The following is a 121,896-nucleotide window of genomic DNA, read 5'->3' as shown; positions in this document are numbered from 1 at the left end:
AGTGCCACTACTTACTACTTAGGTGACCTGTGAGCTTCATTAACTTTCTCAAACCCATTTTATCACTGGAATCATAATACCTACTTCATAGGGTTGTTGGGAGTATTAAATGAGATAACATATGTAAAGTGCCTGGCACATAGCAGATACTCAATAAATGATATCTACTTTTTTTCTTAATAAAATATGGCATGGCAAACTTGTGAAGTGAGAGGATTCCCTTACTGTTTCACATGAGGTCCCCTAAGACCTGGTCTCCCCAAATCCCTTTCCAGTCTCTTGACTCTCACTGTTCCATCTCTCATCATATTCTGTAATAACACTGACCTGCTTTGTAATGCACACCTGGCCCCCAGCATCCATGCTGTTCTCACCTCCCGGCCTCTGTTCTCTACTCTCCCCACTTAGACTGCCCTTCTCAGCTTCCAGAGCTGACTCTTCCTTCACACTCCTGCAGTTTGTGCTCTCCTCTGGCCACACACACATCAGGCTTCCATCATCACTTCCCACTTGTGCTATTTTTGTCTGGTTATGCATCTATTTTGCTACCAGACCATGAGTACTTTGGGGGCTTGGGCTGTGTCTTATTTACTTCTGAATTTCCACTAACACCATATTGGCACAGGCAAGTGCAGAGTAAGTGACTGTTAAATGACTCCATCTGAGAAAGTGGCACCCTTCGTATTCTCTTTCTGCTTCACCCAGAAAGCCACCAACTTTGTCTGGAAGTGGGTCCCCCTATGATTGCTGGATTTATTCAAGAGCACTTTGCTGGTTAGAGTCTCTCCATCCCACACAATATATGTGAGCCAAACAAGGCTTCACAGACAGGAGCCCAGGTGGCCCTGCCCTGTCAGCCTTCCACAGAGGTATGCTATATGTCAGTGTAAGCTGGACTTGTATGCACACACACAACAGATTTTTGAACTCTATCTCTGGACTCTCTAGATTTTTCTATATCTAAGTTATATTTGCTCTTGATCAGCCTGGATAGAGTATGCAAAGCTGTGCTGAATTATTAACAATACTGCTTGAGAGCAAGAACTACCACAAGGGAAATGTCAAGGGGACAAAATCTTGAATTTAATGGTGCCAAATGCAAAAAAGGAAATACTTCCACCAGGGCCTTATCCCAAGGTTATGCACAAAGATAAGAGGACTCAAGCAAGTATAGAAGCAAAAGGCCCCAGGAGTTCTCAAAACACAACTTAAATAAACATTTATGGAGAAAATATATTTTGTTATAATGTTTAACATAAAATAATTATAAACAAGAGGAAAAATCATAAGCACTGTAATTAAAAAACAATTCAGTAGGCTATAAGTCTACACAATGCATATGAAATTTCATATTCTACTACCTCCTCTGGCTTTTATCCAAGAATATAAAAAAAATGAATGAAAAAGAAAAAAAGGGAAAATTAACACATCCAAAGGAGTGGCTTTTGAGAGAACAAACTGAATCCTCAGAAGTCTGTGAGAACATAGAGACGATACTTTCATGAATTTCTGCTGGTCTGGTCGATGACCTCCAAATGCCTTTTTCATCTCTGATCTTAGGATCCTGTTAGGAGCCAGGGATACAGTTTGTTTCTGGTTTTCTGGCCCCTCCAGGAGAGAGAATACTGCCCTCCTTCCATTTTCACAAAATGGAGGACCCCATGTAAGACCCAAGGGCTTTGGGAAGAATAGTTGGCCGCCCTTAACTCGTAATCACAGGCCTGATGCCTGTGGCACTGGAATGGCACATCAATGGGAATTTCACATCTATGGAAGCCCAGGCTACAGGGACCCAGGCAAGTGAACTCCACTAGAAAGATGGTGGCTCTGGCCCTGACTGATGTCCAGATGTACACATGGCCATGGAGCCCTCCTTGTGAGGAATCGGCTTCCTCTTTCCTTCTTCTCTTAGAACCAGTGCAGTGTGGATTCCAGTAGGGGGCACCTCTAGCATTTTTCAAAGATCTAACTCTGTGACCCAGGAAGGGAACGGTTGCTGTCTGAAACGCAAGATGGCAGTATATACTGGTTTACTGCAAGGTCCTCCGACTTGAGAATGAAGGGGGGGGGGAGTGCCGACTAAAACTAAAATCCACTTGAGTTTTATGCAAAAACTGAACATTATGAATATTTCTGGTTTTTTTTCAGGAATAATAATTACTGCATAATATATAGTCAAAGTATTCCAAGTCTCCAATTCCTGAGACACCCTGGGAATCTACCACTTGCCCACCCCGCATATCCCTACATCTCGCAAAGCTGGAGTATGACCCAAGGCACCAGAGCGCCTTGCTCTCCACAGACGTGCCTTTTCATCTACCTCAGCTCCAGAGTCACCTTCTCCCTAGAGCCAAGAATCCCTCAGCCCGAAGTTTCAGAACACCCCCATCGCCAGTGGACACCCAGTCAGTGAAGCTCTTGAAAGGGTAAAGACAGAGATCACCTAAGGTGGCAGGTGGGGATCAAAAAAGGGGGCAACAACTTTGAGAAGATAAGTGAAGTGAGTAGACATTTCAGAACTAAGGAGAAGGAGGGCAGCGGCAGTGAGGGAAGCACGGGCGGGGTGAGGGTGGGGAATAAATAAGGCAAATGAAGGGGGAAAGACGAGGTAAATAAGGAAATACAGAAAAGGAGGAAACGAAATAAGGAAAGGAAGTAAAGAAAGAGAAAAAAAGAAAAGGAAAAATGAGAGAAAGAGTTCCCACTTTCTGTGTGGAAGAAATAAGCGCTGAGAGAAAGCAGGCGGTGGGGATGTGCCCGGATTAAGAAGGGCGGTTGGAGAGGGAGAAGGAGCACGGCAGAGCGGAGCCTGTCGGGGAGCCGGCATTCCCGTAAACCCTGACAGAGATTACCTAAGATGGGGTTGGGGAAGTGAGGGGAGCGCGAGTGAGGAGGAAGAGATAAGTGAAGTGACAAGAAAGGGACAAAAACCTGAGGCAAATTTGGGCGCGCTTCTGTGAGTTTTTTTTAAGGCATTTATTGGGAAGTTCTGGTGTGTGCCTGGCACTCCCAGACTCGGCAGGGGCAACCGCTCGGGCTTCGCGCGCCCCGAAAACAGGCTTGCGGTTTCAGGCTGTCAAGACGCGTTTTCGAGTACGGCGTCTCTCCTGTAGGGGGATCCCTCTGCGTGAAAAGAGGCGCGTCTGCCCTCCCGCGAGCTCGAGACTGGGGTGGCGCTGTGGGCTCCGGCCGGCTCCTCACAGATTTCGGGCGTATAAGCCCCTGGCGGCGAGAAAGCGCGAGCTCAGGCGCCGGGCTCGCTGAGGGGGTCAGCCGGGACCGGCTCCGGTGAGCGCGGTGAAGGGTGCGAGCGGCCGTGAGGGTGCGGGGGCAGGACGGAGCCGGCGGCGGGGCCGGCGCCCGAGGGGCAAGCGCTCTCCGTCGGCCGCCCGGGGGTAAATTTACGTGCTGTCACAGCCTCGCTCACTCGCTGGCCGCTCCTGCCACCGCTCCGCCGGCACAGCCCGAGATTGGGAGAGCCAGCGAGCCGGCGAGGGAGGCAGTAAGGAGGGAGGGAGCGAGGGGGCGCCCCGGCTCTCTCTACCCTGCCGCGCGCCCTTCCTGCTGCCACAGGTCCGCCCCGGCACCGCTCACACTTGGGAAACTTGGGACTGCTCTGCGGCCGCGTGTGGCACCTCTGGGGGGCGGCCCAGCCTCTAGAGGAGGGGGAGAAGGAGGAGGCAGTGGAGGAAGTGAGCCCGAAGGATCGGCTCGGAGCTGTTTGTCCAACTGTTTCTATTCGCACCCCGAGCAGCACAGCCAGAAGGGGGCCGAGCCCGGGTGGCTGGCTTTAGGCGCTAATTTCCAACTCTTCTCCTCACAGCTTGTCTCTTCTAGACACCCTGGAGTCCCCTCAGGCCGGTCCGGTGGGCGCGCACCTGCCAGCAACCCCTGAGCTCTCAGACCAGGGGGCCCCGGAGCCCGAGCCTAAAAAGATGGCCAACTCCAAGGCCGACTGCCGCTCACCTGTCGGCCTCGACGGCTGTAACTGCTGCCTGGCCCTGGCCAACCGCAGCGAGCTCCAGCGAGAAAACGGCGGGGAGAACAGCGCTCTGGATCCCCCTTCGGTGAGCAACTTTCGACAGCTGCAGGAGAAGCTAATCTATGAGAACCTCAACACCGACAAGCTCAACAGAATAATGCGTCAGGATTCACTAGAGCCAGTGCTGAGGGACCCCTGCTATCTGATCAAGGAGGGCATCTGCAACCGCAAAATCGACCAGACCATGCTCTCCATTCTGCTCTTCTTCCACAGGTGGGTAGCTGGGCATACGGGTGAGCATGCGCTCCCAGTTCCAAACAGCTTCTGCTGGACCGTCACCTCCGTGGGACAAAAGGGACAACCAGGAGGTTCAGGAGGGCCACAGGGGAGGCCGGGCTCACAGACTGCCATGACAGGACCCGAGGCTACCTGGAGTCCTGTGGCATTGGGGTGGGGTGGGGACGGGGCATGTGCTGACAGGTGAGAGCTCCATTTTGGAGGGTGTCTGCAGAGGCTTTCCTAGGGAGATGCTGGAGCTGAGAAGGTGTACAGTCTTGGATGGTTTGGGGGTAGCTGGCGGCACCCCTTCTTCAAATGCATACATTTCCACAGCCACTTTGGTGATTCCGCCATGGGATGTTCTTGGGATCTGAGATCCACCCTTCTCAAAAGCCCATCTCTAAACACGCAAATTCAGATTGGAACTCCAAGGGCTTTTAAATTACTGAGTGGCTCTGACCTACAGTGAGGGCAAGCAAAATGTCAAGACAAATTAAGCTGCTGCTGGGATGGGGGAGGATGGGGAATAAGAAAACTAGAAACCTGTGGGAATTTCTTGAGAGTCTGGATGGGAGGATCCCCCACATACACCTCCTCCCTGAATCACAGCCTTCAATTTCCAATGATGGCTAACAGCAGCCCCAGAAAGCATCCTAGGACAGGAGGGTGGATGAATCCATGTCATCGCAGGTGTGTGTTGGAGCGTGGGTCAGACTTTCTAGAAATCCATCTGAACACCAAGGAAGGTAGAAGGAGGGAAGAAACACAGTGGGAAAATCCAAGGTGGCTGCTGTCCTCCAGTCTCAGACACTCTGGTAACAGCCAGTCTTCGGAAGGGAAAGGAAGCAATTTCCAAGCACGGGGGAGGCAACTTCAGAAACCCAGCCATGAGTTTCGTGGTGTTAGAGCCATTGGGGCAGGGCATCAGTCTCTGTGTGTGTGTGTGTGTGTGGTCAGGGGGGTGGATTTTATTCTTTCTCAACAATGCAAATTATGCAAGAGAAAAAGAACCCCACTGAAGGGAGATCTAGATTGTAGTACAAGTATGGCTCTACCTCACTGTGTGAGCCTGAGCTAGTTGCCTAACCTCTCTGATCTCTAAGTTTCTTTCTAGTTCTGCAATTCTGGGTTGTTGACAGGTGGGGTGCTGAGATAAGGTAATAGGAAATTTTGAACACCACAGAATATGTGAATAATTGGATGGCTTTTCAGTGAAGCACAAGTAGGGAATTTTCCAAGTAATTGAGATATGCAGGAAATACAGTCACAGCACTGAGACCAGGTTTGCCTCCTCAACTCTAGAAGTTCTGGGAGGGGACAAGCAGGACTACCAACTTTATTAGCATTATTCTAACAAGTTGTATTTCTCAGGCATTTTTCCACACCATCAAAGCCCTTTCTCATATATTATTTCACTCTAGGCATCAATTTATCTCACTTTCTCAAAGACAGCACGTTGCTACTGAGCAGGTTTCGAGGGAATCTTCATTTCTGGTGAAAGATTGCTGCAAGTGTATTCAGACCACAGATGCTGCAACCCTGCGGAGTGAAAGCCTTAACAGGCTCCTAACAATCCCGCTTGGCTCAGTAGGAAAGTGGTGGCTGGAAAGGCGTGACAAGACATTTGGAAAGAGCTTCTTTAGCATTTGCACATTCAACTGGGACAAAAACTGCCCCTAAATGGCCTTGAGGCCCTGTGAGGTGGGATTGCCTCCTCAGCTCTGATTCCTAGGTTTAGAGCCTAGGACGGTCAGACATAGATGAGTGAGATGTGAGGCTGAAAGCTGGCGATCAGTGTTCACATGCACTAGACCTTGGGAGGCTTTCTGGTTGTCTGGGTTTCTTGATGGGAGGACCTTCTTTGTTACCTACTCCATTGATACCTGTTTATTGACGCTTGGTTCTCTCTAAAGCCTGGAATATGGGGGTGGGGGGTGTTAACATTGGTGGAGGGAGCAGGACAAATTGTTGGGAAGGTGTAACTGAGCACTCTGCCTCCTGGGATCAGAGCAACTCAGCATCCCAAACAACTGAGCAGTGAACTAGCAAGCCCTTGGTCTCCCATGAGGCTGGGGAGTGACAGGGTTCTAGCAGGACAAAGCATTCTCTTATTTTCCTTTACAACTAGGACCTTAGAGATTGAGGGTTCTGAGTTTGATTTAGTTTTTGCCCAGAGTGACATACTCATTAGCAAAGTAGGAGACCATTATTGCTGGTCGTGGGACTTCTCAGTGTCTGAGCTGGACAGCCTTCTCTTTCTTCTTTTATTCCCTGGATTTCTATCTTCATAAGTCAGCCATTATTTTTTACTTTAATTCCATTTAGTGATTTGCTATTTCAAATTCCTGCTTGGATATTATTTTCCTTTAATTTGTCTGCTTTCAAGACTGCCTCTTCTTCCAGAGAAGGAGCTCTCCCCACGCGTCCGCCTGCAGCCCACTCCCCTGCTGTAAGCCTTCCTATATTCTTGGGAGGAAGGGTGAGGCACATTCTTGATTTCTATCTGATTTGTCTGTTTTGACCTGTCCCTGGCTCTCAGCTTAGCTCATGGTTTCCTTGGAATACAAAACTGTAAGCAATTTGAGGGTAAGATTGTGTTTTACACTCACTTGGTTTTCTCTCTCTGCTTCTACAGTTACACAGCCAGTACTCAGTAAAGGTTTTTTTTGGTTAGATGACTGATTAATTGCTGGTGTGGCCCTATGTAAAGATTTTACAACTTTAACCTAGTCTTGTAAAATCCTTATTAAAGTTTAAATGTGATTTTTTCTGTTTGAACCACATGCAGTAACTCTTAATAGCCTGGTAGATAGCCTGATGGACAGTGCTGTGTATGTGCATATATATCTACACACAGGTGCAAATTAGTGGTAATGGGCATTCATTTTGTTGGGCCTCTAAACTATTGGTGGGGGGGTCAGATGTGTTTTAAATACTATCTCATCAATCTTGTGTTAAGTAATAACTGTAATAGATTAATAGCTAACATTTATTGAGCATTTAAAATATGTAAGCATATCTGCATAATCTCATTTAATATTTACACCAACTGAATGAAATGGATACTGTTATCACCCTTCTTCATTTTCTAATGAAGGAAGTGGAGGCTTGGGGAAATTAAGTTATTTGTCTCGTGCCTCACGATGAAGGGCAGAGCCAAAATCTTCACCGAAGATCAGTCAGGCACTAAGGAATTGTCTATGAAGAAAGAATTGTTAAGCACAGGTAACTATTAGCCCAGAAACTAACCAAACGGTTAAAATGTCCTTAGTAGGTAGGTGACCAACCCTCCCACTCAGGTACACAGGACTTTCAGGGCTCAAACTGGGACAGTCCCAAGGAAAGTGGAATGGTTGGTCACCCTTGTACTAGGGGACTCCACCTTATAATTCAAATATGCTTCCGAAACTGGAGAACTAAGGAGACAGTTAGAATATACTGGTCAAACAGTAAAGTTTCTAATTTAAATGTAGCCTGCAAAAAACTTGCGAAGTTGAAATTGGATGAGTCTTAAGTAAAGCATAGCAAGCTGGAACTGAACTTTTGCCATATTCTGTTGTTCTTGTTGTAACCTCAGATTTATTTATAAGATTCTACCCAAAACTTCTTAATCAGCTATATTCTGCCTTCAGCCCCTAAGCACATCTGCCCCATCTGGTCTGAGATACTCTTGAGTCTGAGTTCCCTTCCAGCTCTAAAAGTCCTAAGAGTCTACCTTTAAGCTGGCAATAACTGGTTCCCACATTTAAATGCTCAGAAAATAATAATAGCAAATATTTCTTTTTTTGTTGTTTTGTTATACCCATGGTTGTGGTTTATTACAGCGAGAGGCTACAGATTTCAGTCAGCCAGGGGCAGAGATGCATGAACAGAGTCCAGAAAAGTTGCACCTGGAGCTTGCTTCTGTTTTCTCCCCATGGAGCTGTGGAAAGTGCTAACATTCCTTGGAAAATAGTGTGTGACAATAATAGCAAAGATTTCTAATTGCTTTATGTGTGCTAATTCATATTAGCCTTCCCTATTGAGTTGATATATAGTAGGAAGGGGGAAAATATAGATTCAGAAATCAGGTTTCCAAGAAAATTTGCATAAAAATTATTTGTGTTTCTTTAAATGAGTCTTAGAACTAATGATTTCATAAATGCACATTCCTGGACTTGACTTCTGAGGACGTAGTCACTTACACAGTGATCTGAGGGGTGAAACTGCTCTCTCACCTGCCTGTTGTATTGTCTAAATTCATACTCTAAGATTCAGTTCTCTGTCCACGTACCATCGAAAACTCCTCTCCAATAGCAGCAGTGGTATGTGGACCACACCATGAGAAACCCTGAATTAGAGATTGCAACCTTTTGTCAACTAATTTTGCCATTTGATTTTGAGGATAGAGGGCTTTGCTGTAGAAAGGTTTTGGGTTTCTATGTGGTTAAGCCTGTCATTCTTTGCCTTTGTGATTTTTGCTTTTGGTGTCAAGCTTCAAAAGTCCTTCTCTAGCCCAAGGTAATTTAAAATAACTATTTCCTGAGTGCCTAGTGGTCTGACAAAGAGTAGGCACTCTTGCATTAAGGTATATTCCCTGTTAAAAACACAAATACATTTGCAAACTTAACATTCGTGGTTCGGATACTTCATGAGAACCTCAACATATATGAAATTCTAACTTTTTGCTGAGGCACAAATGTTAATTCCATGTGCTAAGAGGCTTTTGCTAGTAAGTGACCCTAGTGCTCTATCAGCACCTACTACACACACACACACACACACACACGTGTATTTTATGTATGTATATAAAATAAATATTTAAAATATATATACATTTGATATATAAACATATAAATGTATGTGTATATGCACATACATATATGTGTGCAGATATATATGCATGTATTACATATATAACTTTATTGGAGTGAAATGTATATAACATAAAACTTGCCTTTTTAACCATTTTTGAGTGTACAGTTCAGTGACATTAGGTACATTTACAGTGTTGTGCAACCATCACACTATCCATTTCCAGAGCTTTGTGATTATCCCAAACAGACACTCTGCACCTATTAAACAATAACTTTCCCATTCTCCCCCCTCCTCAGCCCCTGGTTAACCTCTATTCTATTTTCTGTGTCTGTGAATTTGCCTACTCTAGATATTTCATATGAGCATAATCATATAATATGTGGCCTTTTGTGTCTAGCTTCTTTCACTTAGCATAATATTCTCTAGGTTCATCCATATTGTCACATGTAACAGTATTTCATTCCTTTTTATAACTGAACAATATTCCATTATGTTCCATCATTTATCACATTTTGTTTATCCATTCATCTGTCCATGGACATTTGGGTTGTTTTCACCTCTTGGCTATGGTGAAAAATGCTGCTGTGGACACTGGTATCCAGGTATCTTTTTGAGTCCCTGCTTTCAGTTCTTTTGGGTTTCTACCTAAGAGTGGATTTGCCAAACACCTACTTTTCCATGCAATTCTGTGGGCCTCTACTCATAGTCAGTCCATACATATGTTGTAATTCTCATGAAATGAGCAAATAGCTGTTTCTTTGGGAAGAACACTCCCTCCCTAAGTCTCACTCAGCTGCTATTCCTAGTGATTTACACTGAAAAGAAAGCTAAGAAGTTTAACGAAGTGATTGAAATAGAAATTTTATGGGGAAACGATATGCTTTTGGGGATGCTCATGAATTAGGGCCTGGCAGAAGTTTTAGTGTGTCTCTTTCATGAATGGCCAGGGTCTGTTGTACCTTTTAAAAGAGTAACATATGACACCATTACTTGTCATTGACTACTTTGCGTGGACTTGTATCTTAGAGCTTCTTTCAGGGTGGCAGCTTACTGGGAATAGAGTTGTATGGGAATGGAACATGGGAAAGCCAAGTCTGGAGAGGAGAGATAGAGAAACAAGGTGGGAGTCCGTGAGAGGCCCTCTGCAGCCTGGGGCTCTGGGTAGCATGAGAACTTGAAAGGTCTGGATGGAAGGTTCATACTCTTATAGAAAGACAATAAAAACAGAGTATGAATTTCACCTACTCCTCCAGGAGTGGACCCATGTGAGCCCACACCTCAGAAAATAACCCTTTCCAGAGTGACCTGACTTTCCCTCCTTGCCTGAAGAGAAGGTTAACACTCCTGCTTATATTTGCATTTCCAGATAAACTAACAGGCTCTCAATTCCAGGTAGAGTGTTGGCTCCTTTCCAGAACAGGTCCTGAAGGCCAGGGAGTCTGTAAATGGAGATGGATGTGTCTGGCCAAGGCTGCCAGGGTCTGCAGTTCCCCAAGTGACAGAGCCCAGCAGAGCACTTGCCCCCACCTCATGGGCTGGTAGAAAGGAATGAGGTCGGCCATGTCTGCACCTGGCGGTGGTCACTGCACTGTTTGCTCATCACGATTCTGCTCCTCCCTGAACTTTCTCCTCTTATGTAAGGCATCCCTCGAGATAACTACAGAGCCCTAATCTGTCATGGCTGGCTGGGTTTACATAACAAAGTGGTTGGTGTCATGCTTGAGCTCCTGACAAGCCAACATGCTGAGTGGGAATGGGAGCTCCAGCTCGTTTGGTGGGGCACTCTGTGTGCTCAGTGCACTCAAGGAAGGGCATTCCATAGCCACAGGGGTAAAAAAGACAGAATTTCCCTTTTAGATGAAGAGAGCAATAATGGCCCGGGACATGTTGTGCTATCCCAGTGCCCACAATAATGGGACAAGGGTTAAGGCTTCTCTGTGGGGCCCCACAGCTTTGGTAAAGCATGCCCTCCATAGAAGCCCATGGGCTAATGAGAGCCTCATGAAAGCCATAAGGCTCGATCCCAGCCTCAAAGCAGGTGAGTCAGGGCAGGGATAATGGCTTATGGAGGCCACTGTCTGCAATGCCAAAATCCAGCCCATTAAGGAGTCAGCGTCAGGAGAAGATGGGGGTCTGTGAGAGCAGAAAGCAAGCTTTTCCAAGTGCTAATCCAGGCAGTAGGGAACATTATCTGTGGGCAGAACAAACTCACTTGTACCTTCTAGTGGGAAATCTCTGCCGCAAAGTAGCTGTTGCCCTTTTGCAAACAGTGTAAGAGGTGTGAGGTCCCAGCCAGCATTAGAGACTGATTAAGGGGCTTCCCATTGCGCAGACACTAGCCCAGGGGAAACAAGAGCTGGAAGCAGGCTTGGTCAGTGATGCCCCAGGCATGCTATCGGTCTTCCTCTCCTGGGAGCCACTTTCCTCAGATAGGCACAGCCTGAAATCAGGCTCCTGCCTGTGGACAAAGCCCCATGGGACCTTTCCCATCCTTCCTCGAAGGAAGAATTTACTCACAAAATAGTCTTGGGTATTCAATCCACTTGCTCTTGTCTTTTCTTCTGGGGAGATGGAGAGCAGCTGCTCACAGCTTAGGGGTCTGGCCAGGTCTCCCGCTCTGAGCTGTCTAGGCCAGTGATTGGCCATAGCTATCCTGAGAAAGAAGGGGATAAGTGAGGGGAAGGGAAGGGTTTCCAATGGCTCTTTCCTGGTTTACCCTTCATCCCCCTTTACACGCCTTCCTTAGCCTCACCCCCAGACTAGGCTGGGCCTAGGCCAGCCTGAGGGCCCTGACTCATATGGCACAGAGTGCCTTATGTAACAGCCAGGTGACTGAAGCCTCAAGCTTCTGCTTGCTCAGTGGCAGGTCTCTGTGGGGCCAGGCATTCAAGAAGCCTGCTGGGGGGCTAAGGCAAGCTCAACATACTTCCAAAGGAAAAGACTGCTTTCCCTGGTGTCAGGCAGGCAGTCTGCTCCGTGGCAAGTGCCAGGCTGCAAAGGTGACCTGCCTGAGCCCTCACCCTCAGCAACGAATGTAAGCAGGCAAGCGAGTTGCTTGGGCTTCATGTGGTTTGGGGCCTTTTTCATGGGGAGGGCAGCTTCTGCTATCACCTGAAAGTGCACTGCTAAAAAGACAGCCTGGCACATCTGGAGGGGGCCCCAGAACAGATCTCAGAAGTCCTCCTTCCTTTTATATTTGCTTGTTGGTTCAGGGACTGTTCTGGGGACCCCAGGCAGAAGGTTTACTGGAAGCTGGAGGAGCTATTTATAGGAAGACCCTCAAAAAGCCAATTCCCACCCATTCTTCATGAAGTCTCAAAGTCCCTAGGCTAGCCTGAATTCACAACAATTCTAAGCTGTCTTCCTGGCCTAGTCAGAAAATTATATTACTGGATTGGTGCCACTGAGCCCCCAGCAAAATCGGGCTTGCTGGATTCGCTGATATCTATCCCTAAAAAGCTCATTTGACTATCTACAGCACAGAATAGCCCCATCAACCTAACATTCCACTGGCTCAAAGTTTCTGACTAAACCAACCAATAGGTCCTCTTCTCCTCTTCCCTTGTCTTTGCCCTGGCCTGTCCTACTGTGTCGCCAGCAGGTAAACGACTCACAGGCTGAGGGTAGTTGAGAATACTTCTCTCCAGCCTGAGAGAAAGGAAGAAACATGGAAACAAAGTCCAAAACATGGTATAGGAATTACCAGCAGGCATAGTGTATCCAAAGCTGAGCCAGAATCCAGTCACTATTGGGAGCCCGAGGTGGAGGTGCAGAACTTCCTTTCCTTGAGACTCCATCTAGGCTTTGAGCCCCTTGCTTCTCTTTATCCCCCCTGCCCTTTCAGTTCACTGTCAGTTGCAGGAAGAAAGGAAACCCAAGAAAGAATAAGACAAAGCCCTCCTTAGTTTTAAGGCAACATACTCTGCCTGCCCAGGCGAACAGAAAATGAATGATGGCAGCCTTGTACCGAGCAACCAAACACTTCAGTTAATCAATCCATCCTTTATTGGCCTAGCCTACTATTTATGGAGCAGTGCAGGGGATTTAGTGAATGCCTACCTTGCTAAGCACTGTAGAGGGCATGGGAGGTGGCAGAGGCTAGGACCAGTCCTGGGTTGCTAAGAGTGTAGTTGGAGGAGTGAAGCAATGGTGGCCAAGGCCTGCAGGGAAGAAGGCACTGCCACTGGAGTTACCACGGGCCACGCTGGAGCTCCTTCTCCTTGAGGGAAAGGCCTCAAGCTTACTGTGCCCTGCTCCAGTCTGCAGGTCCAGAGCTTGGAGGGTGCCAAAGCAAACTAGGAAGGGAGAGCCTCTTTATGGCGGCGGCTTCCAGCAGAGCCTCAAAGAACGGGTTGGCTTTGGTATGGTGGGAAGCGGCCATAGGGCTTGCTGGTTGGGAGAGGGGAGGGGATCCTTGCCAGTTAAGTGGGGATTATGAGTAGGAAGGGGCCGGCTTGAGGTGGAGACAGCAAAGAGCACTCCATTCTTCCTGGGCTGGAACCCAGAAGCTTTAGGAATGAAAGGCTCACTCTGGCCCTCCTCTCATTGCCCCTCTCTCACACTGGGCAAGTTGGCCCCTCGTACCCTCTCCTCAGGGACCTGGGCAAGCCCTGGATAGGTGGAGGCCTCCAGGGCCTGAGAGCAGGAAAGCACCTCTCCTTTATGCCTGGAGAAAACTCAATGGAGCCAGGAGGGTTGAGCTTGGGAGCACAGCAGGGGAGCCTCAGGGGGTTCATATCTGTGCACCCTCTGGCCTTGGTCTCCACAAGGCCCTTTTGAGGTGGGGAACAGACCCAGGGGGGGTTGTTAAAGTGCTGCCATGAGAATAGATATACCATTTGCCCAAGTCTCCCAGGAAAACAGTTGCTGGCAACCCCACAGGTGTCATTTTAGCCTTATTTGCACCTTGGTTAAACCCTTCTTTCCCAGATGCTCTACCAAAGAGGCCCTGGGGTAAGGCTGAGGAAGGAGGGAAGCGTCGAGCCGACAGGCAAAGAGAGGGAGCTCGGGTAGCACAGGAACCTGTCTCAGGTCACCTGGGGAAGGATCAGCACTCCACCCTCACTTTCTGAGACTGCCCTCCAGCTGATGTCCTGCTTACCCGCGCCCCCACCCTTTCCCATTGGTGCTCCAGAGAGTTCACATTTAAGTTCACAAAAGATTCAGTCAACACAAATACTTCTTGCACACTTTCTATGTGCCAGGCTAGTGTTAGGCACTGGGAAGAGAATGGGAAACAGAAAAGGCCTGGTCACAGCCATCATGGAATAGTCAGTAGAGTGGGAGAGATGGTTATTAACCAAACAGTCACACTAATGAATGTATAATTACAAACTGAGTAAGTGCCAAGAGGGAAAAGCACTAAACTCTTCTATCAGGGAATATAAAAAAGGATCAGACAAGGCTTCCTGAGGAAGTGATACTTGAACTAAAGAAACGAATCTCTAATGCTGAAATTCTAATTATCAAACCCGGATCAGAAGAGACAATTTTACACAGAGATCTTTCTAAGGAATTCAAGAAGTTGTACCATTAGGCAATTAACTGCTCACAGCCTTGGAAATATCTTTAGGCCATGAGTGGCTGGCAGGTCCGAAAGGGGAGGACTGATAACGTTCTGACAAGGGGAAGAGATGAGTTTTGAAGCCCATGGGGCAGCTAGTACTTAATGTCATCCTTTGCTAAAAATAGTCCATGACAGTATGGAAATGTGTAAAGGCTGGCCCTGAGGCCCGGTGATAAAGTGGGTATAGCCTGTGGGGAGGAAAATTTGTTTTTGTTAATTATTTACTATAAAGAAAAAAGAAAGGGGAGGGTCCTCTGGGCTTTCTTTTCCCTCTGTGGGCCTCCTTCTGAGTTATGAATGCTTCTCATTGTACAGAGGCAGCGGGGCACAGAGCTTCAGGCTACATCCCTTTCTGGAGCCCAGGGTGTAAATTTTCTGGGCTGCAAATGTCAGATATTTGTCCAGGCTGAAAAACAGCTTCAATGCAGAAAAGAAGGGAGGCTACACCTCTGAGAAGGGCAAAGAAATTGATCAAGGGGCTCCAAGGAGCTTTCATTTGAGAGAGGTGGCCCCACCACAATGACAAGGCAGGTGATAGCTGAGAGTTCAATGTGATCCAAAGGAATCTGATTGTGGAGGGTCCACATAAGGCCAACGAGCCAACAGGAGGTAAACCTGGGACTCAAGGAGCTGTGGGGCCAGGCTGAAAGAATTAAGATAATTGATCTAAGAGGAGTGTAAGGGTGGGGTGGAGGGTGGTAGAGAGAGAGCGGGTGAGCAAGCAAGAGACTGATCTTCAAATATAAGAAAAGTCACAACTCAGAGATGGTGACTGGCTGTTTCCAAACCACACTAGGAACAGAAGAAGAGGAAACAGGCCACTACTGTAGCATGAAGAATTGAGATTAGATAGCAGAAAAAATTTCCTGGCTACAAGCATTCAGAGAAGCTAGATGAAATTACCATGGGATGTTATATTAATTTATAAATATGGGGAAGGTAGCAACAGTAGCAGTAGAGAACTGGATAAAAGTGTGAGAGGGCTGGTTATAAGGACATGGACAGGAGGGGATGGACAGACGGGGAAAGCAAAGGAGTCAGAAGCAGGTGTTTATAAGGAAAAGGAAGTGCACGTGTGATAGGTGACTGTGTTTTCATGAAAATACTTTCATAATTAAAATGTCTATGAATTTACATTATAGGCCAGTCACAAATTAGCATATACTCTCTTGGGACTGGAATGGTGTGGGGGAATGGACTGAGGAGCTGTTAGGGTCCCTTCCCACATCCTTCAGCCTTCTCATCTCCTGGCCAAAGTAGTCTCAGTGGGGCACCCATCTTCCACAGGCTAACAGTTTTTCAGGAGTACCCTTGTTCTGGGGGCATTGGAATAAGACTGCCCACCCCACTTGTGTGGGAGGATGATTTCTCCAGAGCCCACAACCAAGATTAGACACAGGGGATACAGTGGCAACCAGCCAACCAGGTAGGATTCCTGCAGCAGGAAACTTAAGAGTCTAGTGGTGGAGACAGATATCACATAATCATTATACAAATAACCATAGCGTTACAACTGGTCATAATGAACGAAAGGTGCAGGAAGCCACAAGAACACAAGGGGGCTTCCCCCAGGATTAGAAAACCTCCAACAAGGAAAGTCACCTTGCTAAAACCTTGGGCACTGCATGTACCCCCCTTTCTGGGAGATTTTTGCCCCAAATCAGTAGCAAGGACAGGCAAAATGAACCCAGATGCTGCTAATGCTGTAATATGTGAACTTTGAAGCTCTTCTGGCCCTCAGAGAGGAGCAAGGAAATTTTCTTAGTCAAGATCAAGCAGCCTTGATTTAGGCAGAGTGATTCTCTAAGGGCCATAATGGTCTATCAGCTGAAAATCAGAATCAGGAAGACGTTGAAGAGTTCATCACTTGCCAGATGAACAAGATGAAGGTCAATAAAGAGAATAAAGAACTAATGCTCTGAAACTTATACTTGAAACTGGCCCCCAGAGATGACTATGTCTCTAAAATGCTGTGTCTTCACTTTTCTACAGAAGGCTTTGCTAGGATATTCTAGTAATAGCTGCAAGGTGTGCCCAGGGCTGTTGAGTCCTGGGGAGCCAGGATCCTAGAGAGGCAGGGCCTCACTCTGCTGTTCCCTGTCCCTCTTCCAGCTGGATGGGAAGTGTTGGCCCTTGTGGGAAGCTGGGATGGCATTCTCCACTCTTGAAAGACTCGGGAGGGGCCACCGAGGAGCAGAGAAGGACACTAGCCACCATGTGCTCATGAAACACAGGGGCTTCATGTCTGATAAACTACCATTGACAGACTCTGTGACCTTGGCAGGTGATTTCCCTGGACCTCGGTTTCTTCATCTAGAAAATGGGGCAAGTGCATCAGGGAAGGTTAAGTGAGAGGACGCTCCCAGGAAGCACTTAGTAAGGGAAGCCTTCATTATATCAGGCAAGTCATATGTGGAAACAGAACAAAACCTTCTCTGACTTGCCCTGCCTCCCTCTCTCACCAGACCCCACCTCACAGACCCTTCCCCTTGCTCCATCAGTTACACACTCTGTCCTGCCCAGAGCCAGCTAACTCCTGAAACCCAGTCTGGCACACTTTCTCCCTGTCAAGGCTTGCTCTCTGAACCTTCTTCATTCACACTCTGGTATAAATGACTGAGAAGACTTCTGGGTTTCCTCCTGCTGAGGGAGGGTATGGGGTGAGGGGGTTGCCAGCTTTGAAATTTTTACCAGAGATCAAAGCCCACAGAAGCGCAAGGGCACCCTACTGGCATTGCTGGCAAATGGCGAAGGATTTCAGAGGGCAGTGGGGCTGGAGACTGCCACTGCAAGGCCCTGAGCTTCCCCTTTCCCAGGCTTGGCAGCCAGCTCCTTCTGCCTCCACATGCATCTTAGATGGAGACACAGAGGCTCAGAACCGGTAGGGCTTTGGCGACCATTCAGTCTGACCCCCTCCGGTTACAGATGGGAAAACTGAGGCCCAGAAAGGGGTGGGTACCTTTTCCCAAACCAAGCAGTCAATTAGTGACCAGCTGAAAAGAGAAACCATGTCTCCTGATTCTCTGATCCAATGATCTTCTGACTTCTCGTCTTTAGATGGCTGTGCACATCCCATCCCAGTAGGTACACAACATCTCCAAGCCAGGAGACTGGCTCTGGGTCCACCTGATGCCAAAACTGGTGTTTTTTTTTTATTTGATTTAATTGACTGGTGGTTTGGGTGTTGTGGAGTCCCAGCCCTGGAATCCTGTTTTGGCTCAGGCTGGGGCTGCATACCACAGCCACAGTCGTGCAATGGGGACAGAAAGGCCTGCTGTTCGGGTTGGAAAAGAAATCAGTTGCTGAAACATTGGTCTTTTTGAAAGTTCCAACCACAGGGGCTGGCTGGCAGAGCCTCCGTCTGGGCTCCCCTGGAGGATCCAGCCCTCCCCTTCAGTCTGGGAGTTAGTTTAGGAAGCTCGCTTGGCCTCAGCAGAAGATCCGGAGGGCAGCCCTCTCCCCAGGAGCTCCAGCCTTCCCTCAGAGCCTGGCAGCCCCGGAAGGCATTCAGGGCAGGGAACTTCCTTCTGCCTCCACAGCTGAGCCATCCCAGGCTACCTAGGAGGCTCCCTGAGCACTTTTTCTTCTGAATTTGGCAAAGAGTTTCCAGTTGCTCCCGGACGGCAGCTACAGAGAGAGAGCTAGGGATCAAGAGAGCAACTGAGGGAGAGAGAGAAGAGAGAACGGAACCAACCACAGCCAGGCAATCAAGGCTTCCCTGGACAGCAGTGAGATGAAAGGGGAAAGGCTGGAGGAGCCCCAGCTCGTGGAGGAGCCCCAGCTTGGGGAGGACCCTGAACTCATGGAGGAAGCACAGTTCCTGGAGGAGCTACAGCTCGAGATGTTAGAAAGTGGGTCAGATTTGGATCCAGAAGATCTGGGTTTGAGTGCTAACTTTGCCACCAATCTGATGCTTGAGCTTGAGTAAGTAACTCCCTGTCCTTCATACAAAATGGGGGAGAGAGAGAGACGAGATGGTCTCTTCCAACTCAGGTATTCTGGACAACTTGTGTGTGGATAGAAGATATTCCAGTTATTCTGGAAGACTCTAGAATTTTGTATGTGAATGAGATGCATGGGCACTTGAATAAGTCATTGAACCCTGGATGTTAGAATGGTGAAGGGAGCAGAAGGAGTGCACATGAACAAGAAAAAGGGAAGGAGAAGGTGGTAAATGTGCAAAGAGTCATGACCCCAAGAGGGGGTCCAGGCTGAATCAAATGTTAGGGTAAATTTTCAAAATTCAAGGGTGATGGGCTTATAATAAGTTAGTAATGAGAACCAGGATGTTTGGGGGTGTGATCAATGCAAAGCTGCTAATAAGCCCCTCCACCAAATGTCTGCCAGTGGCCTCTTCAGCTCCCAGACTCAGGTACTCAACCCAGAACGCATTTCTTGAGTTCTTCATGTGTGTCTTTGAGGAAATTTTCAGTTGACTTAGGGAGATTTTCAGGTCTTAGATGTTCATATCCAGATCTAAAAGAGAGCTCAAGAAGAGAGCCTAGACTAACCCGCTGTCTTAGAAACCTGCTTCCTTGGTAAACCCTGATTTCCATGACTCAATGCAGGACCCTTTGAGAATTTGACCCCTGCTGTACACAGCTACTCTGCCTGCACAAATGCATAGATGAGCTACCAGAAACCAGTCTGCTTGGTGAGTGTTGCTGTTTGGTACATTTCATTGCATTCAGATTCCTTCAAAGTTGGTCATCCCTCACTGGGTTATATGGTGAGAGTCTGTAAGCCAGAATAGGTGACATTTCACTAACCAAAGAGCTCCTTGCTAGGCCAGACATGAGAGCTGAGGACTCCCTATATCATCTCCAGTGTCCTCTGCCTGCCATCTCCCCCCACCCCCACAGCGTCTCTCCACTGCTGGGGAAGCTGCTGTGGGATAGTGAGAAGAGGAACTGCCCACACCTGCACAGACACCTGCCCATTACCCTGGTGTCCTCACCCTCACCCCACCCCCACACGCTCTGCTTCCCCGCTGCTAGCCCTTCTTCTTCTTGGTTCAGTCCATTCAACAATAATTTCTTGTCACTCAGCTAATCAATCATAGATTTTCTAAGATTGGAAGTGTTCTCAGAATTCCTGCAGGGAATAGAGCTGCACCATATAGAGCCCTTACAGTCCTCCCTGGCACCCTTGGGGCTGCTGGAAGGGAAGAAAAGGGAGAAAGGAAGGAGAGAGTTGAGGGGAGGGGAGTAGAGGCCAGGGAGAAGGTGAATTTGAGAGAGGGAAGGGGAGGAGGAGAGAGTTTAGAAGAGACAAAAAGAGAGGAGGTAGATTGCCCCCACCACCCTCACCAAATACAGGTTACACTTCAAAACAAACAAGGTCACAAATAAAAATCTACATGTCCCTTTTAAAATTTGTAGGGTTTAGGTCCTCACCTGTCTTGCTTTTCCTCACCAGAGGTTCTTCAAGCATGGCTTCACTGAACCAGAAGGCATCTCCCTGTGGGTGGTGGAAGTTAGGGGGCTCTGGGACCCCCAGGAACAGAGTGGGTGGAGCTCCCAACCACAGAACAGTTCTGCTTCACTGAGGACTTTGTATCCAGAGACCCTGAAAGAATCCAGGTTAGATTCAGGGGGAGGGTAGAGATGGGGGGTGATTATCTGTTTAGCAACAACAGAAGCTGTAGGCCACTGAAGGACCTTAAGTCTCCAGCCCGAACAGGCATCTCTTCTAAAGCATCCCCAGGGAGTGGACATGCTGCCTCGGCTTGACAGCAACTACACACAGGCCAGTTCCTTTCTCCGCTAGCCCAGATTGTTAGACAGTCCAATATTGGCACACATCTTTTTGGCCTGCCAAATGCTTTGGCCCCTCCTCTTGTGTTCCTGCTGCTGGGAGCAGGCTTGAGGAGTGGGGTTCGCTGGCTTCCCAGGGAAAACCATGTTCCCAGCTAGAGGCGCCATGTGCTCCCGGCTCCCCAGAAGGAGGTTGGTAGGACCAGCGACCGGCAGACTACTGATGTGGGCTTGGGGCACTCCAGCTGATGCAGTCCCTGGGGCCAAGGCTGAAGAAGTCCACTCACAGAGGGCACTGCCTGAGTTAAGTGAGGTCTAGTGTGGAATGTTCAGCAGGGGAAATAGCTCGAGGGAAGGAGCACTTGACTGAGAATAAGGGCCCTGTGTTCTGTTGCAAACTCCAGTCTTGACTGGAGCTGGCACCTGAAAGGAGGAAAATAATAAGGGCCAGGGTCTTGGCCTGGGAGGAGGGCACGAAGGAGGCAGGCTCAGGATGGTATCCCGCCATCAGGCAGTCTAAAGCCCTGCCGGCTGTACATTGGAGCAGGAAATAAAGCCATGCTTGTTGGTAGCGGGGACCATCTGTGTGCTCTATACAGAGAGCACTGTTTCCCCAAGTGTGGTCAACATATGCAAGTGGTGTGCAAGATGATTTTAGGTGGTATGTGGACTAACTCTGTTTTTCTATTTTTGTAGCTATTTATTTATTTAACACAAATGGGGGTGTCTAACACAGACACCTTATGGTTTCAAAAATACTTCTAAGATAGAGACATTTTAAAAAGTGAATCTGCTTAAAGTTATTTTAGAGAAAATATCGAAAAAAAAAACTGGTGGTACTCAGATGGGGCCAAAATCTTGGCAGTGGGAGGCAAATCACTGGATTGGGGGCCATGCTACCACACCATGTTAGCAGAGGAGAGCCAAAGGAGCCAGGGGATAATATGAGCCATAGCGTAAGGTTTGAGATCATCTTGTCTATGTACACCTAGCTTGAAGGCCCCCTCTGACAGCCCTATTGCAAATGTAAGAACACCCAGCTATTTTTATATTCCTGGTGTCCTGCTCTGCCCCATGACACTCAACACTCCAGATTAGCAGCAACCCTTTCCCTTGCTCCAGTGCACTGTCTCCCCCACACTCCAGCACACATGGAGTGACTGCCGCTGGCAAGTTGTTGGGGCTGTCCTCACCAGCTTCCACTGATTTCTTCTCAGCATTGTTCATGGGCATATTCAACTCAAAAGCAAGGAGATATTTCCGGGAAGTAAGTCAAAGAGGTTACAATCTTTCTTTGAATGCACAAAGCTACAATAGAAAGACAGGAAATACGGCACTGCGGCAATTTCGTACGGGCTTGTGCCGATTTCCTGACAGATTCAGACAAGATCTGTTGGGAAATTTGTCTAAAATCAAACTGTACAAGAGGCTTCCCTCTTTTGCCAGCAGTTTGTGGTGGGCTCTGTGTATGTGAGCTTGGTCCACTTCCTCCTTCCGTTGCCCTTAAATATGGAACATGGTTTAGCCCTGCTTCCTCCCCGCACTCACCTAGTGGATTATGAGGGTAAGGCCCAGAGGAAATGGAAAAATAATAAAGGTTGGGGGTCTGGTCTCCTGCCTTCTGGCTGGGTTGTAGCTCAGGAGCCTAGTGTGTCTTTCCTATGTTGTCTGGTCTCTGGAGCTGTCTTTACATAAGGCACCAACTGACCTTCAAACACCTCTAATAAAGGAAACACCACAATATCCTTTGGTCATACATTCCAGTGCTTAACACCCTCTGCTTTCCAAGACTGTTCCTCCTAAATTCTATTCTCCATCAGGCTTAAACACCACTCAGTATGCCAAAATGATAGTTCTTATGTCCCAAGACAACCCACTTTTCTTAATGAACTAAATCTCTAAAAAAAATTGACTTTGAACCAGCTTGGATTTCTCCATGCTTTAGACAATTTCCACGTTCTCCACCAGAGATTTCATTCTGTCCTCTGTAACAGCTGAAAGTGTAGCAGACACACCTTTGCCTTTAGCCTCTGTCCCATGGCACACATTTGCAAAATGGCAGGTTAGGAAAGGAGCAAAATTAACTGGACCCCAGTGGACCTAATTGCCTGCCCAAATGCCCTGAGCTTAGCCATCCCGCTGGAGACTAGAGCAGTGTAGAGTTGCATTAGTGGCCAATGGCCATGGAATAGAGAAGGAAGATGACCTCATAGTTCCTATGTGCTTCTTTCCTATTTAGAGCATCGAGGACCATGCTTGTTCCTTAATGATACTAAATTGTGTGCTAATGATTCATTGCAGCCTCTGTCCAGCTGTCCTACCCACATTGCCCCATTCTTGTATTAGGTAAAGTCACATTTTGATGATTTCAATATTCATTATCCATCCACTTTGTGGGTTATTCATAGCAGTCACTAAATCCCAGGTTATGCCTCATCCCTACCGCCACCTCAGCTTCTAGCTAGTCTCTGGGTGTTTAGGCATGCAGGGTGACTTTGACACCAGTTCCAGTTGAGCATAAATAAAGAAAGTTCTTGAAAAAATAAGTTATCCACTCACACACAGATTCCAAATGCAATCATAGTTGAATCTCACATGGTTGGGGTAACACCAGACATGTGGCATGGATAATCCCAAATAAAAGGTAATAAGGAAAAAAATCATGTATTGCTAGTTTTGAAATTGCACTGTGGCTATAATTTTTTTTTCAGTAGTTCTGCCTTGCTAATTATTTGGGCTGATATGAAAATGAGCTTGCATCCTGGAGTCTACAGAAACTAGGAGGAGAAACTGAGGGCAGGGACAAGCTAAGCTGAGACCAAGGATTGTCACAGAGACACTTCACAAAATGGGAAAGCCACCCAGAAGTACTTGAGAGTTGGCTTTCAGACATACAGAAGTGTTTTCTCTGTGTCTTTGGAATGTTCATATGGTTGTTTCTGCCACGGATTTGTCCAGGAAGGTCTAAGGGGCTTGTCCACTGGTCCCTAGCTTGACTTGGGGAGACACAGGGCCAGGGGTTGACTGGAAATCATAGTTCCCTTCTGTGTCTTCACTATAGCCTGTGGCTGTGTCCCTGTGCCTGGTTTGGTCGTCTGGCCTGTGCAAGTCTGAAGGAGGTGCAATTCATTTGAGGAAAATCATGTCTGAGACAGGAAGGGGCACGGCAGCCTCTTCAGCCAAGGATTTATGTATCTGTCACAGGAGGGAAGTGTGAGCTGAGAAATGACTCCCAGAAGTGCTAGAATTGGAAGAGGCAGGATGGCTACCTTTCACAGTCAGTAGTGTATTCATTCGGAATCTGTGCTTCCTCAGGAGGCCAGCATGCTGGCCCTTCCTCCCTTCCTCAAGCCCATCCTCCCTCCTCGCTTCTCTCTGGGACAGGCACACACTTAAGAAAACAGAGCAGAGCTGTCCAGGTGCACCCTGCCAGGGGCCAAGCTGTAGGTGGAGGAAGGAGAGCAGAGGCTTGTGCCGCTTCTTGTCCAGCAGTTAGAGGCAAGCCTCAGACCCTTGCTGCTGATGCCATGTTGTCATGGTTATGGCACTGTGGCAATCTGGGTGGATAGGGTTCCTCCAGTCCTGGCAGCCCACAGAGACCAGGGGGCTCCACTCATTCAGACTCTACCTAGACTTAATTATTGCTGTCTTTGTGAATTGATTTTTGCATTTTTGCCTGCTGTGCTCTCTCGGTTATGAGCCCTTTGCTGAGCCTGGGACACATCTTTGCTCCACATCCCTTCCCTTGCTGTGAGGCTGCCAGACCCGCTCCCTTGGCAACTCCATCAGGCTCCTGTGGTGTCTTTGGGGAATCTAAGCTGGACAGCAGTGCTCCATCTTTAGAGTGCTAGCTGTCCTGATGGCTTCTAACCTCTCCAGTGCAAAGGGAGTGCAGCTGCTAAGTTCACCCCAGCTGTCTTTGGGAGTGCCCACTGCACTCAGCTCTGTGCCTAGCACTGGTGGAGACTGACTCCTAGCCTTCAGGTGCAGCTCTTTGTGCATTCCTTCCTTATTCTTTGTCTCCAGGGTAGGGGCTTGGCCAAGAGAGCAAATTCCCCCACCCATGGACAAAGAACTAATGACTGCCTTTGTGCTGCTCTTCTGAGAAAGCAAGGGGTGGGACAGGACACGCCTGAAGTCTAATAGGAAATGTGAATGACACCCCAGTTCCAGACCTTGTCCCTCACCAGCACATGCTGCATTAAGTGAGAGGAGATGCGTATGAATTCTGGGGCAATGTCTTAGTCTGGGGAGGAGAGTCTTGTAAACCTAGCCAAATCTGAAACATTTTGATCTGGGGTAGAGGAAGCAGGCACATCTCTTGGAAAATGGTGCAGTGGGTTAGGATTTGATTTTGACACTCACTTTTCTCCCCCATTCTCTCTCAAACTATCCCCTGCTGCCCAAGACTCTCAACTACAGAGTGATGATAGCTCATGTTCTAGAACTTTCCTGATCTCCCAACCTCTTAATCATCCTCCTTGGGGAGGCTTGTTTTCTGCTACTGCTCATGTGATACAATGAATTCAGCTAAGGTGTGGCTGAATTCAGAGCCGGTAGTAGCTGAATGTGCTTCTGCCTCCCAAGTAACAATTCTGTCTCAACCTGGACCTTCAAAAAGAGGAAGCAAAGTGAGAACTGCAGGCTCAGCTGAAGAAGAGTGGAGCTGCCCTTTGGGAGCAAGGTTCCTCTGACTGTTAGCACCTCAGATCATACCAAGCAGGCAGCCACCCTCTCCATCCATGTGTAAGGCCATCCCTGAAGATGTGGTTGGCTTTACAGAGGAGACTGGGACGGTGCTGGCTGTGCCTTCCCCACCCTGGTGGAAGCCCAGATGCAAGGCAGTGGGTGTCAGGGGACAGGCAGCAGCTTAGCCTGCAGATCAAGTAGCTGAATTCCACCTAGGACTCTGTCTACTCCTCCCATCAGCCAGGCAGGCACTTTTGGAAGATGCAGGAAAGAAACTGGAAATCTCCCCTCTTATGTGTACCTCCGTTGACTTTTCCAATGTCAGAGAAAGCAAGAACAAGGCAATTACTTGTAATAGCAAAACCATTCTTGCTAAAAGGGAGGAGCTCTAACCACTTACAGAGCAAGGGTTACAGTCCTTCCGAGGGGTCTGTTGCAAAGCTATTTTTGGCTCACTTGTTCTTCTTTCCTCCTTGAGTTCTGTTCCTCTCCAGGCCCCTCAGGAGCCCCCCTCTCCACCTCCTTCCCTGTCCTGTGCTCACACAGGCTTATGCAGGGGAAGTAACCCTTAGCCAAGTGATTCTCTCATCCAACACGTTTTTTGAGATGGTCCCACTGCTCCCTTCCAGAAGAACAGGGACAAACACCGTCTGGGCAGATGTAAGGGCCTCTTCCTCTCCACCCAAGCACACCGAAATTCCAAACACTCTTGTTTCCTTCGTTTCCTTCAAGCACAAATGGCTTTTGCTGCTGATCCTCTGTTCTGGGTTACCCATTTCCTGCTCAGCCCTGGCACAGCCAATGTGTCTCTGTAGAAGCTACCTCGGGGTAATTTGAGAAGGAGCTCTAGGCCACCACATGTGGAAAAGGAATCAGGGAAAGACGCATGTGGAATAAGAATCTCCTAGAGAAAGATGCTAGGCTTTTTGCAATGGGTCTGAATAGTACAGAAATACCAGCACCAGATGTTTCATCATTTGCTCTAAGGTGATTTTTAAAATTATAATTATTATTATATTCTCCCCATTGCAGTGACTCTAATGAAATGCCTGACACTGTTCCATCTGCCTCAGAGAGTCAGCAACCACCTGTGTGCTGGCTGTGAAAGTCTTGGGCACACATACCCCTATGCAGCCTGGATCCTTCAGCTTGTACCTGCAGTCTCTGATCTGTTTCTGCCTAGTCAGTCAGCTGTGCCCTGTGGCTGAGCCTGTTTGGGTGGGGAGGGTGGGAAAATGGAGCAAGTGCTCCAAGAGGGAGCTATTCTGTTCTCCCACCCCCCTGGCTCTCTAGCTTGCTCTCCTTGTTCTGTCGCCACTTCTGGGCTCCAATCCTGGCCAGGCCCAATAGCCCCTGCCTGGAGTGCTGGGCCCGAAGCTGAGCTCGCCCACGCCTCCACCGCTCCACCTCTGCTCAGCTCCTAGGCTGGTGATAGATTTCTGTCTGCCTGGCCACCGAACCCACCTAAAGATGTCTGACCAATTCCTTCTGGCTTTTTCCTCCTCACCATTCCAAAGATGCTCATTCATGATGGGGCCACAGGTTGGAAAGAGCTGCTCCAGCAGATTCACTCTTGGAAGCAACTCCCTCCCCGTGAAAGCTAAGTGTCAAAGCAGGAACACTGCTCACATTCATTTGGTCTGGCCTTTGTTTTACCCATTTCTAGAGTCACATCTTTCATAGGCCTTCCAGCAGTGCTTACCAAAGCTGTAACCCCATTCTAGCATAGTGCAGGCCTAGGGCCCTGGACAAAGCTGCCCTGTAGACAAAAGGTATCGCACCCAACTCTATCTGCTTTTCTGTAGCATTCGCTCACCCCCTTCTCTATGCCCAGTACCCCTTTCTCTCCAGTGCTCGGGCTAAGGCTGCTCCCGGATGCCTGCAGCACTGGGTGCCAGGCAAGAGCTCCTGCTCTCCACTCCCGCTTTCCCAGTGTGCTCTTTTGGAGCCCTAGGGATCCACCTGCGTGATCTCAAGGGCAAGCAGAGGGCCAAGCCAGTGGGGCTACACACCCCTCTCCCCACTCCAACTAGAGGAGCTCTGCTTTAATCTGTTTTATAAATTGGATTTTCCATATGAGACTCTGAAAGAAAGGGTCCACATTTTTTTTTAAATCACTAATCTAGGCTTTTATCTCTCCCTGCCCAAATTAACCCATTCCTTCTTCATCCTCTTTCCTCTGGCTCTGAACTCTGCTAGGGGACAGTGGGGGTAACACTAATCAAATAACAATCCCTACTGATGTGTTAGCTGGCTACAGGCTGGTGGGCAATGCCAGCACCTTCACCCAGTGCAGAGGGTGAGGAGAGCCCACGAGTTGGCACTCTGCTCCTCGCATCACGTGGCTGCCTCCCCACCCATCATCAATAATAATCCCTCGAATTTGCGTAGTACTTGACAATTTCCAAAGCACTTTCACAGACTTTATCTTATTTGATCCTTTAGAAAGCCTGTGAAGGCCTCCAGGGCAGGGGCTGTTATTTACATTTTACAGACTTGGGAGACTCTTGAGACCATTTAATCACTGGCCTCTCTGAAGAGCTTGCTAAAGGGAGCTAGTCAGTATGAGCTGAAGAGCTGGTTGAAAGGAACGAGAGTTGGAACAAGGGTTATAAAAGGAATGAATGACGGGGGAAGGAGATGTGACAAAAGGGAACAGCAGAGCCCACAGTGCCTCCAATCCATTTGGAAGTAGTATGGAAGTTTGGGAAGGGCCAACCTGAGGAGGCAGGGAGATTTCCCCTGCTCTGTGGTGGTGACTGGTCAGGCTTCTGAACCAGCCATTGCCCCCACCTTGTCTCATCCCATTTTACAAATCTGGTCGCTCAGCTCCCTTAAGGCTTAGGAAACAGTATGTCAAGTCCTAGAACTGGGAAGGCCATAGAGATCATGTAGCACCATGCTCCCTCACTTTATAAGCAAGGAAGCAGAAGCCCAGAGACAGAAAAGTCTTGCCCAAGGTCACACAGAGAAGCAAAGGCAGAGCTGGGTTGATACTAAGATCCCCAGCTTGTGGGCCAGAATACTTTCCTCTATGACCCACTGAGACCTGTGTGTGTGTGAGAGAGAGAGAGAGAGAGAGTAGGGGTATGTGTAGAAGGGCTGTGTACAGTGCCCGAAGCCTGTCTGGTGAACTGATGTGGCCTGGACTTTGTACCCGTGTGCAATGGCTGGGGGTTAAAGCCATTTATGGGGCCTGGGGTATGATAGGGTGTGAGAAAGACAAGGTTCAGGGTTTCTCTCCCAAGGGGATTCACCCATATAAACTGCTCCAGGTAATTAAGATCCCAAAAGAATTGGCAGCTGCTTGCTGAACAAATTAGACTCTGCCTTTATGGGCATGTTCTGTGCTGGAGATCAGAGGGCCCTCCCTGATGTTTGGTTCATTAGTCATTGTTCCTTGTCAGAGCAAGCACTCAGAAAATTGGATGTCTGGCAACAGTCTGCATTCAGAAATTCAATAGTAGGAGCAGCAACAGCAACAGGCGAGTGTCTGGGACAGTGCTCCATGCACAGTAGGTGCTTGGAAAATGCTTGTTAGCTAACTAATGAACTAAGTAAAGAAAGCCCTTAGTCCTCCGTGCTATTCAAAATGAAACAGTGTCAATAACAGATCCGATGGCTTTTCAGCTAAGCCGTATTTGAACTTTTTACTGGGCGGGCAGGTGGGATTTGGCTAAAAACTCGCTGGACCCTACATTTCTTGTGTCAATGGCACCATGTAGATCATGGTGCCCACCACTTGGATCTTAGATCTAACAGACTCACTGCTCCAAGTTTGCCTGTGACTTCCTTCTAGTAAAATCCAAAAGCCTTTTCCGAATTCTAGAATTCTTTGGCCAGAAGAGAGTAAGTCTGGGGACAAGAAGAGGGCCCAGAGTATGTGTGGTGAGGGGGAGGGGAACAGGCTTCAAGAGGACATCAGGGTAGGTGGGCTTTAAAATCAACTTTTCCTTCTTCGCCATCTTGCCACAGGACAGGCCTGCCAGGTGAATTTGGATAGGCACTTTACTATTGTTCTTGAATGTCAGGGAAAATTTTTGTTTTTGTTTTTTTTCTTATGTTCTTAGTTCAAAATACCCATGATTCCTTGCAAAGGTCAGCTAGCATAGCAGGACTGAGAAAGTCTTAGCAGCTTTTGGCAGTCACTAAAGGTTACTGCTGGTGTCTTGTCTATAGGCCAAGGGAGTGAACTCTATGAGGGATTTCAAATGTCCTTGATGGACTTTTCCACCATGCTAACAACCATTAGAAAAAGTAATTCTCTAATCCACCTAGCTATCCAGTCAGTCCTGCAAATACTATCCACCAAGGAAGAAAGCATTAGAATTTCTTGAACCAGACTCCTTATGCCTTTGTTGAAAAGAAGGATGTGTGTAAGTGTGTGTATGTGTGTAACTGTGTACATGTATCAGGGCTTGAGTATGTGGAGGGGAATTGGGTAGTAATCTGATGTACATAAAAAAACAGGTTTAAATTGTGTAGAAAAATGTATGGTAAATGTATGTGTGCATGTGGCAGCAGGGAGAAATACCTGTTTGTGAAGGAACAGCTGAGAAGAGAACATCTGGAAGGACTGGTGTTCTTGTGTATATGACACGTTTCTAACTCCATCTGAGTCTATTCCTGTACAAGGGACTTGAGAGTCAGGGTGAGGAAAGGCATATATGAAAGAAGTATGTGTACCCGCGAGTGTGATGTGTGTGTGTGTGTGTGTGTGTGTGTGTGTCTGTCTGTCTGTCTGGGGAGGGCTTGTGAGGGTGTGTATGTCTGGACTATCTTCAAGTCTTAGGTTTGCCTCTTCCATTTTTTCCACTCGCAGGTCTCCTTAAAATCTCTGCCTCTGCTTCCTCCTCCTTAGGAAGGTATTTCCTACCATGTTTCCTCTTTTCCCGCCCCCCCAGTGCCTCGTGGTCTCTGTCATCCCCCCTCCACTGCTCCCTCCTCCAGGCTGCCTGCGGTCTCTACCAACAAGTGGGCATGACCCCACCATTGAGAAAGGCAGCACTCAATGACTGGGAAACAATCTCCAAGCCAATGAAATGTCTGCCTGAAGATTGTTCTTGGATCAGTGGGAATCCTGTGGGTCACCCTTGGACAGATTAACATCATTAAGAAATGTAATATAGATATTCAATCCTAGAATTTTGGTGAATTAATTAAGCCTTGTTTTTAGTTCTGTTGAGAAGGAAAATCATTTATTATCTTTAGTCTGACCCCGTGCCTTCAAGAGAATTCTTATTCTGTGAAAATAAGGGCTGAGGTAGGCAATTCACACATACTTGTGAAATCTAAGCAGATTATCTCACCAGTGACTATAACTGTAATAAACTAAAGTGACCTCAGTTTAAACAAACAGATGTTTGGGGCTGACAATTGAAGTGCAAACATGACCCTAATTAATGACTTGGTTAAGAGTAAGTAGTTCACTTTTTAGAGATATTAGCTAAATTCTCAGTCTTAGCTATAACCTAGGTCTCCAGGCTGCCTTTGTATTCTTCCTGTTAGAAATGGAAGATTTCTAGCTACTCAGGCTGTGAGGCCACTTATGAAAAAGGAGAGAAGGAAAACAGAGACAGTAGTGATTGGAATGAGTATTTTAGAAAAAGCCTTCTTAAATATTCAAGGTTCCCATTTATAATGTGTGTCCACCATCAAAATCAGTCCCCTTATATCTTCTCCTAGGTAAACCCGTAAACATAGTATATGTTAATACCCATTAATGAACAAACATGATCTCTCATTTCAAATAATTTCCTATCAACTACTCTGGATCCAATGTAGTCACACAGCTAGATTCAAAGAGACTGCCATTTCTGGAAATGAACCTAGAAAGCAGCCTAATACTCCATTGCCAAAGAGATGTATGAAACAGAGCAGAGGATGCTGGGAAATGGAATGTCCAGCTCCCTGTCTTAATGGATGCTTGATGTGAGGCACCCCACCCTCGTCCCAACTGCTTATTTGTTATTTCATCAAAATGGGACAGGGAGGGGGTGGTTAAGTCAACTGACATGCTGGGTTTGGGGGGCCCTCCTTTCAAGAATACCTCTTTCTTTGCTGCAATGGATACATCCAGCTGCAGATTTCCATCATCACTGGATCCACTTGCAGATGAATTCAGAAATTATACTGGCCTCCCCAGTTGTTGTTACTGAGTTGAACAAGCACTATTCAGACCATCCTCTTGGCCACACTACTGTCCTGAGTGCTACAGGGGGAAGGAGGAGGGCAGAACAAACCACCAAAGGTTTGCTTCCCACCTTCAGGAGCTTTGGGTCAAGTTGGGGAGATGGAATACACACAGAGAAATCACTCAATAACAATTATAAAGATTTTTGTTTACAGATGCAAAACAACACATACCAAAATGTCCTATAAAATGATGGACTGTGTAAAACAATAGGTGGAATTTAGTGCCATTTGCAACTGTCTAGAATCTTGGAGCAGAACTTCATGAGTAGAAGGTCAAGAAGGATCTTGATCTGACTGTGGCTTATGTACCACAGCCCTCAGCAAGAACAGAGGGGATGGAAGTGGTTAGAGTAGGTTCCAAAGCATTTGTTTAAGTACTGAAAGTAGTGGACATGATTGTCTCCCAAGCAGAGCTCTTTATTTTAATGGAGCTTCTTCCAGACATCTAAGTGACTGTGTCTCAGAAAATAACATGTGCTGTTTCCACTGGCCATAAGGGAAGGTTGGTGGCTTCTAGCAGTGGAGGGGTGACCATGTCAGAGACGGCAGGGCCAGCTCAGCTTCAGCTCTAGTCCATGGCTTGAGCACAGACCCGGTTGATTTAATTTTGGTCTTAACAGGCCACAGTCAGCCTTGTGGACCTTGGCAGCTCCTTGCAATCTGGCCCCAGAGCTTGCTGAAAGTTGAGAAAGATATCCATGATTTGTCAGTCACCTTCTCAAGGCTGGTGGGCACTCCCACCCACCCACTTCCTCCTTTGTGTTCACAGTTGGAGTATTACATCTGGGCTGGGAAGGAGCAAGGTGGGTTCTGAATCACAAAGGAGTGGTAAAGGCCACATACCTGGGTCTGTCCCCACATCAACCTCTGCCACCAACCAGTGGAAAAACTAGAGCTGGGCTTCAATGCCCTTCTGGAGCTTGAGCCCTCAATAGGAATCCTCTAGAAAGGGTGAAGGCAGGGAAGAGCAGGGGTCCCCAACCTAACTCAGGCTTGTCATTGAACCCCAGATGTGACAACCAGCAGTGTGAACAAACAGACATGTCTGCTGATAGGCGAAAGGGGTCTAGAATGCTCACAGCCCACATCACTTTCATGGCCACCCTCAGCTCATCAGGCTATACTGTCCACTTCAGCTCAGAGCTGGGTCTACAGCTTCTGGGTCCCAAAATTCCCACATGGACCTCATGTTGCTGTATTTCCTCCCAACCATGGCCAGAACCCAGAAGTCTCTGGGATAGTGGCCTAACTTCTAATGCCAGCTGTTCTGCTAACTAGCAGAAACTGGGCCTCAGTTTCCCTATACATAAGATGAAATGGCTGGACTAGATGATCCCTAAGGTGCCTTCTGGCTCTGATGCTCTGTGAGTCTAAGTGTCCTTCCTTTTTTCATGAGGCAAATACTTTTCCTAGGGTGGCAGAGGGACAAGTGACATTTGAGGACATTCCATTTGGAAACTAGTCCAAAGTTCCCAGGCTGTGTTTGATTTTATATTGTGTTGGCTTCTTCCCAAATGGTTTCTCCCATTGCCAAGGGCCAACAGCCACTCTGGTTTGGGGCGAGGGCATGGTGGGGCAGTGGGTCAGTGATTCAAAGTCACCCTGAGGTGCTCCATGCAGCTTGGCCATCTTCCCCTCTGGCTGCAGAGGAAGCTCAGTAGCTCCTGCTTGAGCTGCCATCTTCCACTGCGCAGGACCCCCACATCTCAGGGTCAGTCTTTTGAACGAATGCAGACAGGTCCTCTTGGAGACCCCTGCTGGGCTCCGTGGAGACAGATGGTTGTAGGGTGGTGCTGTGCTTGGGGCTCCTGGGGAGCAGAGACTTCTGGACACCATGTGAAAAGCCCTTGTCAGCCACTGGACCAGATCGTTTCCCTCAGGAATCTGGGACACTTGGGCCTGACTGACTGATGGAGGCTCTGTGGGGGCTGGTCAAACTGGAGGTGTTTTGTCCTTAGGCTGTAAATGAGCCTCGGGAAAGGAGGGGAGCAGGGGCTGTGCCACACTGCATGCTCGGGTTCCTCCAAGGGACCCTGGAGGCCTTCGGGCTGGCTCCTCATTTCACGAGAGAGGGAGGAGACAGGCTTCCACAAGCCACAGGACTAGGGCTTGGAGGGAGGGCTTGTTATTCTATGTGATCATGTGACCCTGGGACTCCCCCTATTTCCCAGTGCTTTCTGGGGAAACACTGGTGAACATTGATGATGTGCCACCCAGAAGGCAGTGTTAGCCACAACAAGCAAGCACAGCCTCTCAGACAAACACAAACACACAGCTGCTCTCTCTCTCACACACACACACACATGCATACACATACACTCAACATGCCAAGACCTCACTGCACACCCATCCCAGGCTCTCAAGTGTGGCTCTGTGACACTGACTTGCTATGAAGACACCCAGTGGCCCCACCCACATCTCCTGTTGGTACAGCTACACTTTGCCCAGGTGTGAGGGAGGGATAAGGTTCCTTGGAAGGGGAGGGGCATTTTCTAAAGCTTAAAAAAAAAAGGAAAGGAAGAAAGAAAGAAAACAAAGCAAGGCTGAAGTCCTCCTCCAGGCAGGCTCGTGCTCCGGGTGTGCTTTCACAGGCCAGAAACTACAGAACTGGGAGTACTGCCAAGTGCTTTATCAAAGGAAACAGCCCGCCCAACAGCTGGAGATGGGCTCCTGCCAGCTGTGTGTGCCTCTCGGTCTCTCCTTCTCCTTTTCTTTCCCCTTCTCCTATCGCCTCCCATCCATCTCCTGCAGCCTTGCACTTTGCACTGGGAGAGCCCATTGTCAGACTTCCTTGGACCACAGAGAGTATCCTTGATGCTGAGTAACAGCAGATCGCAGCCCCAGCTGGAGTCAGGGAGGCTGTCTGTGCAAGGGGATGTGCAGCCTAGAAGCGGGCCTCCTGGCACTGGGCAAGGTGCTGCTGGGTGGCAGACGCTTCTGCTGCAGCTGGAGCCTTAAGGAGACAGTCGGGCAGTCCCTCTGTAGCCTTTTCCATACCCACGGTGGGAGGTGGGTGCCTGGTTAGGCTGTGTGTGTTGGTGGCGACAGGGTGTTTTCCAGCAACCTCAGTAACTTTACCTTCCATATTCATTAATTAGTTAATTACTTGGATTCATTTCTCTAAGCCTTGGGCTTCCCAGGGACAAGGAGACGTGCCTGTGGAAGAGAGCACTGAAGAAGGGTGTTCTCCCTTTCCTGGGGGTGGGGTACCCACTGGCAGATGCTAGGGACAGAGAGGGCAAGGGCAACTTCCTGTGGCTTCACCCTTTCTCCCATCCCTCACCCATTTCAGGCTCCTGGTTTGCCAGCTGAAGCGGCCAGCACAGCCCTGAAAGGCTGCTCTGAGCTGTATTTGTAGAAGCAACTTAGTGGAGAATGGTGCCAGTGGGATTGCCGAGCTCTGAGAGTGGAGTTGAGGCAGCATCCCCACCCCTGGGGAGCCCCAGGGGCTTCATTCTGTTACCTGACTGTGCACAGCCTGCACCTTTCACCCCAGTTGATCCCTGGTATGACTCAAGGCAAATCTAACATCTCCCCTTGCTAGCCTGGCCACGTCTCAAGGGCAAGGTCCCTGCTGGGTTCATGTCTATACCCCCAGTGCCTGCCATGTGCTGGGGCATAAGTAATGTCTAGTGACATGGCCCCTGGGAAAACTACATTACAGCTTGGGTTGTACCGAGTGGGAGACAGCAACTTGATCTGTGGGTATTCCCCAAGGTCTCTACGTTGTGCTTGTCTGTTCTTTGGCAGTTTTACTGAGAATACTGGTGTGATGGCAGGCACCGTGCCAGGGGCTATGCCACTTACCACAAGGTGTGAGGCCGCAAACTTAGATAATCTTAGCTCCTGGCCTCTGGTGGGCATTCTGCTGCCCATCCTCCCTCTTTCCCACCATCATTGACCATTTCTCCCACCACTGTGGTTCTTCTAAAGCCAGGCTCTTGGGTCTTCCCTCTTACTCCTCTCTTCTTCCTTCCCTGAGGCTTTTTTTTCATATGCTTAGTCACAAGGGCCCTGTAGTGTGCAGGCTTTGGAGTTGGTCAGACCTTGATTTGACCACTCAGTCTATCTGGTGGGACTTGAGCAAGTTATTTCACCTCGCTGAGCCTCGGATTTCCCCCTCTGTAAACTGAAAATGAGACAAATAATATTGACCCCATACGGTTTGGGGAGGGTTAGTTGAGATAATATATATACTGTATATAAAATGCTTTGAACTGTGTTTGGTACAAAGTACTCAACGAATGTTATTACTGCTCTCGTGTGTGTGTGTGTGTGTGTGTGTGTGCTGAAGACATCTATCATGCATAGCTGGGCTGATAGGACTGATTCTGTGCTAAACTCTAAGACAAAACAGAGTTCCTGACCAGGACACTCAGAAGACACTTTGGCAGTTCCCTTTATTCAGCCCTAGCACCACAATCCTGGGTGGAACAAGATGTGGAAGTCAGGAGCCTGAGGCACAGTTCACCTCCTTATCCCTGATTCAGTCCCTCCCAAGCAGGGCTTCCCCTCAGGGGAAGGCTAAGACAGGCTCCTGGGCACAGATGGGGGCAAATATTTTCTGGAAGATGTTCCACCTTCCCCACAATTTCTCTGGACGCTGGCTTCCCTCATTTGGGATCTTTGTCTCATCTGTCCACCCCACCCTGTGCTCTAACACACCTGCCCTTGCCACATCTTCCCCATTGTGTTGTCAACTCTGAATGTATCTGAAAGGACCAGGGCAGAACTTGAAAGAACCATTTCCGTCACAGTCAGTTGATGGCCATCTCCCCGAGGATGTGTGTGACTGTGTGTGTGTGTATGGGGGGCGGGTAGAGCCTGCAGCTTTGGATTACCAGTTTGTCTACATGTTTAAACCCTGTGGAATCAAGATTACTCATTCCTAGTCCAAATACTGATGGTTCGACTTTCCATCGCAGCGGCCTCTGAGAGCCGGACAGAGAGAAGGATGCTGATGTGGGCATGTACATGATTTGTGATCTAGGTCCACACGAATGGGGGTTTGTGGGGCTTGCCCCCTCCAGTTCCCTCACAGGGGCACTTCCGCTGGTTGGCACCAGCAGCATGTCAGCTGCAGGGAGCAAATGGTATGAGGGAAGAGAGTCCAGGTCTTCTTTGGCTACTGCTGATTCCTTATTTCCTCTCCTTTCTCAGTTTGGGAGCATTTGTTACTGTCTGAAGGGCCAGGCAGTGCCAAGACCACAATAAACAGCTTGTCCAGTACACACAAGCTCTTTGGACCCTGAAATGTCAGCTGGCCAACTGGCTCACAGCTAGACCCCGCTGCGTGCCGTTTGCATCCGGCCCTGACAATGCCGCTCAGCACTTGTGGAACCATGTGTCTTAGCAACAAGCCTGGGAGTGGGGACCCCACAGTGGCCTGGCCCTAGCTCTGGGATGCCAAGTTTAGGGTCCACACTTAGGGCCCCTAGTTTGAAAAGAAAAGGGTGCTATAAGGACCCAGCTCTGCAGATCTCAGACTAGCAAAATGGCCTGCCTTCCCTCTCTCCTACCCAGGCATGGCCCCGTGGGGAGCAGATGACCAGACTCCCTATGCCCCATATGGCTGAACTGCTGAGGGGTGTCAGGCAGAAACATCTAGCCCAGTGAATGCTAGTAGGGTGCATGGCATCCATCTCTAGAGGTTGCAGACAGAGCACAAAGGGCAAGAAAGAGAGAGAGAGGCAGCAGGGTCTGCCTGGCAAGAGTGCCAGGCCAGGATCCAGGAAACCTGGGCTTTGCTCCCAGCCCCTGCTACCAACTCCCTTGGCATCCTTGAGCAAGATCACCCAGAGGGCAGTGCTGGGGGAGCAGGCACAGAGCCAAGATCTTGCCTAGGAGAAGATGAGCTATGAAATCTAGTTCATGCATTCAGGAGATGAGAGTGGGATGTTTAACCAGGAAAACTCAACTGAAGAGCTACCTGTTTGCTTTTTAAATGCCTTGGCTACATCTCCACCAGCAGAGGAACCAAGCACAGTGCCCAGGGAACAAATCAGAAAAGAGAGAAATGCTTCCGCCAAAATGTCCTGTCCTTTGCCTTGCTTGGGAGGCCAATGGGCAAGGATCCTTACTGCAAGGACTGAGGGCAGAGGGCACAGTTGTCCCTTAGCAGTGGCAGGCCCCACAATTGTCCTCACATCCTCCTCTTGTGACCACCCTGGGCAACTTCTCTGGGATGTGATGTTTGCCCCTGGTCCTAGGAGTTTATATGGAAGAGGCATCTCCTGACTCACCACCCTAGGCACCTATACTTCAATACCCCAGTGTCCAGAGACCCATATCATCACACACACTTACTCTCAGGACCTGCCTTCATATCTCATCCCTGAGTTTCCTCTGCCCACTGGCAACAAGTCTATTTCGTCTAGCCCTACATAGTCAGTGGGGAGCACAAGAGGTACAATAGTCTTCAATCAGACAAAATACAGTTGACAGAAGCTACCAGTGTCTGACACGAGTAGGTGCTAAATATATATTTGTCAAATGAATCCAGGCTGGAATAAATTCACAATACCTTCATATAAAGGACTGCATCTAATGATAGAAATTGCAGGCTTTGTGGTAGGACCAGTTTAGGGGCCGGAGGAATAAGCCTGTTTGTGACCATGTAAGTAACAGCATGGGTGCAGCCACCCTCTGTGTGCACGGAGGGAAGGTAGGATACACCCACTGGGGTGGGGGAAGGATGTCTGGGAAACAGGCCAACATCCACTCCAGTCTGACACTTCCCAGCACAGGAAGGCCCCATGGTGTTGTCTAATTGGCTTTCTAGCTGCTCTCTTCCTTAGTGAAGGCCCAGTACAGCAAAGCTGGGGTAGGGCTGAGCTTCCAGAATCTCTACTCCCAACTAGGTGCCAGTTGCCAGACAGAGCCTTAGATCTGATAAGCGTCACATGAGGGTGCCAGGAGGGCCTTGTTGGGGTCCCACAAGTCACTCATGCTTCAATGTGCTCCCTCTCCCCTATTGGTTCGGGGGCTCTGTGGGCTGGGGGCTGACCTTTGCAGCATCGCTTGCCAGATTACTGTGTTGTCTGTGTCTTCACAGAAGGGTGGGTGAGAAAGAGTGGCCAGAAGAAAAAAACAAACAGAGGAAAGGTCTCTGGGCCTGTTGACGTTATAAGTGTTATTGATTTTATAAGATTTTTCCATTGGGAGGACAGTGAACTGACCTCGTTTTGCATCTGGCTCTGACTTTGACGCCACTGTCTAGGCCATGAACTGAGAATCCGAGAGGCTATGTCTTTATCTCAACACATACTTGATAGTCACCACTCTCAGCAAGGCCATGCTGGGGCCTCCCAGGGTGGGAGGTGGGAGGATGTGGGTGGCTACAGGCCTCTTGGCTCCTTCCACCTTTCCCCAAGGACGGTGTATGACCCTGAGCTCAAGCACTCTCAGATCTTACTGGACCTGGACGGCAAGGGAGAGGGGATTTTCAAGCAAGAAGGACCTTAGACATGAAGCTCAGTCAGGAAGAGGGTGGTTGAAAGAGCACTGAACTAGGAGTTGACAACTGGCTTGCATCCCAGCTGGGCCACTAATTAGCTGTTTGATTTGAAGCAAATGACTTCCCTTATCCTGGTCTCAGTTTTCTCATCTGTTAAATGATAGGTAGAACTAAATGATCCCTGAGGTCCCTTCCAGCTCTAAAATCCAGCATGTTTGTGAAAAATACAGGAGTTAGGAAGGAGGAGAATATAAAGAAGAAAGGAAGGAGCAAGAATGGAACTTTCTAATACAGTACAGAAGGTGATGGTGGCTGCTGGGCTAAGGCCTTACCTAAAGGGCAAGGGCACAGAGTAAAGAAACAGCAGCTCCAGAACCAAACAGACCTGGATGGACTATTGGATCTGCTCCTGCCTGGTTGTGAAACCCTAGGCAAGTCATTTGCTCTATCCAAATTTCAGATTCCTCAGCCATAAAAGGAAGGAATTGAACTAGTTGATCCTCAAGGTTCCTGCCATCTCTCTGAATATGTGGAAAATCTAACACAACTAAAAGGCCAGCAGATGCCAAGTAGGCCAAAGGGGAGAATTGCACGTTCAAGGAGGAAGCCAGCTGGTGTGGGTCAGACATGTTTGCCAGGAAACAAGAAGGCTGGCGTTCCCAGAGTGATAGTAGACCCAGGAGGAAGGAGAGGAAGAAGAAGGTGAAGGACAAGGCGAGGTGAGGTCATTTCACAGGAGTGATTGGAAGGGATACCAGACGAGTTCTTGATGAGAGGGGTTTGGTTGGTAAGTGCTTGTAAGGAGCCACTGCCAGGCACAGAGGTCTACGCTGAGTTCCAGACCAGATGTTGAGGGTGGCAGAGAGTGTTACAGAAGACTGACCAAAGGGTAAGCCCCGCATGGAAGGTGGGGAGTTGGAATGCTTTCAAATTGGCAGACCTCCATGGAGGAGAGCATGGTTGGGCCCATCACTAAGTATTTGATACTTGTGGATTTTATACATCACTTACCCTGCCCAAGACCAGAGATAGGTGTGGACACTGAGGCCCTGAGAGGGTATCCAACCTGCCTGGGGTCACATGGCAATTTCATGGCAAGGCCAGGAGCAAAAGTTGGTCTCTCTCCTGATTTAGAGCCTAATATTCTTGTATGAGTCCTGCCCCATCTTTTGGATGCTCTTAAACAAATCTGTGATTGGACTTGTTGGCCTCTTAGGGGAAAAAATGGAGTGAAGAAAAACCAATTCCAGGTAACAGAGGCTCTCAGGGCCTTGGGAGGCCAAACCGTGCTAGAGAGTGCCTGGTGGGCCCTTCAGCTGCATGGCCCATGCTTGGGGCAGGGGCAGTGAGCCAGGGGTGAAAAGTGTGTGTTCCAGAGGTGACGAGGTCCTCAAATCCAGCTCCAGCTGTGTGACCTTAGGCTGGTCACAACCTCCCTGAGTTTCTATTTCCTCATCTGTCATCTGTACAAAAAAGAAAATTCTTTTTCCGTAGGGTTGTTGTGAGGAATAAATGCAATAGTACACAAAATGTGCCTGGCATGGTGCCTGGCACATGATAATTCTCAGTAAGTAGTGACTGTCATTACCATTACCCTCATTACCATTTGCTGGCTTAACTAATGTCCGAGTTTGGGATCTTCCTGACCAAACTACTGCCCCCCCACCAAAGACCTGCCCCTGCACTACCCACTTCCCTCCTCCCTCACTGACAGTCCCTCTGTAGCTTCTGCAGCCAAGACTTGGACCTCTGAGACCACCTTCATCACCTCCATTATGGGACCAGCTTTTCCCAGTGGCTTCTGCAGAGAGCCTCACCTCCTCCAGACCTGCCTGCCTGCCAACACGGGGCCCCAGCAGCAGGTGGAGGGAGGAAGACAGGTGGTAGGGGCCAACAAAATGAGGCCATGTATTGCTGCCCTGTCACCAGTTCCCTGGCAGGGCCTAGCAAGGTCACCTTTTGCTTCTAATTTCCTCCTTTGGGGAGAGGAGGGTTGAAACAAAGCCCTGAGGGAGCATTTGGATGAAAGCAAGCATTTCATTTGCCCCCACACTTTGGGAGAAACCCTCCCTCCAGTATTTGCCAGACCAAGAGACATTTCAGCTTAGGGAACCGCCATCACCAAGTACAGGAGCAGAGCTATTAGATCTGTGCTGAACTGTGGTAGGTGTCAATCTCCAGCCCCTAGGAAAAGCTCAAGGGCCCCTAATTCTGGGCAAGGAAACCAGCTTTCCTCAGGTGAAAAGGCTTTTGGGCACAGCCCTTCAGAGGGAGCTGATTGCTTATGCTGGGAAACTCAGAGGGTGCCCCAAACTGCTCCCAGCCTCTTGTCCCTGAGGGAAGGGTGGGTGGCCAGAGAAACTCGTGGCAGTAGGCCAGGGAGGCCCAAAGTACATTCTAATGTGCAGATCCTAGAGATGTCAGAGCCCAGCCCATTCTTGGGGTTGAAAAGTGAAGAGGAAGATCAGGTGGGCAGGGCCTGGCAAATCTAGAGGTGGAGCAGGCAGTTGCCTATCTGGCATGATTTCAGGGGCCCCAGATCAGAGTGCCTCCAAATCTCCCCCAACACCCATAACATGGTGTGTTTCTTGAGCACACACTGTATGTTTCAAATTGTGTGCAGCCTCTGTAGCAAATTGTCAAGTGCAGTCATTACCCCCACCAGCAGGGTCCTTCCTCTTAAAAGCTTTGTTGAGGAATGGGCTGAGGTCTGGGCTGGGAGAGTGGGGCCATTGGGCACACTGATGGCCCTGGGCAGCCAGAGAGGGAGAGAGCATGGCAAGAGGCACTTGGATGGTAAAGGAAGGCCTAGGGGAGACAGGATGGGTGGTGAGGGGGATAGAAACCTCAGGGTGGGAGATGTTCTTAAAGTGAGGCAGAGGTGCATAGAAGACCAAATCTGGCTAAGGGCCAAGCCCTGGAGAAGAACAGAGGATGGGAGAGAGGAAAGGAACAGGCTGAAGGCACACTGGCACTTTTTGTACAGAGGGCTCATGTAACCTGAGTGAGTCCTTCAACCATAGCACTGGAAAGGCACAATAATCCCTGATATTTGTCCAGGACTTTGCTTTCTCTCTTGCTCTCTCTCTCTCTCTCTCTCTCTCTCTCACACATACACACACACACACACACACACACAGAGTCACCTTTAATTTTCCTAACAACCCTGTCAAGGTGGGTAGGGCATGGAGTAATTACTCCCATTTGACAGATGAAGAACTAAGATTCAGAGTGATTAAATGACTTGTTCAGGGTCACACAGACAGTTTAAATGGCAGAGACGGACCAGAGCTTTGATCTTCTGACTCTCAGGGTAGCAAAGGCCAGAAGTGGTCTAATGAGCATCCAGAGTAGGGAGGTAACCACCTCCATAGCGTTATCTCAGGAATTCTGGGAAGGACCCCAGCCTCATAAATCTCTTTCCCTCTGCTCACCAATACCTGACATTTCACTCTTAAAGATTCACTCTTTTGTATTAAAACTGTGGCCCCTGTTAAAATGTGAAAGGGTCCTGGAGGAAACTAGGGGGCATGGGAGAGTACCTCAGCGCCTCAGAGGAAGGCCTGGGAGGGTTCCTAGGAGAGGGCCCTGGCCTGAGAGTGGGGTCAGGGAGGGGAGGAGGGTGGTAAGAGGGGAGGAGAGGGGAGGCAACACTGGCAAACCTGTCTTTTGCGTAAGAAGGGGAGGAGTTGCATCAGAGTGTGAATGTGGGTGAGAGGGAGGAGGGGGGCAAGTCTGCCCAGAAGCAGGCCTGGAGAGCTCTACTGGGTGACTGCACAGAGTCCTTGGAGGGAGGTTGGAGGGGACTTCCATGTAGCAGTTGGGGAGGGAGAGAGGGAGGGCAGCTGGGGCATCTGGATAAGGAAGCAGGTTGGCCTAAGAAGCTGGAATTGTGGAGAGGGGGGGAGCTATTCAGGGAGCTGGCCTGGAGCCAGGGGCCAGTCCCAAGGGGGTGAACAGAGGCTTGAGAGCTCTGGGCCCCTTTCCAGCTCCTGACCTTGAGTCACCATGCAACTCGGCGCTTTTCCTACCTCAGCCCAGAGACCCACCAGGTCTCTTATCTTGGCTTCCCGTTTTTATAGAAAACTGTGTAAAAGTTGCTCTTCTGACTCCTCCTGATGGACCCTGCCCTTCCTCTAGCCCTTGCCACCCCTCCATCCAGCATCCTGCAAGCCTCCTCTTGGAAGATCTTGCCTGCTGCCTGCCTTGGGTCCCAGACGCTGCTCCTGCACCAAATGGGCCTGCAGCCTTCACCCAGCCTTTGTCCTGGGCCTCTCCACTCAGAGGCACAGTTGTAAATAGCTGCATCTGAGGAGATCAAGGCTGGTACTGTTAGAACCAGCAGCAACCTTAGAACTCACTTTTGCCATTCATTCACTCAATGATTCCATTTGTTGAGCTCTTAATATGTATCAGACATTGTTATAGGCCCTTGGTAGATAACTTCATGGAGCTCCCAGACCAAATAGGACTAGCATTCATCAAATAGGCACCCAAATAAATGTAAATTTGCAGCCCTGGCCCTCTCATTTTATATTTAGGGGAAACTGGGGCCCAGAATGGTTACAGAACCTTTCCAAGGTTGTTTTGGTAGCCAGGGGCCAACCCAGGCCAGAACCCAGACCTCCTGACCACTATTCCAGTGCTCTTTCCACCATGTTCTGGAAAGAATAAAGCAGGAGTGGAGTGTAAGGACTTAGTATTTAGAGTAGTATGTAGAGCTAGACTTACCTGTAGTCAGAGTAGCACGTGGCCTACTTGGCAGTATTTGAAGACCACTGATAAGCAATATCCCCCTCCCACTGCTGCCACCCCCCTCAGCTTGTTCCCTCCCCACCCCATCCCCACTAATGCCTAAAATGATACTAATGACTGAAATCTGTGGGTTTAAAGCCCCTGTGATCTGAGTGAGGAACACTTGTTAAGCCATTACCTGCCATTTACACAAACACACACATTTCTCTGGTCTTTTAGGATTGGCCCAAAGACCAGGAGACTGAGAGTTCCCCAAGGGGACATTTCTGGGGGGAGCTGAAGATAGTGAGGGGCCCCATGAAACTCCAGACAGCAGGAGGGCACAGGTCACCTGAGGGGACAGGCAGGAGGAAGGTCCCTGAAAAGGAAGCAGGAAGGTTCTGAAGACAGACTCCTACTTCACCATTTAGCCTGGGGGCCAGCCCTGCACCAACACTGTGATTGGTGATATTTTGTTTCAAAATACATGTTTACATGTGGTTTTTCCTTATGCTGGATTATACTGACTCTTTTGTCCCTTCCCAAGCCTGGTGTCTGAGTGGTTTGTACTTAATTGCAATTACTGAGGGGCCTTCCCTGAATCTAGTCAAGCAGTTGCCCTTAAACAGTCCCCCAGTCCCTGAATTGAAATGCAGCTCCATCCCATCGTGGCATGCTAGAGGGGCTTCCCTCTTTCAGGGAGTTGTGATAGCAATCCTTTGGTCAATGGAAAGAACCAGCCCCCACCCAAGTGCTTCCCCACCCTAATAAGGACCTGTTTCCAACTGGCCTGCAACTGTGATGAAGGGGGTTCAGTGAGAAGGGACATTTGTGCCTAGAATGCAGCCCTGCCTGGAAATCTCCTCAAAACAAAGTGAAATGCCCATCTAGAGACAACTCAGAGCTTTAGAATCACATACCAGGGATTCACATCTGGCCTGTGCCCCTTGCTAGCTGAGTGACCCTAGGCAAGTCACTTAACCCCTCTGAGCCTCAGTTTCTTCATCCTAAAAAATGGGCCTAATAATAACATGATACGCAGTTCCTACTGTATCCACTGTTGGCAAGGTTCAAAAGGCTAATGTATATGATGCTCTTGGCACAGTGCCCACTAAGTAATCAATACATGGGAGCTACTGGTATTATTTGGACCAGATGTGGCTTTGAAATCTCCCAGTGATAGGTCAAGACCTAACAGTTGTCCATCCCTTACCTCTTGTTGAATCAAGGTTTTTATATGGCAAGTTTGCTTAAAGCAAAAAGGCCCACCTGCAGGGCCTTCCCTGCGCTGGTGATTCACGGGTGAGATGAGTTCCACCCACCTATTTTAAGTTGGTCTACATTTTCTTTCCCCTGACATGGCTGTGTTTACACAGGGGAAGACAGTCTCAGTCAAAACAAGATGAAAATACACTGCTGGCTGGGAGCCCTAGGCTAACTGGTTTCAGGTCCTCTCCCAGCTGTCAGCGCCTCACAACAGGGCCACAGGGGTGGCAGCCCTGCTCCTCCGTCCCCCACCTCCCTCCATCGGCCCAGCTCTGCCTGGTATCAGGCAGTGGGCCATCTCCTGGTCAAGCTAGAATGGGGCTCAGGGGCTGAGGTTTTGCCAGAGTTTTACAAGGTCAAGAAGAGGGGTGCCGAGGGGCAAGGGCTGCCCTGGCCAGCTCTGGTGTGAGTATTGTGTCAGCTGCCAGGGCCGCCTGGTGCACAGGCAGAAAAGGCAACTGCCAACAGACAGTGGCAGGAAAAGGCCAAAGAAAGCTCCCCTAGCAACCTGCCCTACTGCCTGACACTTCTCCCGCTGGACTCATTCCTTTGGGTTAACAGGAGAGCCTTGGTGAAAAGAAACTCCCCCAGGGAGGGAGAATCAACCCATCAACCCCTTACCAGTCACAGGGGCTTCCTGGGGGTTCATTTCTCACCTATAACAACTTCTAAATGAGTAGATAGAAGATGAGGAGATTGTGTTCACCTCTCAAGATGCTTTGATGAGCAAGCAAATGAGATCCTCTGTACAGGGAACACTAAAGATAAATGTCCCCGGTAAGACTTGGGCACAGTGCTTCTCCTCCTGGCCTCTTTAGAACAGTCTGCTTGTGTTTATCCAGAAAAGCAGGAAAAAACTATCTCCTTTGTCATAAATTCTACTACTCTTAGAGCTGCCTACTCAGGCAATTTGGTTTCTTGATGAGTCCAAGAATATTTGGGTACGTTCTGCCTGGCCCCTGAAAGGCCAAGGCTACCAGTTAGCCAGGACCCATTGTGAGGCTCCACCCAGGCCTCCACCACTCTGTACTTAATCAGCCTGGGCACTTCTCCCAGAAGCACCCCCACTCTTCGAACCATACTGAGCAAGTTGTCATGTTCCTTCCCTGAGAAAAACTAAATAGTTCCCCTTCCGAGAAAGACTTTTCATTTTAAGAGGATGGATCCTCAACACTTCAAACCCAAGGGTGACATTAATGATGAGTTTCCTTTATCTTGGCAGGTATCAGAGGATTTGTAGTCAGGATGTATTTTTTTTTTGTCTGACTCCCCCCACCACCTCACCCCCTCCCCCTGTCATCATTCCAGTTATGTGGCTGTCACTTGCTCAGAATCAGGCCTGCTAGCCCGATATCCCTCTTTGATGTTGCTGCCAGCTGAGACTTGGCTGCCCTGCTCCTGGGCTTCATCACCCTCCACTGCTCCCTGTGGGTGCCCTGTTCCCAACCCTGACCCAGCCCCTCCAGCTTAAGTCCCAGCATTAGTAAAGAAACAGCAGCACACACATGGCTGAATTATCCCTTTTATTGAAGAGGTTAAGCCTTGGTTCCAGGTCATTAGTGGCCACTTACTCAATTAAATTGTGTTTGGGTTGGGTTTCCCAAGTATGTTTGATTTTCACCAGTCTGTCATGTTTTTAGTGCAGAGTTGCTCTCAGACAATGACTTTCCCCAAATTAAAGTGTTAACAGAAGGTAAGTTCATGAACTTACCTATAGTTCTTCCCCACAGAGACTGGGAGCAAAGTTGTAACACTTATTACCCAAATCTTTTATTTATTTATTAAGCATATATTTGCCACATTGAGACTGTGTGTCAGGCACTGGTCCAGACCCTGGGGGTAGGATGGTGAATAAGATAAGCTCCTGCCCTTGAAGAGCCTGTATTCTAGTGTAGGCAGCCAGTAGATGCTCACTTGAGATCTTGTGCACTGCCCACTTCCAGTCATGGTCTTATCTGGCTGTGCCTTCAGTCCTGCTTGAAAGACTAGAGGTCCTGCTGATTACTGACTGCTTGTGCTACTGGAGAGGCTCTCGAGGCCAAAACATTATGCAGCCTACAAAGCACTGCTATGGGGAAGGATTGCTAAGACCCTCAAGAAACTAAATTTAAATGCTTATTCCATTTTAACGTTAATTCCTCCAACTACCCCATCCCCATAAGCAGTATCTGTAACTTGTGAAATCAGGGAAACAAAAACTGGAACTGGAAAGAAAATTAGAAATGCTAGACTTCGAAAGAGCACTGATAGGCTGCTCAAAATGGTGAGCCATTTTGCCAGCAGGTTTGGGAACTGGGACCCTTACTCATCATGGAGCCTATCACATTCATGTGGCCCTTCTTACTCTCCAAAGAAGTCAGTATGTCCATCAAGTCTGGAAACATAGGCAAATACATATATGTTTGTATAGTTGTCAAGGACATCATCAGTCTGTAAAAAAAAAAGTACAGTGATATTATCTGTTTCCAGACTTTTCCAGGTGTCCATGAACACATACACCTAGCGTGGTGCATACATAGGGGAGGGAAGTATCATTCCCATTTCATGAATGAGGAGCTGTCAGCACAGGGGGTTTAGAAGCCTTCTAAGCAGTCTCCCAACTGGCTGGTGGCCAAGGTAGAAAAAGAATTCAAGCCCCCTGACATATTTTCTTCCCATATAACCATGTTCATTTAGAATGGGTGCTAGAGCTGCATTTCCCAGGGAGCACCTCCCCTGGCATATGCACTGGGCCAATCCCTTTAGATTCTTCTTATCATTACTTTCTGTTGGAGAGCTCAGGACCTGCTCTGTGGGCCAAGCACATTATTGCACAGCCTATGGCTGGAGACAAATTGCTGCCCTGTGACATGACACATGCCTCTAGATTATCTCCCAACCATGCTCAGGCTCTGGTGCCCCAAGATGTCCAAGGAGTATCTGTAAAACTCCCTTCTTCTTCTTCTTAACTGCCGACCTAGTAACTGTCTATGCTTGGCCATTCCTCAGTTTCCATATTTACTTTAGCTCTTCTGCAACTCTGTCAACAAACTCCACAGTATTATTAGTTTTAGCAAATAACAGGATGTCAGAACTGTTGACCAGGATTCATTACTTTGCTGTTAGAGTTCTATCCCAGAACATAGGGGCCAGTGTTCCTCTTATTTTTTAAGGTATATGAGCTTTGGCAAGAAGCCTTTCCCAGCTAGGCCCACCATGCTCAACTCAGTCTGTAGGCCTTTAAGGCTGCTAGTGCCACCAAAGCTCCACCCATAAAGACCAGGCCCTTCTATCTTTGCTTGGTGGTACAAAGACATCTGTGAATAGATTTTTCAAAAATTCAGTGCAGATACTTTGAATTATCTATGTTTGTGCTTTACCCTTACAGTCTTGCTGTATTGGGTAAAGCAGCTTCAGACTTAACATTCATGTTGTCGAGAACGGTGGGGGATGGGGGTGGTATTTCAGGCTGGCACTATGAATTTCCAGGCTTTTGACCCAAAGATCTTTCTCTTCCACCCCACCCCCAGCACTGCTTGTCTCAAGCAGCAAGGGAGGAGGTTAAAAGGGTCACGCTGTTGCTGACAGGCAACCAGGAAGTCCAGGCCTTGGGGGAAACATAGCCTTTGTTTATTTAAGCCCCAAACCTAGCAAGCAGTGTAAATTAGACATAAAAATCAAATAAAATACCAAAACACAGGCCGGATGTGGACCACAGAGAGCAGCGAATTCCCCTTCTGCTCTGCCTTCCTTGGGAGTTGGGAGGCGTTGAGCAGGGGGCAGCCTCCTTGCCAGGGAGACACTCACAAGCAATGGGATGGGGCGAGGATGGTAGGTGCAGGGGATCCAAGGCTTGGATCACAGTGGGGATGAGTGTGTTTGCAGCCAGCAGGCTCCTGAGGGGAGAATGAGCCACATACCTACAGCTGACCTCTGACTGGACCCATGTTTGACCGAGCAGTGACAGCCACAGAGCTGGAGGGGAGCTGGCCTTTGTCGAAGGGAGGCAGGGCTGGTTAATTGACCAAACTGTGCTGTTGAAGAAAAATCAGCTCCTCCTTGTTTTCTCCATCTCCCCGGGTTCATCTCCCTTTCCACCCTGTGATGCCCGCCCCTCATGTCCCTAACCTCCTAGCTAGCAGCTGTGAAGTGTCTTAGAAGCTTCCTCAGAACAGGCAAAATTTGCCAAAGGTTGATTTATAAATCAAAGCAGGATCAGGTTATCCTTTTAATAGCAGCTCTCATCACATTCTGTTCAAGTTTTCAGGAGTGAGAGGAAAAGAGGTAGCTGAACAGACATTAGACCTGGAATATGTTGAATCCTAACCCTAATCTCAACCCTAACCCTAATGGCCTGTCATGCAAGTGGACCTTGGTGACCCTGCCACTATGGGGCATCTCCAGGTAGACCCTGCCTTGGCTCTCACCTTTAGGTCAGTGGTTCCCTGAAGCACTTCCACAGTCAGGCCAGAAGACCTATATCCAAATCACCTGATAAAAATGCCCTTCACAAGTCCAGACCAAATACTAGATTTTCTAGAGCTGGAGTCCAGGGAGTCCATAGTCTTCATAAGCTCCCCTGGGTGATTCTAATGTTCTTAGACCCATTTCTTTCCCTCCATAGCCCACCATCAAGGTTTACCTGCTGTGTGTCCAGTTGTCCTCCTATGCTGATCGGCCCCCGACTACTGAGTTGAAAGTAATACGAAAATTTAGTTCAAACTTAAGTATTTGTAACAGAAAGTGGCAGAATGTGACACTTTCCCAGGGCTTTTTGCATTGGAAAAATGTTTTCCTAATTCCTCAAAGTGTTCAGAACTCCAGGAACCATCATTAGAACCCAAGAGTGTGACTTGGATAGTGGTGTTTGTAGGCACTATAGTAGTCAGGTCAGACAAACAGCTTGGACTGAGAGGAACTCTTTCTCAGTGCCCTTCAGATCACACTTCTCAGGTAGCCAGTCACATACAGCATCTCTGCTGGGACTGGCTCCAGCTAGAACCGTCCTCACAAGGAGCCAGTGGGAATCAGTCCTTAGGTGTTCATATGATTGTACACAAATGGTGCTTGTTTTGATTTCACTCTCATTTTATCATGTGACTGACATCTTTGAAGACTGTGGACCTGGCATTGCCAGGGCTTCCTGTTCCTGGTGTACAGTGTGAGGCTTCAAACTGGATCTCCCTGTACCCACTGGACTGCTGCTCCAAGATTCCCCTAAGACCCTGTCACCTCTAGGCCCTGCACAGCACACAACCAGCTCTGGACGTCAGAGAGAGCAGAGGCCATGGGTTTTGACACTTCAGCTTGATCTTGCCATCTTGCCATATCCTGTTGCTTTACTACCCCTTTGGGGTCAGGAGGAAGCTGGCAACAGCAAGAGAGGAGAGAGAGGGAGGAAGGAGAGAGAGAGGTAGGGAGAGAGAATGTGAGTGAGCCCTTCTCCTTCCTATCTCTGTGAATTAGACTTGGTGAAAGGCTGAGAGAGTGTTTGTATCAATGTGTGTGCACTTCTGTGGTTCTCTCTTTCTGATAAGGTGTGTGTATTCCTAGGTAGCAATTGTCAAACCAGACAGGAGGCCTTCCTTAACCCCTCCCAGCCCTCCTTGGAGCCCCTTGGCACTGTTCCAATGGCGAGGGGCCGCCCAGGGAAGAGCTTACCTTATTTCTCCCCTTTCTGTCTGTTGTTGGAATAGTGTGTTGTCCCCTGCCCCCTCCTGCCACTTAACCCACCCCAGCTGGGCTGCCTTCTTTCCATCCGGGAAGCCTGAGGTGGGGCAGGGGGTGGCTGGAGAGCCCCTCTTCATGACTCACAGTTCCAGCACAGAAGATCAAGGAGCTCTTTCAAGTGAGTGTGTGGTGAATAGCTCGACTGTGAGGCAAGCGAGGGCCTCGAGCATACAATGTGAAAGCCCTGGGAGGCTCATAATGCTCCGAGGAGCATTATGGCCCAGGAGCCTGAGTGCCTGAAGAGGCTGGCATTATTACTGTTGTTTTCTTCCCCAGGGAAACCGTACCACTCCATAGGTCACCCATTCTTTAGCAGGGCCCACAATGGAGCCAGGTGCTGCACCTCACAACCCCTGCCTGCTCCATGGGTCCCTTGTCTGCTGGCTCTGCATCTCCAACAAGGTCCTCCTGGTTTTTGTCTTCCAAGCATCATCAGTAGCCCCAAGACTTTCACATACCATTCAAAGTAACCCAGGCAACTGCCAGGAAAAATGGCTTGGAATTTCAGCTCTTGGGACTGATCCACAGAGCAGAAAGGATGAGGACAGGCCCTACCAGTGTCTTCCGGGTTCAGATAAGCTGGCAGAGGGCTTGTGCAGACAAACATGGAGAGTGGCCACATTCTTGCTGCTTGCTGCTTTATTTCCCAGATGCTGGGAAGGCTACAGTGGGCCAGGATTCCCAGAGGGTGTGCCACAGTCAGGGGGCTGTTTGCCTGGCTAGAGATGCTTGCCATTATGGGAGGGTGAAATGGAACAAGGGTAAGACAGAGGGGCTGGCCAAAGATAGAAGGTCAAGAGGTCAGCAGGTAGAGTTGACCCCCATGCTAAGCATAGACCCTCTTCTTAGTAGGAAGGTTTTGGCAACTCAGTAGACCTGTGCTTTGTTCCCTTGTTTTACAAACCTGGTGGGTAAGGAAAGGAAACAGAGTGAGGTACCCTGGCACTGTCAGTCACAATGTCAGAAGCATTAGGTCCCATAGAAACTCCAGGTTGCATGGCTGTTGTGTTATCCCATCTAGATGGGCACAGACAAAATGCTAAGGAATGAAGTAATGCCCAGAAATAGCAGTGGTATGTCCCTCCCAAACCCCAGACTACTCTCCCAAGAGCTCCTAAGCCCTAAGCTTTTTCCTTAAGCAAACATTTCACTGAGGTCTAACCAGTAGGGAGACTTCTGAACTTGCCACAGGCCTAGGATATTCTGTAAGGAAGCACAATTTTTGACTTGTACTACCAGTTTGTTTATTTGTTTTTAATTTCCCTGAAATGTGCCTTGCACTTTGAATAGGCATTCAATCAACTTTCAATTGAATTGAGTTGAGTTGAGTTGAATTGAGTTGAGTGATAATGACAACCAGTGTGGAGAGGTGGGGAGAGAGAGGTGATTCCAATTACCGAGATTAATTGTACCGTCTTTCAGGAATACCTATTTCATTACTTGTATCTGGGTAATGGGGAGGGCAGAAAATGAGAAGAGGGCTTGGAAAAATTATGGGGGTGAATTTTTCCAGCTGCAAGGCATAAGGGGAAGGGAGACAGGCATAAATATTGTCACAAGGTTTGTGAAATTTAAGATCCACTGAGCTCAGCTGCATTCCTGGGTAACAAAGCCAATACTTCCAGTCTTGCTGAGATGCCAGGACAAACTGCCTTCACCCCCCACCACCCCACAGTAGTTAGCCACCAAATTTTGGGGATGAAGGTGACTTGATGAGCACTTTTTGATTTCTCTGGATAAGGGTGAGTGGGGTAGAATGCCTCGTCAAAATGGGGTTCAGTTCTGCCTGCCGTCTCTAGTGTCACTCAGAGATTGTGAAGTTCACACAGGACCCTGTCTGGGAGGGAGCTGAAAGGCACAATTCATTGCCTCTGCTGTCGTTCAGTGCCAGGGTTTGGCCCAAATCAGTTGCTAGCACTGTTTTTTCAGGAGTGTACATCTTCACCAGGATTCTGCTTGGACTCTTGCATCTGCGTCTGTCCCCCTCTGCCCCCCAAAAGTGAGGGTTCTGGGCCTTGGCCATGCAGGGCAAGTCACATGACCCACAGAGGGCAAGGCGCTTTCTCTGTCACTGTCTTTCCTTCTTGCTCCCCTCCATCTGGACACTGGGGATTTTCCATGAAGCCAAAGTAACCATGTAAGCGGCAGTGGCCTTCCTGTCTATAGTCTTCCACACTGGAGTGGAACCCCAGGGGAAGAAAGAAGATAAGAGAGAAGCAAGGACAAATTAAACAATGGCATTTCAGCCTCCTTATTCCCCCAGCCTCTTCAAAAAAAGGGACAAGTAAGTAATTAGAAATAGAGCTTCAGCAGGAAGGGGGCCGCGGTGGAGGAGTGAGGGAGAGGGCTGTTTTTCAGTCGTCCCATTAACTGTGCTAACGCTCCAGTGCTCAATATCCTTTTTGATTTCCTTTCCCAGCTCCTAACCCAATGTTTGCTTTGTGGCTTGTCCCGCACCTCTCGAATCGTGTCTTTTTCCGCTTCTCCTGACACAAGACCCTGTGTTTTGCTGGCAACATTGCCGAATCTTGGGGTGGAACATTCCCTGCAGAAAATAAGGAAGACTTGCCTATAAATAGTTTCCTTTGGGCTGTGTGGTATACAATGCTTCAAGTGTGACAGAAGGGGAAGTGAGATGTTCCGCCGCATGGCCCCCCCGCAGCCTACCGCACCACCCTGAGTCGGCTCCCCACCCCTCCTCAGTGTGCTGGGGTCCTGCCCACGCATTCTGCCGCCCAGACTGCCCAGTCTCCGGCCCACTGTCCCATGAGAACCCGCAGGCGGAAGGGCTCTTGTCCTAGAGAGTTCGGCTTTCAAAGTGGAACAGACTAGTGGGAATTCTCAGACATTTTCTCCAGCTGAAAGGGAACAAATGGACTTCCAGGGCCTCCTGAAATGGAAGGAGTTGGCTCCATCTTCATTATGCCATCCTCCATCTAGAAGGTCGCCCCTGAGAGGGGGTTCAGCTGCATCTCTTTAATTGCAGAACCCCACGGCCATAGGGCTAGAACCAAGAGCCCGCAAAGGACCTGGCTCATCAGCTGGGTGCCATTGTTGTGCTGGCTCTCCGTCCAGCCTATGTTGCAAGTCAAAGGATGGAAGAAAGGGAGTTCAGATACATCCACACAAGATTGCTGGGTTGTTTAATCCCCAGGCCACTGTTTCCTGCCTGGGGCCCACCTCCAAAGGTCACAAGGACACTGAGAGCCTCATGGATCACCACTTTACTCAGGATTCTAAGTTAGGTCAGATCACAGAGACCGTGTAAAGCACAAGATTCCACTCACTGCAGAGTCTGGTGCAGCTGTTCTGGGCAGAGGAATTTTCTGGTGCACTGAGGGTTAAGCAAACCGTGTGGGTTCTTTCTACTTCCCTCCTATCCCCCTCCTACCTGCCCTTAGAAAATCTTTATGCTGGGACATTTCTGTCCATTGTCTTGTAAAGATCCTGGGATCCAGCCACTGTTTGCTAACAGAGGATCCTAAGGCCCCAGGGTGATCACTTCTCACTGGGCAGGCAGCTGGCAAACTACAAGTGTAGAGGGGATGAGAGATTACCTGAGCGTGGGCTGAACTGGGGGCATCATTTTGAAGTTGTTTTTCTAAACTAAATGCTGATAGGAGCTTGTTTTCTTACTGTTTGCTTCATGTTCCTAAAAGCTGAGCACAGCAGGAATAGGGGAAAAAAAAGAACTCATCAAAGGTGCCTGTTAATGGGGCCTAAGAATTGGAGGTTTGACCAGACTGTGATTATGACTCCATGACTCCGTACCTTTTTTGGGATATGGTGTACCCCAGGACTGTGTTTTCCATTCTGGGAGCTCCCTGGTTGGGTTACTATTTCCTATTTCCTAGACAGAGAATGCTTTCTTTGGGGATGGCGTGGCTGCCTTTTGGAATGATGTGGGTGAGCACAGCCCTCATATAAAGCTCTTTTGGGCACTTTGAAAATTCTGCTGCTGCCCCAATGCTGTTCTCCCCTGCCATGTGTCAGAAATGCCTGCTGAGCTCACAGAGCTCAAAGTCTGACTCTGGGGGCACATCTCCTGCCCCTCTCTCTTTCTTCCTCCTCACTACTTTCCTGGCACCTCAAACCCATCTCCCAGCTGCCTTGACTCACTCATTCAACAAACCTACTCCCTGTCCCACTAGTAAATGTAATAGGAACAAACTTGACCTCTAGGTCAGGAAAGACCTGGGCTGGAGTCCCAGTTCTGCAATTTATCAGCTGTGCCACCTTGAGCAAGGTAGCATCTGAGACCCTCAGTTTCTTCTTCTGTGAAGTGATGGTGACAGTTTCTCTACTGCAGGGTTTGTGGTACAACCAGCACAGGGTCTGGCCTATAGTAGATGCTTAACTGTCGGTGGGTCTCAAACTCAGATTATTTTTCATTGAAGTATAATGTACAATTCAAATGCAGCCTTGCTAGCAAACTTAAACTTTTCCTTTCCTTCCCCAAACTACCTGGATTTCTCTGCCTCTGTTTCCATATGAGGAAGTCCCTGTTGAAGGAACCATTTTTTTTCTTCTGTGCTATGCCGTTTGCCTGCTTATGTTTTTTTTCCTGCCCACCCAGCTTTTTTATCTTTTTTTCATCATCTCCCTTGGAATCTTGGGGTGGGTAGCAATAGTTACTTTAGGAAAAATTAACAAGCCAATGAAGGGTCAACTCAGAGACTCTTCCTGGACCTACAAAGTTCTGTGTGGCACAGAGGGCAGATCAATATATCATGGAATTCCAGTATCAATTAAGCTTCTGGTTTAAGGAAGTGTTTTTTTTTCTTGGCTAATATTCTTGATGACCTAAAAATGTAGTCTGCACTTTGTTCTGTCTACTGCACATGGGTTAGTGCAAACACCATGCACAGGGAGTTTGTGAGCTAAAGGTAACATTATCTCCCACCTAAACTGGAGTGAAGAAAAACACCATCCTAAGATAAGGCAGTAGGTATGCTTGCATAGTTCTACTTGTCAGCCCTTTACGAATAGAATGAGAATGGCCCATGTGCATGTGTTAACCACTGGTAGGATCCAATAGGAGTCTCATGTCACAATGAAAAAGGTTGTCTGTTCAGTGGCGTAACTGCACTGGCAGCCTGGAGAAAACCAAGGCCTCAAACTGGGCTTAACTGGGCCTTGGCCAGGGTATCAGTGCCAGGCACCTGGTTAGAAGAAATATCCCAAGGCAAATAATAATTACCTTCTTTGCTGATAAGAGGCCCCAGTACTTTTCCAACAGCATGATTGCATTCGGGTATTTCTTTGGACCACAGCCTGAATCACAAACTGATTCATGGGTACTGGCCCTAACTTCACCAAACTATTGTGTATGTGGAACCCAATGTTCTCCTCCTGGCCCTGAGTTGGTGTAAATAATACTGCCAGTTGCATCACCTGTCCCTTGTTCTGTCTAGCTTATTCCTTCTGGATGCAATTATGCTTCTGTCCACCAGGTGGCGTCGCTTAGAAACAGCTGGAGGAAAGGTCCTCAACCCTCCCATGCCCCCCTCCTTTTTTTAAGCTTAAGGCTGAAAAGAATGAAAATATATTTTGATGGAAAGATATGTAATTCTTAGCAGGCAACAAACACCTTATTGTCATTGTGACTTGGAATCTGTTTGTTCCTGAAGTACCTTCTAACCTTAAGTAAGGTTGGACCCACCACCCTGCAGGTGTTTTCCTGGGATGGTTTATATTTAGCCTTGGTTTATAGTTCTGTTGTCATTTGCTCTTTATAGGAAAGTAACAAAATCTTGTTTTTCAAAATAGGGACACAAGATCCTGGATAATGGTGAATGTATTTTCTTTGCAGAGTAGGGTGTGGAGACCAAAGAGAAAAAGGCTGATATCTTGTATTTACTTTCATGCCCACTCCCCTACTGTCTCCTCCCCACCTTATCTGTTACCCACCTGACCCCCAGCTGCTCCCCTGTATTATGTTCCACTACTCATCTGAGTTTCTGGACACTCTCCTCAATACATGCATATTGGCATGCACAGATTAGCTCAGATCTGTGTCCCATGCGTGCCATAGATCTGTGCATGAGTCAGGACACAGGTACACCCAAAGGATGAGGCGAGTAGATAGGTGCTGGGGTTGGGGGCAGGCTGGCAGGCCAGCTGGCTGGGTGAGGGGACATGCAAATGACAAAGTATGTGTTCAGAAGGGAGGCTTAGGAGGCTGGTGGTGGGAAGAGGCAGGGCTCCCAATGGTGCAGGTGGGGGTCCAGAGTGTGTAGTGTGTGCTTGCATTGCAAAGCCGTGGGGGCTTGCTGGCTGGCACCTCAAGAAGAGCTTTGAAAACCAGCACTGCTCTCTACTGAATGCTTTCTACCTCCTGTTACGACATTTGTGCTTCTGATTTCTCTAAGAAATCAGCTCCAGTTTGGTTTTTACCAATCTCCAGAGCCCTCCCTGGAGACGCCAGTTGGCACAAGAAAGTGCTGAACTGTTTACAGTCCCAGCCTAAGGTTCAGGGAGGGGATGTGGTTTCACTGGACCACAAAGCCAGGCACAGGGTTCATTTGCATGGCCCCTGACGCCATGTGACGCAGCCGGCTCCTCCTATATAAAGAAGCAGGAGCCGAAATATCTCCGAGTCTGGGTTGGACTGGCGGCTGTGGAGTTTGTGACACACTAGGTGACACCCCTCGAGTCACTTCCATTCAACTCTCGAGTGCCTACCTGGGCTTGGGTCTGATTGGCAGCCTTTGGCCCCTCTTAGCTCAGAGTGCAGCCCGGTGCAGCGCACCAGCAGCCACCCAGCCTGCCCAGACCCGCCCGAATCCTGGCCAGAGCTCCCCGGCAGCCCGAGCCATGAATACCAAAATGTATCAGACCCCCATGGAGGTGGCGGTCTATCAGCTGCACAATTTCAACATCTCTTTCTTCTCTTCCCTGCTTGGAGGGGATGTGGTTTCCGTTAAACTGGATAACAGGTAACGACCGGCCACAGCTCCGGAGCCGGGACGCCGGCGGGGGTTGGGCTGCGAGCAGGATCTCCGAGCGAGCCGTGCGCCGCAGGTCCCCGTTCCCGCGGTGCAGCATCCTGGGAAGGGGCGGGGGTAGGGGACGCAGGGAGGGGGGTCACCGCTGCGCTGGGATCCGCCGTCGGAGCGTCCCTGCGGCCGCTGCGCCGGACGAGCTGCTGCAGCCCGAGACAGAGGCAGAGGGGCAGTGGGGCAGGGCCGGGCAAGGCTGGGCAGAGGGCTGGCCGCGCGCCGTGCGCAGTTGGGGAACAGGCCGGAAGCTTCCGAGCCGAGAAGGAATTCCCAGGTAGCTTCAGAGCCCGGTAGGTTTGCCCGGACCTTCAGGACCGGCGCCGGAAAGGGTCTGCGGCTGGGAGCTCCCGGGGCCACGCGCCCCCATTGTTCGCGTGTCGCCCAGGCTGGCCGAGCAGGCCACGCTGGCCCGTGCACCCCGGGATCCACGCGCTGCCGCTCCACGCGGAGCTCTGGGCGGCGGTGGCGGGGAGCCAGCCTGGGTGGGGAGGTGCGGCCTCCTGCAGGGGCTGGGGAGGGACCTGGGGACAAAGTGCCCCGGAACTCCCTGCCAGGGAGGTAGGAGAAAGGAAAGGCTGGGGCAGATGGAGGACTTTGGCCACAGCTGCCAGGTAGTCAGAGTGGAACCGAGTGTGTAACATGGTCTCTTTGCTTTTTGTCTTGGCAGTGCCTCCGGAGCCAGCGTGGTGGCCCTAGACAACAAGATTGAGCAGGCCATGGTGAGTGGCATCACTGCGTCATTCCCATTCCCAAACCTAACTGCTGCTTATGTAACTCAGGGCAGGACCGAGGGGGTGGGTGCAAAAGCTGTTAGCCAGGAGCCTAAGGAACCCAACAGTCTGCTTCCTGTTCCCTTGGAAGCCTTACATAGAGTCCCATCAGAGTGCCACCTTTTAGGGCATTTCCAATCCACCCTTGTTGGATCCCCTCCTTTCCTCTTCCATCTCCTGCCCCAGGACTTTTCACAGCAGCCTCTGGCTCACTCCTGGGTCCCCGTGCCGGGTAGGAAGCTCAAGCCCTTGCGTTTGTCTGCATCCCGCATTTGTCAGGGGCCAGAGCTCATTGAATGCAACCTCACTGCAGTGCCTCTGCAGAGCCTGGGCTGGGGTCAAGAGTTGGGAGGATACAGGAAGCAAAGCACCCACCCCTTCTCCCTGTCCTTACTAGGTAGAGGTCATACTCCACTGAGCAGCCATAATGGCTGCAGGGACTTAAGGCGTCCAGCAGTTAGCAAACACTTAATTGTGCCCTGGAGCCTAACGACAATTCCCTGCCCCCAGTGCAGTCATCAGATTCAGAGGATGCAGCAATCCCAATGCCTCCCCCAGGGCCAGTGTCCTGCCCAGCCAGGCTACCGTTCAGTATGCTGGGTCATGTGGGGAGGAGAGGACTACAAAAGAGCTGATTTTACTCTCTTAGTGAAGCTGTGTAAAGCGGACAGACTGTAATGCGGTGCATTGCAGGTGCTCCCTGGGCTCTGGGCCAGCAACAGGGCCTCAGGTGGCAATAGAGATGTATAGCAGACCACCAGCAACCAGCAGAAGTCGCCTCCGAAAAGCTCCATGGCCAGCTTCGGCAGTGAGCAAAAACTTGCATTGGGGAGTCTGTGTAATTCAAAGCTGGGCTCCCAGCGTAAGTGTGACCCCAGTCACGCAGCTCTCTTGAGCGATGCTGCAGTGCTTCCGGGAGAGGCACAGGGGAAACGGCTGCAGGGCCAGCATGCTGAGGGGCTGCTGAGGGAATACTGGAGGTCAGTGGCATGAGGGACAGTGCAGGCACTCCAATGGCAGGGCAAACGTGCCACAGAGGGGCCATGATGGCTAAGGAATGGCTTTGTTGTGATTTCCTTGGTGGCAGGATCTGGTGAAAAACCATCTGATGTATGCAGTAAAAGAGGAGGTGGAGGTCCTGAAGGGGCAGATCCGAGAGCTGGTGGAGAAGAACTCCCAGCTGGAGCGTGAGAACACCCTCTTGAAGACCCTGGCCAGCCCAGAGCAGCTGGAGAAATTCCAGTCCCGGTTGAGTTCCGAAGAGCCGGTTCCCAAGATCCCACAAGCACCCGAGGCCTCCGGTGGTTCTCCGGTGTAAGTGGCTCTGTCCTCAGGGTGGGCAGAGCCACTAAATTTGTTCTACCTAGTTCTTCCCAGTTTGTTTTTGGCTCCCCAAGCGTCATCTCACGTGGAGAACTTTACACCTAGTATAGCTGGTGCCAAGAGATGTCCCAAGGATGTGGCCCCCCGGGCCCACTCCAGTGACAGACCCCTGACAAAGAACAGGTCTCTGGAGGCTGAGTTGCATGGGGCCTCGTCACCCCAAGCCAGTGAGCCTCTAATGCCACTGCGCCCTGAGAGCTCCCAAAGCCTGGGCAACTTCACGCAACTGGCAAAGGAGAAAGGTAGTTTGAGAGAGAAAGCCAGGTTGCACCAGAAAGTATAAGGGGTCTGTTTTCATTTCCATCGACATCTTCAACAGCTTCTCCTGACAATGACCATTCTATGAAGCCACTTGTATTTCGAGCAGAGGCAACCTCTCTCATCTCTCCTGCCTTCCCAAGGCAGGGCCGGGGACAGGAGGGATTGAGCCAAGTCAGCCTTCTGTTGGTTAATATGGTATAATGCATGGCTTGGTGCACAGCCTAGTGTGGGATTACAGCTTTGGGATGACCACTTGCAAAGTTCTGTTTGGTTAGTATTGGCATAGTTTTTCTATATAGCCATAAAAGCATATATATACCCATAGGGCTAGATCTATATCTTAGTGTAGTGATGTATACAAATACACATACACCTACATGTTGAAGAGCCCAACCAGCTTTGGGAGTACTGACTGGTCCCTTACCTCTTAAGGCTAATTCTTTGATCCGTGTTCATTTACCAAGTTGATCCAGTATCACCTTTAGGCTATGTAAGAATAAAGAGTAAAGGCAGGTAGGGGGCCAGCCTCTGAATGCGGCCATGAACACCTTGCTGCTACTGCATCCCTCTTCCATCTGTCCCCTGAAGACATGTAAGGTCCTCTTTTGAATGCCAACCCCACCATTCACTGGTGCTGACTACATAGAATGGGGTTGAGAGAAGATGGGCTGGGACTTTACATTGTCATTTGAAAACTTTGTTTGTTTGTGGAAAACTTTCAGGTGAACAGAATGACTAACTTGCTCGTGTCCTCTTGTGAGCAAGGGATGGAGAGGGATGGCTTTGACCCAATGGTGCCTGGGTGGTGTGCTCAGGGAGCTTGTGTCTAGTGGGTTCTGTGGCAGTGTGAATACTTTCCATTTCCTGATACCTTATCTTGATGTGTGTATCCAGGATTTGGATTTTGGTTTTTTAAGTGTAGCTTGAAATTTCAATAAAAGTTGCTCTTTTTTTTCTAAAAATAAGCCTGGTGTCTGAGTATAAGTGGAAGTTGTTGGAGGGGGGGGTGCCTGCCATGGTTGGGGGCGCTGTTTTGTAACCTGCTGTATATTCCTGAGCACCACCTCAGTGGCAGGCCTACGCTACATCCGCGATCTTGCACAACCATCACAACACCCCCATTGTACCTGTGAGGAAGCTGAGGCTCAGCCAGTTTGTGACGTGCCCAAAGTCATACAACTACTATGGCAAATTGGAACTCAACCCACATCCATCCCTGTCTGCCCTGCTCCTGCTTTCATGCGACACAGTGGCCCCTGAGCTGTGTTCTGAGCCCTGCCTCATTCCCCGGGGAGCGCACCACTGCTACGTGAGTGAGCCCACTCAAGCTCAGCTTCCTACAGCATATGGCTGTTCCTTTGTCACTTAAAATTTAACCGAATTCCTTGTTTCCTGAGCCACAAACCTCAAGGACCAAAGGGACTCAGCCCCCTCCCTTGCACCGGTCACTACCCCAATATATTCAAAGTGTTGTGCTTCCTTTGCTGTAAAAATAACGTACTTTGGCCTGTTCTTTCCAATCCTCAAAACTCTTCTACAGAACATTGCAAACTCCTACTGGCTGGCCTCCCAAATCCCAATTTCCCCACCTGCTCCTAACCTCTCTACTCATGATGCCAAGTTCATTGTCTACACCTGCCAATTTGATCATGGTGTGCAGATTTCACAGCTGCTGGAGCAGCTATAAGCTTTGGACTAGGCAGCTGCCCCAACCCAAACCCAACTGTCCCCAGTCCCCACTAACTCCCAAGCCCCTCCCCACATGCGGACAAACTGAGAGGACTTCTCAACTCTTCAGCTTATCTGGAGATGTCCCCCACTGATTTCCAGCCAAGCAAGGACTAACTGAAGAAAAACAGAAAGCCAGAGGATGGTCCAGCAAACACACAGCCCTTTCTGCTCATCCAGCCCTTCCCTGCAAGAAAAGGGAAAATACTTGCCCACAGTCACACTGTGAGAAACAAGAACAACTTTGTTTCCTAGGCAACCCTGACTAAACAGAGACAAACACTGCACCCTCTGAGGCCACAGCAGCTGCTAGACTAGATAAGAGGAACTCTGTGGCTGTTTGCTAGTCACTTAACAGGAGCAGCTCTTTTGTTATTGTTCCACAGAAAACCAAGTAGGGGCGGGGAAAGGCGAAAGAATACATTGCTCCTGGGAAGCCCTTCACAGGCTGTGGGGTTCTGGACCCAGCTGGGGCAGCTGGATCCAGAGCAAGGAAAAGAACAAGAAGCAGGCCTCCCTGCCTGGGCATGCTCCTTCACCCAGGGCTCCCGCTAGCTGTTATCTCACCCGATCCCCTTGGCAGCCCTCCCCACACTTGGACAAGACACTGTTCAGCCACCCCCTCCTCATGAATGCAGAATATTCTGTTTCCTGCCGTTAGAAAAACAGACCCTTATGATTTACCTCCATTTGACAGACAAGAAAACAGAGAGCTCAGCGCCGCACCCGCGGCTCCCACGTGTCCCATGAGGCAGTGGTCCCCAGCCTTTGTGACAACAAGGGCCCCTTTTCAATGTCAAAAATATTCTCACACCTCCCCCAGCCCGTTAGTAGTTGAACTTTCAGTATTCATTGAGGGGAAGGGGGAAGAGAAACACATAATGACAAGCAGTGACTGAATTCAGTGGGACTTTTAAAGGAATTTATTGTATTTGCCACAATAGCATAGGAGTGGGTTTGAAAAGTAGAACAGAAATGTGGGTGGTAGATTATTTACAGACAAGGACTGGTGGGTGCAAAGTGCACAGCTCTCTGGCTGGGAACCGCCACACAGGAAGGTGCTCCGGTTGGGCTCCCATGAGGAACCCAGGGAGTCAGCAGAGGAGGAAGTTGGGCCACTGGGACCTGGACTGTAGGAGGAGCATTCTAGAAAGACCAAGAGAAAGTAGGTACACAAACTGCTGTTCCTTATGGTATTTTGAAGTCCTGGTATCATCCTATTTATTCTGGAAAAAACATGCTTTCAGATCTCACCTCATCTCCTCCTAGTTGGTTAGAAAATTAATGGACATAATTAGAGTTTTGTAGACAGCCCAGTTACTCAGGTTGTCTCATGCAGAGAAGCTTGTTGGAACCCAAATACTTAATACTTAACCACCTCCACTAGATCAGGCAAGGTTTAGCAGAGAGCTCCATCAGTTCTCTATTCCAAGCAGACGTGGTTTCCAGGGAGGAGCTGGCTGGAAGGGACCATAACAATAATTAGTAATAATAGCTAACACTTACATGGCACTTACCTGGCCAGATGTTGTTCTGATCCCTTTTACCTCTATTGCCTCTTTTAATCCTCTCCTCAAACCTATGAGGATGTGCCATTAAGATCCCCATTTCACAGACGAGAAAATGAGAACTCTAAGGCACAGATTAGTGAAGCAACTTGCTCAAAGTCATATAGTAAGTGTATGGCAGAGCTGGGGTTGGGGGAGAGCAGGGAGGTGGATACCTGGAAAAACAGGATGAAGAATCTCAACAGTTGCAATAATTCCTCCTGTGTAGCAGAAGTGTTCCAGGGACAGTGAGGAGAGAGACAGAAAGCAAACAGCCCCAAACTAGCAGAGGGGTTAATATAAGATGAGGAATGACCAATGAGCCTGGAAGGATGGGAGCGAGGGGAGGAGGAAAGAGGGAGGATGGGAGCTGACTGGGCTGGCTCCAAGTGAATTGAGATAGGATTTAATAGGTCCGAGGGAGCCATGGTAGGCTTCAGAGCAGGGAAGTGATGCGATGCCAAGGATATTTGCAAAAGATGGGTCCTGGCAGCTGAAGAGGCTGGAGCAGAGAAAGGCTGGCCAAAGACAGGCCAGCTGTTACTGCAACCCAGGTGTGAGGTGATGCGGGCCAGCCGGGGTATGGAAAGGGGTCACAGAAAGGAGACAAAGGGACAACACCACAAGACGCTGAAAGGCCGTGTTTCTCCCAGTGTGGTCTGTGTCTGTCCATATCGGGTTTGTCGCTAAGTTTGTTTAAATGCAAGTTCTAGGCTCCACCTCCAGAATAAAGAGGGGAGAGGAGCTTGGGAATCGATAACTCACAAGCTGCCTCGGTGATGCTGCAGGATGTGAACATCTGAGGAACCTCCACTAAGTGCAAACTCAGCATGACATCGTAACAAAGCGAGTTGGGGAGGAGAGAGCAGAGTAGCCATGAGTCAAGGATGACTTGAAAGTTTTTGTTTTGTGTTTTCTTAATTGTGGTAAAATATATATAACATAAAATTTACCATCTTAGCCATTGTAAGTGTACAGTCCAGTGGAATAAAATACATTCACATTGTTGTGCAACTGCCACCACTGCCTATCTCCAGAACTTTTTTTTCATCTTCCCAAACTGAAGCTCTAGACCCGTTCAACACCAACTCCCCCCTCCCACCTCCCCCAGCCTCTGGGGACCTTAAAAGTTCTGAGTGTGGAGGATTGGGAGTCTGAGGAAGCACTGAAGGAAACGGGTGTAGGAAAAGGCTGCGGATTCTCAGAGGCAAGACGAATTCCAATTTTGACTTTTGGCTGAGCTAAGCATATTTGCATATGGAAATAGCCCAGAACCAGCTGTGGAAAGAAATGTGAAGTCCAGGCCTGGAGCACAGTTGAGTTGGAGGGCGTGTCTGCATGGCACAAGAGCTGAAATGATGTGAGTAGACAAGTGCCCCAGGAAGGGGGAGCAGAAGAGGCCAAGCAGAAGGCCCAGAGCCACGGTGGAGGCCACCCCCAGGAGGGCTGTGTGAGGGAGGAGGAAGGGGAGCTGGGAGGTATCAAAGAAAGGGAAAGGAAAAGCCCCAAGGGAACACTGAGGTTTGATATCTCTCTAATTTCATCTTTTTGTCTATTCATTTGGACGTTTCCTCTTCAGAATCCTTAGCATGAGCCCTACCATCTTATAAAGCCACTTCAGGGGGCAGACTGATGCAGCTGAGGTATTCTAACAAGAAGAGTCGGGAGTCCTGAGTGTAGTCCTAATCTTTGTATAACAAGCTCTATGACCGTAGGCAAGTCATTGGTGTCTCCACACCTCAGTTTTCTAATTTGAAAAACAAAGTGGCTGCACCCAGGATCCTCTCTAAGCCAAGTACTGAGTAAATATCCAGGCCAGGAAGGGCCCATTAGCCATGAGTCTTGGACACATTACCTCTTTGCTCTAGGCCTCAGTTTCTCTTCTAGCCCACAGATTCTCTTCATCCTCATATTGAGCTCTTATCAAGTTGCTGATGAAATAGCCATTTTAAAGACTAATGTGGCTTAGCACCACAACACCCCATGCAATTTTGTACAGGAAGGCATCACCTACAGCCTCATCTCCAACCCTTTCTATTCACACATCACTTCTGGTTGCCTATATTGTGACAACACCCTTACAAGCTCTGGGTCACTAAACTCAAATGGGAAGGAGGTGGGTGGGTTGCATGTACGTCTTGGGTAGGCAGAGGGAATGAGCTCACCTTTGAAAGACTTGATACAGATGATTGGAGAGGGTAGGAAGGGAATGAAAAAGAGATGACTTGGAGGGGTTGGGCAAAGGAAGGCAGGAACTAGAGGATGAGATTGTGAGCAAAAAGGGTGGCCCCAGTCCATTGGACCTTTCCCAGCTGGGCTCTTCTGCTGTCCCCAGTCCATTGGACTTTTCCCAGATGGGCTCTTCTGCTGTTTTGCAGCTGTTTCACTGGTGAACTTCCTTCTGCCACCACCCAGGACAAAACAGGGCACATCTTCCACCAAAGACTGGCTCTGTAGGTCCTGAACTATCCCACACATCTCTCCTTTGCTGTCCATTGCAATACAGAATCCAGTCATTTCAACTGCAAAACAAACCTAACCGCTGTTCAGAAGCATCTTGAGGCTCAAGTGATGTCCCAGTAAGTTAAGTCACACCTGTGATATGCCATTAGGGCTGGACGGGACTCTAGAGATCAACTGTCCCAACATCCTCTGTTCCCAGAGAGGGACACTGAAGCCCAAAAAAAGAAGCCACTTTGTCCCAGCCATTCATAGTCAGCAACAAGGTCAAGATGAGCCCTCTAGTGTTATGGATGACCCTCTTGCTCTAGACCTTGGTGGCCCCACCTGTAAAGTGAGGAACTGGTCCAGAGCAACAGTTCTTAACCTTGGCTGCACCCTGGAATTGCCCGGCAAGAGTTTCATGCAATACTAATACCTGGACCCCATTCCTAGAAATGTTAATAAAATTGGTCTGGACATGGGCATTGTTAAGCTCCTCAGGTGATTCCTGGATGATCTGTGAGCATTGTTTCAATCTAGACATCCAGATCCATTCATTCAATAAAAACTGACACCTACTGTGTGCCAGGCACTCTACTAGGTGCAGACCAGGTCAGGCATGGGCTCTGCGCTCCTGGAGTTCACTTCATGTTTCCACATGGAGAAAGTGGATAAGACAGGATGCTCATATTAGCAGGTCTGTTCAGAGGCACCTCTGCTCTTCTTTCTCCAAGAAACTTTATGATTAATAAAGGCAACATTCCTATCTCCTGTCTGACTCATGTGCATTTCTCTCTTGGTTGATTGTGATTTCAGGCAGAAGAAAAGAGGTGCTATCTCTAAAACATTCTGTTCGGGGTGGTGGGCAGTGTATAGATAACCCTATGGCCCCTTCTTAGTCACCTTTGCAGGGTGCTCTTCCTCTAACAGAGTGCCTCTGGCTTCAGCTCTAACCTCTCTACATGCTCTCTTCCTGGTAGATTCCATCTATTCCCCTGGTCTTAAGTAACATCATCACATCAATGACTCCCAAGCTTATATTTCCAGCCCTAAATATCCCCCTGAGCTCCAGACTCGAATATTCACCTGCCTCCTCAACAGCTGCATTTGTGTGTCTCACAAGTACATCATATCTACATGATCAAAGTCAGTCCTGACCTCTCCCAGTGGATCCCACCTCATGAAAGGCACTGCCATCTACACAGCTGCACAAACCAGGACCCTTATTCCTTCTGCTCCCTCAGCTCCCATCCACTGCCCAGTGTGGTCCACTCAATCTCCAAAACACACTCGAAACTCTTTACTTCTTTCCAGTCCCGTCACTACCAGTTGGTCTAAGCCACCCTCATCTCTCATCTCTCCTATGGAAGCAAAAGCCTCACACACTGGTCTCCCTGCTTGCATACTGGAGCTTGTCCAATGCCACCCAGCAGACACGGTGATTTTCTTAATGCCAGACCAGATCCTGGTGCTCCCTTGCTGCAAGCTTATCAAAGGCTTATTACTGAACTTAGAATAAAGTCCAAACTCCTTTCCACGACCTACAAGTGCCTTACACGATCTGGCCTCTGCTGACCCTTCAGCCTTTTCAAGTATCAGTTCTCCCCTCTTACCAAGCTCCAGCCCCATGGAGATTCTTTCATTCCTTAAACATCAGAGCTTTTGTGCGCATGGTTCCTTTGATCCAGAATGCTCCCACCAGCACTTCCACCTCTCTGTTTGCATGGTTGTTTGTCCCTGTCCCCTGGTTGTCCCCCTTCCTGTGAGAGGCTTTCGTCCATAACCCCATCTAAAGAAGTGGCCCCCATCATTGTTTCTTTTGTTGCACTTATCCCAGATTGTAACAACTAGGTCACATACTTTTGTTTGTTTTTTCTACCTCACTGTACTGGGAGCTCCCAGGGGGCAGCTGTTTTGCCCACTACTATATCCTCAGAGCTGATCACATTACCTGACACATTCTGATCAGCAAATAAATTTCTGTAAGTTTCAGATGCTGTGACAGTTGATGATGGCTTGGGAAAGAAATTTTTGGATGGCGATGAGACGGGAGCTTTCCCAAAGTCCTTCAAATCACACAACTAAACTGGCTTGTTGATTATGTCAGTTATGAAGGCAATGAGCTCTTTATTCTTTCAACAAGCTTTAACTGAGCCTGTCCTATGTTTCAGGCACTGGACCAGGCACTGAAGATACAATGGCAAATCTGAGAGATGTGATGCAGTACCGATGGGGGTTACTATAAAGAGAAGTTTCATATAGTCCAGTGGTATTCCCATGCTACTTGCCTAGGGAAGTCCCCACGTTTTAGATATCCTAAATGCTCACTTTTCTCCATATTCATATTTTGACCCATACAACTCCATCCCATTATCTGGAGCTACTTGTCAAGCTACATGTTAGGTAAGTGGTATAATATTAGTTAGGATTAGCTCTGGTTGCAATACAGAAAAAAATAATATCAGTTGCTTAAAAAATACAGTTTATTTATCTCTCCCATAAGAGAAGTCTGAAGGTAGGCAGACCAGTGTTGATTGCGTGACTTTATAAAGTCGCCAGAGACCCAAACTTCTCCCAAGTTGCTGCTCTAGAACATATAGCATGTTGCCTCATTGTCCATTATGGCTGCTCAAGCTCCAGTCATTTTATCCCCAATCCAGACAGGAGAAAAGAGGGAGGGGGAAAAATATCACTCTTCGCTTTTGAGGAACCTTCTCAGAAATACTGCACAACACTTTTGCTTGCATCTCATTGGCCAGAACTTAGTCTGGTCACTCCTCCGAAAGGCAGTTTTCTTTAACTGGGTACATTGCCATCCCCCAAATTTCAAAATCACCCAAAATTTCACCCCCAAAAGATTCAAATTTCTGGTTTTAAGGAAGCAAAGAACAGATGTTGGACAAACAACCAGCAGTTTCTTTTCAAGTGTTTGGATGTATTGAGAGATAAGAAGGAGGGAGAAGTAAAGAGGAAGAGGGCATAAAAGGGTCTGTGACCATTGACTTTCACATCAGAGGATATATCTACTCTAATGGACCAGAGCTGGCTGGCAGGTGTGGCCACATGGGGGACCAAATGAGCAGAGCAGACCCCTGAGAGGGTCTCTGCTACTGCAGAACTGTTTTCCAAGAACTGCTCAGCCAAGAAGGCCTCAGGAGGCAATCTAAGAGGCCTCTCACTAGAAAGATTCCAGAAACAGGAGCCCAGACTACCCTCTTAAATGTCTTTATGGAGGCAAAAGGGATAGTGATCACTAAAGCAGGCAGCCATAGGTCAAAATGTGGGGCTCCAATATCCAAAGCCAAAATTTCAGGGAATACCTTTCTAGTTTTTGGTGGCTATAAAAGGAACATCCTCACCCAATCTCCGAATCTTGAGGCTGCAAGTCATCCAGTCAGGCCTCATCCCACCAATCACCACCCTCTTCCACTGTTCAACCTCACACTCAAGACAGATAGCCTGCATTGAGACATTAATTTGAGGGGATTCTTTTCTGTGGGAATGTAGCTTTTTGCAGATCTAACAGATTTTTGTGGGTAAAAATTACCCAATAACACCCAGTTCCCCAAGCCTAGGAATACAGGATCTGTTTCAACAGTCTTCCAACTTGCTGAAGAACAGTCATTAACCTTATGGAGATGATTCCCTGCAAGTACCTTCTCCTTCTCACTGCAAAGGCTCCAGTCGCTTCTGCTTTGCAGAGGGTCAAGGAATGGGTTTCTTTTGACTTTAGCAAAAGTCAGGGGTTTCTTTAGAACTTAGGTCTTGGGGACTCCCTGTTGAATTCTTCTGTGAGTTTCCTTTGAAAGTCCTACAGTCTTATTACCTTCAATTTTGCCCCATCAAGTCTGTGAAATGGGACCCTAGAGCACTGTGACAAACTGCCGGGGAAACTAGGACTTAAAGAAAACATTTTTCCTGCCTCTGGGCAGGGCCCATTCTGGTGCCAGGCAAGCCATGGAAGTTTGTCACCTGACCCTACCCATCCAGTGAGCAAGAATTCCTCAGGCAGAACATAACTCCTGCCCCTCCCACAAATGCTGAACATTCTGTTTTTCGCCCTTAGGAAGAAACTGGTAAATAACTGCATTCTCTTCTCCCAGTTGCACACCCCCTTCTTTGCAAAACCAAGGAACTGGGTCACATTACCTAAGTCTATGTGGTTTTGAAGGGCTCAACATCAAACTTCAAACTGTTGTCAGACATACATGTTGGAGCACGGCCTGTGCTCTTCTGGGTGACACGAAAGGGACCTGCTGAGTTCCAAAGTTCAGCAAGTTGTTTTTCCATACACCTCTGATCATCTTAACCCATGTGACTTATTTGCCTTCCTCTCATAGAGAGGCATTAAGCTCTCTTAGGAGTACATAAAACTAGCCCAGACAGGCCTCCATTAAGGTATGGGAAAGGGTAAGTTCCCAGAAATCCTTGCCATCAAATTTCTGAGGCCAACCTCCTCCTTTTACTGATTCAGTCATTCAGTCATCCATTTGTTTGTTCAACAAATATTAATAAAGAACCTATTATGTGCCAGGCTCTCTGACAGGTGAGGCTCTTTATCTCATGGCATCTACATTCTAGTGGAGGAAGATAGACAAAAAGAAACATACAGCAACACCAGACAGTGAGGAAGCTGAGGCTGGGAGAGAGGAAGGAACTCGCCCAAGATCACACAGCCCAGGTCTTCTGATTTCCAGTCCTTCATTTTTCCATTGAACATACATTGGAGGTGGAGCTCCTACCATGTGCTGGGCACAGTGTTAGGCATTGAGGATGGAAGATGAATAAGACAGACAAGGTTCCTGACTTCACAGAGCTTATAGTATAGTCAAGGAGACAAACCATAAATAAAGACAGAGAAAAAAAAGATTTCCAGTTTCCAGTCTGGGATATAATGAGCTTAGAGGTTGCCACTCCATTGAACAAGTAAAAAGCTTGGATCCATAAGAGAAGTAAGGTCCGCAGGGCAAACTACTGCCCCCCAAACTGGAAAGACAAGCAAGGAGATACAAATAATCACAATTTAGAGTAGAAACTCAGGAGTGGAAACCTCGGTGGGAACCAGTACTGGGGCAGGAAAATCTGAATTGTAGTTGAAAATTTGCTGGAGGCTCCATGTAGACAAGTCCAAGACTAAAACATTCCAGGGGACCCAGTCATAGGGAGGCCACCACACTTTTGTGAATTTATCTCCAGGAGGGCAACCAGGTCCTCAGAATGAATATTGGGAAAAAAACTCCCTTGTGCTTCAGGCAGGGGGGAGGCAAAAAATAATCATTTTTAAATACACCAGAGCAGGCTGACCTTCTTAAAAAGGTTAGGAGAAACTAATTTACCAGTGCCTAAACTGCTGAGGTTTTATCAGAGCCCAGATGATCTGGAGAAAGGAAATAGCCAACTGTAGCTGGCTCTAACATTCCATATGGGGGAAGAGAAGTACTCAACTCCAGCCCACTCTAACCTTCCTGTCCCACCTAAAGGGGAAAAAACTGAGAAGCACTGGTGATGTTCATACTTTAGGGGCACAGCATTATGAAAGACTGAGACCTAATCATAGGATAATAGAATGCCTCCCCTTCCCCTACACCTTACCAGCACATTACTAAAGGCCTATTTATTGCAGTTTCTTTAACCCAGCACATCATGTCCCCCTTTCAACAAAAAATTACAAAAAATACTTAAAAGGTAAAAACACAGTCTGAAGAGACTGAATAGCATCAGAATCAGACTCAGTTATGGCAGGAATGTTGGAATTATCAGACCAAGAGTTTTAAAAAACTATGATTACTATGCTAAGGGCTTTGATGGATAAAGTAGACAACATGCACAAACAGACGGATAACATAAGCAAAGAGATGGAAAGTCTAAGAATCAAAAAGAAACACTAGAGATCAAACACACTGTATCAGAAATGGAGAATGCCTTTAATGGGCTCATCAGTAGACTGGACAGAGCTGAGGAAAGTATCTCTGAGCTTCGGGGTATGACAACAGAAACTCCCCAAACTGAAAAGCAAAAATGAAAAAAGATTGAAAAAAAAAAGCCAGAACAGAATATCTAAGAACTGTGGGACAACTACAAAAGTTGTAACACATGTGTAATGGAAATACTAGAAGGAAAAGAAATAACAGAACAGAAGAAATGTTTAAAGCAATAGTGATTGAGAATTTCCCAAATTAATGTCAGTCACCAAATTACATATCCAGGAAGCTCAGAGAACACCAAGAAGGATAAATATTAAAGAAACTACACATGGGAATGTCATATGCAAAATTCCGAAAATCAAAAATAAAGAAAAATCTTGAAAGAAGCCAAAGGAAAACAACGCCGTAAATACAGAGCAGCAAAGATAAGGATTACCTCCAGCTTCTCCTCAGAAACAATGCATTCAAGAAGGAAATTGAGTGAAATATTTAAAGTGTTGAGACGAAAAAGGCACCAACATAGATTTCTGTATCCTGCAAAATTATTTTCCAAAAGTGAAGGGGAAATAAAGATCTTCTCAGACAAATGAAAATTGAGGGAATTTGTTGCCAGTAGACCCACCTTGCAAGAAGTGTCAAAAGAAGTTCTTCAGTGACAAGGGAAATTATATAGGTCAGAAACTCAGAACTACATGAAGAAAAGAATGTAATCAGAGAATGAATAAATTAAGGTGAAATAAAAACTTTTGTTTTCCTTATTCTTTGTTAATCTAACAGATAACTAATTAAAATCATTATTATAATAATTATGATAATTATAATAATCAAAATAATAATAGTACTGTACTTGATTATCTATGCTTATGTATAAGGGGAATGAATGATAGCAGTGCTACAAAGGACAGGAGAGAACATTAGGAATATTTTGTTATTATAAGGAGCTTGCATTACCCATAAAGTGGTATAGTGTTATTTGAAAGAGGACTTGGATTATTTGTAAAGATATATTGCAAACTCTAGGGCAATTACTTAAAAAAGGGGGGAAAAAAGTATAATTGATATATGAAGAAAGAAGAAAAAATTGAATGATATGAAATGCTCAATTAAAACCAAAAAAGGCAGAAAAAGTGTGGAAGATGAAAATAAGAACAAAGAACAAGGGCAATAAATAGACAACAGTAATGAGTATGGTAGATATTAATATAAATACATCAATAATCACTTTAAGCATTAATGATTTAAACACACTAATTAAAGGACATAAATTGTCAGAGTGGATCAAAAAACAAGACCCAACTATATGTTATCTACAAGAAATCTACTTTAAACATAAGGACATAAATAGATTAAAACTAAAAAGATGGAGAGATATTTCCCATGCTAACACTAATCAACAGAAATTGGGAGTAGCTATAGTAATTTCAGACAGAGCAGACTTCAGCACAAGAAAAGTTATGAGAGATAAAGAGGGCATCACATAATGATAAAGGGGTCAGTTCTCCAAGAAGGCATAACAGTCTTTAATGCATATGAACTCAACATTATAACAGCAAAATGTATGAGACAAAAATGGAAAGAACTGCAAGGAGAAATAGATGAATCCACTACTACAGTTGGAGACTTTTTAACATCCAGAAATGAACAGATTTAGCAGTCAGAAAATCAGTAAGGATGTACTTGAACTCAGCAATACCATCAATTGTATATAACTGACACCTATAGACTACTTCATCCCAAAACAGCAGATTATACATTCTTCTCAAGCTCACATGGAATATTCACCAAGATATACCTACCACATTCTGGGCCATAAAACATGCCTTAACAAGTTTAGGAGAATAAAAGTCATCCAATGTCTGCTCTCAGACCATGGTGGAATTAAACTAGATATCAAAACAGAACAACAGCTGGAAACCCCCAAGGAAAACAACACACTTCTAAATAACACATATGTCAAAGAAAAAGTATCAAGAGAAATTTTTAAATATTTTGAACTAAATGAAAATAAAAATATAACTTATCAGTATATGTCAGATGCAGCTAAATTGGTGCTTAAATGGAAATTTATAGCATTTGAATGCATTATTAGAAAAGAAGATAAATCTAAAAATCAAAAATCTAAGCATCCACCTTAGGAAACTAGAAAAAGAAAATCAAATTAAATAAAAAATATGCAGAAGAAAATAAATAGTAAAAAATAGAACAGAAATCAATGAAATTGAAAACAGGAAATAGAGAAAATCAACAATACCAAAAGCTGGTTCTCTGAAAAAATTCATTAAAATCAATAAGCTTCTAGCCAGGCTAAGAAAAAGAGAGAAGAGACAATTTACTAATATCCAGCATGAAAGAGGGATCATCATTACAGATCCTATGGATATTAAAAGGATAATAAAGGAATATTATGAACAATTCTGTCCTCCAAATTTGATGACCTAGATGAAATGGGCCCATCACCTACTGGGACACAATCTCCCAAAACTCACACAAGATAAATTATCCAATCTGAATAGGCCTATATCTATTAAAAAATGGAATCAATAATGAATAGCCTTTCAAAAGAGAAGACACCAGACCCAGACAGATTAACTAGTGAACCCTATCAAGCATTTAAGGAAGAAATTATGCCAATTTTCTATAAAATTTTCTAGAAGAAGCAGAGGAAATACTTTCTAACTCACTCTATGAGGCCAATATTATCCTAATACAAAACCAGACAAAGACTTCATGAAAAAAAGGAAACTACAGCCCAATATCTCTCATGAACACAGATGCAAAAATCTCCTATCAGCAAATCAAATCCAACAATGTATAAAAAGAATTATACACCATGACCAAGTAGAAGTTATCCCAGGTATCCAAAGCTGGTTCAACATTCAAAAAACAATTAATGTAATCCATCATATCAATAGGCTGAAGAAGAAAAATCACACGATCATATCAATAGACACAGAAAAAGCATTTGAGAGAATTCAACATGTATTCATGATAAAATTCTCATAAAACTAGAAATAGGGACTTCTTCAATTTTACAAAGAATATTGACAAAAGAACACTACAGCTAACAGTGTAGTTAATGGTGAGAAACTAGAAACTTTCTCAATTATACCAGGCAAGGATGTCTCTATCACTACTCCTTTTCAGTCTCATACTGGAGGTCCTAGCTAATGCAGTAAGAAAAGAAAAGAAAAGGTATATGGATTGGGAAGGAAGAAATAAAACTCTTTGTTCACCAGATGCTATAATCGTCTCTGTGGAATATCTGAACAAATTGAAAGAACAAAACCCTCCTGAAACTAATAAGCAATTATAGCAAGGTTGCAAGACATGGAGTTAATATACATGTGCAAAAATCTATATGAGAGGCAAAAGACCATATAAACTGTAGAATCAGTTCATCAATATTCACAAAATAACTTGTTTGGGATTGTGTTGACTCTGTAGATCAAGTTGGGAAGAACTGACATCTTGACAACACTGAGTCTTCTTATCAAGGAACATGTAATATCAGTCCATTTATTTTGTTCTTTTTTGATATCTTTCATCAGAGTTTTGTAGTTTTCCTCATATATATTTTGTACATGCTTTGTTAGATTTGCACCTAAGTATTTTATTTTTGGGAGTGTTCATGTAAATGATAATATGTTTTTAATTTCAAATGCCACTTGTTCATTGCTGGTATATTGGAAAGCAAATGGCACTAGAACAACTGGACATCCACAAACAAAAGAAAATGAATCTAGATACAGACAATATACTCTTCACAAAAATTAACTCAAAGTGGATCATAGATCTAGAAGTAAAATATAAAACCATGACAATATTGAGCTCTAGAAAGTAACATTAGAGAAAACCTAAATTACCTTGGGTATAGCAATGACTTTTTAGATGCAACACCAAAAGCACAATCCATGAAAGAAATCATTGATAACTTGGACTTCATTAAAATTTAAAACTTCTGCTTCTGTGAAAGACACTATTAAAAGAATGAGAAAACAAGTCACAGATTGGGTGAAAATATTTGTAGGGGACACATCTGATAAAGGGCTGTTATCCAAAATATACAAAGACTCTTAACACTTAACAATAAGAAAATGAACAACCCTGTTAAAAAATAGTCAAAAGACCTGAACAGACACTTCACCTAGAAAGCCATATACAGATGGTAAGTAAACATATGAAAAAATGTTCAACAACATATGTCATTAGAGAAATACAAATTAAAACAGCAACAAGATAACACTACACACCTATTAGAATGGCTAAAACCCAAAACATCTGACAACACCAAATGCTGGAAAGAATGTGGAGTAACAGGAACTCTCACTTGCTGCTGTTGGGAATGCAAAATGGCACAGCCACTTTGGAAGACAGTTTGCCAGTTTCTTATAAAACTAAGCATACACTTACCATACAATTCAGTATTCACCCAAAGGAGTTGAAAACTTATGTCTACACCAAAATCTGTATATGGATGTTTATAGCAGCTTTATTTATAATTGCCCAAACTTGGAAGCAACCCAGAAGTTCTTTAGTAGGTTAATGTATAAATAAACTGTGGTACAGCCAGACAATGGGATATTACGTAACACTAAAAAGAAATTAGCTGTCAAGCCATGAAAAGACATGGAGGAATCTTAAATGCATATTACTATATGCAAGAAGCCAATCTTTAAAGACTACTTACTGTCTGATTCTAATTATATGATATTCTGGAAAAGGCAAAATTATTGAGACAGTTAAAAAGACCAGTGGTTGCTAGGGATCGAGGGGAGGCAGGGATGAATCAGTGGAGTACAGACGATTTTTAGGGCAATGAAAATGTTCTGTATAATACTGTGGTGGTAGGTACATGTCACTGTACATTTGTGAAACCCATAAAATGTACACCACTACTATGGACTTTAGGTGACAATGATGTGTCAATGTAGTTCATCAATTGTAAGAAATGTGCCGCTCTGATGGGGGATGTCCATAGTGGAGGAGGCTGTGCATGTTGGGGGATAAGAGGTATGTGGGAACTCTCAGTACCTTCCATTCAACTTAGCTGTGAACTTGAAACTCCTCTAAAAAAATAGGTTATTAATTTAAAAATAAAACATAAAATGTTGGGGTGGCAGGTCCCTTAAGAGATCACCTGTCTACTTATTTGGCAAACGGAGCAACTGAGGCCTACAGAGCAGAAGATATTCGTCTAAAGTCACACAGCGAGCTGTAGCAGAGCCTAGGCTAAAACCAAATGCTTTGCTCCTCTGTCCAATATGCATATCACGTCATGTAGCAAGGGTCAGCTCATTGTTCTCTAAGTTAGACAATGACTAGCATGAGCTCTTTTGAAATAGCTTACAGGCTCCATTGTCTGCAAAGGAACGGAATGTCTTAGCCCTAAGTCCTTCCTTTTTGGAGCATAAACTCTATGACCGGAAGGCCTCTCTGTTTTGTAAAAGATCAGTGCTGTTGCCATACCCAGGCCTCACTTCTACTCCAAGTTCTGCTGAACCTTCAGGGCTAAGGGGGGTCTCAGAGGTAAGAACCAGGAAAGGAGCCTGGGGGCCTTTCTCCCTGTCCTGTTCTCAGCCCTCCAGCTCAGGACCAAGGTCTGGAGCAGGAAAGAACAACTGGCAAAGCCATTAATTAGGTCCTTTTTATTCATTGTAAAGGCTCATAATTTGTCTTAAGGGAGACTTTTTGCCTTGATTAATATCATGGGCTCCCATGCTTACATTAAACTCTGTGAGTCAGTACAAACACACCTGAAGTGTGTGCTGTTTGCAGGCGGCAGTGGGCAAGCAGTGCCTGTCAGCACCATCCTCTCAAGATGCCTCTGACAGAGCTTGGGGTTCTTTCTGAGCTGCCACAGGATTATGCCCACACTCTCCAAGTTTGCAAAGGGCCCCCATTCACACATCTCAGGATTTCATGAGAAATAACCCCCCAGAGAGAGAGGCCTCGGTTCTACCCAACCCTAACCCTCTCCCTGGGCTCCCACCCTCACCTGAGGCACTGCTCAATTATTTTCTCTTCTGGGTGTTCAGCCTGCGTGTCTACTAACTGCCTCTACAGCAAAAATGGCCTTAATTGTCTCTCACCTTCCAACCTGTCACCCTGTCCTCCTCCAGCTGCCATCCCACTTCACTCCTTCCCTTCAGAGTCAAAGGTCCTGGAAGGAGAGCCCCGCTCACTGATGTCACTTCCTGGCTTCCCCTGCACTGGCAGTCCTTGCAGTTTGGCTTCTGCCCTTCCCCGCAGTCCCCTCAGGGTGCCGCACAGAGCCACACCCAGTGGACACTTTGCAGCTCCCACCTGCAGCCCTGGGCACTGCTGAGAAGCTCTCCTTGCAGCTCCCAGGCTTCCGTGGTCCTCCTCTCTCCCAGTCCTCCTCCTGTTTCTATGACCATTCCTTTTCAGCCACCTTTCCAGGCTCTTCATCTGCAGTCCTTCTTTGATGTTAGTGTTCCCCAGGATGCTGTCCTTGGACCTTTTTGCTCTCACTGTAGTACACACATTCTCCCATTTTGGCCTCATCTTGTCAACCTCCATCTATATGATTCCACATCTAGGGCCCAGCCCAGACTTCTCCCCTGAACCCCAGATCCATGCATCCAACTGCTAGGTGTCCTGCTGACACTTCACACTCAACACATCCAAGATAACTCATCATTTTTCCCTACAAATTTTGCTCCTTCTGTAGTGTTCCCCATCTTGCTAACGGGCTCCATCAGACACCCAATCAGTTAAGCCAGAAATCTGGGGATCATCCAGACTCCTCTTCCTGCTTCATCCTTCCTTAAATCCAATCATCAATTTGTCCCACCGGTTGTGCCTTCAAAATATATGCAGAACATGACAACTCTTTCCACCTCTACTACTACCTTCCCAGTCCAGGGCACCATCTGCCTTCACACGGATAGCTGCAGCAGCCCCCTAACTGGCTACCCTGCTGTTACTCTCTCCCACTTCAGTCCACAACCCACGGCACAGACAAAGCATTGATGCAGCATAAACTGGCCCATACCACTCCTCTTCTCAGAATATTCCAATGGCTTCTCATATCTCTTGGAATAAAATTCAAGCTCACTACCATTGCCTAAAAGGAAGTCCACATTCTGGTTCCTGCCGACCCTTTCCAGCCTTCTCTCCCAGTTGTCACCCTCTCACTCAATGCCCCAGCCACTTTACACACCAGGCTATCTCCCTCAACTGGATCTTTGCTCCTAACTGTCCCCTCTGCCTGAGCATTCTCCCCATTATGGCCAGCCAATCTGGTGACCACATACTCATATTTCAAAACAGCAGTAGAAACGTCTCCTGATACTCCAGGCTGTTTCTACCATTCCCTCTGCTGTGTCTGTTCCGGCACCTGTAAGTCATTGTCAGGAAATGTCTATGACACACCTATTATGCACTGTTCCCACCCACTCCCATAGGTAACAAATTCTATTCATTTCTGGTTTACTCTTCTTGTGTTTCTGTACAAATGAGCAATGCATCTATATTTTTTTCCTTCCCTGCTTCTTACACAAAAGAAAGCATACTCCAGAAACTTTGTATTTTTTCACTTTCCAATATATCCTGGAAATCACTCCCTATCAGTTCATAAAGAGCACCCTCATTCTTTTTTTACAGCTGCACAGGACTCCATTCTGTGATTGTAACAAAGTGTACTCAACCACTCTCCTACATGTGGACACTTAGGGGGTTTTGCAATTATAAACAGCATTGTAATGAATAACCTGGTACCTATGCATTTCTATATTGCTGGAGGTGTATCATCAGGGTAAATCCCTAGAAATGGGATTGGTGAGTCAAAAGGTAAATGCATGTATAATTTCGTGAGATACTGTCAAACTCCCCTCCGAAGGGTTGTAACCAAAATTCTTGCCCACCAGTCATATATGAGAGTCACCTCATGCATTTTTGGAAGAGGGCTTTCTCAGGACATTAGCTCCATTTCCTAGCTGACCTGTCTTATGACTGATTTATGCCAGTGCCCACTAAGGCACCTCAGCCACTCAGCACACAATCCTACCCCTTGAGAATTTCTATCCTGGGTGGAGCAATAGACAAACGCAAGCCCTACACTGCTGGAAATGCTCTTGCATCTTCCACGTTTCATATTCCTGAGGAGAAACAATAAGCATATTCCACTGGCTCTAAGCACAAGGCTACAGGCCTACAGAAGGTTCTTAATCAAATGTCAACTAGCTTGAGGAACACAGGAGGAAGTACAAGGACAGTTTCCTACTTTTCCAGGCTCATCCAGGACCAGTTTGGTTTGTTCAAAGGCCCTTAATGAGGACAGCCATCTATTTTGTAAATAAATAAACTATCCTATTGAGGAAAATAATAATAAAAGTAATTTACTATGCTTCAAGAATCACAAAGTGCTTTCACCACACCCATTATCTCATTTGATCCTTACAATAGAAGCATCCGTGCTGGAACAATTGCTTCCTTGGCCAAACTTTGATGTCCATTAAGTGGTTCATAGACTTTAACTGTGATTTATCCATCCAGACTTCAAAGGGTTAATGCGAGCTGAACTCTGAACAACCTGAACTTATTATAGGCACAGGCCTGGAAGAAGCCTGGGAGCAGGAAGTGGTCAGGAAGCCGAGTCAGCCCGGGGCTCGAATTTCCCTGACCGAGAGCCTCAGATGAATTATGGTGGAAAACCCCCAACTGCACTGTATCCTCTCCCTTTAATTTAGGCATTTAATAAACGGATTGCCTCGTTCTCTAGAAATGAGGAAGGTTAATAATTTCCTTGGATGTAGAGTTCCAAGCGGCCCTTGTGGCTTTGTGCAGACCTTCAAAAGAACTGCAGACAGTCTGTGAAACTTTTTATTCTTGTCTATTAAATTTTCATCAGGCTCCCCTGCCCTCATTAATATCATTAGAGTGTAGACCTGAGAACCTGTCCAGTGTTTGTCAAATATCCCAGAACCCAAGGGAGGGATCTGAAGCTATAAAGCAGGTGATGCTCTCATGAGGCGTTCCTCTTGCCAACTTTGCCAGCTGGCAGGGCTCTCCTGCTTCTCTCTGAGAAGGATTAGGGAGAACCCCCCTCCATGGCACCATTGCCAGGAACTAACTGTAAGAGGCCTTCTCTTGACTCCTTAGCTCACAGTAGCCGAGTGCCCACCTGCTTTCACCAACATGTCAGGCTGGCACTCAAAATGTAACATGGGGAGACAAGGTCATTTCTTTTCTCTTGGGCATTCTCAGCTTGTCTGGGCTTCAGGGACCATCTGGACAGTGTACAGCCTGTGGAGAAATGGATTAAGAAACAGTTATGAGCATGGGATGTGGGAGCCGACAGACCCAAATTCAGATCCTGGCTCTGCCCTCTGCCCGCTGTGTGCTCTTGAATAAGTTCCTTAACCTCTCTGAGCCCCATTTTCCTTGTCTATAAAGTGTGGAGAAGGGACATAATAGTATCTGCCTTACAGGAGTGGTGTGGATTAAATGAGATGAGGAAAGTAAAATGCTTAGCCTGGAATCTGGTGCACAGCAACTCTTAGACTCCTAGCATGTCACAACCAGAAGGGATTTTGGAGAGCATTTACTCCTACCCCTCATTTTCTAGATGGAGAAATGGACCTAGAGGGAGGTTATCCAACTCCTTAATTAAAGAATCAGGATTAGAAAAGTTTTCTTGACCCTTTTCAATCCACTGTGGTGTCTTGCCCAAAGCAGATGAGTAGGTAATGAAGTGAGGCCTGACCTGCTGGAGCCCAGGCGGAAGAAACAGCAAATGAGGTATAAGTGGGCACCAATGTTAACTACTAAGTGAGGCTTTTCCTGTCTAGGATGAGCTACACCCAAGGCTATTTCAGCAAAGTCTTGGTTAAATATCCATTTGGTGTTATTTCTTCCTAACTGTTCCTTAACTGAATTCTCCCCAAAGGGCAATTGTTTCTCTTTGGGAAGCAGAACATTCATCCCCCTGGGGCTGTGAGCAAGGCACCTCTCCCCAAAGCCTCTTGGGTGTGGGGCAGAGGAGGGAAGGAGCTTCTCCCCCCAGCTCACTTTGTGGCGGGAAGTTCTGTGGCTTTTGCAAGGACAAGTGGGGGGGGGGCAGGGATGCTGTGGCTCTTGTGATTGGCCATCCACGGAAGTGGTGTGTCAAAGAGCAGCCAATTCCATGCAATCTCCGGCATGCAGCCTCCTCCCTCCTGACCTCACGTGGCCCTGCATGAGGTTGCTGCTTGCTTGCTCTGAGACTGAGAAGCACTGGGAGTTCTGCCCAGCTCAGCACTTCGTTATACTGTGGAAGCAGGAAGGAACTGGCCAGTAAGTACTTAGTTCCTGGCTGAGAAACAGCCAGACTAAACAGGGTTGAGATATGCAACTGAGCACTGGGTATTCTAGCTTCAGTGCACCCCAGGCAGTGGAATGACAGAGCACCCCAATAATGCATACCAGAGTCCCTTCATTTCCTTCCCACTTGGAGGGAGCATCTGCATCAGCCTCCAGAACCCCCAATGTGCCAGGAGGCATCAATGAATCCATCGTACCAGAATCCACTTGGCCTTCTCTCCTTGGCTCTCTGTTAACTTCCCTCTTGTGGGAAAATAGGACCAGGAAGCAAGGTGACCTTGGACAAGTCATTCCCCTTCTCTGGACCTCAGTTTCCTTAACTGTAAAATGTGCAGGCTGAACTCCTTCACTGAGGTCCCCACAGCTGCCATCCTAGGCAAGATCACCATCATAACTTCCTGATTTGTCTCTCTGCTTTCACTCCTGTTCCCCTTCAATCCATTACCAACATAGCAGCCAGAGGACTCTTTAAAACACACATTAGATTGTACTTCTCCCCAGCTATACTGCTCCCGCCCCACCATCCCACTTAAAATGAAAACTCCTTCCTGTGAGCCACAAGCCCCTACCTAACCGCCTGGTCTTATCTCCCGCCACCCACCCCTCACTCCCTCTGTTCCAGCCTCACCAGCCAGCCTTCTTGCACATTCCACAAACAGGCCAGGCTTACAACGGCCGCAGGCCCTCATGTGGCTGTACCCTCTGCCTGAGTTGCTCTCCCCTAGCTTTCTGCCTATTTAACTCCTGGTCATGCTTATGGTCTTGGTTCCAGGTTACTTCCTGGGATGAACCCTCCTTGAACAGCATCCCCCCTCCACTCTCGCCAAGCTAATTCAAATCCTACTGTTATACACACTTTCACTAAACACTGATGTTTTCTTTCATAGCACGTCCCACAATAATTCTTTCTGTAATTAAATAGCGTCTGTCTTCCCCACTAAACCATAAGATCTGTGAGGGCAGGAACCTTGTCTGTCCTGTTCACCATTTTACCTTTGGTACCTTGCACAGTGCCTGGCACATAGGGGGAGCTCACTAAAAATTGGTTGAATGAATGAACAAATGAAGCTCTCTGCCAGCCTAGGCAGCCCAGAGTGCCAGTCCCACAGCTCCTTACCCTGGTTACTATGTTCCCACCCTCTCTGGGGCTCAAACATAGCATTGCAGAGCTATTGCCTTCACTGTCAGGTGAGCCAGGAGGGCAAATCTGAACTGAACTTGGAAGACTTCCAACGCAGTCACTCCTAAAGCCAAGTGCAAAAGACTTCAGTATATGTTGTTCATGCCTCTTGCTCCTCTCATTAGGGATTCAATCCCCCAAGTATCTGTTGGGTACCTACTATATGCCTGGTACCTAGATGCTACTAGACTAAAGGCATTGTTAGTCTTCCCAGGCTCTCTTCAAGAGCCCACTTGTAAACAAACAGTTCTCATGCACATCAGCCTGGGCTAAGTGCCTGGGAGGACAGAGGAAAGAGCAATTGAGCACTGATTGTCCTGTGGAAATTTAGTGGGGGAAGGAGAGGCAGAAGATTATGTAAGAGGATAATCCGATTAGCAGCGGAGCAGGAGTGCGATTCCTGATGAGCATCAGAGGAGGATGCCTATATTGGAGGGAGCATTCTGGGGAGAGTTCTCTGTCCACTGAGTGGCCCCCAGGGGCTCCATGCTGACATAGCAGGCCCACAAGCACCCCTAATCCATGCTCACACCCTCTGCCACGGCAGCTCAGAAGCACCCAGGGAACTTCTGAAAGAGGCAGAACCCATCCATTCCTCCTATCCAGCCCTGTAGATGCAGATCGGGCAGGTCAGATGGGGGGTCCGGTCATCTGCATGTTCAATAAACATCCCCCGTGTCATTCTGAGGCAGACGTTCCAAAGACAGCACTCAGTGGGACACTGGTCTGGTGCAGTGGCAGGTCACTGGATCCAAGTGGGAACTTGAGTGGAAGCCTAGGGCTGCAGTGTGTCCTGAGGACTCGGGATGTAGCCCTGATCAATGGGGGAGGGAGTGTGTTTTCAGGAGAGTGGCAGAGTCCAGGGAAGAGGGGACTGATGGTGTAAGAAAGGAGTTCTGAGCCCATTACAAGAGTTCTCAGAGCTTTGCTGGCCATCCATTCCCATGTGCTTCCCCCTGCCCCAGGCCAGGGATCGCCTGTGTGCCCAGAGAGTTTCTGAGCCAGAAGGGAAGAAATAAGATGAGGGTTTCCTAGAGGTGAACCTGCAAATAGCAGAATTTCCAGGCTGTTCCATGCCTCCAGATGGACAGTGCTGGAAACAAGTACACTGGTATCCAAAGGCCTGGCCTACAGGTGAGAGAGAGCACTAGAATGGGAGGAGACAACATAAATGCACTTCATTCATTCATTCAATCCCTTATTCATAAACATGTACTGAGTCCCAGGCATTATACTGAGTGCTGTGAGGCTTGGCAGTGTCACCATCTGCCCACCTGTCAAAGCCAGAAATCAGAGCGTCATCCTAGTCTCTTCCATCTCTCTTACTTATCCCCTCCAGGCAATTTGCTTCCCAGACATTACTGATACGACCACCTCAACATCTGCTGACTTTAACCCTCCTCCCCAGCCCTTCTGTCACTGCCTGAGCGCCAGAGCTCACTAACCCTTGCCCGGACCTCTGCAGAAGTTTCTTCACTGCTCTTGCCCCACCCAGGCTTGCCTCACCCCAATCCATTTCCCACACTGCACCAGACTAATGATGTCTTATTTTTAAGCAGTTTTATTGAGGTATAGTTTACATACCGTAGAATTCACCCATTTTCAGTGTAGGATTCAATGATTTTGTATATTCACAGAGTTGTGTAACCATCACTGACTGCAATCCAATTTTAGAATCTTTCCATCACCCTGAAAAGGTCCCTCGTGCCCATTAGCAGTCACTTCCTGTTCCCACCCCCAGCCTCAGATGACCACTTTCTGTCTCTATGGATGTGCCTTTTCTGGGCATTTCATATAAATGGAATCATGTCATATGTGGTCTTTTGTGTTTGTCTTTGAATGCCCCTCTTAATAAAGTCTGCTCAGTTAAAACCCATGAAAGAAATGGTAACTAGGCGATGGAGGTGTTAACTAACCTTACTGTGGCAATCATTTTGCAATATGTATATCAAATCATCACATTGTACACCTTAAATTTACACAATGTTGTATGTCAATTACATCCTAATAAAGCTGGAGGGGAAAACCCTTGAACAACTCCCCATTATCCACCATCTGAACACCACATGTTACTGCTCAAGGTCCTTCAGACCTGCCCTACTCTCCTGTGGGTCCCCTGCCCAGAACACACCATGTTCTTTCTTGCCTCCGTGCCATTGTGCCTGAGGTTCCCCTGCTCAGAATGCCCTTACCCTTCTGCTAAGGAGGCATAACCTCTACTCTAATATCTCTACAATCCCATTTTCCAAATTCTGTTCATTACTCCCACCTGTGTAAGCACATTGCACCTTGTATATGCTTTATTCATTACACAACTCACACTGTCCTTTAGGTACCCATATACACTGGAACTCCTTGGCTAGACCGTGAATTCCTTGAGAGAAGAGACACTATGTTACTCATCTCTGCATCCTCACATTGGGAACCGATCCTGGCTCAGAATGAGTGCTCAATAAATGTGTGAAACCAAACAGAACTGCATGAGACTCAGTCCAGAAACTGCCCTTGAGGAGCTTACAGTCTATGAGAGAGCAAATAAACCACTAAGCAGCCCCAACCTACATTTACTGAGGCTCTACTACCCAACGGTGGGAGGAGGGAGGGAATAAAAAGGATGAGGCAGGATGCCTGCCCTCTTGGAGCTTACAATCTCATCAAGTATACTTTCCATAGATCAGCAGATTGCAATGCCAAACACAGCATAGCCAGATGTTAGTGGGGCAGTGGGGTGTATTAGGAGCCCCGGAGAGAAGGCAGCGACTATTCTTAGGACATGCAGAGAAAGCGTCACAGGAGAGGAACATGAGGGTGAGCAGGGATCAGGGTGGGAGTGGGAAATGGCAAGAGCATTCTTGGATGGCAGCAAGAGGATGGCCTGGGCAACATCTTGGGGCAGAGGGGAGGGTAGTTTGGAAGAGGGGGTACCCAGGGACAAAGGAATCAGTTTGGAAGCTAGTGACTTCATCCAAGAGATGATAAAGGCCTGAAGTCCCACTCTATCAGTAAGAGTAATATGCAGCTGGAGTATGGTTTCCAGGTTTAGCAAAGAAAAATACACAACACGATGTCAGGGACATACTTAAACTAAAAAACTGATTTGTTGTATATCTGAAATTCACACTTAGCCAGGCGTCCCTGCATTTTATCTGGCACTCCAACATGGGTGGAGACCAAGGTTGAGCCAAACCATGAAAGCCATGAATGTCATGCCAAAATGTTCACGCTGAGCCCTGAGGGTGATGAGGAACCCCTGAAGGTTTCAGCTAGAGGACTCACATGATAGATATCTTTTAGAAAGATGGCTCAGATAGTGGCAAGGAGAAGAGGGTTGAGGAGGGGGTGGCCGGATGCTGTGACAGCAAATGAGGGGACAGAGGATCAAGGCCTGAGTCATGGCAGGACCAGTGGGCACAGAGAAGAGGGTGGGGTCCAGGAGCAGCCCAACTCAAATCAGATGATGCTATAGTAACGCTAAGGACACGCTGGGGGAGTAAGGCATGGGGGTTGCAACTCAGTGTCCAGGGCCTGCAGGACAGCAGCCTCCAAGTGGGAGCCAAGCCGAGCATTGTGTGACTTGTTCCACTGCCTCCTGCCACCCTAGGGGTGAGGCGTGCACTGGTGAAGCTCAGGTGGAAGAGCCTGGGTTGCTGCGACAGCAGAAACCCCTCCCAGGCTTTCCCTGGCCTGTCAGTCCTGCACACTTCCCCTTCCCCTCGGGCTCCGGCGCTGGTCCAGAGCACACAGTGTTCTCCCCTGCAGATACACACATTCTGGTCTGGGTGATTCACTGTCTCTGGCCAGAAGGGCCTGCCAGCCAGGGCAAGGACCAGGCAACCCCAAGAACATTCCAAAGGGTCCCCCATGCAAACCCTTACAGAAAGGTTCACACCGGGGAAAATAACAGGTGTCTAAACAGTGCTGGCCTTTTCTGGGGTGATTTTTAGCACAGCTGATGAAAGAGATACTCCGTCTTAGCCCTGCTGACTAGGAACATCTAGAATAGTCTCCTAGCTCAAGCCTAGCACTCCTTGGGGATGCAAGAGCCAGGGAGGCAAAGCCTGCTTCTGCGTGTTGATTTGTTCAGCTCTAGCCCACACACTCATGCCAACCTCAAGTCCTGCCCCAATCCCGTGATCCTCCTGGCTGCACGTGGATCTGCACGTGGCTCAGGCAGGGACCAGGGGCTGACAGCAGGGAAAGGCCCTTCTCCACAGGCTGCAGAGGTGGGCACAGAGGGTGGGGTGAGAATTTCCTCATGATCCTGCTGCCTTTCCCTGGACTCTGAGGCGTAGTGGTCCCTCAGGGCCTGGGATGGAGTCGCCAGCACCTTCCTCGGCAACCTCTGAGGCTGGTACACCACCAGAGGGGAGGCTACCCAGTTAAGGACAGTGGCTCTAAACCCAGAGGGGGCTGAGTTTCTAGGCGTCTCTCTTCCCTCACTAGCTGTGTACCCTAGGCAAGTTCCTCAACCTCTCTGAGCCTGTATTTCCACTACCAGTGTGTAAAATGGTGGTAATCCGGGGACTTGAGAGGATTAAATGAGATTATCCATTGAAAGCATTTAGCCCTGCATCTGACACTTAGAAAGCATTCAATAAATGTTAGCTGATATAAATATCCCCCTTTGATTTTTATACCCATTGCCTCTCTGTTCTCCCTCACCCCTAATCAGATTCTTTTTCCCAAGGTCATGGCTCAGAACTGACTCCTTCAAGTCACCACTGCCTGACTGAGGGGCTCCCCAAGGATCATCCCCTGAGCAACTCAGGCCTTGCTTCACAGCTGGTGTCTCCCAGGGCCTCCCATTCTAACTCAGAGCCACTTGCCCTCTATACCTTGGCCTTTTGCCTTTTATCTCTTGTGCCATCGCTAGAGGAGCCAGAGACAGAGGGCAAAGGGCAGGAGCAGAGAGCAGGCCAGCTAGGCCTGGCGGGTGGAGGAGATGCTGAGAATCTGTCCTGTCAGGGCTTTTTCAGTGTGGGGAGGCAGCCACTGCAAGGGATTGAGCTTTCTGAGAATATCCAACTCTGCTCCTGTCCGAAGCTGGCCTGCCCCTGGGCCACAGCCCCTGCCCTAGCAGGCTCTCTGACCTTTCCGGTGGAAGGAAGGAACAAGATGCTCAGAAGGTTACCCCCTACACAGCCATCCCGGTGGCCCCTCAGCCCAGCCTGGCACTGTCACCCTCTGTTGCTCTCCTGTAGCACCCATGTGCCCTGATTCACACCACACACTGAAAACCCAAGGGGCAAAGTGAAGCTTGAGAAGACAGGGGGTCCTGGAAGGCCAGGCAGTGACCTGCCACCTGAGGTGTTTGTTTGCTCTCCAAATTGTACACCAGGCCTCCAAAGGCACTTAAGTGCCCCTGCACCTCAAGGGGAGTTATAAAGAGCACACATGAAAATGTCCCAGGTCTAAATCAATGAGGATCGCCTCAGCGGCAAACCAAGACTTTAACACCAGCTTTGCCCCAGCGTTGACTGCACCTTCTAGACAGGATCTCATTAAATGCCTTTCAATCTCTAGGAAAAGAGACAAGGAAGCACTGAGAAAAAGGGCACAAATTGCTGCATTCAAGCCGGCTGTACAGAGAAAACAAGTAGCCAGTGGGGAAAAAAATAGAGATGTTATGCTTAAAACATGTGGGAAATGGTATCAGTCCTACAAAAGCAAGGCTGGCTGGGGGGGCTTTTCCATTGGCCTTGCCCAGCTGTCTTCCTCCCACTCAGAACGAAATGTTCTGTCTTTTTGTGGTTATAACCTCTTTTCACTTGGAATGACTAGCCCATGTCTGAACCTTGCTCAGGGCTGCCGCTCGAAGAGGCTTGCACGCAATAAAGAACTACCCAGTGAGCCTCGGAGGGAGGTCTCCTCCCCCGTTCCCGCCCACTTTCTTCCCCTCCCTCTGTTCTCCTGGTCCCACTTGAAGAGTCTCTGTGGTTGGTTCTTTGGCAGCTTCCAGGCCCCGGCGGATCGGCATCACTTGCCTCTGGCTCACCCTCTCGGGGTGAGCACATGTCTCCCCACGCGGCCGCGCGGGGGAGCGGCAGGGCATGCGGGCCGCCCTGCGGCCGCCAGATGAGGGCGTGGCCGCGAGGCCGTGGGCGGAGCCCTGCCTAGGCTCCTGGCGAGGCCCAGGTCCCTACCAGAAGCCCTGGGACGATCGAGGTCTTAAGGTTTTGCGAAAGCTTCTGACAAATGTCCTTGTCCAAAGCCGCCCAAGCAAACAGAACAACCTATGCTAACGGGGGATTTAGGGAGGGGTGGGAGAGGAAATGTTTGGCATCAGGATCCCCGAACTAGGTGGGTGGGCAGGGCCAGACCAGCCTGGCGCGGGCTTGGGAAGCCAAGCTTCAGGGTACGGGGCAGAGCAGGGGTCAGATGCCTCAGGGCCCTCCAGGCAGGCAATGAGAAGGGGCAAGTGGCCGGAGTGTAAGACAGTGGTTCTCAAATTTGGCTGCCAAATAAAATCACCTGGGGAACTTTAAAAATCCTGATGCCTCACCCCAGACCAGTGTTTATCATAATCCCTGGGGGCGGATCCAGTCCTAAGTGGTTTTAACCCCCCAGGTGGTTGCAGTGTGCAGCAGAAGTTGAAAACCAGCGGTGTGCGAGCTGCACAGAGCTGGCCCCCAGAGCAGCAGCATTGACCCTACCCTGGGGGCTTATTAGAAACAGAATCTCCAGCCCCACCTCAGCCCCACTGAATCAGCATCTGCATAAATTTTAAAGCAACAGCTTTATTAAGATGTAATTCAAACACCACAAAGTTCACCCTTTTCAAGTGTAGGTTCAGTGTTTTTTTAAGTATAGTCACAACTCAGTTCAGCCACAACCTCTACCTAGATCCATTTCATCACCCCCAAAAGAAGCCCCATACCCATTAGCAATCTCACTCCCCATCCCCTCTACCCTCCTGCCATGGGCAACTACCATGATAACTTTCTATCTATGGATTTGCTTATTCTGGATATGAGGCTGTGCATGTTAACAGAATTCTCAGGAGATTCCTCCACACATTACAGTTTGAGAAGCACCTGTGTGAGAAGCCTTCTGTAAGAAACAGCCCTTGTCACCCAGCACAGTTTGTTGTCATGCGGATATGTTGGTCCAGAGTTGCTAGATTTTCTGCTTTTGTCAAGGGAAGCCAAAAATCTGGGGTTTTATGTGAAATCTTTCGCTTTTTAAAAGGTTAGCAGCTAATTCAAATTTTTGGAAAACACTGTTTGGGCCAAACAAAACATGCCTGCGGGCTGGATTCAGCCTGTCAGCTGCCAGTCTGCAACTTCAGATGGTCACCAAGTTCTTACCTACTCCCATCAAACTCCTTCCTACTCCAGCCATAGTCCATTTCTCCTTGTTCCACTTTCCATGCATGTGGGGGAGCAACTACTTAGTAGCCTCTTCATAAAATCTTCTCACATCTTATTCTTCCCTTCGCCAAAGTGACAAGTGTTGAGGACCTACTGTGTGTTTGATGCTTTATGGTTTTTGAATCATTACATCTTTACAAGCTTTATGGCAGATATGATCCCAGTTTTAAAGATGAGGAAACAGGCTCGAGAGGTTAAATAACTTGTTTGATGTTGCACAGCACCAAGTGTCTAGCTGCTGGACACTGGTACCTGAGCTCTTTCCACCTCATCATACTGCCTCTACTTGACCAATCTTTGCCCAGAAAGTCCATTTTTCATCTCTTCTCTTCTGAACCCTCTCCATTTCCCCCAGATTCTGGACATAGCTCTCTGATGAAGATTAGACTGTCACAGAGTGTGGTCTCGTTGAGCCTAGGATTTACGTTTGCTGGGAAATTCTCAGCTCCAAACGCTCAGGCTTGCTCCCCCATAAGTACACCGATCCTTGTCAAATATGTGTCCTGATCTTTGGTTTAGAAAATGTGGTCAACATAAGTGAGCCATGCTCTATTTTGAGTCTGATTCATATTCAGCTTGTTGTCAACTCCATCCTTCCCTTGGTGTTTTTCTTATTTACTTGTATTGAGCCAAATTATGTTATTAGGTTTTGTTACTAACAAACTCCTTGCACTTTTCCCCGTGGAATTTCATCCTGGTTTCACAGGACTTTCTTCCTCCAACCTGTCTGACTAGAAGTTCCTCCTCTAATACCCTGTGGGTTTGGCCCCCCGCCCAATCTGCTTTCATTTTCAAGTCACTTGAGGCTTTGGAAAACTGGCTCCACCTTCCCCAGTGTCCCATCTGTGTCCCTGCCTTCACTGCTCTGGAAATCCAAGTTAGGGCATCTGGGGGATGGTGCAGACAGGTGGAGGGAGGCAGAATCTGTTCCCCTAAATTGGCTGGGGGTGGAGGAGTCTGACTGTGGCTAGGAATGTCTCCCCATAGCGATCTTAGGCTGGAAGCTCTCCTTGGTCAGCTCCAGACCTAATCTGGCCCCAGGAGGGGGTCAGGAGTTGGTGGACCTGTCTTCAGATCAGAGGAATCCTGAGTCCTGGGAGACCCTTTGGCAAGAGGTCTTTTAACTTAATCTTGGTCCCTTGGGACATCCCATTGTCTGAGTGCTGTGGAATCCCAGGCCGGTTGCTAGGCACAGGGCTCTCAAACAATGTAGTGACAGTTCCCCAGCCTGCCCCAGGGGCCTCCCCAAGCCACAAGGGTGTGGCTTGCAGTCTGGGTACATTTTGTACCCTCACTCCGGGGGGTGGGGGGGTGGGGGGGGGTGGCGGGCGGGTTTGTGGTTCCTGGTGCTGGGCAGCAGAACCCCGCCCATGCCTTTCCTCTCCAGCTACAAAAACAAGCTTAGACACTGAGAGGGGAGGAATTGAAATAGCCGCTGTTACTGTACAGCTGGTCCCTGGAGACTCTGAGGTGGGCCCGCCCCCTTCCCCTTCCCCTTCCCTGAAGGCGTCCCATGCGTGAAAAGCCAACAGTGTCACTGGCTCTCTACAGTGGGTTCTTGGCTTCTTGAATGACCATGAGAGCCAGTGAGCAGCCACCTAAGGTGGATGCAAGGCAGTGCTCTCTGGGGACTAGCTGTCACTGTCTTCCCCAGAGACCCCAAACCATGGCTGTCCTTTCTCCAGCAGCAGTCGGCATCTCCACATTCCTCTAGGTGTTACTCTGACTGCTCAGGGTCCAGGTCTCTGAGATTCACGTTAGCAGGAGGAGGAGGAGTGGTAGCTACCACCACTCGAGGGCCCATATGGTACTGGGTGCTTTCAACCTTCCCCATGTGAGGGAGTGCTCACTGGTACTTATTTCACACTCACTATGTGCAGGCACTGTTGTGAACACTTAACATATCTCATTTAACTTCACAGCAATGGTAGGATGAGTCCCTATGCTATTATTAACCACATTTTACAGACAGGAAAACTGAGGCACAGAGAGGTTAAATACTGTGCTCAAGGACATACACTACCAAGGGGTAGAAGCAGGATTCAAAAACAAATCTGTTGCACTTGAGAGTCCATGATCTTTCTACTGGACTGGACTGCCTCATTTTCTCCCAGGACAGTCCTGAAGACTGGACAGGTGGCTCCTCTCAGCAATCTTTTCACTGGAGAATAAACTGGCCTTGGAGGGAGGGGAGGGCACATTCCCTTGAGAAGCTGGAAGAGGCAGGCATGACCTTCGCTCAGTTATAGGGATTCCCCAGTCCTCCCTGGGAGTCAGTCAGGCCACACCCAACCACTGCTTCTGCTGGGCTGGCAGCAGCTCTGGAGAGGGGTAGACGAGTGTGTGTGTGTGTGTGTGTGTGTGTGTGTTTGTGTGTACAGGCACTCATACGCAGACGGGGTAGGGTGGGGTGGAGTGGGGGAAGGAGGCAGCTGAGGAAACTCACCATCCCAGAGCTCTCTGGCACCCTCTTTAGGTAATGCACACTCACTGCCACTCCTTACTCTGGGGTGCCCAGTTTCTGCCATCTGAGGCTCTGTCCCTGGATGCCCAAAACCCAGCACCATTTCCTATGGGCTGCAAGCTCAGTGAACCAGACTACTGTTGGGCCTGTTTTTGTTTTGTTTCATTCTATTTTTTTTTTACCATTTTAAGCATATTTAAATGTACAATTAGTAGCATTAAGTACATTCACTTTGCTGTGCAACCATCACCACCATCCAAGCTCCAGAACTTCTTCATCAAACTGAAACTCTATACCCATTCATGAATAACTCACCATTCCCCTCTCCTCCAGCCCCTGGTAACCACTATGCTACTTTCTGTCTCTATGAATCTGACTACTCTACATACCTCCTCTAAATGGAATCATCCAGTATTTGTCCTTTTGTGTCTGGCTTCTTTCACTTAGCATAATGTCATCAAAGTTCATCTATGTTGTAGCATGTGTCAGATTTTCATTTTTTAGGGCTAAGTAATATTCCCCTGTATGTTTATACATTTTGTTTATCCTTTCATTGGTTGATAACTATTTGGGTTTCTACCTTTTGGCTATTGTGAATAATGCTGTTAACATGGGGGCACAAGTCTCTGTTCAAGTTTCTGCTTTCACTTTGGGATATCCACCTAGGAGTAGATATTGGGACTGCCCATTCCCCACAGCAGGCCAGTGGCCTGGCCCTCCTCAGCATAATTTGCCATCATAGCTTTCTGCCCCAACTCTGCTTTGTTTCAGCATACCTGTCAGCATTTCTAGGAAAAGCTCCTCCCTTTACCCCACCCTACCCCCACTCTCCTGCCAGTGATCCCAGCACCAACTCTGGTGAGCCTCTCTGGACTTCCTTTTCCATTTTTGCCCTGTATATTTATAGCGATATTCTCTCCACTTGAAGATTATGTCAGTCCCTGCTTGCCCACCTTTGTCAGCTCCCCAGGCACCAGGACCACAGCTGCAGTGGCTCTTGTACAACTTGGGGGAGATAGAATGGTACAGAGGTTAAGGGAGTGGGCTCTAGAGCCAGACTGTCAGGATATGAATCCTGGCTTGCTCCTTGTGTAACCTCAGGCAAGCTACCATACCGCACCATGCCTCAGTTTCCCCATCTGTAAAATGGGAATTATAATAGTATTATCTATCTCAAGGGGTTATGAGAAACTAAGTGATATACACGAAGCCAAATATACAAAAAAGAATACAAATATACACAGAGCCATTAGTACAATGCCTGATGGGTAATAGACGCTAAACAAATAGAAGCTGTTATTTGCAAGTCTCCTTTCTCACCTTCACCACCTCTTTGACAAAAAAAAAATTTAGATAGTGGGAGCCAGCTCAGTATGTTTTCCAAGGAGGGTTGAATTTATATACTTCCCTCTCTACCATCCCCACCCCCTTCCCTGTGTTGATATTCTTCTCAGGCTGGCGCCCCTCCATTTATGTGAAACACTTTTGTTAAGTTAGTGTAAACAATATAGAGAGATAGAGATTGTTCTCTTCATTCCTGCAGCCCAGCACATTGGAGCCATTGTGTGCTCGATAACCTGGAGGTCATGTGGGGCTCCAACTCAGGCCAGATACAGCTTAGGAAAGCTGCCAATAGCAGCTGGCTTTAAGAAACCTCTCTTCCCCCTCAGGAACCTGTGACAGAAGGGGTACATTGTTTATGGCTTCCAGACTGGGAGGGAGGAAACCAGGCTCAGTGTATTTCACACTTATAGGTAAAGATAGCCCTATCTAGTTAGTCCTGTTGGTTAAAGCAACATATTAATAGGGTCTATTAATAGGGTCAAGACCATCAGTCTACTCGGCCATTCTCCAAACATTGATTGGGCACCTGTTACAACCCAGGCACTGTGGCATACAGAGATAAGCAGAGTAAGGCCCCTGCCCTCAAGGCACCCAGGCCAAGAAAATGCAGTTCTCAGAGTGCTCTGAGAGAGTTTGAGGAAGTCCTCCTAAATCCTCCTGGAGGAGTCAGGCAAGATTGCAGAGGCAGTGCAGGCATTTGTGTCAACTCTTTAAAGAGAAGTTTGTTGGGCTGAGGCATGGCAGGGAAGACAAGGCATTCCCACAGGAAAAGGATATTTGTGTACTGGGGCTGAAACTGCTGGGGATGCTGAGGGACACACCAGTGGCTGGCTGTGGATGAAGCATAACGAGTGTGGTAAGGTGGCAAGATACGACATGGGCAGGGGAGCAGGACCCAGAGCATGAAGAAGTACTTTCTTATTGTTGGTGTTTTCTTTGTTTTGTAAGAGTATGGACTTTATCCTGCAGGCTTTCCAACTGTATTTCCTGGAGTACTAAAGTACCACAGAGCAGCCTTCATGAAGCTGCTTCAGTAGCTGATGGGTATAAGAAGGGAGGAAGGGGCACAGAGGAAGCTGGGCAGGTGGAGCTGTAGGATCTCCGTCCCTTCCCAACTAGAATAGCTCTACTTTCACCTGTTAAAAAGTTTTGTATGTTTTCAAAAAATCTTTTTAAAGTTTCAGTTTAAAAAAGGCATCATCCACACACCACTTTGAAAACTACTACTGTGGAAAATGGGCAGATATCAAAGGATTTGGAGTAAGGGAGGTAATATAATTGATTTATCATGTATATATTTGATGTACCATATATTTTAAATTTATCATTTATATAAGTCCTGGGCATTCCAATGTTTAAAGACCACAGATATGAGAAGGGCCCTGCAAAGCAGACTGAGAAGAAGCAACCAGTGAGGAAGGAAAACCAGGGAAGTGTAGAGGACTCCCAAAAATGAAGTGAAGAAAGAGATTCAAGGAGTGAGTCATCATTGTGAGAACTGGTGCTGAGAGGCCTAGTAAGTTGAGTATGGACAACTGACCATTGGCATTGCTAACTTGGAGGGAACCAGGGACCTTGACAAGAATAGTCTTGGTGAGTCACAACCAGGTATCATAGACAGCTGGGCCTGTGGGCACCCCCACCCACCAGTGTGCCCATATCAGTTGCAACCCTTCCACAACAGGAGGGGCCAGGCCATATAGGGGCCATCCCTGGAGGACATGCCTCTAGTGGCCTGAGGAGAATTGCACTTCTGAGCCCCATAGGACATTGCCTACATAAAACCATTACTTCAAGACCAGGAGAGGTAGCTGAAATACCTAAACCATAGAAACAAACACAGAGATTCATACAAAGTGAGGAGACAAAGGAATATATTCCAAACAAACAAACAAATAAAACACAGAAAAAGAACCAAACAAAATGGAGATAAGCGATCTTCCCAATAAAGAATTCAAAGTAATGGTCATAAAGATGCTCACCAAACTTGAGAGAATGGATGAACACAGTGAGAACTTCAACAAAGAGATAGAAAATATAAAAGAAAGTAAAAATCACAGATGAAGAATATAACGAAATAAATGAAAAATACACTAGAGGGAATAAACATAGATTAGATAATACAGAAGAATAGATCAGTGATCTGGAAGACAGGGTAGTGAAAATCACCCAAACTAAACAGCACAGAGAAAAAAGAAGTAAAAAAATATGAGGATAGTTTAAGGAACCTTTGGAACAATATCAAGCATTATAACATTCACATTATTGAGGTCCAGAAGGAGAAGAGAGAGAGAAAGGGTCAGGAAATTTATTTAAAGAAATAATAGCTGAAAACTTCCCTACCTGGGGAAGGAAACAGACATCCAGGTCCAGGAAGTACAGAGAGTTCCAAACAAGAGGAGCCCAAAGAAATCCACACCAAGATATATTAAAATTGAAATGTCAAAAATTAAAGATAAAGAGAGAATCTTAAAAACAGCAAAATAAAAGCAACTGATTACATATAAGGGAATCCCCATAAGATTATCAGCTGAGTTTTCAGCAGAAACTTTTCAGGTCAGAAAGGAGTGGCAACATATATTCAAAATGCTGAAAGGAAAAAAAACTTACAATCAAGAATACTCTATCTGGAAAGGTTATCATTCAAAATTGAAGGGGAGATAAAGAGTTTTCCAGACAAGCAAAAGATAAAGCAGTTCATCACAACTAAGCTGGCTTTACAAGAAATGTTAAATAGACTTCGTTAAGCTGAAAAGAAAAGGCCATAACTAGAAGTAAGAAACTACATGAAAGAAAAAACTCTCACTGGAAAAGACAAACATTTGGTTAAGCTAGTGGATCAACTGCTTATAAAGCTAGTATGAAGATTAAAAAGACAAAAGAAGTAAAACCAACTATATCTACAATAATTAGGTATGGAATACACAAAATTGAAAGATGTAAAATATGACATCAAAAATATAAAATGTGGAGGAGAGAGTAAAAACATAGTGTGTTTAAAATGTGTTCAAACTTAAGTGATCATAAACTTTAAACAGAGCTGTATGCATAGTTTGTTATATATGAACCTCATGGTAACCACAGACTGAAAACCTGTAATATACACACAAAAATAAAGACAAAGGAACCAAACATCACATTAAACGAAGACATCATGCTCAAAGGAAGACAGCAACAGAAGAAGAAAGGAACAGAGAAGAGCAAAACAACCAGAAAACAATTAACAAAATGGTAATAAATACATATCTATCAATAATTACTTTAAATGTGAGTACACTAAATGCTCAGTCAAGAGACACTGGGTGGCTGAATGAATAAGAAAAAAAGAAGACCCATATATATGCTGCTTACAAGTGACTCACTTCAGATGTAAATATACACATAGACTGAAATTGAAGAGATGGAAAATGATATTCCATGCAAATGGAAATGTAAAGAAATATGGGATAATACTTATACCGGACAAAATAGACTTTAAAACAAAGAATAAAGATAAAAACAAGGGCATTATATAATGATAAAAAGGTAAACCCAACAAGAAGATATAACACTTGTAAATATTTATGCCCCCAACATAGGAGCACTTACACATATAAAGGAAATATTAGAGACAAAGGGAGAAATAGACAGCAATACAATAATAGTAGAGGGGACTTTAATACCCCACTTATATCAATGGATAGATCATCCAGACAGAAACTTGGTGAGGAAACATAGGCCATAAACAAAATATTAGACCAAATGGATTGATAGGTATATACAGAACATTCCCTTCAAAAACAGAAGAATACACATTCTTCTCAAGTGCACATGGAACATTCACCAGGACAGATCACATGTTAGGCTCAAAAACAAATCTCAATACATTTCAGAAGATTGAAATCATATCAAGCATCTTTTCTGACCATAACACTATGAAACTAGAAATCAATTATAAGAATAAAACAGGAAAAAATACAAAAATAGGAAGATGAAAAATGTGCTACTAAACAAACAATGTGTTAATGAAGAAAATAAAATTTAAAAATACCTTACAAATGAAAATGAAAACACAATGTTCCAAAATCTATGGTCTGCAGCAAAAGCAGTTTTAATAAGGAAGTTTATAGCAATACAGACCTACTTCAAGAACAAGAAAAACCTCAAACAATCCAACTTTACACCTAAAGAAACTAGAAAAAAAGAACAAATAAAACAAAGTTAGTAGAAGGAAGGAAATAAAGATCAGAGTGGAAATAAATGAAATAGACACTTAAAAAATAGGAAAAATCAATTAAACTGAGAGCTGGTTCTTTGAAAAGATAAAATCCATAAACCTGTAGCCAGATTCATCAAAAAAAAAAATAGAAAGGGCCCAAATAAATAAAATCAGAAATGAAAGAGAAGTTGCAACTGATACCACAGAAATACAAAGGATCATAAGAGACTGCTACAAACAATTATATACCAACAAATTGGACAACCTAGGAGAAATAGATAAATTCCTAGAAACATACAATTTTCCAAGACTAAATGAGGAAGAAATAAAATATCTGAACACTGATTACTAGTCATGAAATTGAATTTGTACTAAAAAAAACTCCCAACACACAAAAGTCCAAGACCAGAACGGCTACACAGGTGAATTCTACCAAATATTTAGAGAAGAGTTAATACCTCTCCTTCTCAAATTATTCCAAAAAACTGAAGAAGGAATACTTCCAAACTTGTTCTACAAGGCCAGCATTACCCTGATACCTGAACCAGGCAAAGGCACTACAAAAAATTAAGTTACAGGCCAATATATCTGATGATCATAGATGTAAATATCCTAAACAAAATATTAGCAAGCCAAGTTCAATAATAAATTTAAAGGATTGTACAAAATGATAAAGGGGGGATTTATTCCAGGGATGCAAGTATGGCTCAATATCTGCAAAACAATCCATATGATACACCATAGTTACAAAACAAAGGGCAAAAATCATATGATCATCTCAAAAGATGCAGAAAAAGCATTTGACAAAATTCAACATCCATTTATGATAAAACTCTCAACAAAGTGGGTATAGAGGAAACATATCTCAACATAATGAAGGCCGTATATGACAAACTCAACTAACATCATACTCAATGGTGAAAAGCTGAAAGATTTTCCTCTAAGATCAGGAACAAAACAAGGGTGCCCATTCTCACCACTTTTATTCAACATAATATTGGAAATCTTAGCTTCAGATTAAGCAAGAAAATGAAATAAGAGTCATCCAAATTTGAAAGGAAAAAGTAAAGCTGTCACTATTTGTAGCTGACATGATACAACCCTAAATCCTCCACCTAAACACTATTAGACCTAGTAAATGAATTCAGTAAAGTTTCAGGATACAAAATCAAAAGAGAGAAATCTATTGCATTTTTTACACTAATAATGAACTATCAGAAAGAGAAAATAAGAAAACAATCTGATTTACAATTGCATAAAAAAATCAAAGTACCTAGGAATAAATTTAACCAAGTAGATGAAATACTTTTACTCTGAAAACTATAAGACATTGATGAAAGAAATTAAAGATGACAGAAAAAAATGGAAAGGTATACCATGCTCATGAATTAGAATAATTAATATTTAAAATGTCATTACTACTGAAAACAATCTACAGATTCAATGAAAACCCTATCAAAATACCAATGGCATTCTTTGCAGACCTAGAACAAATAATCTTAAAATTTGTCTGGAACCCCCAAATAGCCACAACAATCTTGAAAAAAGAAAACAAAGCTAGAGTTATCACACTCCCAGATTTCAAATTATGCTATAAGGCTATGGTAATAAAAAAAACACGATACTGGCACAAAAACAGACACATAGATCAATGGAACAGAATAGAGAGCCCAGAAATAAACCTGTGGTTATGTGGTCAATTATTTTATGACAAATGACAAAAGAGGTAATAATATATAACGGGGAAAGACAGCCAATAAACAGTGTTGGGAAAACTGGACAGCTACATGCAAAAGAATGAAGCTTTCTTATACCATATAGAAAAATAAATTAAAAATGGATTAAAGACTTAAATGTAAGGCCGGAAACCATAAAAGTCCTAGAAGAAAACATAGGCAGTAAGCTCTTTGATATCAATCTTAGTGATATTTCTTTGGATCCATCTCTTCAGATAAGGACAACAACAACAAAAATGAACAAATGGACAACATCAAACTAAATAGCTTTGTCACAATGAAGGAAATCATCAACAAAATGAAAAGACATCCTCCTGAATGGGAAAAGATATTTGCAAATGGATATCTGAGAAGGGGTTAATATCCAAAATTTATTTTTTAAAAACCTCATACCACTCAATATTTGCAACAACAACAATCTGTTTAAAAATGGGCAGAGGACCTGAACAGACACTTCTCCAAAGAAGAAATTCAGATGGCCAACAGGCACAGGAAACAGTGCTGAACATCACTGACCATCAGGGAAAATGCAAATCAAAACAACAATGAGATATCACATCACACCAGTCAGAATGACTAATATCAAAAAGACAAGAAATAATAAGTGTTAGCAAAGATGTGGAGAAAAGGGAACCTTCGTGTGATCTTGGTGGAATGTAAATTGGTACAGCCACTATTAAAAACAGTATGGAGGGGGTGGAGCCAAGATGGCGGCGTGAGTAGAGCAGTGGAAATCTCCTCCCAAAACCACATATATCTATGAAAATATAACAAAGACAACTCTTCCTAGAATAAAGACCAGAGGACACAGGACAACATCCAGACCACATCCACACCTGTGAGAACCCAGTGCCTCGTAAAGGGGGTAAGATACAAGCCCCGGCGCGGCGGGACCCTAGCGCCCCTACCCCCAACTCCCGGCAGAAGAAGAGTAGGGAGAGCGAGAGGGAGACAGAGCCCAGGACTGCTGAACACCCAGCCCCCGCCATCCAGACCAGAGCACAGACACAGTGCGTGCGCGGAGCCCTGGATACTAGGGAAACAGGGCAGCAAGAATGGTGAGAGGGTACCGGACGCCTGGCGCCAGAGGGCATAAGAAAAGCGAGTGGCCATTTTTTTTTTTTTTCTGTTTTGTTTTGGTGAGCGCTTTTTGGAAGTCTTAAAGGGACAGGGAACCCAGCACTAGGGCAACAGGGCAGCAAGACCGGCGAGTGGGTATCGGAGGCTGGCACCGGAGAACAAAAGAAAAGTGAGCGGCCAATTTTTTTTTTTCTGTTTTGTTTTTGTGAGCGCTTTTTGGAAGTCTTAAAGGGATAGGGACCCCAATACTAGGGAAACAGGGCAGCAAGACCGGTGAGCAGATGCCTGAGGCTGGCGCTGAAGAATAAAGAAAAACGAGTGGCCATTTTTTACTTTAAAAAAAAATTTTTTTTTGGCAGGTGCTTCTTGGAAGTCTTAAATGGGCAGGGCGGGACACTTAATCCAGAAGCAGGGACTCCCGGGATCTCTGGGCACCCTAATCCCCTGGGCTGCAGGGAGCAGGGAGGCCCCTTACGGAGATAAATAGCCTCCCGGGCGCTTCCCCTCCAACGCGACTCCACCACTTTGGAGCAGCCCCCGGAGCCAGGCCACGCCCACAGCAACAGCGGAGATAAACTCCATAGCAGCCGTGCAGGAAGCAGAAGCCCTGTCTGCATGCAGCTACCCAGCACAAGCCACTAGAGGTCGCTGTTCTCCCAGGAGAGGAAGGCCACAAACCAACAACAAGGGAAGTTCTTCCAGCCGTCACTCATCCCAGCTCTGCAAACTATTCCTATCACCATGAAAAGGCAAAACTACAGGCAGACAAAGATCACAGAGACAACACCAGAGAAGGAGACAGACCTAACCAGTATTCCTAACAAAGAATTCAAAATAAAAATCTTAAACATGCCGACAGAGATGCAGAGAAATATGCAAGAGATATGGGATGAAGTCCGGAGGGAGATCACAGATGCCAGAAAGGAGATTACAGAAATGAAACAAACTCTGGAAGGGTTAATAAGCAGAATGGATAGGATGCAAGAGGCCATTGATGGAATTGAAACCAGAGAACAGGAATGCATAGAAACTGACATAGAGAGAGATAAAAGGATCTCCAGGAATGAAATAACATTAAGAGAACTGTGTGACCAATCCAAACGGAACAATATCCATATTATAGGAGTACCAGAAGAAGAAGAAGAGAGAAAAAGGGATGGAAATTATCTTGGAAGAAATAATTGCTGAAAACTTCCCCAAACTGGGGGAGGAAATAATCGAACAGACCACGGAAATGCACAGAACCCCCAACAGAAAGGATCCAAGGAGGACAACACCAAGACACATAATAATTAAAATGGCAAAGATCAAGGACAAAGAAAGAATTTTAAAGGCAGCTAGAGAGAAAAAGGTCACCTATAAAGGAAAACCCATCAGGCTAACGTCAGACTTCTCAACAGAAACCCTACAGGCCAGAAGAGAATGGCATGATATACTTAATGCAATAAACAGAAGGGCCTTGAACCAAGGATACTGTATCCAGCATGACTATCATTTAAATATGATGGTGGGATTAAACAATTCCCAGACAAACAAAAGCTGAGGGAATTTGCTTCCCACAAACCACCTCTACAGGACATCTTACAAGGACTGCTCTAGATGGGAGCACTCCTAGAAAGAGCACAGAACAAAACACCCAACATAGGAAGAATGGAGGAGGAGGAATAAGAAGGGAGAGAAGAAAAGAATCTCCAAACAGTGTATATAACAGCTCAATAAGCAAGCTAAGTTAGGCAGTAAGATACTAAAGAGGCTAACCTTGAACCTTTGGTAAACACGAATTTAAAGCCTGCAATGGCAATAAGTACATATCTTTCAATAGTCACCCTAAATGTTAATGGGCTGAATGCACCAATCAAAAGACACAGAGTAATAGAATGGATAAAAAAGCAAGACCCATCTATATGCTGCTTACAAGAAACTCACCTCAAACCCAAAGACATGTACACACTAAAAGTCAAGGGATGGAAAAACATATTTCAGGCAAACAACAGTGAGAAGAAAGCAGGGGTTGCAGTACTAATATCAGACAAAATAGACTTCAAAACAAAGAAAGTAACAACAGATAAAGAAGGACACTAAATAATGATAAAGGGCTCAGTCCAACAAGAGGATATAACCATTCTAAATATATATGCAACCAACACAGGAGCACCAGCATGTGTGAAACAAATACTAACAGAACTACAGGGGGAAATAGACTGCAATGCATTCATTCTTGGAGACTACAACACACCAATCACCCCAAAGGATAGATCCACCGGGCAGAAAATAAGTAAGGACACGGAAGCACTGAACAACACAGTAGAGCAGATGGACCTAATAGACATCTACAGAACTCTACATCCAAAAGCAACAGGATACACATTCTTCTCAAGTGCACATGAAACATTCTCCAGAATAGACCACATACTAGGCCACAAAAAGAGCCTCAGAAAATTCCAAAAGATTGAAATCCTACCAACCAACTTTTCAGACCACAAAGGCATAAAACTAGAAATAAATTGTACAAAGAAAGCAAAGAGGCTCACAAACACATGGAGGCTTAACAACACTCTCCTATATAATCAATGGATCAATGACCAAATCAAAATTGAGATCCAGCAATATATGGAAACAAATGACAACAACACCACTAAGCCCCAACTTCCGTGGGACGCAGCAAAAGCAGTCTTAAGAGGAAAGTATATAGCAATCCAGGTACACTTAAAGGAGGAAGAACAATCCCAAATGAATAGTCAAACATCACAATTATTGAAACTGGAAAAAGAAGAACAAATGAGGCCTAAGGTCAGCAGAAGGAGGGACATAATAAAGATCAGAGAAGAAATAAATAAAATTGAGAAGAATAAAACAATAGCAAAAATCAATGAAACCAAGAGCTGGTTCTTCAAGAAAATAAACAAAATAGATAAGCCTCTAGCCAGACTTATTAAGAGGAAAAGACAGTCAACACAAATCAACAGTATCAGAAACGAGAAAGGAAAAATCACGACGGACCCCACAGAAATACAAAGAATTATTAGAGAATACTATGAAAACCTATATGCTAACAAGCTGGGAAACCTAGGAGAAATGGACAACTTCCTAGAAAAATACAACCTTCCAAGACTGACCCAGAAAGAAACAGAAAATCTAAACAGACCAATTACCAGCAATGAAATTGAAGCGGTAATCAAAAAACTACCCAAGAACAAAACCCCTGGGCCAGATGGATTTACCTTGGAATTTTATCAGACACACAGGGAAGACAAAATACCCATTCTCCTTAAAGGTTTCCAAAAAATAGACGAGGAGGGGATACTCCCAATCGCATTCTATGAAGCTAACATCACCCTAATACCAAAACCAGGCAAAGACCCCACCAAAAAAGAAAACTACAGACCAATATCCCTGATGAACGTAGATGCAAAAATACTCAACAAAATATTAGCAAACCGAATTCAAAAATACATCAAAAGGATCATACACAATGAACAAGCGGGATTCATCCCAGGGATGCAAGGATGATACAACATTCGAAAGTCCATCAACATCATCCACCACATCAACAAAAAGATAGACAAAAACCACATGATCATCTCCATAGATGCTGAAAAAGCATTTGACAAAGTTCAACATCCATTCATGATAACTCTCAACAAAATGGGAATAGAGGGCAAGTACCTCAACATAATAAAGGCCATCTATGATAAACCCACAGCCAACATTATATTGAACAGAGAGAAGTTGAAAGCATTTCCTCTGAGATCGAGAACTAGACAGGGATGCCCACACTCTCCACTGTTATTTAACATAGTACTGGAGGTCCTAGCCACTGCAATCAGACAAAACAAAAAAATACAAGGAATCCAGATTGGTAAAGAAGAAGTTAAACTGTCACTATTTGCAGATGACATGATACTGTACATAAAGAACCCTAAAGACTCCACTCCAAAACTACTAGAACTGATATCGGAATATAGTAAAGTTGCAGGATACAAAATCAACACACAGAAATCTGTAGCTTTCCTATACACTAACAATGAACCAACAGAAAGAGAAATCAGGAAAACAACTCCATTCACAATTGCATCAAAAAAAATAAAATACCTAGGAATAAACCTAACCAAAGAAGTGAAAGACTTATACTCTGAAAACTACAAGTCACTCTTAAGAGAAATTAAAGGGGACACTAACAGATGGAAACTCATCCCATGCTCGTGGCTAGGAAGAATTAATATCGTCAAAATGGCCATCCTGCCCAAAGCAATATACAGATTTGATGCAATCCATATGAAACTACCAGAAACATTCTTCAATGAACTGGAACAAATAATTCAAAAATTCATATGGAAACTCCAAAGACCCCGAATAGCCAAAGCAATCCTGAGAAAGAAGAATAAAGTAGGGGGGATCTCACTCCCCAACTTCAAGCTCTACTATAAAGCCATAGTAATCAAGACAATTTGGTACTGGCACAAGAACAGAGCCACAGACCAGTGGAACAGACTAGAGAATCCAGACATTAACCCAGACATATATGGTCAATTAATATTTGATAAAGGAGCCATGGACATTCAATGGCGAAATGACAGTCTCTTCAACAGATGGTGCTGGCAAAACTGGACAGCTACATGTAGGCAAATGAAACTGGACCATTGTCTAACCCCATATACAAAAGTAAACTCAAAATGGATCAAAGACCTGAATGTAAGTCATGAAACCATTAAACTCTGGGAAGAAAACATAGGCAAAAACCTCTTAGACATAAACATGAGTGACCTCTTCCTGAACATATCTCCCCAGGCAAGGAAAACAACAGCAAAAATGAACAAGTGGGACTATATTAAGCTGAAAAGCTTCTGTACAGCAAAAGACACCATCAATAGAACAAAAAGGAACCCTACAGTATGGGAGAATATATTTGAAAATGACACATCCGATAAAGGCTTGACGTCCAGAATATATAAAGAGCTCACACGCCTCAACAAACAAAAAACAAATAATCCAATTAAAAAAGGGGCAGAGGAACTGAACAGACAGTTCTCCAAAAAAGAAATACAGATGGCCAACAGACACATGAAAAGATGCTCCACATCGCTAATTATCAGAGAAATGCAAATTAAAACTACAATGAGGTTTCACCTCACACCAGTAAGGATGGCTGCCATCCAAAAGACAAACAACAACAAATGTTGGCGAGGCTGTGGAGAAAGGGGAACCCTCCTACACTGCTGGTGGGAATGTAAGTTAGTTCAACCATTGTGGAAAGCAGTATGGAGGTACATCAAAATGCTCAAAACAGACTTACCATTTGACCCAGGAATTCCACTCCTAGGAATTTACCCTAAGAATGCAGCAATCAAGTTTGAGAAAGACCAATGCACCCCTATGTTTATCGCAGCACTATTTACAATAGCCAAGAATTGGAAGCAACCTAAATGTCCATTGATAGATGAATGGATAAAGAAGATGTGGTACATATACACAATGGAATACTATTCAGCCATAAGAAAAGGGCAAATCCTACCATTGGCAGCAACATGGATGGAGCTGGAGAGTATTATGCTCAGTGAAACAAGCCAAGCGGAGAAAGAGAAATACCAAATGATTTCACTCATCTGTAGACTATAAGAACAAAGGAAAAACTGAAGGAACAAAACAGCAGCAGAATCACAGAACTCAAGAATGGACTAACAGGTACCAAAGGGAAAGGGACTGGGGAGGATGGGTGGGTAGGGAGGGATAAGGGGGGGGAGAAGAAGGGGGATATTAAGATTAGCATGCATGGGGGGGTAGGAGAAAGGGGAGGGCTGTACAACACAGAAAAGGCAAGTAGTGATTCTACACCATTTTGCTATGCTGATGAACAGTGACTGTAAAGGGGTTTATAGGGGGGACCTGGTATAGGGGAGAGCCTAGTAAACATAATATTCGTCATGTAAGGCAGTTCCTGTGTGGTAACCTCCAGTGAGTTCTACACAAGGGTATAAAGGGCATATAAAAGTGTAGGCAAAGGGTCTGTTTGCGTTTATACAGAGGATCAAAGCCTAATTTGGCTACCCTGAAAATGAACTAAGATACGATATGAAAAAGAACTTCCAACATCAGCACTCTCTGGAAGACTCATGCCAGAAGATGATCATCAAAAAACCCCAACAAAGATCCACACACTGCTACAGGTGTAGATGCACTCATCCCACCAGTTCCTGGACTTGCTATGGGAATGAAGAAGGAGATATCTGAGCTGGCCTGTGCATACAGTAAAACAACAAATTTGACTGGATCTATACTGTTGGAACTCAACCAAGAATTAGGAGAAGTGCAAATTGTAGCGCTCCAAAATCTTACAACTACAGACTATCTACTGTTAAAAGAACATATGGGATGTGAACAGTCCCCAGGAATGGGTTGTTTTGATTTGTCTGATTTCTCTCAGACTGTTCAAGTTCAGTTGGACAATATCCACCATATCATAGATAAGTTTTCACAAATGCCTAAGGTGCCTAACTGGTTTTCTTGGTTTCACTGGAGATGGCTGGTAATTACAGGTATGCTTTGGTTACATAACTGTACTCCTATTATGTTAATGTGTGTGCGCAATTTAATTAGTAGTTTAAAACCTATACATGCTGAAGTTACTCTACAAGAAGATATGTCAAAGAAATAATCAATCTTCCCATGTTTTCTTCCGCCTGCTACTTCTATAGCTTTTCTTCTTCCTTCCTAATTACAACCCTTAAATAGAATTCGTGCCTCATATCAAATTTACGGAGTATCATAATTCTTCCAAGTGGTAAAGATACCTCAAGACAAATGCTGGGCATAGAAGCCACAGGACATAAATATGCAAAGAAGTAAAAAGCTAACCTTTTCAAACAATAAGGCTTCTCTCTCACTTACCAACTTAACATTTCCCTGTATGGCCCCGGAAGATGACTGGTTAGCCAGAGACGGGTAAGATTCCTCAAGGGAGGAACAACCTAAGACAGGCACAGCCGCAGGGGGGCCATCAGGTGAGAAATTGGGGATCAACAGAGGTGAGGCTTAGAACCTCACCCCCCCTGTTCTGAGAGAAATCTTCTGCATCCGTGGATGTTTTATTGCCCTTGTCTAGCTTGGATTAACACATAGTCTACAGGCACACGCCTGAGCATCTACATTTTCTCTCTTACAACACTAAACTATGTTTTCTACCTTTATCTTGTATCTACCTACCACTTCAGCATTTTATTAAAAATAATAATATAGAGAGAAATGTGGTATCCACATATAAATCAAGTATAAAAATCAAATGAGTATTCATATTTGTAATGACTGTTTACAGTTCATAATGCATGAGCAAAACTGAAAGTTTCTGTGATGACTGCCCTTGTACTGTTCACCATGTAACTTATTCACTATGTAAGAATTTGTTCTCCATATAAGAACTTGTTTGTTATGCTTCAGAAGATTGGAGACTGACGAAAATAAGGCTTGGGGTGGATTAATGATTGTGCATTGAGCATTGACTCCCGTATACAGAATTTTATTGTTGTTAACAACCATTTGATCAATAAATATGAGAGATGCCCTCACAAAAAAAAAAAAGTGCACACTTCCAATTGTAAAATAAATAAGTAACCGGGATGTAATGTATAGCATAAGGAATATAGTCAAAATATTGTAACAGCTTGGTATGGTGATAGCTGGTACCTAGAATTATCATGTATATAAATGTTGAATCACTGTGTTGTACACCTGAAACTAATGTAATACTGTGTCAACTACCCTTCAATAAAAAATAATTATCTAAAAAAAAAAAAAACAGTATGGAGGTTTCTCAAAAAATTGAAAATTGAACTACCATATGATACAGCTATTCAACTTCTAGTTATTTATTCGAAGAAAATGAAAATACCAATTCAAAAAGATATATGCACCCACATGTTCAGTGCAGCAGGATATACAATAGGCAAGTCATGGAAGCAACCTAAATGTCCATTAATAGATGAATAGATAAAGATGTGACATAGATAGATAGATAGATAGATAGATACACATACAATGGAATATTACCCAGTCATAAAAAGAATGAAATCTTGCCATTTGCAACAGCATGGATGAACCTAGAGGATATATGTTAAGTGAAGTAAGTCAGAAAAAGCAAATGCCATATGATTTCACTTATATATGTAATCTAAACACAAAACAAACAAAATAGAACAGAAATAGGCTCAGAGAAGAAACTGGTGGTTTCCAGAGGGGAAGGGAGCAGGGAAGATGGACAAAATAGGTCAAGGGGATTAAGAGGTATGATTTTCCAGTTATAAAATAAATAAGACATGGGGATGTGATGTACAGCATAAGGAATATAGTCAATAATATTGTAACAACTTCTCATAGTGACAGATGGTAACTAGACTTATTATGGTGGCCATATCATAATGTATATAAATATTGAATCACTATGTTGTACAACTGTAACTAATAAATATTGTATGTCAATTATTGTTCAATTTTTTTAAAAGAACAAGTATAGTTTTGGTTAAGTGGTAGGAATGGAAGCAAGATGGGAATGGGATGAAGAATGGCAAGATTAAAAAAGAAGAGTGAATGGGAAGTGAGACATTGAAACTGTATGTGTAGACAATGCTTTCAAGAGTTGTGTTTTGTTTGAGAGAGGAGGGTGGAAATAGGTTCACTTTGGGGCATGTTGAGTCTGAGGTGCTTTTAAGATATGCAGAGTGTCGAGTTAGGCAGATGGGTATAGAGGCCTGGAGATCAGGTCTATATGTTGAGATTTGTGAGTCAATCATTCAGTAGGTAATCATTGAAGCTCTAGTGACTGGTGAAATTGGAAGGAAGAAGGTTTAAGATGGTGAATAAAGATACAGGTAATTTGGTGGAGAGCAGGTGGGAAGTTGAGCAAATTCCTGGCTGGTGGCCTGATAGATGATAGTTAGCTTGTTTTGATTCTAAGGGACATAAAGCTGGTCCATGGAAAGAAAACTGAAAGGAAGACCTGTTGAAGCCCAAGTCTGTGAGGCAATTAGGAGCTCCACGGCAAAGGCAAGTCTAGGTGGGCCTTAATTGTTGACATGTTATGATCTGAATACTGCATGAATGAGGTCATCCACTGTACTAAGATACAAAATCAGCCACTCAAATTGCAAAAGGAAATGTATATTATGATACCTTTATGTAAAATATAAAACCGAAATCAAAACTACATACTGTTTATGGATATACACTATATGGTAAAAATACAAAAACAAATAGAACAGAATGTCACCAACCACCACCATCAGAATAATGGCTGCCACTGGGGAGGGTAGAAAAGGAAGGGGATAGAGAGAATGGTAGCTGCTTCTGTAACGTTTTGCTTTTCTAAAAAAAGATATAAGGTAAATATGGCAAAAAGTGAACATTTGTTAGATCTGAATCGTAGCTACATAGATATTTATTTTAATGGTGCCAACTTCACTGGGTTGTTGTGAAGAATGAGTTAATTTATTGAAAGTGCTTTGGACAGGACTGGTACATTACAGCACTCAAGTATGAACTAAAAGAATTAGCCATTATGATTATTCTATATGTTGGAAGAGTTTCTAATTTTTGAAATATATATGTGAAAACAAAAAATTAGTCGCTCCATAGAAAAAGACAACTATTAACTTCTGAGCACTTTTGGCCTTGGTGGGAACAGTCACGTGCTCATCAGTCCCACTGTGAAATGGCACCCATGACCATCCCGGCCATCTCCCAGCTGCAGTGCTGTGGTGTGAACAAACAATACTGCAGATGCATCAAAAGGACGATGTAACTAGTAAGTAGAGGACCTATCAGACCTTCCAGCTGATTTCCTTTCAACTTCTTACTGTGGGAAATTTGAATTCAGACTACTACAGTCTATAGCTCACCGGTTTAGATTGGTGATTATGGGAACCTCTCTTCTTTGGCTGAGGAGTAGAGGCGTCTTACTAGCAAGCCCGGTACAGGCAGACCTGTAGCAGCCAAGAGGAGATGAGCGTGTCGTCCAGCAGGAGCAGAACCAGGCGACCTGCTCAGATTTGTAGACTGGTTCCCAGAGTCAGAAAACTCCCAGGGGAGGAGGGAATGGAGAGAGGCCATAAAAAGAACGGTAGGAAATATATAACTATTAATTGTCAAAGTTGGAAGGGCATTTAGAGATCATCTAATCTTTCTAACTTTATGGATTCAAAAAATGGGGCCCAGCCTGGGGACAGGACTTGTCCAGTGTTGCCTAGGCCTCTCAGTGACAGGTCTGGGAACAGAACTTAGTCTCCTATTTCTCCTGCCAGGCCTTGATGCTTTTTTCCAGAGATCACTCTGTCTTCTGGCCCTTCAAACCCTTCGCCTGAGAAACTAGGTTAAGTACCCTGGCATGTAACTCCATTCAAAAAGAATTCACCTCTTCTGTGGACCCTCTCTGGACGCTTTGCCCAGCTTGGTCCAGAGCGATAACCTGAGCCTGTGATGGCTCTGTTCTTGTAGCACACACTACTGACATTACCAAATGCAGGCCCTGCTGCCAGAGATACAAGCTGGAACCTTGGGTGGATGGAGAATGGTCCTCATGTATGGCCAGGTACCAGAGTCTTTGGTTCTAGAATGATCAAATCAAGCACTGTAAGGCTGCCTACAATGCATATGGAAGTGAGGACAGTGGCAAGGGTTGGGGATGGGGACAATGACAAGCAAAAGAGGCTTGCCCCAAGGCCCCAGAGCAACAAAGACCGACTGAGATAAAAGGTTGGAGGGGAGAGTAATTGCCAAGCAAGACAGAAGGGAGAGCCGGGAACCTGCTGAAAGGATATGGTGGAGGTTAAGGGAGGGGTGGGTGGGGACTGGAGGTAGTAAGTGAGTAAAGCCAGGCGTTTATTTAATTATACCAGCTTTACCTTTTCTCAGAAAACATTTCAGGTATCTTAAAAGGACACACAAGATAAGTCAAGGCAGCAGAAATTAAAGATAGAAAAACAAGGGTGGGCAGAAAATGGAGCCAAGAATAAGGGTAGAAATGCATACCAGAAAAACCTCTGCTCCCACAAAGGGTGGGCCCAAAAGTTGGCTCTAAACTTTCTAGCAGCCAACAGGAAAGGGGAAACCTTGTTGCACAGTTCACAATGTCCAGGAGATAAAAACAAACTCATTGCTCAGAAGGGCAACTGTTCCCAGTACTAAAATCAGACAGGAATTCCTCCCGGGGGTCCTCAGAGAGGATGCTGTGGGATACAATGAACGACATCCTTGACGACATCCTTAGAACAACGGTAGCAACAAGTTTCAAAGGGTTGTTTTTCATAAGGACCCTTAGGATCAACCGCCTGTATCCCTCTGCAGCCTGGCAATTTAGAAGCTAAAAATAGCATGTGAAGGTGCAGAAGAGTGGGCCTAGCATGTTCACAGTGGTGGGAAAATAGAAGGTTATATATAGGCATACATATGCATAGGTCGCCTCTAGAAGAATAAATCAGTAACAGCTTGCATCTAGGGAGAGGAAATGGAAGACTGTGGCCTGGGATAGGAGAGAGATTTCCTTCTCATCGTATACCATTCTGTACTGCTTGGACTTTTGTTATCCCGTGTCTTATCTTTTCAATAAAAGCTACTAAAATAATAGTGGCATTCAGAGTTCCGAGGGTCAGCTGGGTTTTATCACTAAGCTGCAGCTAGGCTGAGGATGTCTAAAAGTTCTCCTTGATGTTTAAGGAAAGAAAGAAAGAAGAAACGTTTATTGAGCAAATCCTGGGCATTAGGGCTTTCGTTTCCATTAGGTCATTTAAATCCACACAATAATCCTGTGAGAGAAAGCTACCTCATAAAACGATCTACTCAGTTTCCTTGGAGAAAACGCATAAGTTAAACTACTTATTTTTCTTCCTGCTACTGATTTTTAGGAGAAATGAGCAATTTGGAAGTAAACAAGGAGCCACGGGGAAGATAGCAGTTACAGGGACATACTTATACTAAAAAATTCTTTACCTGAAATTCAAATTTAGCTGGGCATCCAGTATTTTTTAAACTTTTTACTGAGATATACATATAATACTAGTTTCAGGTATATGATATAATGATTCACTATGTGTATATATTGAGAAATGATCACTACAGTAAGTCTGGTTAACATCCATCCAGTATTTTAAAATTTATTTATTTTGCTTATCTTTTAGATTTCTAGCTGGATATACTTGACATATAATTTTTCATGTTTTTTAAATCCACTGTGCCTATCTAAGACTTTCAATTGGCCTTTTTAGACCATATACATCCAAAGTAATTATTTGCCAGAGAGGCTAGAGATCAAGACCATCATTTGATTTTTGTTTCCTGCTTGTTCTGCTTTTTGTTTCTTTGTTTTCTTTTTCCTAACTTCCTGTGGGTTCCTTGTGCCATTTCTAGAATTGTATTTTAATTATCTACAATGCTTTGGACGTATCTCTGTGCATAACTTTTCTGGTAGTTGCTCTAGACATTACGTAATATGTACTTAACATCCCAGACTACTGGTGTGGACATTTTACCAGTTTGGGTAAAATGTAGAAAACTTATCTCCCTTTATCTTCCCTTACATTTGTCTTTTTTTCCTGTTTTATCAAAATTATTTGCTAGCTTTATTGAAATGTAACTGACAAGTACATAATTGTCTTAAATATTACTTCTCCATACATTGAGAACCACATCAGACAAGGTTACAAGTTTTGCTTCAACCAGCAAACATAATTTAGAAAACTCAAGAAGGAAGCCTGTTGTACTTATCCATATTTTTGCTTACATGTTCTTTCTTTCCTGATATTCCAAGATTTGACTGCTCTTTTTACCAATTTCTTTCTGCTTAGAGAACTTCCTTTAGCTATTCTTTCAGAGTAGATCTGCTGAGGACACAACATCCTTCGTTTCCCTTCATCCAGAAATGTCTTGATTCTTCCCCTTCGTTCCCGAACGGGATTTTCACTGGCTTCTGGAGGGACTGCTCTTTTCCTTCAGCACTTCCTTCTGGCGTCCATGGTTGCTCATGAGAAACCTGCTGTCATCAGAACTGTTTCTTCCCTAATAACTAAGGTGTCATTTCTCCTTCCCTGCTTTTAAGATGTTTTGTTTGTCTTTGCTTGACAAATGTGTGACGATGATGTGTTTTGGTGTGAATCACGTTTGGGTTTATCTTGTTTGGGGTTCACTCGGCTTCTTGAGTCTGTTGGTTCAAGTCTTTTGCCACATGTAACAAGTTTTCAGCCATTACTTCTTCTAGTAACTTTTTAGCCCCATCCTCTTTTTCCTCTCCTTCCGGAGCACTAGATTTTCTGTTATAGTTGCCCTAGTCCCTGGGGTTCTGTTCTTTTTGCCCCCCTTCCATCTATTTTCTCTCTGATGTTCAGAATGGGTCATGTCTAGTTTTGTCTATCACTGTTCACTCGCTGACACTTTCCTCTGCCCCCCCCATTCTGCTCTTGAGCCTATCCATTGAGTATTTCATGTTTTTCAGTTCTAAAATTTCCAATTGTTTCTTTATATCTCTATTTCTTTGCTAAGACTTTCTTTTTAATTAATTAATTAATTAATTTATTTAGTTGTCATTAATCTACAATTACATGAAGAATATTATGTTTACTAGGGTCCCCCCTTCACCAAATCCCCCCCACAAACCCCATTACAGTACTGTCCATCAGCGTAGTAAGATGCTGTAGAATCACTACTTGTCTTCTCTGTGTTGCACAGCCCTCCCCATGCCCCACCCACATTATACATGCTAATCATAATGCCCCCTTTCTTTTTCCCCACCCTTATCCCTCCCTTCCCTCCCTTTCTCCCCAGTCCCTTTCCCTTTGGTAACTGTTAGTCCATTCTTAGGTTCTATGATTCTGCTGTTTTGTTCCTTCAGTCTTTCTTTGTTCCTATAGTCTTTGGGTTTGAGGTGAATCTCTTGTAAGCAGCATAGAGATGGGTCTTGCTTTTTTATCCATTCTATTATTCTGTGTCTTTTGATTGGTGCATTCAGTCCATTTACATTTAGGGTGATTATTGAAAGATATGTAGTCATTGCCATTGCAGGCTTTTGATTCGTGGTTGTCAAAGGTTCAAGGTTAGCTTCTTTAGTATCTTACTGTCTAACTTAACTCACTTATTGAGCTATTTTAAACTGTCTGGTCATTCTTTATTTTTCTACCTTCTTATTCCTCCTCCTCCATTCTTTATATGTTGGTTGTTTAATTCTGTGCTCTTTTATGCTTCTTTTAACTGCTTTTGTGGATAGTTGATTTTATTTTTTGCCTTTAGTTAGTATTTGGTTGGTCTGGTTTCTTTGCTGTGATTTTATTTTCTCTGGTGACATCTATTTAGTCTTAGGAGTGCTCCTATCTAGAGCAGTCCCTCTAAAATACCTTGTAGAGGTGGTTTGTGGGAGGCAAATTCCCTCAGCTTTTGCTTATCAGGGAATTGTTTAATCCCTCCTTCATATTTAAATGATAATCGTGCTGGATACAGTATTCTTGGTTCAAGGCCCTTCTCTTTCATTGCATTAAATATATCATGCCATTCTCTTCTGGCCTGTATTGTTTCTGTTGAGAAGTCTGATGATAGCCTGATGGGTTTTCCTTTGTAGGTGACCTTTTTCCTCTCTCTAGCTGCCTTTAAAACTCTGTCCTTGTTCTTGATCTTTGCTGTTTTAATTATTATGTGTCTTGGTGTTGTCCTCCTTGGATCTTTTCTGTTGGGAGTTCTGTACACTTCCATGGTCTGATCGATTATTTCCTCCCCCAGTTTGGAGAAGTTTTCAGCAATTATTTCTTCAAATACACTTTCTATTCCTTTCTCTCTCTCTCCTTCTTCTGGTACCGCTATAATGTGGATATTGTTCCTTTTGGATTGGTCACCCAGTTCTCTTAATATTGTTTCATTCCTGGAGATCCTTTTATCTCTCTCTGCATCAGCTTCTATGCATTCCTGTTCTTTGGTTTCTATTCCATCAATGGCCTCTTGCATCTTATGCATTCTGTTTATAAATCCAGAGATTGTTTCATTTCTGTAATCTCCTTCTGGACATCATCCCTTAGCTCTTGCATATTTCTCTGCAGCTCCATCATCATGGTTATGAGCTTTATTTTTAATTCTTTTTCAGGAAGACTGGTTAGGTCTATCTCCTTCTCAGGGTTTGCCTCTGTGATCTTGGTCTGTATGGTCTGTATCAATTTCCTCTGCCTTTTCATGGCGATAGATATATTTGTGGGGAGCTGGTGCGTGTGTTGGGTAAGAGAAAGTCCCTTCTTGCCAGTTTGTGGCCTTCCTCTCCTAGGAGAACAGTGGCCTCTAGCGGCTTGTGCTGGGCAGCTGTGTGTAGACGGGGCTTCTGACCTGTGCCCAGCCACTATGGAGTTTAGCACTGCAGTTGCTGTGGGCGTGCCCTGCCTCAGGCTGCTTCTCCAATATGGCAGAGCCGCTTTGGAGGGGGAACAGGCGGGAGGCTGTTTATCGCGGTGAGGGGCCTCCGCACTGCACTGCGGGGGTTCGGGTGCCCAGAGTTCCCTGTGATTCCCAGCTGCTGGGCTAAGTGTCCTGGGGCACTTCCGTCCAGCTGTGGGGTCCCTGTCCCTTTAAGACTTTCAAAAAGCACTCGCTTTTCTTTGTCCCGGGTGCACCAGCTGCAGGGACCCACTCACAGGTCTTACTGTCCTGTTTCCCTAGTTTCCAGCACCCCACACACGCACTGTGTGTCTGCGCTCTGGTGCAGATGGCTGGGGCTGGGTGTTTAGCAGTCCTGGGCTCCCTCTCCCTCCCCGCTCTGACTCCTCTCCTCCCACCTGGAGCTGGGGTGAGGGGCGCTCGGGTCCTGCCGAGCCATGGCTTGTATCTTACCCCCTTAGCGAGGTGCTGGGTTCTCGCAGGTGTGGATGTAGTCTGGCTGTTATCCTGTGTCTTCTGGTCTCTCTTTTAGGATTGGTTGTATTTGTTGTATTTTCAAAAATATATTTGGTTTTGGGTGGAGATTTCCGCTGCTCTACTCATGACGCCATCTTGGTTCTCCCTTGCTAAGACTTTCTATTTTTTTTTCATTTGTTTCAAGTGTGTTCATATTTTCTCATTGAAGCACTTTTATGATGGCTGCTTTAGAATCTCTGTCAGATAATTCTAACATTGCTGTCATCCTGGTGTTGATTGTCTTTTTCAAACAGGTTTGAGATCTTCCTGGTTCTTGGAAAGATGAGACATTTTTTAGTGTACCTTGGACATTTGGGGTTATGGGACTCTGGATCTCATTTAAACCTTGTGTTTTAGCCATCCTCCACAGACACCATTCTAGTGGGCAAAGAGGGACATGGTCTCATAGCAGCCATGTGAGATAAATTCCAGGGTCCCCACTCAGGGTCCACTGGTACCCAGAGGCCAGGCAGGGGTGGGAGTTCAGACTCCCCACTAGGTCCCCACTGGGAGGGTCAGGGCTGTCTCACACACAGTGTGGTAAGGAGCCTCTTCACAGCCTGGTAACAATGAAAGCCCCAACCCCATGTGAGGCCTCTTCTGAAACCCCCCTGGTTGGGGGTTTGGGACACCTGCTTACAGCCTGGTGAAGGTGGAAATCACAGCTTCCCACCTGGTCTTTGCTGGCCGGGGGCAGGGGTGGGGGAGGGGTGGGAGGGCCAGTTTTCTTTGTGATGTTTGGTTGCTGTAGAGTCTTACTTTTTTAAACATACAATGTCAAGTGTTGTTATTTAACATCCTGTATTTTTATTTTCTAAATCTGGCATTCCTACCCAGGATCCCTATTACCAGTTGAGACAGTGAAGACAACTTGGGAATTCCAGATGAATTTTTCAACTATAAGGAGGGTTCGCTCAACCCCTATTAACTCAGAAAATCTTTTTCTTGAGGGAACTCAGCTGAAGAGCCAATTTTCTTGCACATTTCTGTTAATCAAAGTTGTACTGTGCTTCTAGAACCTTGGCAAACTTCCCTTCCCATATATTTGCCAGTGACATTGAGTTTGCTAATGAGGCCCTCTGCTGTCTGCAGAGAGAAGGGCAATGCCATAAATCTGGAGACTGTAGCAAATTTCTCTGCAGTGGAACAAGGTGGATCAGGAGTTCATAAATTACTTCAATTATTAGAGTAGCTGATCCCCAAACTTAGGGGAGCTGTAATGCACTAGATCTGTTTCACTTGAAGATACTTTCTTTCTCTCCTTACAGAAATGTGTAGTGACATAGTTTAGAAATGAAGGTTACGCTAAACTGTATTTTGAATATATAAGTGACAAGCTCTCCCCTTAACCCACAAATTGGGTTACTGGGAGCCATCCTGGGGCTTTACTGAGGCAGGCCTGGGCATGGCAGCCAGTACCATTTGCCAGAGAGAGGAAAGGACTCACATGGGCCAAGCTAGGACATGGAGATCTGCTAGCCTGGAACCCCTCCAGGGCCCTGACTCCAGCATACCAAGAAGGTAGAGTAGTGGTAGAGCTACGGAGCCAGGCTGACCTCAATTCTTGGAGAGGGGCTGGCTTTCCCATCAACACTGCTTTCTGTTCCACCCAGGCCTTCACAGATGGAGAGCGATGAGTAGGGGCATGTAGGGAGGTGGAGGGAGCTGACCATGGTCCAGAGCAGGGAAGGAAGTCTGTTAAGAAAGCACATTGCATATCCCCTGGAGACCCTGAGAAGGGATACCACAGCACAGCTGTTCTGTCCACTGAAGCTTTTCCCTCCCTCCCTCCAACTCATGAGAACAGTTACAGTTGCTACTGACTCCTTATTGACTCCTTTTTGTTTCCCCCAGGAGGAAGGCGGAGAGCTGACACTGAGTGCCAGGAACTGTACCAGGCACTTGTCATGATTTACACCCTTTGATATTTATAATACCCAATACTAGTAATGGAAATACCTCACCTTTGATATTTACAATACCCAATACTAGTAATGGAAATACCTCCCGTTGACCAAGGGCTGGATTATGTGTCAAGCACTATTCTAAGAAAATGCACAAGTCGTTTCATTCAATCATCACAACACTACCACAAGGTCTGTGCTCTTATTACCCTTTTCTAGACCACACAGCAGAGAAGTGGTACAGCTGGGATTTCAACTCTGACTTGACTCGTAAGAATGTTTTTAGTCGTTACAATGAACTTTTGGTAAATAATGAAACTCAAATTTGAACCCTGGTCTGTGAGGGGCTTTCAAACTTAAGTTCCTAGGTGAGGAAGTCAGACTGATAGAAGTTGTGTGCAAACACCCACAGGCCTATGTATATGCACGTCTATGCGTGCATGCACGCACACGCACGCATGCGCGCGCACACACACACACACACTGACTGAAGAGGGGTTTAAGCCAGTCAGAATGGGTCCTGAGCTGTTGATGCCTTCTGCCGGACCAGCCAGGTAAGAGCCATGGAGGTAGTAGCTGCTCTAGTGTGGAGAGTTGTAGCTTCAAGGCAGCAAGAGGGGACTCCTGGGTTGCTGGTAATGTTCTGTTTCTGGATCTGGGTACTAGGTGTGTTCAGTCTGTGAAAATTTATTGAGCTATAAACTTACGAATTGTGCACTTTCTTACAAGTTTTATGACCATAAAAAATTTTGTTTGTTTCAAAGGCATGCAGAGCTCTGGGAAAAGTGAGTAAACGTACTGTTGCCTATTCCTTCTGCTAAATAGAACTGAAAACTCTGGACAGGATTTATAAAACTGTGAAAGGTGGAGAGAAGGGAGACTGGTTTCTGACTCAAGGAACAACATGGTGGTGAGTTCCCTGGGTGTCATTTGTTTGCGGCATGGACCCCAGGCTTGGAGCTGAAGAAGCCTGCAACCTGCAAACGCCGGCAGGCGCAGACGACAGAGCCCCAGCTGAAGGTGTTTCTCTCTAGGAAAGGGGCAGCCTAAGACAAACTTTTACATATTAATGCCTCTGCTATAGCCAAACACCACAGGAAAAAGTGTGCCCCCCCCCCAGCAAAGGCTGAGTGGGGAGCAGAGACTTCAATTTCAGGCTCCAAGGGGCCCCCTGAAGCCCTGCCCAACCCCCCACCTGCGCTGCCAGACAAGGAGCTGGGACTTCTGTCTCATGGAGTGGTAATGGGGTCCCCCATCCAGGGGTGTCAGTGGGGACCACATGGCCTGGACTTCCACCCCTGAGAGGCAGTAATGAGGTGCACTTTCCCTTCCTGAGTGTATCAGAAGGTCTGGTAGAGAGCTGAGAGCTTCACCATCACCCAGCAGTAACAAGGTCTTGCTCTCCCCTCCCTGTGATGTTATTGGAGGCCACGTGGAAAGCAGTAACGAGGAACTCCTGCCCGTCCTGGTTGGGAGGTATCAGGGGAGGCCAAGTGGAGGCTGGAACATGCAGTCCCTCCCAGGAGGCTCTCTACTTGGTAGTCAGTGGAGGCTGAGTGGAGGGACCTGCACATGTCAGCTGGCAGTGTGTGGGTACTGCATCCCCCCTCCTGTGCTGGAACCAGGTCAGAGGGAGCAGCGAACACAGAAAGAAGGCTTAACTAAGATTCAAAAAGATTTGATCAGACACGTCCACAGAGAGTGTGTAAGGGTGGCACATAAGCGCATGGAAAATGTTCAGCATCAGTAGCCATTAGGGAATGTGAATGAAAACCATAATGAGACATCACTCCACATCTGTCAGAATGGCTAAAACTTAAGAAGAGAAAAAGATTGTGACAACACTAAATGCACATGTGAGCATGTGGAGAAACTGGACCACTGATGGAAGTGTAAAATGGTACAGCCGTTCTGGAAACCAGTCTGGCAGTGTCTTGAAAACACTGAACATTCAATTACCCTATGAACCTGCAAGCGCACTTCCGGGCATTCACCCCAGAGAAATACAAATGTATGTTCACATCAAAACCTGATCATGAATGTCCATAGCTGTTCTGCTCTGAATAGCCCAAAACACCTACATCCTTCAGTGGGTAAATGGTTAAGCTAACTGTGGTACCAGTATACCGTGGAATTCTACTGGGCACTAAAAAGGAACAAACTATCGATTCATGCAACTTGGATGACTCTCTAGAGAATTAGGCTGAGGGGGGAAAAAAAGCCTAAAGGTTATATGCTGTATGATCCTGTTTATATAACATTCTTGAAATGACAAAAGTATAGAAATGGCGAACAGATTAGAAGTTGGCAGGAGTTGACGAGAAGCTGGGGAGGGTGGAAGTGGCTGTGGTTATAGGAGGGCAATCGAGGGCTCCGTGTTGTAGGGGTAGTGGTGACAGCAGTGTTTCTATATTACCTGTATCTGTGTATTGGAATATATCAATTCTGGTTGTATATTATAGTTCTGCAAGATATTGCCATTGGGAGAAACTGGGTGAAGGGCATATGAAATCGCTCTGTACTATTTTTTGCAACTGCATACGAGTCTATAATTATCACAGAATAAACATTTTAATTTTAAAAAGTGGCAAAGGGACTCTGTTCAGCAAGAACAGAGGCTCTGAGACCCCTGCCCTCTTTTTCAGTGAGTCTAATTACCATTGCCTATCTGGGTTGCCAATGTAGACTTTCTTCAGTTAACCTGCCGCTGCTGCTCCTGCTTCATTCCCACAAGCCTCCCAAATCCACCCAAATAGTCACCATCACGATGGGGCAGCAGATCATGGGTTAAGGCTTTATACCCTTTTCCCAAATTGTCTGTATGCAGTTCTTAAATTGTCTGTAATTTTTAAAAGACCCAGATCTCTTTCAAGCCATCTTTGTTAGCTTCTATTTATCTTTCTCCTTCAGATAAC

General features: G+C 46.3%; 1 protein-coding gene and 1 long non-coding RNA gene across 5 annotated transcripts; one reads left to right on the top strand and one right to left on the bottom strand.

The window, feature by feature from the left end:
• Positions 1-2,305: 2,305 nt before the first annotated feature.
• On the top strand, positions 2,306-60,809 carry TSC22D3 (TSC22 domain family member 3). 4 transcript variants are annotated; one of them, XM_057495195.1, is made up of 4 exons: positions 2,306-2,426; positions 3,824-4,255; positions 58,098-58,149; positions 59,288-60,809. In XM_057495195.1, exons 2-4 carry the CDS (start codon positions 3,936-3,938, stop codon positions 59,516-59,518), a joined length of 603 nt encoding a protein of 200 aa, XP_057351178.1. In that variant the 5' UTR covers positions 2,306-2,426; positions 3,824-3,935; the 3' UTR covers positions 59,519-60,809. The 4 variants fall into 4 exon arrangements, with proteins under 4 accessions (XP_057351178.1, XP_036780856.2, XP_036780855.2 ...); XM_036924961.2 differs by lacking the exon at positions 2,306-2,426 and adding an exon at positions 3,147-3,288; XM_036924960.2 differs by lacking the exon at positions 2,306-2,426 and adding an exon at positions 3,153-3,288 and having other exon boundaries at positions 3,838-4,255.
• A 696-nt stretch (positions 60,810-61,505) lies between these two features.
• Positions 61,506-65,936, bottom strand: LOC118931994 (uncharacterized). Its single transcript, XR_008995010.1, has 3 exons — positions 65,465-65,936; positions 63,296-65,422; positions 61,506-63,032 (listed from the first exon to the last, which is right to left on the bottom strand). It is a non-coding gene; the product is annotated as an uncharacterized LOC118931994 (long non-coding RNA).
• Between the last annotated feature and the right edge of the window lie 55,960 nt (positions 65,937-121,896).

This window comes from Manis pentadactyla, chromosome X, assembly GCF_030020395.1.
Source record: "Manis pentadactyla isolate mManPen7 chromosome X, mManPen7.hap1, whole genome shotgun sequence".
Classification (NCBI taxonomy): domain Eukaryota; kingdom Metazoa; phylum Chordata; class Mammalia; order Pholidota; family Manidae; genus Manis; species Manis pentadactyla.
The sequence above is the reverse complement of the archived record's forward strand: the minus strand, read 5'-3'. Positions and strand labels throughout refer to the sequence as shown.

Bases quoted from the DNA above. Each gene is read 5' to 3' on its own strand.
- TSC22D3 (XM_057495195.1), top strand. From the start codon at position 3,936: ATGGCCAACTCCAAGGCCGACTGCCGCTCACCTGTCGGCCTCGACGGC. The intron at 4,256-58,097 runs GTGGGTAGCTGG...TTGTCTTGGCAG, and splicing joins ATTCTGCTCTTCTTCCACAG to TGCCTCCGGAGCCAGCGTGG. The intron at 58,150-59,287 runs GTGAGTGGCATC...CCTTGGTGGCAG, and splicing joins ACAAGATTGAGCAGGCCATG to GATCTGGTGAAAAACCATCT.